The 121896-nt window shown below is 46.8% G+C and overlaps 1 protein-coding gene and 2 long non-coding RNA genes across 5 annotated transcripts; all 3 read right to left on the bottom strand.

Annotated features, from left to right (window-relative positions):
• Positions 1-2959: 2959 nt before the first annotated feature.
• ZNF335 (zinc finger protein 335) lies at positions 2960-69850 on the bottom strand. 3 transcript variants are annotated; one of them, XM_067468335.1, is made up of 28 exons: positions 69772-69850; positions 65261-65477; positions 60714-60978; positions 60112-60189; positions 56473-56787; positions 52314-52466; positions 49735-49920; positions 45941-46208; positions 43635-43812; positions 41901-42013; positions 41651-41669; positions 38630-38746; positions 38443-38519; positions 35535-35695; positions 34653-34891; positions 32500-32596; positions 31707-31801; positions 27193-27458; positions 21849-21984; positions 21263-21634; positions 19432-19574; positions 14075-14217; positions 11257-11360; positions 8583-8663; positions 8042-8125; positions 5001-5066; positions 4780-4867; positions 2960-3133 (listed from the first exon to the last, which is right to left on the bottom strand). In XM_067468335.1, the coding sequence occupies exons 2-28, from the start codon at positions 65468-65470 to the stop codon at positions 3021-3023; spliced, it is 4167 nt and encodes a 1388-aa protein (XP_067324436.1). In that variant the 5' UTR covers positions 65471-65477; positions 69772-69850; the 3' UTR covers positions 2960-3020. The 3 variants fall into 3 exon arrangements, with proteins under 3 accessions (XP_067324436.1, XP_067324434.1, XP_067324435.1); XM_067468333.1 differs by lacking the exon at positions 69772-69850 and adding an exon at positions 65710-65860; XM_067468334.1 differs by lacking the exon at positions 69772-69850 and adding an exon at positions 65710-65860 and having other exon boundaries at positions 2960-3130.
• Positions 69851-81882: 12032 nt separating this feature from the next.
• LOC137096847 (uncharacterized) lies at positions 81883-95641 on the bottom strand. Its single transcript, XR_010909780.1, has 3 exons — positions 95552-95641; positions 83221-83362; positions 81883-81973 (listed from the first exon to the last, which is right to left on the bottom strand). It is a non-coding gene; the product is annotated as an uncharacterized lncRNA (long non-coding RNA).
• Positions 95642-103635: 7994 nt separating this feature from the next.
• On the bottom strand, positions 103636-105744 carry LOC132772542 (uncharacterized). Its single transcript, XR_010909779.1, has 2 exons — positions 105606-105744; positions 103636-103818 (listed from the first exon to the last, which is right to left on the bottom strand). It is a non-coding gene; the product is annotated as an uncharacterized lncRNA (long non-coding RNA).
• Between the last annotated feature and the right edge of the window lie 16152 nt (positions 105745-121896).

Genomic DNA, 121896 nt, shown 5'->3' with positions numbered 1-121896 from the left:
CTCCATGACTGTAAGGATTGCTGTTCAGCAGTGGAACTCTCTGCCTCAGAGTCTAGTGGAAGCCCCTTCCTTGGAGGCTGGATGTCCATCTGTCAGGGGTGCTTCGGCTGCACTTATCCTGCATGATGGCAGGAGGAGGTTGGACTAGATGGCCCTTGGGGTCTCTTCCAATTATATTGTTCTATGATTCTGTCTGTGATGCTACAGCGGTTCTAGGCTGGATCCATAGGAGAGTATAGTGTCCAAGCAGAGGGAAGTCGTAGTGCTCCTCTCTTTTGCATTGGTCAGCCCTTCTCACCTGGAATGATGGTTCTGGAATATGCATCTGCCTCCGAGTCTGGGGCAGCCTCCTCCTCTGGGTGCTTATAAGCAGAGAGTGGGTGGCTGTCTGTTGGGAGGGCTTTGGTGGTGCCTTCCTGCTTGGCAGAAGAGGCTGGACTGGATATCCCTTGGGGGTCCCTTACTTAGAGAGTCCAGTGGAGTCTCCTCCTTTGGTGGTATTCAAATAGAGTCTGGATGGCCACCTGTAGGGAGGGGTTTGGTGGTGCCTTTCTGCTTGGCGGAAGAGGCTGGACTGGATGGCCTTTGGGGATCCCTTACAAAACTAGGGGAATCTAGTGGAATCTCCTCCGTTGGTGGTATTCAAGGAAGTCTAGTGGAGTCTCCTCCTTTGGTGGTATTCAAGCAGAGTCTGGATGGCCACCTGTAGGGAGGGGTTTGGTGGTGCCTTTCTGCTTGGCGGAAGAGGCTGGACTGGATGGCCTTTGGGGGTCCCTTACAACACTAGGGGAGTCTAGTGGAGTCTTCTCCTTTGGTGGTATTCAAATAGAATCTGGATGGCCATCTGTGGGGAGGGCTTTGACTGTGTCTTCCTGCCATCCCTTCTTATTCTCTGAGAGAGTGTGGAATACACGGCTGCCTGGGAGTTTGGGGCAGCCTCCTCCTCTCTGTTTATAAGCAAAGAATGGATGGCCACCTGTAGGGAGGGCTTTGGTGGTGCCTTCCTGCTTGGCAGAAGAGGCTGGACCGGATGGCCTTTGGGGGTCCCTTACTTAGGGAGTCCAGTGGAGTCTCCTCCTTTGGTGGTATTCAAGCAGAATCTGGATGGCCACCTGTAGGGAGGGCTTTGGTGGTGCCTTCCTGCTTGGCAGAAGAGGCTGGACCGGATGGCCTTTGGGGGTCCCTTACTTAGGGAGTCCAGTGGAGTCTCCTCCTTTGGTGGTATTCAAGCAGAATCTGGATGGCCACCTGTAGGGAGGGCTTTGGTGGTGCCTTCCTGCTTGGCTAAAGAGGCTGGACTGGATGGCCTTTAGGGATCCCTTACAAAACTAGGGGAATCTAGTGGAATCTCCTCCGTTGGTGGTATTCAAGGAAGTCTAGTGGAGTCTCCTCCTTTGGTGGTATTCAAGCAGAATCTGGATGGCCATCGGTGGGGAGGGCTTTTATTGTGTCTTCCTACCATCCCTTCCAATTCTCTGAGGGAGTGTGGAATACACGGCTGCCTGGGAGTTTGGGGCAGCCTCCTCCTCTCTGTTTATAAGCAGAATCTGGATGGCCATCTGCGGGGAGGGCTTTGACTGTGCCTCCCTCTTGGCGGAAGAGGCTGGACCAGATGGCCTTTGGGAGTCCCTTACAACACTAGGGGAGTCTAGTGGGATCTCCTCCTTTGGCAGTATTCAAGCAGTGTCCAGAAGGCCATCTGTTGGGAGGGCTTTGGTGGTGCCTTCCTGCTTGGTGGAAGAGGCTGGACCAGATGGCCTTTGGGGGTTCCTTATAGCACTAGGGAAGTCTAGTGGAATCTCCTCCTTTGGCAGTATTCAAGCAGTGTCCAGATGGCCATCTGTTGGGAGGGCTTTGGTGGTGCCTTCCTGCTTGGCAGAAGAGGCTGGACCAGATGGCCTTTGGGAGTCCCTTACAACACTAGGGGAGTCTAGTGGGATCTCCTCCTTTGGCAGTATTCAAGCAGTGTCCAGAGGGCCATCTGTTGGGAGGGCTTTGACTGTGTCTTCCTGCTTGGCTAAAGAGGCTGGACAAGATGGCCTTTGGCAGTCCCTTACAAGACTAGGGGAGTCTAGTGGGATCTCCTCCTTTGGCAGTATTCAAGCAGAGTCTGGATGGCTGTCTGTTGGGAGGCGAACTTGCTAATATTTTCACAAACCCCAATGACATCTAGACATTTGATGACATTTGATTTGTTGTTATTACGACTACTACTACTACTACTGTTCAATCTTAGAGTAGGAAGAGACCCCAAGGGCCACCCAGTCTGACCCCCTTTGCTCTGCCAGGCAGGAAGACATCCTCCAATCCCTCCTGACAGATGGACATCCAGCCTCTGCTCAGAGGGCTTTGACTGTGTCTTCCTGCCATCCCTTCCAACTCTGAGCCTATGACCCACCTGGGAAGCCTTGATATCAGGTGTGGTGTCCAGGGCGGGGGGGGGGGGGGTCTGCATCCGTCCTCCTGGGCATCTGTGGATGTTGTTTCCCTCCAAGAGAAGAATAATCACGGTAATGCGGGGGGGGGGGGGGTGTCCTGCTCCAAAGCCCCAGATTAGCCGTGATAAGCCCGTGTAAGCGCCCGGCCAAGACACCGGCTCAGGAGGCAGCGGTTGTTCTGGCCGAGGGTTACACGGGATTTGCCCTGTTTGGAGATTAATTCCGGACACAGACACGAGGGGAGACCGGGGGGGGGGGGGGGCAGCACAGCTGGAGGGCACAGCCTGAGTCAAGGTCACCTGAGCAGAGAGCGGGTGTGTGTGTGTGTCAAGGGGGGGAGAAGTCAACAGAAGGGGCTTCTTGATTAATGATAATTTGCTATTTAATGGGAAGCCCCCCCCCCAAGCCCCCAGAGGAGGGTCCTTGTCCAGGCACAATGTCCACTGTGTTTCCAAGTCCGGTCCAAAGGCTCAGTTGCAAAGGAAGCTGCCGCGTGCTGGACCAACACCACAAAGAAGGCCGGGCGCGTCCATCCATCGCAAGATCCTCTTCTGGTGCAGCTCCCGCAAAGGGGTGACCTTGCTACTCCCCCAAAGTGATGATGTCGTAGTGGACGCCCGGCTGCAGCTGGTGGATCTGGTCCGCGGTGGGATCCGTGCCGAACGGGGTGTGGGCCATGGCTGCATCCGCCACTGCTGGAAAAAGGGAGGACATGATTATTGATTAGGACCGTCACCCACACAAGGAGAGAGGCGCAGGCATGGGCCAACTTCAGACCTCCCTCCAGGTGTTTTGGACTCCAACTCCCACCATTGCTCACAGCCTCAGGCCCTTTCCTTTTCCCCCTCAGCCGCTTAAGCGTTATATCTATTTGTTGGAATATGAAGGTAGGCGTCTTTTAGGTCTATCACTCTATCATCTAGCTTAAGCGGCTGAGGGGGAAAAGGAAGGGGCCTGAGGCTGTGAGGAATGGTGGGAGTCGGAGTCCAAAACACCTGGAGGGAGGGCCCAAGTTGGCCCATGCATGACCTACAGATTCTGAGGCAGAATGTGTCTCTCTGCATCTATGTTCCTTCAGCAGGATTCTCTGATGGTCAGCCCCTGGTCGAAGGTGACCACAGAGTTGTGCTGGAAGGCATAGAGATCTCAAGACAGGTGAAAAACCATACCATTATCGACTACCTCACAGTTAGGAGGTACCCCGCCAAACCCCTTTCTTGTCTTGCAGGAAGACACAATCCGATCCCTCTTGACAGATGGACATCCACCCTCTGCTTAAAATTATCTAGAGAAGGGGGTGCCATCAGTTTTTTTTTGCTTTTCTGTCCAGATCATCTGGCTCTGCTTGTGTCCACAATCCCAGCAGTGTATCTCATGACAGGGATGGTCCAGGCGTTGATAGCCTTAATTGTATTTCCACCATTTAATTTGCTCTTCAAAACCTTTCTGACTCTTTGGACATATTTCTTGCTGACCACATTTTTCACCTGCCCATGCTTGATATTGTCCAACTGTAATATGCCCAGTTTATTTATAGGCTGCAGGCTGTTTGCACTTTATGGTTTGTCCGTTTGGCATCCCTATGCCCTCGCTGTGAGTAGTTTCCCTGTCTTTAATGCCACGGTGGCACATTTGTCTAGGCCGAACTCCATACGGATGTCAGTGCTGAAGATTCTGACTGCGTTGGTCAGTGACTCGATTTCTGTTTCGGATTTTCCGTAAAGCTTTAGATCCTCCATGTACAGCAAGTGGGAAATTTTTGGTGAATTTCTTGCAGTTTGGTAGCCTAGGTTTGTTTTTTGTAGAATGACTGACAGTGGGATCATTGCAATGATGAACAGCAGTGGTGACAGTGAGTCGCCCTGGAAAATCCCTCTCTTGATGTTAACAGTTCCATAGCTTTCATTGCCCACAAACAACTCGATTTTCCTTTGTTTCATCACATTTTCAGTGAACTTGCTAATATTTTCACAAACCCCAATGACATCTAGACATTTGATGATATTCAATTTGTTGTTACTACTACTACGACTGTTCAATCTTACAGTAGGAAGAGACCCCAAGGGCCACCCAGTCTGACCCTCTTCCCTCTGCCAGGCAGGAAGACATCCTCCAATCCCTCCTGACAGATGGACATCCAGCCTCTGCTCAAAAACATCCAGAGAAGGAAAGGGACCCCACTGAACTCTCAGGGAGAATAGAAGAAAGGTGTTTGTTCATGTCATAACAGGTGGGTTTCTCCCTCACTGTTTTCTCCCTTTTCCAGAGATCCTTCCTGCAAACCTGTCCACCTGGAGGCAGGTGTGCCCTCCCACCTCTCTCCCTCTGCTTGTACACCTACCTGTCACCGCCGAGTGAGCGGCCGCCTCCAGCTGGGCCTGGCTGACCACCTGCTGCTGCTGCCCTGGAGAGACCGGCACATACTGGATCTGCAGGGGTGCAGAGTGAGAGGGGGGGGGCTGTTTAGGGGGCAGCAACATGGGTCCCAGAAGCGGCCAGGCCTGACTCTGGGCTGTGGAGGGAAAGCAAAAGCCCCTCCCCTTGTTGCCCCTCCCCTCCTACCTGGGGCTCCTGCACAAAGGCCCCGCTTTGCTCGTACTGGATGTGGGTGATCTGCCCCTCCTGCACCTGGAAAAGCAAGAAGGGGTGTTAAGCAGGGGGCAAGGAGGGGTGGTGGTGGGGGGTGCAGAATAACAGAACATCCGGTCCAGCCTCCTCCGGTTATTGAAGAAGGAACCATTCAAGCCCTCCCCAGAGATGGCCACCCAGCCTCTGCTAAAACCTCCAGAGAAGGAAGGAGGCTCCATGGGACTCCCAAGTAGCAGCAGATGCCTCTGACACAAAAACACAGTCTGTCACAGCAAATGAGATCTATATGCTGGATTTTGTATCAGTGAATGGTCATTGTCGTTAATTGATTAGTCTGTTATTGTGTTAATTCAGTTCTTGTGGGTTTTTTCGGGCTATATGGCCATGTTCTAGAGGCATTTCTCCTGACGTTTCGCCTGCATCTATGGCAGGCATCCTCAGAGGGTGAGGTCTGGAGCTGGGAAAAAAGGGGGTTTATATATCTGTGGAAAGACCAGGGTGAGACAAAAGGCTACTGTAAGATGGGCTAGGTGTGAATCTTTTCAATTGACCACCTTGATTAGCATACAATGGGCTGACTGTGCCTGGAGCAAACTCTTAATGAAAGGTGATTAGATGTCCCTGCCTGTTTTTCTCTCTGTTGTTTTAATTTTAGAATTTTTTAAAACTGGTAGCCAGATTTTGTTCATTTTCATGGTTTCTTCCTTTCTGTTGAAATTGTCCACATGTTTGTGGATTTCAATGGCTTCTCTGTGTAGTCTGACATGGTGGTTGTGAGAGTGGTCCAGCATTTTTGTGTTCTCAAATAGAATGCTGTGTCCAGGTTGGTTCCTCAGGTGCTCTGCTATGGCTGATTTCTCTGGTTGGAGTAGTCTGCAGTGCCTTTCATGTTCCTTGATCCGTGTCTGGGCGCTGCGTTTGTGTTAATTGTTTTTAATATCTTGTTGTTGTCGCATTGAATTTTTGCTGCTACTGTTGTTAACCGCTGTGAGTAGCCTAACGGCTGAGAACAGCAGTATACAAATAAAGTAAATAAGTAACTAAATAAATAAATAAAATCACAAATTGAACACTTATTTATTATTATTATTATTATTGACACAAAAACACACTATGACACAGCAAACGATATAAATATGCTGGATTTCATAGCATATATATCTCATTTGCTGTGTCATACTGTGTTTTGTGTCAGTAAATAGTAGTAGTAGTACTAATAATAATAATAATAATAATAATCTCACTTTTCTCTCATGGGTGGGACTACATGGATGAAACAGTAAAATAACATAGCATAAAAAATCAACAAAAATATTGGTAGCACAGCATTTTATTTGAGAACACAGAAATGCGGGACCACTCTCACAACCACCAAGTCAGGCTACACAGAGAAGCCATTGACATCCACAAGAAGCATGGGGACAATTTCAATAGAAAGGGCGAAACCATGAAAATGAACACAATCTGGCTACCAGGATTAAAAAAAAAAACTTAAAATTAGAACAGCACAACAACAGAGAGGAAACAAACAAGGACATCTAATCACCTCTCAACCAAAGTTTGCTCCAGGCACTGCCAGGGCATCCAATGCTAATCAAGGTGGTCAGTTGAAACATTCATACCTAGCTCCAGCAGACAAGAGTCCTTTGTCCCACCCTGGTCAATCCACAGATATATAAACCCACTTTCCTACTTCCAACAGACCTCACTACTTCTGAGGATGCTTGCCATACATGCAGGCGAAATGTCAGGAGAGAATGCCTCCAGAACAGGGCCATACAGCCCAGAAATACCTACAACAACCCAGTGATTCCAGCCATGAAAGCATTTGACAATACAAAATAGCATTGCATAAAAAATGCAACAAAAACATCATAAAGCGCAGGAAACAAATAACACACAATGTATATCAAAAATTGAACAGGTTAATAAATCACAATGAGCATCATTCAAAGATTCCCTAAACCTGAGGTCACCTTTCCGCCTGTCCCTACAGTCCTTGAAGGGTTTTGCCCAGAGCTGGACCCAGCGTGATGAGGCCAGGTTGAGAGGGATGGCCAAAGCAGAAGAAGAGATTGGGATTGGGACTTCCCTCACATTGAGATGCAGCCTAGAATGGTCGAAGGCTTTCATGGCTGGAATCGCTGGGTTGTTGTAGGTTTGGTCCAGGCACTGTCAGGTGGTCAGTGGAAACATTCACCCATAGCTCCAGAGGACAAGAGTCCTTTGTCCCACCCTGGTCGTTCCACAGATATATAAACCCATTTTCCTAGTTTCAACAGACCTCACTACCTCTGAGGATGCCTTGCCATAGATGCAGGCGAAACGTCAGGAGAGAATGCCTCTAGGCCATGGCCATATAGCCCGAAAAAACCTACAACAACCCAGTGATTCCGGCCATGAAAGCCTTCAACAAAAGTCCTTTGTCCCACCCTGGTCATTCCACAAATATAAACCCTTTTTCCTATTTCCAACAGACCTCACTACCTCTGAGGATGCTTGCCATAGATGCAGGCGAAACGTCAGGAGGGAATGCCTCCAGAACATGGCCACACAGCCCGAAAAGCCCACAAGAACCTAGTGATTCCAGCCGTGAAAGCCTTTGACAATACATTCATACCTTGCTCCAGCAGACAAGAGTCCTTTGTCATTCCACAGATATATAAACCCTTTTTCCTACTTCCAACAGACCTCACTACCTCTGAGGATGCTTGCCATAGATGCAGGCAAAATGTCAGGAGAAAATGCCTCTAGAACATGGCCATATAGCCTGAAAAAACCTACAACAACCCAGCCTAGAATGGCTTTGACCTTTTTCGCTGCCGCATCACACTTCTGGATCCCGGATCTCTTTTGCGTGGACTGTTTCCAAGCCCAGAGCCACCTCTTCCTTATCTGCACATGGCGTGTCCGATTGCCAAGACCACGTTCCCTGTTAGGGGAAGGTGTGTGTGTGTGTGTGTGTGTGTGTGTGTGTGTGTGTGAGAAGGCCTCTTTGGGGGCCGGGGTCTCACCTGCAGGTGGTGCCCCTCCGGCAGGACGACGTACTCGTGGGGGAGGAGGGGCTGGACACCGTCCTGGGTGATGATATACTGGACCTTTGGAGGGAAGGATAGAATCATAGAATCATAGAACCAAAGAGTTGGAAGAGACCTCATGGGCCATCCAGTCCAACCCCATTCTGCCAAGAAGCAGGAATATTGCATTCAAATCACCCTCCGCAGATGGCCATCCAGCCTCATAGAATCAGAGTTGGGAGAGACCTCCTGGGCCATCCTCCAGTCCAACCCCATTCTGCCAAGAAGCAGGAGTATTGCATTCTAATCACCCCTGACAGATGGCCATCCAGCCATCAGGAGGACGGAAGGAAGGAAGGAAGGAAGGACATTGTTATTATTTACAGCATTTATATCCTGCTTTTCTCACCCCTAGGGAGACTCAGGTGGTCCAGGCCAATGGCTCTTCGTGACCCCCTCTGCCCCCCTCCCAATGCAAGTGCTGTTTTGGCACAAGCCCCAAAGACCCCCCCCCCCGCCCCCCAACACGCATCCATACCTGATTCTCTGCGGTCACCAGGTGCTGCACCATCTGCCCGTCTGCCGTTGTCATGATCTCCTGGATGTAGGTGGCCTCCTCCTGCAAAAGGAAAACAGCCCTTTTAGGGGATCGGTGTGTGTATGTGGGTGGGTGTGCAGTAGTCCCGTGTGTGTGTGCACTTTCCCCTTCCCCTCATGAAGCCCAACCCCCACTGCTTCCCTGTCTCGGGATCCTCCTTTACAAACACACTCTACTTTCTATCTCACTCAGGGTTTTAACATTTTTAACATTTGATCTTGCACATTTGGCCCGCCCTTTGTGATTGATTTCATTATGTTATTTTGCATTGTGTATTTTATTTTGTTGCATTATATATTTTGTTGTGTCGAATTTTCTATTGTTTTATATATTATTTCTATTGTTTTGTATATTACCAGCGAATGGTGATGAATTTGTGATTTTATTCTGATGACCTGGCTTTTGTAATTGTATCATATTGTATGATCTGCATTTTAATGTATTTTGTATTAATGTATTATGATGCTATTATGTTTACTATATTTGTGTTGAATTTTCTGCTGTTAGCCGGCCTGAGTCCCTCTTCGGAGGTCGAGAAGACCGGGTTATAAAAGCTCTAAATAAATAAATTATAAATAATGTTGTATTATTTTTGGGCTTGGCCTCATGTAAGCCGCCCGAGTCCCCTTTGGGGAGATGGTGGCAGGGTATAAATAAAGGTTATTATTATTATTATTATTATTATTATTATTATTATTTTACTGACACCACAGTATGTCACAGCAAATGAGATCTATATGCTGGATTTCGTGTCACAAAATCACAAGCTGAACACTTCCCAAGTGTCGAGGATTGTGTGATGTATTATTATTATTATTATTATTATTATTATTTTACTGACACCACAGTATGTCACAGCAAATGAGATCTATATGCTGGATTTTGTATCACGAAATCACAAGCTGAACACTTCCCAAGCGTCGAGGACTGTGTGATGTATTATTATTATTATTATTATTATTATTAATTATTATTATTATTTTACTGACACCAGAGTATGTCACAGCAAACGAGATCGATATGCTGGATTTCGTGTCACAAAATCACAAGCTGAACACTTCCCAAGTGTCGAGGACTGTGTGATGTATTATTATTATTATTATTATTATTATTAATTATTATTATTATTTTACTGACACCACAGTATGTCACAGCAAACGAGATCGATATGCTGGATTTCGTGTCACAAAATCACAAGCTGAACACTTCCCAAGTGTCGAGGATTGTGTGATGTATTATTATTATTATTATTATTATTATTTTACTGACACCACAGTATGTCACAGCAAATGAGATCTATATGCTGGATTTCATATCACAAAATCACAAGTCGAACACTTCCCACGCGTCTAGGATTGTGTGATGTATTATTATTATTATTATTATTATTATTATTTTACTGACACCAGAGTATGTCACAGGAAACGAGATCGATATGCTGGATTTCGTGTCACAAAATCACAAGCTGAACACTTCCCAAGTGTCGAGGATTGTGTGATGTATTATTATTATTATTATTATTATTATTTTACTGACACCACAGTATGTCACAGCAAATGAGATCTATATGCTGGATTTTGTATCACGAAATCACAAGCTGAACACTTCCCAAGTGTCGAGGACTGTGTGATGTATTATTATTATTATTATTATTATTATTATTATTATTAATTATTATTATTATTATTATTTTACTGACACCACAGTATGTCACAGCAAATGAGATCTATATGCTGGATTTCGTGTCACAAAATCACAAGCTGAACACTTCCCAAGTGTCGAGGATTGTGTGATGTATTATTATTATTATTATTATTATTATTATTATTATTTTACTGACACCACAGTATGTCACAGCAAATGAGATCTATATGCTGGATTTTGTATCACGAAATCACAAGCTGAACACTTCCCAAGTGTCGAGGACTGTGTGATGTATTATTATTATTATTATTATTATTATTATTATTATTAATTATTATTATTATTATTATTTTACTGACACCAGAGTATGTCACAGCAAACGAGATCGATATGCTGGATTTCGTGTCACAAAATCACAAGCTGAACACTTCCCAAGTGTCGAGGATTGTGTGATGTATTATTATTATTATTATTATTATTATTTTACTGACACCACAGTATGTCACAGCAAATGAGATCTATATGCTGGATTTCAAATCACAAAATCACAAGCTGAACACTTCCCAAGCGTCGAGGACTGTGTGATGTATTATTATTATTATTATTATTAATTATTATTATTATTATTATTATTATTTTACTGACACCACAGTATGTCACAGCAAATGAGATCGATATGCTGGATTTTGTATCACGAAATCACAAGTTGAACACTTCCCAAGTGTCGAAGATTGTGTGATGTATTATTATTATTATTATTATTATTATTATTATTATTATTTTACTGACACCACAGTATGTCACAGCCCCCCCCTCCAGGAGTTTTGGACTCCAGCTCCCACAATTCCTAACACCCAGTTTTGGAGTTGAAGTCCCAACACGTGGAGGGCCCAAGCTTGCCCGTGCCTGACCTGAAGATTCCGATGGAGAATCTGTCTCTCCTCTGTGTTGATGTTCCAGCAGCGCTTACCTGTCCGTTGGGGCTGGGCTCCTGCGTCATGATGATGTGCTCCTGGCCCAGGGCTTGCTGGAGCCGATCGGGGGCCAGGACGGCTTGGCCGGACTGCAGGGCACCTGGGGACGGAGGAAAGAGACGGGCGGTCAGTCGGACGGGGATGTCCAGAAGCAGAACATCTCCCCAAGGCAAGGAAAGGGATCGGGGAGCTGCCACGGCTCGGATCAAGCAATGTTTCCAGTCCCCTGCCCCACAGCCTTGGTGTCAGGACCTTGGCGGACGATGAGGATGATGGGTTACAGAGTTCTCTCCCAGTAACTGAGGATTTGGGGGCAGGGGAGGAGGCAGACGTTGCTGGGAGTGAAGGAGCATCAACATTGGCATCTACAGAGTGACACTGAGGATGCAGGGAACCCTGGGTGCAGTGAGGTCCTGCTGCCCTGATTTCACCTGTTTCTTGGACCTATGTCACTCAAGGTGTTCCAAGGAGAGGACACCTCCTCTCCTTCCTCTCAAAACCCTTTAGTGCAGTGTTTCTTAACCTGGGGGTCGGGACCCCTGAGGGGGTGGCGAGGGGGTGTCAGAGGGGTCGCCAAAGACCATCAGAAAGCACAGTATTTTCTGATGGCCATGGGGATTCCATGTGGGAAGTTTGAGCCAAATTCTATCGTTGGTGGAGTTCAGAATGTTATTTGATTGTAATGAACTATAAATCCCAGCAACTACAACTCCCAAAAGTCAAGGTCTATTTTCCCCAAACTCCACCAGTGTTCACATTTGGGCATATTGAGTATTCGTGCCAAGTTTGGCCCAGATCCACCATTGTTTGAGTCCACAGTGCTCTCTGGATGTAGGTGAACTACAACTCCCAAACTCAAGGTCAATGCCCATCAAACCCTTCCAGTGTTTTCCATTGGTCATGGGAGCCAAGTTTGGTTCAAATCCATCGCTGGTGGAGTTCAGAATGCTCTTTGATTATAAGTGAACTACAAATCCCAGCAAGTACAACTCCCTAATTACAAAATCAATCCTCCCCCAACCCCACTGGCATTCACATTTGGGTGCATTGGGTATTTGTGCCCAGTTTGGTCCGGTGAATGAAAATGCATCCTGCAGATCAGATAGTGACATTATGATTTATAACAGTAGGAAAATGACTGTGATGAAGTAGCAACGCAAACAATATTATGGTTGTGGGTCACCACAACATGGGGGACTCTATTAAGGGGTCGCGGCATTAGGAAGGTGGAGAACAACTGCTTTAGTGCTTTGTGATGGGAACATTATACAGTGTTCCCTCACTTATCACAAGTGTTACGTCCCAGGACCACCCGTGATAAGTGAAATTCCGCAAAGGAGGGACGCTATACTGTACAGTATATGTACACTATACAGTATATGTATGTCTCCCGTCAGCCTTCCCTCTGGAAGATGGGCCCTCTCTCTTTCAATCAATCTCTCTCTCTCTTCGGAGCGCGTGCCTGGTGTTCCTCCCAGGCGGGGGCAAAAAAGAGGAAAAGAGAGGAGGGAGAGGGAGAGAGATTTCTCCCCAGCTGGCACTCATCTTGGGCTGGGATTGGCCGCTGTTTGGGTGCTGCTTCCTCGAACCCGCGCCCAGCCTAGGCTCCATGGCACATGGTGTCAAGGAGGAAGAGGAGGAGGAGGAGGAAGGTAAAGAGGGTGAGGCAGAGCCACTGCCACCGCCACCACCACTGCTGGCCCAGCCTTTCTACTCGAGCTGGATCTAGGCTATGCGGGGATCCATCCATCCATCCATCCATCCACCTGCCCCTCCTTCCTCCTCCAGTGTTCCCTCGCTACTTGTATACTGTATTTTAAATTCATTTCAAAAAACGCAAAACAGCGAGTCTGCAAAAAGCGACCCGCGAAGTAGCGTGGTTGTTGTGACTCAGCTTGACTCTGAGCCTGAAGCTGAGCTCTTTGGGCCTTCTGAGACAGACTTCCTACAGGATGATGATGAGGATGATGGGTTACAGATTTTTCTACATGTTTCAGACAGGCCTGATGGTGGGGCTGCTGAAGGAGAAACAGCAGGGGAAAGGAATGTCAGTGAGACTGATAACGAGAGTGAATTCCCACACGGCCAGGTGGAGACGTCTTCTCCTCCCCACAGTGATCCGGTCCAGCTGGACCAAGAGAAAGGGTTACATAGCCTTGAAGATAACGAATTAACGAGCAGGCAAGGTCGTCTGCAAGTAAGGGTCCGGAGAAGCACTTGCTTGGCCAGCAAGCGAGAAGCCAAGGGTGCCAAAGGTCAACGCAATGCGTTCATGTCTGCCAAGGGTATTTAGCCTTGTAGCTGACAAGCAGGGGTTGTCACTCCAACGTAGCTCTTCCCATGCAAACTTCTGTGGATTAACTTTGGCTTTTAGCAGCACGCTTCTGGCTTCCTGAGTCTGGGATTTGGGCCTTGTTTTCAACTGTTTCCCATGGACTCTTGTTTGACCTTTGGTAAAGGATTATGCTTCATGTTTTTGCCTTTGGATCTTGGGAACTGTGTCTTTGCACTTAAGCCTTTGCCTTGCCTATGGAACTTTTGCATTTCTTATACTTTGTTTTGATTTTGCCTTTTTCTCCATAAACTACAAAACCTACAGCTTTGGTGTGGTGGTGCCTGGAGCAAGGTGAAAACTACCCTGTATTGCAACAGAGATATAAGACTCTTCTACGAAAGTGCGGCAACCTCCTTTTGTCTCTCTACTCTGCTCAGGATGTTCCGGCATCAGTAGTCCTCTGCTAGAGGAACCCACAGACCCCCTCCCCCTCCCAGCCCCATTTTTGGCGAAAGAAGGGAGCGCGAGGTCCTGCTCACTCTGTAGGGTGGCCAAGGCCTCCTCCTCGCTGCTCAGGATGATGGTCTGGGGGACGGAGGCGGGGGGCGGATCGGCCGAGGGCTTCCCTTCTGCCCGGTGCAGGCGCTGCATGTGGAACTTCAAGTGCCCGTTGCGGTTGAACCTGCAGGCAAGAAGGAAGGAAGGAAGGAAAGAAAGAAGAGAGAGAGAAAGAGAGAACTTAGGGGGTCTTTCAAGCAGTTCTGTTGGTAAGCATTCAAGGCGTGGTTGGTACATTACATCCATGTAGGATCATGCCCTAAACAAGAGGAGTCCTGAGGCCATGCATGGAACAACTTCTGCCCCCCCCCGGGTGTTTTGGACTCCAACTCCCACAGTTCCTAGCAGCTGGAGGGAAGGCCAAAGTTGGCCCACGCCTGCTTTAGAGTACTGAAAAGATTTCCAAATCCATTAATGGAATTGTAGTCATCCCTCCATTTGCAGGGTGAAGCATTTGCAGATATAATAATAATAATAATAATAATAATAATAATAATAATAATAATAATAGATAAATAAAATATAATAAAAAGTTACAGAGAATGAACATGCCAAACTCCTCTGGGACTTGAGGTCAGGAGCACAACACTCCTGACCTCACAATTGTGTTAAAAAACAAAGTATGGATTGTCGATGTTGCAATCCCAGGTGACAGCAGGATTGCAGAGAAGCAACTGGAAAAGCTGACACGAGGATTTGAAGATCAAACTGCAAAGACTCTGGCACAAGCCAGTCAAGGTGGTCCCAGTGGTGGTCAGCACACTGGGTGCAGTGCCTGCACTTAAACACAATCGGCGCTGACAAAATTACCATCTGCCAGCTGCAAAAAGCCACCCTACTGGGATCTGCACGCATTAGTCTGTCAGGAAGAAGACTTCTCCTGGTATCTCTTGAAACCATGAGATGCTATTCCACTTACCAACAGGACAATTGGGCTTCCCTGCTAGACTTCGCTGAATATAGTTACAACAACAGCGAACATGCATCCACAGGAGCTTCGCCTTTTAAGGTTGTGGGGGGTAGAGACTTCCCCCCCTTTCCTGGCCTGGCGCCCCTGGGGCCAGGGGAATCCCCCGACAAATGGGGAGAATCCATTGCAGCGGCTTGGCCGATGATCAAGCAGACTCTGGATAAAGCTAAAATGGACTATAAAAAGTTCGCTGACAAAAAGAGGTCACCCCAGCCCCAGTTCAAAGTAGGTGACCTGGTCTACTTGTCCACCAAGTATTTGAGATCCACGCAACCTTCGCGCAAGTTGTCAGCTTTGTATATTGGGCCCTTCCCTGTCCAGGCTGTTGTCAACCCAGTCACCGTGCGGCTGGAGCTGCCCCACACTTGGAGGAGGGTCCACCCGGTGTTCCACGTGAGCTTACTCAAGCCCGCGGCCGCCTCTCCTAAATGGTCTGAGGCCGATTCCCGCCCGGTCCCTATCATGGTGGGGGCTCACACTCACTTTGAGATCAAGGACATTTTGGACTCTAAAAGGACACGGGGAAAGCTATATTACTTGGTTCAGTGGTCCTCTAAGGCCATCCATCCCGAGTGGGTGTTAGACGAACATGTAAAGGCCCCGCGCCTTGTGAAAAAGTTCCACTCTGCTTTTCCTCTGAAACCCAAGCCTTGAATTTGTATCTCATTTTGTGTCTCTCTTTCTTTTCCAGATGGGGCCCATCTTCCGAGGGGGGGAGATATGTCAGGATGTGCCTTCATGGTTTCAAGAGATACCAGGAGAAGTCTTCTTCCTGACAGTAGAGGGAGTAGTTAGTGATAGATTAGTTTATGGTAGGGCCATCTGGCCGAGGCCTTGCTTTGAAGATGTGGGAACGGAGCTCTCGCCTAGCCTAAACTGAGATAAGCCAGGAGAGAGAGGGGGGAGCAAGGCCAGGAGGGGGGTTTGGCTGGCGGGAAGCCTCAGTTCTCTCTTTGCTGTTCTACCGTGTGGAAAGAATAAACTACAATTCCAGGACTTGCTCTTGTGAGTGTGTGTTTCATTCTAAGACCCAGCGGTGGGCCTGACATAGTCAATGATACATCAGTGAATAATGGCTTCAAAGTACAAGAGAGGAGATTCCATCTGAACATGAGGAAGAACTTCCTGACTGTGAGAGCCGTTCAGCAGTGGAACTCTCTGCCCCGGAGTGTGGTGGAGGCTCCTTCTTTGGAAGCTTTTAAACAGAGGCTGGATGGCCATCTGTCAGGGGTGCTTTGAATGCAATATTCCTGCTTCTTGGCAGAATGGGGTTGGACTGGATGAGGGCCCAGGAGGTCTCTTCCAACTCTTGGATTCTAGGATTCTATGATCACACGGTCCTAGACACTTGGGAAGGGTCCAAAGTGTGATCCAATTCAACAGCCGATTGTCTGCTGTGATATCATCTTGTTGTGTTTATAATAATAATAATAATAATAATAATAATAATAATAATAATAGGTTGTTGTAGTTTTTTTCGGGCTGTATGGCCATGTTCACTCCTGATGTTCCGCCTTCATCTATGGCAAGCATCCTCAGAGGTTGTGAGGTCACAACCTCTGAGGATTTGTGACCTCACAACCTCTGAGGACCTCACAACGTCTGAGGATGCTTGCCATAGATGAAGGCGGAACATCAGGAGAGAATGCCTCTAGAACATGGCCCTACAGCCCAAGAAAACCTACAACAACCCAGTGATTCCTGCCATGAAAGCCTTTGACAACAACAGCAGCAGCAGCAGCAACAACAACAACAACAACACATTATTTATATTCTAACAACAACAACAACAACAACAACACATTATTTATATTCTGCCCTATCTCCCCAAGGGGACTCAGGGTGCATGACAGAATAGATACAATCACAAACACAGGCAAACATTCAATGCCTTGATAGAATGAGACAGAAATGCACAAAGACAAAGGCAAAGGCTTCTCCTTTCATCTCCGGCTTCTGGAGACAGAGCTCAACTCTGGCTCTTAAGGAGGTTTCCATCTCCGTTTCCAAGCCGAGGAGCCTGAGTTGTCTGTAGGCACCTCCTGACTGTGTGGCCGCATGACTACTTGGAACACCTGTTTGCCTTCCCGCTGAGGGGGTACCTACTGATCTACTCACATTGCATGTTTTCTAACTGCTAGGTTGGCAGGAGCTAGGGCTAACAGCAGGAGCTCGTCCCATCCCATGAATTTGAATTGTCAACCTTCAGGTCAGCAGCACAAGGGTTTAACCCACTGCACCACCACGGTCCCAATAATTATTCATGTATTGATATATTTACTGCGAGTTCTTGTTGCCGACTTTCACTTAACTTAAATAACATACGTTGACCATAGGATCTCATTGGAGGATGCCCAGAGCAGTGACCACTCAGGGTAAATATAAACGTATTTGTGAAATTTTCCGTTTTTATGGATTTTAATTGTGAATTTGTTTAAATACCATTGATATTTAATTCTGTTTGAATGCTTGCATATTTTGAATTGAACTGAAATGCTTTCAATGTAAGCTGCTTTGAGTCTCCCCCTTGTGGAGGAAAAAAGCGGGTGTAAATATAATAAACACAACAACAACAACAACAACAATGTATTGTCGAAGGCTTTCATGGCCGGAATCACTGGGTTGTTGTAGGTTTTTTCGGGCTATATGGCCATGGTCTAGAGGCATTCTCTCCTGACATTTCGCCTGCATCTATGGCAAGCATCCTCAGAGGGAGTGAGGCGAATGCCTCTAGACCAGTGGTTCTCAACCTTGCTAATGCCGTGACCCCTGAATACAGTCCCTCATGTGGTGGTGACCCCCAACCATAACATTGTTTTCGTTGCTACTTCGTAACAGTCATTTTACTACTGTTATAATGTAATGTAAATATATAATGTAAATATCTGATCTGCAGGATGCATTTTCATTCACTGGACCAAACTGGGCACAAATACCCAATACATCCAAATGTGGATGATAGTGGGTTTGGAGGATTGATCTTGTTATTTGGGAGTTGTAGTTGCTGGGATTTATAGTTCACTTATAATCAAAAAGCATTCTGAACTCCACCAGCGATGGATTTGAACCAAACTTGGCTCCCATGACCAGTGGAAAACACTGGAAGAGTTTGATGGTAATTGACCTTGAGTTTGGGAGTTGTAGTTCACCTACATCCAGAGAGCAGTGTAGACTCATGCATTGGTGGATCTGGACCAAACTTGGCACGAATACTCAATATGCCCAAATGTGAACACTGGTGGAGTCTGGGGAAATAGACCTTGACATTTGGGAGTTGTAGTTGCTGGGATTTCTAGTTCATTACAATCAAAGAACATTCTGAACTCCACCAACGATAGAATTGGCTCAAACTTCCCACATGGAATCCCCATGACCAACAGAAAATACTGAGTTTTCTTATGGTCTTTGGTGACCCCTCTGACACCCCCTCGTGACCCCCTCAGGGGTCCCGACCCCCAGGTTGAGAAACACTGCTCTAGACCATGGCCATATAGCCCCCCCCCCAAAAAAAAACCAACCTACAACAACCCAACAACAATAATATTTAAACTTGTGTTTTTTCCACTTTGGCAAAGACCTTGTACCCTAAAACTCCTGCAAATGCAAAGAGACCACTGGACTCCCAAACCAGATGTGTGCAACGGGGTTTCCCTTCGTTCAGGGTCACCCTCAGGGCTCCCTCTTTCTCTCTGTCAGGTTTTACAACGTATTGTAATGTAATATAGCGGAGTCATGCACTGCTAATAGGCTTCTATTGGAAATGCTGAGTCATGCATTAACTGGATATAGAACATCATTTGGGGAATGTGTTCTGGCCTAGTCCAGGTGATCGTGAATGATGCAATCCTGGGTCTGAGTTAAGTCAATGAGTTGGGAACCAATCAGAGATTGCTATGTGTAAAGGTACAGAATTGTATATAAGGAAGTCGTGTACAGTATATATTTCTCTCTCCTTGTGCTGTGATGCTGTTCGTCAAAGGCTCTGTGTAATTTATTAAAGGAACCTGTCTGCTAAGACAAGATATAACCGTGTGCTGTGGTAAGTTTGTAGTGTCATCTAGACTGGAGGGGAAAACAATAGTAAAACTGACAATGGCCAGGCATGTGCTCAAGTGTCTGTAAAAGAGTTCCAGAGTGACTGCAGTTTGTGGGAGCAGTTGACTGAAAATACTGTGCAGGAAGAAGCTACTGGAAAGCGCTGAAGTTGTGCAACTGACCTGCTGCTGAATTGTGAAGTTAATCTCAACATTAATCATTAATGTGCAGATTAACACACTCTCCTCCAACACACACACACACACAAAAACAACAACATGTTGGCCTGTGTTTGCCTTGCAGCATGAAGGCCTTCCTCTGGGGGTGACCCACCTCTGTCTGCATAGGTGGCAGGCGAAGGGCTTCTCGTTGGTGTGGGTCAGCATGTGCCGCCGCAGGTCCTTCTTGTTCTTGGAGGCGAAGGTGCAGTGCGGACACTTGTGGGGCCGGAGGCTGGCATGTTGCACCATGTGGCTCTGGGAATATGGGAAGGAAAGGGCGTTCAGAGCTGGGAAGGGGAGGCACGGGAACCCCCCCTTCCCCCTTCCCCAAATCCAGAACCATTTACACTTTGTACCCCAACAGGCCCAGGACCCCCCTCCTTGCTACCCCCTCCATTTTCCCAACTTGTTGCACACAAAGCAAGGACCTTTTCCAGGCCGGACACAGGAAGAAGAAAAGGGTCTCCACAAATGTTGTCCCAAAATGACCACAGGAATCCCCAGGGATGTGATGCAAGAGGACACACATGGGCATTGTTGCCCCCCTCCCCATCTATTTTAGGCCCAGAGAGGACCACGGCTGTGGTGACATTGTCACAAGAAATATAATGTGCAGATTTGATAAACATGGATATGACCAGGGCGATAGATACGATCACTCCCGAACGCCCCATCTCGTTGCGTCATGATAAGCTGTCTCCCTGGTTTACCGAGGCGTTGGCTGTGATGAAGCATATGAGAAGGGGGCTTGAGAGCATTTGGAGGAGGTCTCGGGACGTGTCTGACCAAGCACGGGCTACTGCTTCTGTTCATTCAAACCATATATTATTATTATTATTATTATTATTAACTTTATGTGTACCCCGCTAGCATCTCCCGAAGGACTCGATGCGGCTTACAAAGGCCAAGGCCTCAACACAACAACATAACAATACAACACCTAAAGCAAATTAAAAACAAATTTAGTATACCTCCCTTTCTGAGATATACTAAAATAATGAATAAATATTAAAATTAATATAGGGTCCCTACTTTGCGGATTTTCACTTATCGCGGGTGGTTCTGGAACGGAACACCCGCGATAAGTGAGGGAACACTGTATTATTATTTTTATTACATTTATTATTTTACTCTATCATTATTGGAAGAACACGTAAGCACATTTACATTGAAGAAGGTTAGAATAACGTTTTATTCAGAGTTGGACAGTCTTATCTCAAATTTAAGTTTTGTGTAAATATTCTAAAATATTGAACCTACTGATTTATTTATTTATTTATTTATTTACTGCATTTATTTACCGTCCGTCCCTCTCAGCCTGTAGGCAATCCTGGATGGTTTAAAGTTGGTACCAAGACCATAAAATACAAATTCAATATAATAAAACAATCGAATAATAAAACTATAACAGAATCAATAAAAACATGTATCATTAGGGTCTCCTCGTTATTGATGCCTCAATTAATGTAATTTTAGTGGTATCTATTTTTATTTTCAAATTGACCCGTAGCTGCTGCATTTCCCACTCTCGGCTTATACTCGAGTCAAGACGTTTTCCCAGTTTTTTGGTGGTAAAATTAGGTGCCTCGGCTTATATTCGGGTCGGCCTGTACTTGAGTATATACGGTAGCTACACAGAATCTGTATGTCTAAGTGTTGTTCTGTCAAAGTTCTGATACCTTTTCCCTTATTGACAAGTTATTGAAAAGTTATTCATAACCAGATGGCCCCTTTCCCTTCATTCTGCACAGAGGGTATTTTGGAGAAAAGTTCTGCCTTGGATCCTGGCCGAGGCAGTGTCCTCTTGAGTGACCCAAATCCGCAAGGAGGAGGGCCACCGCTCCCTTTCCTCTGGGGGTGGAGGCTTGGACATCCGACCTTACGCATCCCCACACCCCCCACCCCAGAAGAGCCTTCCCTCTGAGATGACTAAGCACACCAACCCGGACTTCCTGCCAGGCGGCCGCGGTGAAGCCGCAGTCGGGGCACTTGAAGGTCCCGGGCCCCGCGTGGGCCTTCTTGTGGCTTTCCATCTCGGCCCGGCCGGTGAAGGTCGCCGAACAGGTCTTGCAGGAGAAGATCTTGGCCGAGGAGGAGGAGGACCCGCCGGCGCCTTTCCCCGGGAGCCTCTTGGGGCCGGCGGCGCGGGTTTTGCTCGGGGTCCGCTTGGCTGTTCCGCTCTGCAGCAGGGGCCCCTCCGCTTGGGCGGGGCCCGGGTCCTGATCCCCCGCGGCCAGAGCCACGGTCCGGTGGGCCTCCCAGGCCAGGCGCTGCACCAGCGGCCACCGAACCACGCCCTGGGGCTCTCCCTCGGCCTGCGGTGGGAAAAGGAAAGGACATGTCAGGGCAAGTCTGGTGGAGCCTCCTTCCTTCTCTGGAGGATTTTGAGGCAGAGGCCGGATGGCCCTCTGTCGGGGGTGCTCTGATTGCGTTTTCTCTGCTTGGCCAAAGGGGGTTGTCTGGATGGCCCTTGGGGTCTCTTCCAACTCCATGATGTAGACACCTGTCCGAATCCCAACCCCCCCTTACCTGAGCAGAAGGCGGTGAGGGCTGTGGGGGGCCCTCGTGTGCTTGGGGGGTGTTGCCGGGGTCCGTCACGTCCTTCAGCGAGTCCTGGCTCTCAGCCTGCGCTCCTTCCCTTCCCTTCTCCTCCTCCATTTTCACTCTGCCAAAAGAGGGGAGGGGGGAGGAAAGTGAGCTGGGGTGGGGGTCTTCAGCCCCTTAGAGCAGGCTGACCACTCACCTGGTCCCCCCTCAGGCAAACTCAAGGCCCACCGGCCGCTTCAGGGGCAAAAACCAAGTCACGCACCTACAAGGTGGACGAGGTGAGGAAACAAGGGGGTCCCTTCTGAGCCCAGGATTCTCTCAGCGCAAGCCAACTGGGCCTCGGTGGAGAATGTGCAAGCAGAACCCTAGAATTACACTATGTAACACTATTATGGTTCCGGGGTTCTGCCAGTCAGCTTTCGTATGATATTGTTTCTAGCACCCACTTTTTGCTTGATGTTCAGGCAGTGCTTCTTGTAGGTAAGAGCATGGTCCAGAGTGACTCCCAGGTATTTGGAAAGCTGACTGGCACAACCTGGGGATCACAACCAGACACAGTGAAGACATCTGCCCTTGCGCTGTGCTACTCTGCTGCTGAGTATGCATGCCCAGTGTGGAACACGTCTCACCACGCTAAAACAGTGGATGTGGCTCTGAATGAGACATGCCGCATTATCAGGGGGTGTCTGCACCCCACACCACGGGAGAAATTACACCGCTTAGCCGGTATTGCACCACCGGACATCCGCTGGGAAGTAGCAGCCAATAGTGAAAGGACCAAGGCAGAGACACCTCCAGCTCATCCCCTGTTTGGGTATCAGCCAGCACGCCAACGACTTAAATCTAGACATAGCTTTCTAAGATCTACAGAGACACTCGCTGGAACACCTCAGCAAGCGAGAGTCCAAAAGTGGCAGGCTCAAACCCAGCACCTCAACCAATGGCTGATACCAAATGAGAGACTCCCCCCTGGGCACACAGAGGACTGGGCGACTTGGAAGGCATTGAACAGACTGCGCTCTGGCACCACGAGATGCAGAGCCAACCTTCAGAAATGGGGCTACAAAGTAGAATCCTCAACATGCGAGTGTGGAGAAGAGCAAACCACTGACCACCTGCTGCAACGCACCCTGAGCCCTGCCACATGATGCACAAGGAAGGACCTTCTTGCAGCAACACCTGAGGCACTCCAAGTGGCCAGTTTCTGGTCAAAGGACATTTAACCAGCTACCAAACCCACAAGCTGTGTATTTTTCTGTTTGTTTGCTTTGTTCTGTTAGACTGGTTGCTCTGACACGACAAATAAATAAACAAATAAATAAATTGTGCCGGGGTTATAAATGTTTATCGGTGGATTTTAATATAAATGTTATCATATTATCAATGTTTAATTTTTTTATGATTTATGTCTAAATGTTATTTTATGTTTATGCTTCAATTTGGCTAGGTTAATAGTTCTATGTTATTGCCTTGCTATTATATAATAGTCAATGAAGAGGCCTTGGATTGGAACTCTGGGCTCTGATTTGGATTTGCAGACTCAGGCTTGGTTGTGTTAATATTTTAAGGGCCAATATTTTGAATGTATTTTTATTGCTCTTTTAAATGTATTTTATTTATTTATTTATTTATTTATTTGTATACCGCAGTTTCTCAGCCTAACAGGCGACTCAACGCAGTTTACAAGGATAAAAGACAATCAATGATATACAATTTAAAACCATAAAAGCATAATATGCAATATTGACACAATAACAACCCAATGCATCTCATAACTTATTTATATTATAATATAACTCATAACTTATTTATATTGCTGTTGACCTGTTTATGTTAATTGTTGTGCTTTAGTTCTTGTGGTTTTTTTCGGGCTATATGGCCATGTTCTAGAGGCATTTCTCCTGACGTTTCGCCTGCATCTATGGCAGGCTTCCTCAGAGGCACACAAAGCAAGGGCCTTTTCCTGGCCGGACACAGGAAGAGGAAAAGGGTCTCCACAAATGTGCTTTAATTGTTTCTTTGCTGGTAGGTGAACTATAAATCCCAGCAACTACAACTCCCAAATGTCAAGATTTTATTTTCCCCAAACTCCACCAGTGTTCACATTTGGGCATATTGAGTATTGTGCCAAGTTTGGTCCAGATCCATCACTGTTTGAGTCCACAGTGCTCTCTGGATGCAGGTGGACTACAATTCCCAAACTCAAGGTCAATGCCCACCAAACCCTTCTAGTGTTTTTGTTGGGGTTCAGTCTGATCCTGATCTGTGTGAACAGGATTTTCTGATAGTTTTTCAAACTGAGCAAGCTCTCCCTAACTCTGACAGTGTGGAATGTGTTGTTGATGCAGAGGTCAGTGGGAATGAAAACGAAACCCAGCAGTTAGAAGAGAATGTTTTGGAAGTTAGCCGTGATATCTCCCCACCTGGGCTTGATAATGAGGTCCAAAGAGAACAGATAGTGAGAGATAGATGTGTCTCCCAGTCTGTACGAAGGTCACAGTGTCTTCAGCAGAAAGAGGCCCAAACAGAAAAGTCAAGGGGTGTTTCTAAGAATAGCTTCTTTGGTTTAAGAGCATCCCTGCCGGGTGCTTCTTTAGGTCAAGCAACGTTCGGGACTGTGGCTGGTCTTGGCAGAATTCCTGTGTTCCATGGCCAGTAATTCCAGAGGCTTGTAGTTTCCAAGTTCATGGTTAGTAAAAGGCTAACAGACTCCTGGTTATTGTTTTGTGGCTTTTGAAGTTTTGCTCAAGTTCAGAGATATTATTGACTACTGTGTTTTTCTGTGGCTTTTTGACTCTGCATTTACCTGTCTTTTGTAACCAATTTTTCATCAATAAACAAGGATTGCTTTTCCTACAGTCCAGAGTGGTGGATTTAATCTTATGGTCTTGTTTCTTGAACTGGGATGCAACAGTTTTCTAGGTGTGAATGTTTGAACTGACCACCTTGATTAGCATATAATGGCCTTGATTAGCATATAATTTGCTCTAGGCACTGTCAGGCCATCAAATGCTAATCAAGGTGGTCAGTTGAAACATTCACACTTAGCTCCAGCAGACAAGAGTCCTTTGCCCCACCCTGGTCATTCCACAGATATATAAACCCTTTGTCCTAGTTCCAACAGACCTCACAATCTCTGAGGGTGCTTGCCATAGATGCAGGCGAAATGTCAGGAGAGAATGCCTCTAGACCATGGCCAGATAGCCCAAAAAAACCTTCAACAAGGACATCTAATCACCTCTCAACAAAAGAATCCTCCAGGCACTGTCAGACCATTATATGCTAATCAAGGTGGTCAGTTGAAACATTCACACTTAGCTCCAGCAGACAAGAGTCCTTTGTCCCACCCTGGTCATTCCACAGATATATAAACCCCTTTTCTTAGTTCCAACAGACCTCACAATCTCTGAGGGTGCTTGCCATAGATGCAGGCGAAATGTCAGGAGAGAATGCCTCTAGAACATGGCCAGATAGCCCAAAAAAACCTTCAACAAGGACATCTAATTACCTCTCAACAAAAGAATCCTCCAGGCACTGTCAGACCATTATATGCTAATCAAGGTGGTCAGTTGAAACATTCACACTTAGCTCCAGCAGACAAGAGTCCTTTGCCCCACCCTGGTCATTCCACAGATATATAAATCCCTTTTCCTAGTTCCAACAGACCTCACAATCTCTGAGGGTGCTTGCCATAGATGCAGGCGAAATGTCAGGAGAGAATGCCTCTAGAACATGGCCAGATAGCCCAAAAAAACCTTCAACAAGGACATCTAATTACCTCTCAACAAAAGAATCCTCCAGGCACTGTCAGACCATTATATGCTAATCAAGGTGGTCAGTTGAAACATTCACACTTAGCTCCAGCAGACAAGAGTCCTTTGCCCCACCCTGGTCATTCCACAGATATATAAATCCCTTTTCCTAGTTCCAACAGACCTCACAATCTCTGAGGGTGCTTGCCATAGATGCAGGCGAAATGTCAGGAGAGAATGCCTCTAGAACATGGCCAGATAGCCCAAAAAAACCTTCAACAAGGACATCTAATCACCTCTCAACAAAAGAATCCTCCAGGCACTGTCAGACCATTATATGCTAATCAAGGTGGTCAGTTGAAACATTCACACTTAGCTCCAGCAGACAAGAGTCCTTTGCCCCACCCTGGTCATTCCACAGATATATAAATCCCTTTTCCTAGTTCCAACAGACCTCACAATCTCTGAGGGTGCTTGCCATAGATGCAGGCGAAATGTCAGGAGAGAATGCCTCTAGAACATGGCCAGATAGCCCAAAAAAACCTTCAACAAGGACATCTAATTACCTCTCAACAAAAGAATCCTCCAGGCACTGTCAGACCATTATATGCTAATCAAGGTGGTCAGTTGAAACATTCACACTTAGCTCCAGCAGACAAGAGTCCTTTGCCCCACCCTGGTCATTCCACAGATATATAAATCCCTTTTCCTAGTTCCAACAGACCTCACAATCTCTGAGGGTGCTTGCCATAGATGCAGGCGAAATGTCAGGAGAGAATGCCTCTAGAACATGGCCAGATAGCCCAAAAAAACCTTCAACAAGGACATCTAATCACCTCTCAACAAAAGAATCCTCCAGGCACTGTCAGACCATTATATGCTAATCAAGGTGGTCAGTTGAAACATTCACACTTAGCTCCAGCAGACAAGAGTCCTTTGCCCCACCCTGGTCATTCCACAGATATATAAATCCCTTTTCCTAGTTCCAACAGACCTCACAATCTCTGAGGGTGCTTGCCATAGATGCAGGCGAAATGTCAGGAGAGAATGCCTCTAGAACATGGCCAGATAGCCCAAAAAAACCTTCAACAAGGACATCTAATTACCTCTCAACAAAAGAATCCTCCAGGCACTGTCAGACCATTATATGCTAATCAAGGTGGTCAGTTGAAACATTCACACTTAGCTCCAGCAGACAAGAGTCCTTTGCCCCACCCTGGTCATTCCACAGATATATAAATCCCTTTTCCTAGTTCCAACAGACCTCACAATCTCTGAGGGTGCTTGCCATAGATGCAGGCGAAATGTCAGGAGAGAATGCCTCTAGAACATGTCCAGATAGCCCGAAAAACCTACAACAACCCAATAATACACTTTATTTATAACCCGCCACCATCTCTGCAAAGGGGACTCAGGGTGGCTAACATGAGGCCAAGCCCAAAGTAATACAACATAATAAACACACAATAACAAAATACATCATAACGAAATATGAAATAACAACAAAATCAACAATATAAAACAACAGAGTAAAACCAGACACACCTGTGTTTCCCACCCTCTCCCTTCCTCACCTGTAGAGGATCCGGGCGGCCTCTTCTTTGGCGGTCACGATGCTGTACTCGGTGGTGGAGGCGGCAGAAGCGGTGGTGCTGCTGAAGGGGATGGTGACCTGCTGGATGCCGGTGGGTTCTCCTAGCACGGCCTCCTGGAAGGGCTCCTGCGCCAGAGACTCCCGGTGCTCCGTCGTCGTCACGTGGAGTGTCAGCACTTGGGCCGGGGGCTCCGAGACCCTCTCCTGCGCCACAGAGGCCATGCTCCCCGCCTTCACCACAGACACCTGGGGGAGGGGGGGGGAGGAGTTGATAGACATTAGGAAACCACTTGACACTTGCATGGCCAACTTGGGCCCTCCCTCCGGGTGTTTTGGACAAACTCCCATGATTTGGACTTCAACTCCCTTCAGACAACAATGTGATGTGGTGGCAAAAAAAGCCAATGGGATGTTGGCCTGCATCAATAGGAGCATAGTGTCTAGATCTAAGGAAGTAATGCTATCCCTCTATTCTGCTTTGGTTAGACCACGTCTGGAATATTGTGTCCAATTCTGGGTACCACAATTCAAGAGAGATATTGACAAGCTGGAATGTGTCCAGAGGAGGGCGACTCAAATGATCAAGGGTCTGGAGAACAAGCCCTATGAGGAGCGGCTTAAAGAGCTGGGCATGTTAAGCCTGAAGAAGAGAAGGCTGAGAGGAGATATGATGAGAGCCATGTATAAATATGTGAGAGGAAGCCACAGGGAGGAGGAGGAGGGAGCAAGCTTCCTTTCTGCTTCCCTGGAGACTAGGATGCAAAGGAACAATGGCTTCAAACTACAAGAGAGGAGATTCCGTCTGAACTTCCTGACTGTGAGCGCCGTTCAGCAGTGGAACTCTCTGCCCCGGAGGGAGTGTGGTGGAAGGAGGCTCCTTCTTTGGAGGCTTTTAAGCAGAGGCTGGATGGCCATCTGTCGGGGGTGGTTTGAATGCAATATTCCTGCTTCTTGGCAGAATGGGGTTGGATTGGATGATGGCCCAGGAGGTCTCTTCTAACTCTTGGATTCTAGGATTCCTAACAGCCTCAGGCTCTTTCCTTTCCCCCTTTAGCTACTTAAGCCCAGCGGCTTAAGGACCTCCTCCGCCCAAAGAAGTGCCTCCAGATGCTGACTCCAATCAGCCCTGGGCAGCGGCGTGCCTTGGATGTGCTCCCAGAGGTAGGAGTCAGGGAACTACTGCTCCCAGAATGCCTCTGAGAGCACCTCCAAGGCATGCTACTACCCAGCGCTGCTGGGAGTCGGTGTCCAGAGGCCCAAGGAAGCATCTTCAGATGACTCCCAGCCATGCTGGGCGGTGGCATGCCTTGGATGTGGAGTCAGGGAACTACCGCTCCCAGATATACTTAGGCAATCCCTTGTTGTCTGAGCAGGATTGTCTTCCAAGATTGGTATTCTGTTGGTGTGTCCATAGGTGGCTGTGGACCCCTCTTCTTGACCTGCATCTTCTCCCTTCCGCAGTGAGGGCATTGGTTTCCAGGTGGAAGGCGGTCCCGGTCGGGGTTGGCTTGATGTGCCTTCCTCTTGGCACATTTCTCTCTTTCACCCTCCATTCGTGCCTCCTCAAATTCTGCAGCACTGCTGGTCACAGCTGTCCTCCAGCTGGAGCGCTCAAGGGCCAGGGCTTCCCAGTTCTCAGTGTCTATGCCAGAGTTTTTAAAGTTGGCTTTGAGCCCATCTTTCAATCCCCTTTCCTGTCCTCCAACATTCCGTTTTCCATTCTTGAGTTCGGAGTAGAGCAACGGCTTTGGGAGATGGTGGTCAGGCATCTGGACAACGTGGCCGGTCCAGCGGAGTTGATGGCGGAGGACCATCGCTTCAAGGCTGGTGGTCTTTGCTTCTTCCAATATGCTGTCAGTTATCCACTGTCTTCCCAAGAGATTTGCAGGATTTCCCAGAGGCAGTGCTGATGGAATCGTTCTAGGATTTGAGTGTGACGTCTGTAGATAGTCTAAGTCTCGCAGGCGTATAGCAAGGTGCTTTATAAACAAGCCCCTTGGTCTCTCTACGGATGTCCTGGTCCTCAAACACTCTCTGCTTCATTCGGAAAAATGCTGCACTCGCAGAGCTCAGGCGGTGTTGTATTTCAGTCTCAGTGTTGACGTCTATAGATAGTCCATGTTTTGCAGGCGTATAGCAGGGTTGGGAGGACAATAGCTTTATAAACAAGCACCTTGGTCTCTACGGATGTCCCGGTCCTCAAACACTCTCTGCTTCATTCAGAAAAATGCTGCACTCGCAGAGCTCAGGCGGTGTTGTATTTCAGTCTCAATGTTGACTTTGGTGGAGAGGTGGCTGCCAAGGGAGTGGAAATGGTCCACATTTTCTAATGTTACACCATTAAGCTGTATCTCTGGCATTGGAAAGGGATTGGCTGGTGACTTTTGCTGGAAGAGTACTTTAGTTTTCTCGATGTTTAATGACATCATATGCGAGCTGCTCGAATGCCTCTGGGAGCACATCCAAGGCACACCGCCGCCCAGCGCTGCTGGGATCGGCTTCCGGAGACCCTTCCTTGGGCCGAGGCAAACCCAATGGCCTTTGGAGGAGGTAAGCAGCGAGGGCAGAGGAGGCCCTTGAACAGAGAGCAGCGGGGGCCGCGGGGGCATAGTTTTGGAAGAGGGGTAGTCTTAAACCCCGAGTATATCCCTAACTCTGTAATTTATCTTTAAAAGTTGGGGGGTCGTCTTATACCCCCCGTCGCCTTGCATGCCGGAAAATACGATGTATACATGGGACTAGATGGCCCTTGTGATCTCTTCCAACTCTACTATTCGGTTTATGGAACTGTAAAGATAAAAATAGCCTTCCTGGTTGGGATGGAGATCATCTCTGCGGTTTGTTCATTGCTTGTATTGTTGTATTTTGGGCTCGGCCTCATGTAAGCCGCACCGAGTCCCTTGGGGAGATGGTAGCGGGGTACAAATAAAGTTTTATTGTTGTTGTTGTTGTTGTTCAATGCATTCCAGAGTTACTAAGACCATCAATACTCGCTTCTGCTGCATATCCTGAGGTTCTATAAAGTATATAAGATTGTTAAGGAAGCGGTCTGCAAACACTTAGAAACAAATGCAGTCATCGCTATTAGTCAACATGGACTTATCAAAAACAAGTCATGCCAGACTCATCTGATCTCTTTCTTCGATAGAGCTACAAGTTGGGTAGATGCGGGGAATGATGCCGTGGATGGAGCGTGTCTGGATTTCAGGAAGGCCTTCTTTGACAAGGTCCCCCATGACCTTCTGGCAAGGAAACTAGTCCAATGTGGGCCAGGCAAAACTACGGTGAGGTGGATCTGGAATTGGTTAAGTGGACGAACACAGAGGGTGATTCTCCCCAAGGCTTCCTCCTCTTCATCCTGGAAAGAAGTGACGAGTGGAGTGCCGCAGGGTTCCGTCCTGGGCCCGGTCCTGTTCAACATCTTTATTAATGACTGAGATGAAGGGCTAGAAGGCAGGATCATCAAGTTTGCAGACGACACCAAACTGGGAGGGAGAGCCAATAGTCCAGAGGACAGGAGCAGGATTCAAAGGGATCTTGACAGATTAGAGAGATGATGGGCCAAAACTAACAAAATGAAGTTCAACAGTGACAAATGCAAGATACTCCACTTTGGCAGAAAAAACGAAATGCAAAGATACAGAATGGGGGACAATGCCTGCCTCGAGAGCAGTACGTGTGAAAAAAATCTTGGAGTCCTCGTGGACAACAAGTTAAACATGAGCCAACAATGTGATGTGGCGGCAAAAAAAGCCAATGGGATTTTGGCCTGCATCAATAGTGTCTAGATCTAAGGAAGTCATGCTCCCCATGCTCTATTCTGCTTAGGTTAGACCACACCTGGAATACTGTGTCCAATTCTGGGCACCACAATTCAAGAGAGATATTGACAAGCTGGAATGTGTCCAGAGGAGGGCGACTAAAATGATCAAGGGTCTGGAGAACAAGCCCTATGAGGAGCGGCTTAGGGAACTGGGCATGTTTAGCCTGAAGAAGAGAAGGCTGAGAGGAGATATGATGAGGGCCAGGTATAAATATGTGAGAGGAAGCCACCGGGAGGAGGTAGCAAGCTTGTTTTCTGCTTCCTTGGAGACTAGGACGCAAGGGAACAATGGCTTCAAACTACAAGAGAGGAGATTCCACCTGAACATGAGGAAGAACTTCCTGACTGTGAGAGCCGTTCAGCAGTGGAACTCTCTGCCCCGGAGTGTGGTGGAGGCTCCTTCTTTGGAGGCTTTGAAGCAGAGGCTGGATGGCCATCTGTCAGGGCTGATTTGAATGCAATATTCCTGCTTCCTGGCAGAATGGGGTTGGACTGAATGATGGCCCACGAGGTCTTTTCCAACTCTAGGATTCTATGATTCTATATTTAAAAGACTGAAAATTATCCCACAGGAGAGGGAAGGGAGGCCTCTGTGGGTCCGGGCTGCCATGCATCCCCCTCCCTTGCCCCAGAAGACCCCTGCCCTGTGTGGGTCACTCCGGAGCCCTCACCTCCAAAGTGCTGGCGGGCATCTCCCGTCGACTGCTCATGTTCAGCAGGAGGTCCAGCGCCGTCTGCGTGGCCAGCTCTGCAGAGCCCTCCACATCTGGAAGAAGGGGGAGACACGAAACACATCAACAGGAGGGGTCCGTCCACCCATCTGCTAGACCAGCTGTTCTCAACTTGGGGGTCGCAACCCCCAGGGGGGTCGTGGGGCCATTTTCAGGGGGTCTTGAAGTGTTCAAATTTGGGCACATTGAGTATTTGTGCCAAGTTGGGTCCAAATGTACAGTCGTTTGTGTTCACAGCGCTCTCCATATGTAGGTGAACTACATCTCCTGTAAATCATTGTCAATTCCTCCCAGCCCCCTCCAGTATTTTCTGTTGGGCATTGGGGTTCTTTGTGCTAAGTTTGTTCCAGGTCTATAATTTGTGGGGGTCTCAGTGGTCTGTGGAACTCAGAGACGAATCGGTTGGAGGTACTGCAAATCCCATCATCCATTGTCCATACTGTTTTGTGCTCAGTCACTATGCTTTAATTATGTTCAATTTATAACAATGAAAATACATCCTGGACATCAGATATTTCCATTATGCTTAATAAGAATAGCAAAATTACCGCTATGAAGTAGCAACGAAAATATGGTTGGGGGGGTCACCACAACATGAGGAACTTTACTTAGGGGTCATGGCATTAGAAAGGTGGAGAAACACTGTGCTAGACCTAAAGCTCCCCCACCCCATCAGAGCAGAACATACAATCTGTTGATGTGCAAAAACGTGTGCTCTGTTCCCAGCACGCACCTGGCTCATAGATGATGGTGGTCTCCTCCAAAGGCTCCTGGGAGAGGACGGGGGTCTGCGGTGGGTCAGGGGGGGCCTGCACGGCCTGGTAGGTGACCTGCAGGAAAACAAGTGGTGGGTGGAAGGGATTTCGGGAGGGGGGAAAAGAATAGAATAACCTCATCATTGTCACTGTATGCCATGTAAACAAATTTCCAAAAACGAAATAGCCACCCTTCCCCATCCTAATCACTCTTGCATGACCCCGTAATGCCACATCAGTGTGAAACTGTATTATTTATTATGTATTTACAGTATTTGTATACCGGTTTTCTCACCCCGGGGGGGTACTCATAGGGTTCAATATAGTCACAGATCTGGGATAAAAGCTCCCTCTCTGCCCATTTGCCCTTGTTTCTATCGTTCTGTACCGTGTGCTAGGCATGTGCAATCCGTGGTTCTAAATGGTTCTAAAGTACTATTGATAACCAAAGGCTGGATTTCTGATCTATTCCTTCTGTAAACTACTATCGGCTCCCTGGTCTGATCGATGTTAAGAACCAAATTGGTGCTCTGTGTTGGGACTCAGACTGATTGAACCTGTGAGTGTGTTTCAGTCTCCTGATGTTTCTGTGTCTGGTGTGGGTAATGAGGAGGGAAATCTGTCCCCTGTTGCTTCTGATGTGGGGGATGCTGGGACTGACTCTGAGGTGCAAGATGGAGACACTTTGGTCAGTGCGTTTCATGCAGATGCTGACAGAGAGGCTTCGGTGCAAAGGGCAGATTCTCATGAGAATGTTTCTGTCAGGCCTTGGGAGGAAGGTTTACTCCCTCCGCCTGTGAGCTCTCCAGATTCTAGTTTGGAAAACAGTCTGACACCTGGGAAAGTTAATGAGGAGTCAGATAAGCAGAGTCAGCGGCTAAATGGACAAGAGACCCAATGTTTACGTAGATCTGAAAGGCAGGGATGGGGCAGGAGGCACTTCCAGGATGTTGTTGTTTCCTTTCTCAATAAACAATAACATGCCCTCCTCATCACGCCTGTGCATAATGACCGGAAAACTCTTTGTGAGAATGGCGTTACTCATCCCTCGTGGGGTCCTTGTTTATCGTGCGGCTTTTGCCTCCTCCGGGCAGTTTGGGCTTCCCTTGGGACCTCCCCTGAATGGGGTGAAAGAGGGCATTTGGGGTCCAAGGGAGCAGCCAGGGGGGCTTTGGGGATCCTTGGTGTTTCATCAGCTATGTTGGGACTCAGCCTGTGATTGAACCCATGATTGTGTTTCAGTCTCCTGATGTTTCTGTGTCTGATGGGGGGAATGAGGAGGGAAATCAGTCTCCTGATGCTTCTGATACGGGGGACGCTGGGACTGACTCTGAGGTGCAAGATGGAGACACTTTGGTCAATGAGTTTCATGCAGACACTGACAGAGAGGCTTCAGTGCAAAGGGCAGATTCTCATGAGAATGCTTCTGTCAGGCCTTAGGAAGAAGGTTTACTCCCTCCGCCTGTGAGCTCTCCAGATTCTAATTTGGAAAACAGTCTGACACCTGGTAAAGTTAATGAGGAGTCAGATAAGCAGAGTCAGCGGCTGCAGATTAGCCAGAATCAACAAGAGGCCCAATGTTTACGTAGATCCTAAAGAATTCATCAAAGTCAAAGACTAGGGGAAAACGAAACCAGTTTTGGGGATTTAAAGTTTGCCTTTAGAAAATCTTGTCAGATCAGGCATCGTTTGGAAACCAAGCGCAAGCCTCATGGAATTCCTGTTCAAGTGGTCTCGTCTTCATGGTTCTTTCTAGGCTTTCAAAGTGACTAGCAGCGTCTGGTCTGTTCTTGCTACGTGTTTGATTCCTCTCTGGATAATCACTGCCTTGGATTGTATCTTCACGCTTTTCGAACATTGCTTTTGATTGCTATGTTTGGACACAGTTTTATCTTGCTGCCTTTAAATGCCTTATTGCTTTTTTGGAATCTTATCAATCTTTACAAGCATTTATTTCTACTGGCCTTTTGCTAAGCTTTAATAAAAAGGATTGTTCCTTCACTCAACGTGTGGTGTGTTTATAATCAGAGGGGCTATTTCCTGTTCTGGAGTCCAACACCTTGCGCCACAAGAGCAGCCAGGAAAAGGGTGGCCAAGGGTGGGTGGGGTGCCCGAGAGCGGTGCTACTGACCGTTGTGCCGGGGTCCGTGGGGAGGGCATCTCCGGGCGGGCTGTGCTGTTGCTGCTGCTGCTTGAGCTCCTCGATCTGCTGGAGGGTGAAGAAGGGGCGCCGGCGGCAGGGGGGCTCCTGGGGGTGGCGCTGGGCCCACTCCTCAAAGCGCTCCGCGTGGCGGCCCCCCACATGCAGGCGCAGGTTCTTCTTGTGCCTCGTGGTGAAGTGGCAGAACTCGCAGGCAAAGGGCTTCCCTCCTGAAAAGGCGGGAGGACATGTTGGAGGGGTCCCCCAAAGGCCATCCAGTCCAACCCCGCTCTGCCAGGCAGGAATGCTCTTGAACACCCAATCAAACCCTCCCAACAGATGGACTGAGGGGGAAAAGGAAAGGGCCTGAGGCTGTTGAATTGCAAAATACCTGGAAGACCAACATTGGCCCATACCTGATCTACACTGCGGAATGAATGTAGTTTGACACCACTTCAACTATCAGGGCTTGATGCTATGAGAACATGAGGGTTATAGCGTGGTTCAGATACCAGCACTGTTTGGCAGAGAAGGCTAAAAACATCGTAAAGGAACCTCTTGCCAACAAGAGTGTCGTGCCAATGGGACCAATGGTGGAAATAAGTGTTGGGGTCTCTTTTGCTGGACACTGGTCAGAGGGGTGGGCCTGATGAGCTCCGGGGGACCCTCCCTTCCAATGCTAGGAACCTGTGATTTTTGGAAGGAAGCGTCAATAGAATCCTAGAGTGGGATGAGTCCAACCCTCTGCCAGGCAAGAATACACAATCAAAGCGTCCCCGACAGATGGCCACCCACCTCATGACCTCAGCAGCCCCCCACCTCAATATGGAAAAGTGTTGCCCCCCCCCCCATTGGAAAAAACAACCCCCATACCCGTGTGCTTGACGGCGGTGTGGGAGAGCAGGAAGTCCTCGCGGACAGTGGCGTAAGGGCAGAGGCTGCAGCGGAAGGGCCGGTCGTTGACGTGGCGGAGCTGGTGGTTGAGGAGCAGCTTCCTGTCCTCACAGACGTAGTCACAGAACTCGCACTTGAACCTGGCCAGAGGAGGAGGAGGAAGAGGAAGAGGAGAAGGTCAAGTTGTAAAGGGGGCTGCAAGGGGTACCCCCTGCCTCAACCGGATGAGCCCCTCCCCACCCACTCATATCAGCAACACAAGATCCTCACCAAAGTGAAAAGCCACAGGTGAAGACATGGCTATTGTTTTCCATTCAGAGAACACCTGGATGTAGTTTGACATCATTTCCTTAAATGCTGAGGTTCCCTGTTGCAGAATCATGTGACCTGTAGTTTCACAAGGTCCTTAATGCTCCCTGCTAGGGAATCCTGGTGCCTTCCTGAACTACAAATTCCACGATTTCATAGTATTGAGCCAGACCTGAACAGGGATTTGCATCCCAGTCCCCAGAATCCTATCCCAGCAGGCAAATCTGTTGTAGGTCAGCAAGCAGCAGAAGATTGTTCTGACATGTCAGAGGATGAGGGGTTTGATGGGTTTCAAAGTGATGAGTCTGTCAGTGCTGGGAGAGAATGCAGGAAGTTGAGACCCGATGTTTTGCATTCCTGTCATCAGTCAAATGAAACCAGTTCTCTTGGGAAACGGCCGATGGGGAATTTTCCCAAGAATTCAGATTAGGTTTGAGAACGGAGGGAGTGAAAAATAGACTAAGAGCCTCATCACACTAGAGCAGGGGTCCCCAAACTAAGGCCCGGGGGCCAGATACAGCCCTCCAAGGTCATTTACCCGGCCCTCGCTCAGGGTCAACCTAAGTCTGAAACAACTTGAAAGCACACAACAACAACAATCTTATCTCATTAGCCAATAGCAGGCCCACACTTCTCATTGAAATACTAATAAGTTTATATTTATTAAAATTATTCTTCATAGAATCATAGAATCCTAGAATCAAAGAGTTGGAAGAGACCTCCTGGGCCATCATCCAGTCCAACCCCATTCTGCCAAGAAGCAGGAATATTGCATTCAAAGCACCCCTGACAGATGGCCATCCAGCCTCTGCTTCAAAGCCCCCAAAGAAGGAGCCTCCACCACACTCTCTCCAGGGCAGAGAGTTCCACTGCTGAACGGCTCTCACAGTCAGGAAGTTCTTCCTCATGTTCAGATGGCATTTCCTCTCTTGTAGTTTGAAGCCATTCTTCCCTTGCGTCCTAGTCTCCAGGGCAGCAGAAAGGAAGCTTGCTCCCTCTTCCTCCCTGTGGCTTCCTCTCACATATTTATACATTCATTTTAATTATTGTATTGTTTTTAAGTGATTCTGCACTACAATAAGATATGTGCAGCGTGCATAGGAATTCATGCTTTTTTCAAACTATAATCCGGCCCTCCAACAGTTTGAGGGACTGTGACCTGGCCCTCGGTTTAAGAAGTTTGAGGACACCTGCTCTAGAGGATGAATCCACTTTAAAGCTGGTTGCTGCCTCATGCAGAATTCTGGAGTTTGTAGTTTAGGGAGGAGCATTTAACAGCCTCACTAAACTACCAACCCCAGAATTCTGTAGGAGACTGGATGTAAAGTGGAGTCATTCTCTAGTGTGATGAAGTAGTAATTAGAAGTTCTGAGAGAATCTGTGAGAAGGCCTTGAAGCCCAGGTGCATTCGGCATGATCTCATGGTTACTTCGTTGTGCTTAAATTAAGTGGTGTTGGCTTTGCACCTCTCAGAGGAGGCAACGTTGCCAAGGGATGTCTCTCCTGTCTGTCTCTGCTCTCAAGCTCATGTTTCAAGTATCCTCAAGTTCCCTGTTCTGGTTCATGCCTTTGTTTCCTTGAAGGGTTTGCCTTGGAAAAGTTCCTGTTGTCTTGTTCATGGATTTATGTTTGAAGTCTCGCTGTGAATTTTGGCACCCTTGACTTTGTGTACTTTCCCCTTTTTGGATTATTGCTATTTTGTATTTGCTCTTCTTCTGACCCTTTTGGAAGTGACCCTTTCCCCCATTTTACCTGCTTTCTTCAATAAACATTCTTAGATGGACTCGTGTGTGTTGCTGGGTGAAAAGGTGTTCCAATGCTGGAGTGCAACACAATGTTGGGGTTCAGCCTGAGTTTGAACTTGAACCTGATTCTCTGTTTGTTCCTCCTGATGCTCATGAAAGTATATTTACTGATGCTAGTGGAAATGTACCTTTTGATGCCAATGCTCCTGAAATTAGTGAGGAAGGAACTTCTGTAGATTTGGAAAATGAAAGTCCCAGTGTTCATGAGAATGTTTCAGAGGGAGACCTTGACCTTTCCCTCCCTTCTGCACCTGTTAACTGTAATGACAACAGAAGGGGCCAAATTTGGCAAGACAGAAGTAAAACACTCAGTTTGCGTCGATCCTCCCGAATTCAAGAATTAAAAACATTGGCTTCAAAAAAGAAGGGCGGTTCACGGAACCCATTCTTGAGTTTTAATTGCAATACGCCGGGCTGATTGCCTCAGTTCAGGCATCGTTTCAGAATTGATGAAGACCTTGGCAGTTCTCCCGGTTCCCTGGCCATAGTTTGGGAAGATTTCTAGGATATCAAGCACGGTTAGTGGATTGCTAACAGGTTCCAGTATTTCCCAGTGAGGCTTTTGGTTTTGCTTTGTCCATTTAAATTCATGTTTGCTGATTTTGCTGTGGCTTTTGACTTGCATTTTTCCTTTATTTTGTAACCATTTTTCTTCAATAAAAAAGGATTGTTTTTCACAGCCAAGTGTGGTGGATAGTTATCTTAGGCCTCGTTCCCTGCTCTGGATTGCAACACACAACCCTTTCCTGACTCCATTCCAAAAGACGCCTTACCTGTGGTTTGCCACGGCCTGGAGGTGGGTCAGCAGGTGCATCTTGAAGGTGTAGCGCTTCTTGAAGGACTTCCCGCACTGCGAGGGGAGGAGAGAGGAAGGGAGGGGAGTCACTCAGAGCCTGGTCTGCATCTCCCCAAACCCGCCTGCCCGCCCTCTGTCCATCCATCCGTCCCCTCCGCACTCACCTTGTCGCACATGTGGGGCTTCTCGCTGCTGTGCGTCTTCATGTGCTGCGTGAGCCGCTTCTGCATCGAATAGACGCGGTCGCAGATGGGGCAGGGGAAGGAGCTGCGCTTGGGGGGCTGAGAGAGAGGCACAAGGGGGGACATCTCAGAAAAGGCCCCCATCAGGGCCATGCAGGCAGGAAGACACCATCCAAACCCTCCCGACAGATGGCCAAATGCATCTTCTGCTTAAACACCTCTGGAGAAGGAGACTCCACCAGACTCAAATGTCCAACAGCTCCAACAGTTATTCTGAATGTTTAGCTGAGATCTCTCTTGCTCCCTTGTGTCTCCGGAGAAGCAGAAAACAAGCTTTTCTCTTTCTCCTCAATGTGACCTCCCTTCCAATATTCAAACATGGTCCTCATGCCCCCTTCTCCCATCCTTCTCTTCTCCAAACGAAACTCCTTTAGCTGCCCTGTAAAGGAATTCATGTTTCCTTTGGGTATTTTGGTCATCCTTTTTTGGATACTTTCCATCTTAGGGATTGCCGTATCCATGAATTGCTTTGCCATGAACTGGGCACAGGGCTATTATCCCAGGTGAGGAGGTCTGACCAAAGCGGAAGAAGAGAGGAGGACCAGGGCTTCCCTTGATCTTGTATCTAGTCTCCTCTTGATGCAGCCTAGAATTGCATTGGCCTCTTTAGCTGCCGCGTCACACCTGTCCACGGGGTGAGGGCAGCTTAATGACCCGTCCGCCCTAAAGAGACCTTGGCCTTCAAGCTGAGAAGCAAAGCCCAACGACTTAAAGTCCCTGGGTCTTCTTGGTTCCTCCCCTTGAACCACAGACAAGACATGGAAGAGAAATCCTATGGCACCCTATGGACACTGTGATGAATATATGATGCATGGTTTGAATGAAATCGTATGAAAGGTGTATGGTTGGGGCCTATATGGCCTGGAGATGCTATCCTAAGAAATGAGGCCTGGAAAACTACAAAAGGAGGCTAAGAATTCATGAACTATAATTAAAAGTTGTTGATGAGCACTGCTGACATTGATGACCAGAGACTATGGTTAACTCTTGGTGGAAAACATGTTTACATTGCCAGAGACAATGACTCTTTTAAAGACTTGTGCGCCAGCTGCGACCGTACCTCGCTAAGGCTGATCTGGCCGGGGTGGTCCACGCCTTAGTCACCTCCAGACTGGATTACTGCAATGCACTCTACGTGGGGCTGCCCTTGAAAACGGCTCGGAAACTCCAATTGGTCCATTGGGCAGCAGCCAGGATGCTAACAGGGGTCCATTACAGAGAGAGGTCAACCCTCCTGTTTAAGGAGCTCCACTGGCTGCCGTTTATTTTCCGAGCCCAATTTAAGGTGCAGGTGCTTACCTACAAAGCCCTGAACTGTTTGGGACCACCCTACCTGCATGACCGTATCGTTGTCTACGAACCCACACGTTCACTCTGGTCATCTGGAGAGACCCTGCTCGTGATCCCGCCCGTATCACAAGCGCGCTTGGTGGGGACACGAGACAGGGCCTTCTCTGTGGTGGCCCCCGCCTCTGGAATGCCCTCCCGAAAGACCTCAGACAAGCCCCTACACTGGCAGTCTTCAGAAAGAGTTTGAAGACCTGGCTGTTCCAATGTGCCTTTTCAGACTAGGAACCCCACTACCAAATCCCAGAAGCACTTTAGTTAGAACCAAGATCACCGCACACCGCACTTATACTATAATCCCATATCCCTCCGACACATCAGCACTTTTAACCCTGTACCCCTACTCTGGCCGGCTCAGTTTTTAATAATGTCTTGTTGTACCACTTTTGTTATTGTTTTTGCTCAACTGTTTTTATTTGCTAGGTACTGTATTGTTGTATTGTTGTATTGTGTGGGCTTCGGCCCGTTGTAAGCCGCATCGAATCCCTTGGGAGATGCTAGCAGGGTACAAATAAAGTTATAATAATAATAATAATAATTAAGTCAACACAATGGTTCCTTATGTTAAGAAGGAAAGTCAACTGATCTGCCCAGAACTGATCGAATCGGTAAGCTTTAGCTTTAGGTGGAAAACAATTTGTCAGTCATTTACAACTTTTTGGAGCAACATCAGCAAAATGTTGCTACGTAAGAGACCTTTTTACAATCCAAAAGTGTAGCGGACTGCAGGAGCACAGGTTCTGTACACTCGCCACCTTTTCCAAGGGATGGAAAGAGATGGTGTATTTGCAAAATGGCAGATTTGCAGGGAACGCAATCTGGCCTAGGTTTGGTTCTCTTTTCCAGGAGAAGGAAGAAGAGATGGTAACGTATGCATGAGTGAATGATGAGTGAAATGATGGTATATCCCATTTGTTTGTGTTCCTAATGTAATTACAGAATCTGTGTGTCTACTTTCTTTCTCTGTATTGCTCTGTGGTATAATCTGTCTCACTGAGGCTAGATGGCTGGATGGCCATCTGTCAGGGGTGATTTGAATGCAATATTCCTGCTTCTTGGCAGAATGGGGGTGGACTGGATAGCCCAGGAGGTCTTTTCCAACTCTAGGATTGTATGAATCTATGATTGTGAGCAAAATAAAAGAAGCTTTTTGATGCTTAAAGGGTGTTTGCAGGCCGGCTTGCTCTTTCAGTGGTTGCAACACTGGAGGTGGAAACTGGTTAAATTATTATTATTTATTATTATTAACTTTATTTGTACCCAGCTAGCATCTCCCGAAGGACTCGATGCGGCTTACGAAGGCCTCAATAAAACAACAGCATAACGTAAAGCAAATCAAAACATTAAAGCAATAACAAAACAACAAAAAACAATACACCATAACACAATAAAATTAGGGCCGGGCCAAATGTGATGGGTACATATTAAAAAGTGCTGGGTGTGCAGGTGGTATGTCGGAATTTAGGGTAAGTGCCGTGTGCAGGCCATTTTAAAACTCTAATAAAGTGCTTCTGGGACATATTGCTGGAGTTTTCCTATTCTGGAAAATCAATCCATAAAAGAGAATGGCATTCGGGCGAGGAAGTGGCTACTCACCGGGTCGGCTCTCTTCTTCCTAAACAAAAGGGAGAAAGCGAAAGAAGCCGGTGAGGATGTGGAAGAAAGAAGGAGGAGAAAGAAGTGCAGGGAAGGAAAGGGGCATTGCTGCATCCTGTGCAGTCACTTGGGAGTCATATTTGAGAGGGAAAAGTGGAAGATAAATAAACGTACTAGCGCTAGTACTATTAGTAGTAATACAACCTCCCCTCCCACATTAGAAGGGAAAGAGGGCGATAAGGAGGCTCACTTGTCCCGGTTGTGGACGGCGGAGTGGCGGACGACATCCTTCCTGTAGACGCTGCTGTAGTCGCACTCCTCGCACTTGTAGGGCTTGCTCCCTACATGGTTGAACATGTGCTCCTGAGAGTGGGGGGCGGGAGGAGTAGAAGAGGGGAGGGGGTTAAAGCACAAAGATTAACAAAACAAAATATAAGCATAAAAATTGTCACCATAACACACATATATTAAAAATAATCCTGCCTGTTCAAGGCAATTAAAAGATTTTAAAAGGCCGGGCCAAGATTTGTGCTAACCCAAAAATTCTATGGGGCCCGGGAATTACCGTATATACTTGAGTATAAGCCGACCCGAATATAAGCCGAGGCACCTAATTTTACCACAAAAAACTGGGGAAATGTATTGACTCGAGTCTAAGCCGAGGGTGGGAAATGCAGCAGCTACGGGTAAGTTTCAAAATAAAAATAGATACCAATAAAATTATATTAATTTAGGCATGGGTAGGTTAAATGTTTTTGAACATTTACATAAAAACCGTAATTCAAGATAAGACTGTCCAACTCTGATTGAACTATTATTCTAACTTTCTTCAATGTAAATATGCTTACACGTCCTCCAATAAGAATAAATAGAGAAAAATAACAATAATAGAGTAAAATAATAAACGTAATAATAACAATACGTTAAAATAATAAATGTAACAATAATAATAGAGTAAAATAATAAACGTAATAACAACAATACGGTAAAATAATAAATGTAATAACAACAACAACAACAAAATAATAAATGTAATAATAATAATAACAACAACAACAAAGTAAAATAATAAATAATATTGACTCGAGTATAAGCCGGGGGAGACTTTTTCAGCCTAAAAAAAGACTGAAAAACTAGGCTTATACTCGAGTATAGCAAACAATGCACAAGTATCTATAATGACATAGAACAAAAATGTATGTATGTATATCTTATAAGGCTCTCAAGAAAGTAATCTAAATCAAGATTTTATGCTCTCTATTGGAATAACTTGTCTGCGACTTTATAGCATTTAACAAGAATGTTGTCAGCACATTATAAATAAATGTAGATTATCATGTCAACATAGAAAAATAAACAACAGACTAAAGATAATAAAGTCCATCCTTTCCTGAAGTCGGATTTCAGTGAAAGAATTCAAAAGTCTCTATCTTTATCTTCAAAAGAATTCTTCTTTTGGCAAGACAGTCTCAAGGAATTCTTCTTAGGCAATAAAGTCTTTCTTAGGCAACAAAATCTCTACAAGGTCTCCCGGTATGTTATCCTTGTTTCGAATAATTATCTTCTTCAGGGTGTAGTCTGTTATCATATTATGCTTAGTGCACTAAATAAGGAGTAGAAATAACATACACAATACATACACAATACACAATAGTAGGCTTATACTCGAGTATATACAGTAAGTGCAATGCTATGGCAGGCAACAATAATATTAGGTAGGGGTCTGTGGCTGTTGATTCTCATTTCGTTCTCTGATTAATACCCATCCTTTCCCCCCTATTACTGGGGAAATTTGCATTCCACTATTGTAAAAGAATTACACCATGTCACACAATTTTAATTCCCAGCTCCTCCCATTTGTTTCCCCCTCTCCTTATTTTGTGTTGCAAGAAACGAATGCGGCAACGTCTATGGCCCAAACCACGAGTGAGACCCCCAATCCAACCCCGAAGGCCTTGGGGAGAGAAGGACGGAAGGGTCACACCTTCAGGGAGGACCAGCGGCGGGAGCGGTAGCTGCACTGGAGGCACCGGAAGAGCTGGGGGTCCCCGGCCTCGTGGGAGCCCACGTGGAAGCGCAGGTCCTCCTGCGTCAGGAAGCGGGAGCCGCAGATCCGGCAGAGGAAGGGCCGCAGGAGGGGCTTCGACGACTTGTAGCCGTACCTGGAAGGAGGAGGAGGAGGGGCCCAAGGGCGCTCAGCAAAAGGTCATCCCCAGGGGCCACCCAGTCCAGCCCCCTTATCATGCCCAGCAGGAAGGCAACATCAAATCCCTCTTGACAGATACCCGACCAGCCTCTCTTCAAAGACCTCCAGGGAAGGAGATCCCATCAGAGGCTAAATTGGAAGGTTTAGGTACTGCTTATGCGGGGAGGCTAATTTAACACATTTACAAGGCCATAAAAATCTCAAGCAAGCATGCAAAAGAATGAGGAAGTACTTCATCAGTGTCACAAATGGAGGGTGAAGCGACGGCTCCCCTGGTGGCCAGAATACCCTCATGAAAAGCTGGAATGTTAAATACCCTCTGACTGTCTATTTATTTATGTATTTATTTACAGCTTTTCTATTCCGCCTTTCTCCTCACCCCGCAGGGGACTCAGGGCGGATTACAGTGTACACATATATGGCAAACATTCAATGCCAATATTGACATACAACATATATAGGCATAGACAGAGGGAAGATGATACTGAAAGTACAGAAAGCCTTGACAGTGACCTGACCCGGAAAGCTTGCCTTGATTTGTGTGTCAGGTGGAATTCTCGCCTGGCTGGTAGACGAGAAACCAGCTCAGGGAAAGGTCATCGCAATGCTTTCATGTTGGTGAGAGCATAATGCTTTCATGTTTGTTTATTTATTTATGTATTTATTTTCAGCTTTTCTATTCCGCCCTTCTCCTCACCCCGCAGGGGACTCAGGGCGGATTACAGTGTACACATATATGGCAAACATTCAATGCCAATTTTTGACATACAAACATATACAGACATACACAGAGGCTATTTAACTTTTTCTGGCCACCAGGGGAGCTGTCGCTTTCATCATCCATCTGCGACGCTAATGAAGTACTTCCGCATTCCCCGCATGCTTCCCCGCTGGAATGCTTTTGCTGGAGTCTTCTTTATGGCCTCATAAATCGGTTAATTTAGCCTCCCCACACTTTAAGGTGGTACCTAATTTTCCTCCTTGACAGATGCAACTGTCTTTCGGGTTGCAAAGGTCGACAACAGGCTACACACAATTGATAGGAAACCCACTCCAACCCGGGCTGAGGAAGCACTTCCGCATTCCCCGCATGCTTCCCCGCTGGAGTGCTTTGCTGGAGTCTTCTTTATGGCCTCATAAATCAGTTAATTTAGCCTCCCCACACTTTTTAAGGTGGTACCTAATTTTCCTCCTTGAGAGATGCAACTGTCTTTTGGGTTGCAAAGGTCAACAACAGGCTACACATTTGGTTGGAAACCCACTGCGACGCTGATGAAGCACTTCCGCATTCCCCGCATGCTTTTGCTGGAGTGCTTTGCTGGAGTCTTCTTTATGGCCTCATAAATCAGTTAATTTAGCCTCCCCACACTTTAAGGTGGTACCTAATTTTCCTACTTGACAGATGCAACTGTCTTTCGGGTTGCAAAGGTCGACAACAGGCTACACACAATTGGTTGGAAACCCACTCCAACCCGGGCTGGCTTCGAACTCATGACCTTTTGGTCAGAGTGATCTTAATGCAGCTGACACTCAGCCAGCTGTGCCACAATCCCAATATATGTTGTGTGTCTATGGCATTGAATGTTTGCCATGAATATGCACATTGTAATCCACCATGAGTCCCCTGCGGGGTGAGAAGGGAAGAATAGAAATACTGTAAACAAACAAATAAATAAATAAAAATAAAGTGTATTATCATCATCACTACTCCTTTTGCAATGGGAGGAAGATACAATCGAAGCACCCTCGACGAATGGCCTTCCAGCATCTGTTTAAAAACCTCCAAGGAAGGAGACTCCACTGGACACCCAGGCAGCAGTAATTTTTCTGAAATGTTCAGGTGGGAATGCTCTTTCTGCCATTTGAATCCATGGCTGCATTGTGTCCAAGTCTCTGGCGTACAATGCAACCACGGACACCCCTTCCCAATACCTGAGCAAGGCTCTCCTGCCCCAACCCAACATTCCTGGTGACTTAAACTGCCTCTCAAAGGCATCCGTAGTCTCCAGGCCTTTGTCCCCATTGGTCCCCGTTCTCTTGTCCACACTTGGGCCACCCGCTTCTTCGCACACCCATCCGCTCACCTTTTCCCCAGGTACTTGCGGTACTTCTTGCCCAGGAAGCGGTGGGAGGGCCGCCCGCGCCTCCGGGGCAGCAGTGCTTCGGGCTCCTCTTCCTCCTCTGGGGAGGCCGGATCTCTGTTCTCCGAGTCCGACTGGCTCACAATGGGCTCCGCGAGGCCCGCGTCCCCCAGAGGCACTGGGTCCGAGGAGGAGGAGGAGGAGGAGGCGGCCACCTCGGGGACTCCCTGGGGGCCACACTGGGAGGAGACCACCGGCTCCACTTTGCCACCTGCACAATGTAAACAAACATCAGTGCTTATCTAGGAGAACCACAAAAACATAGAGTTGGAAGAGACCACCTAGGCTACCTAGTCCAACCTTCGTGCAGGAAAAGCACCATCAAAGCACCCCCAACAGATGGCCATCCAGCCTCTGCTTAAAAGCCTCCAAAGAAGGAGCCTCCACCACACTCCCTCTGGGGCAGAGAGTTCCACTGCTGAACGGCTCTCACAGTCAGGAAGTTCTTCCTCGTGTTCAGATGGAATCTCCTCTCTTGTAGTTTGAAGCCATTGTTCCATTGCGTCCTAGTCTCCAGGGAAGCAGAAAGGAAGCTTGCTCCCTCCTCCTCCCTGTGGCTTCCTCTCACATATTTATTATACATGGCTATCATGTCTCCTCTCAGCCTTCTCTTCTTCAGACTAAACATGCCCAGCTCCTTAAGCCGCTTCTCATAGGGCTTGTTCTCCAGACCCTTGATCATTTTAGTCACCCTCTTTCTCTGGACAAATTCCAGCTTGTCAATATCTCTCTTGAATTGTGGGGCCCAGAATTGGACACAATATTCCAGGTGTGGTCTGACCAAGGTGGAATAGAGCATGGGGAGCAGGACTTCCCTAGATCTAGACACTAGGCTCCTCTTGACGCAGGCCAAAATCTAATTGGCTTTTAAAAAATCATCCTGGCTGAAGAGGCAATGTTGCCTCTTCCTTTGGGGGCTTTTCTTTGTTGTGAAATAACGTGGTTGCACTATTTAGAAAAACAAGGTTTGCATAATACGAATCAAGAAGTACATCATAGCTTGGCATGCAGCAGCCTTCACACTGAAGCTTTCTCACACGAGGCTTCTCTCACACAGAGGTTTACCTCACACTCCTCAGGACGACACTAGCTTTGGCCCACTGACTCTCACAGGCTTCGGCCTACTCACTCTTTCAGTGCTTGACTCACACTTTTGTACTCAAAAATACCTCGTTAATCTTTAACATTTTTGAAAATCTACGCTGTCATAGTGTGATCTTTGGAACTGCTTTATAGGGTCAGACCTATAGACCTAATTCTGGGCACCACAATTCAAGAGATATTGACAAGCTGGAATGTGTCCAGAAGAGGGTGACTCAAAGGATCAAGGGTCTGGAGAACAAGCCCTATGAGGAGCGGCTTAAGGAGCTGGGCCTGTTTAGCCTGAAGAAGAGAAGGCTGAGAGGAGATATGATAGCCATGTATAAATAGGTGAGAGGAATCCACAGGGAGGAGGAGGGAGCAAGCTTGTTTTCTGCTTCCCTGGAGACTAGGACGCAAGGGAACAATGGCTTCAAACTACAAGAGAACATGAGGAAGAACTTCCTGACTGTGAGAGCCGTTCAGCAGTGGAACTCTCTGCCCCGGAGTGTGGTGGAGGCTCCTTCTTTGGGGGCTTTTAAACAGAGGCTGGATGGCCATCTGTCGGGGTGATTTGAATGCAATGTTCCTGCTTCTTGGCAGAATGGGGTTGGACTGGATGATGGCCCAGGAGGTCTCTTCCAACTCTAGGATTCTAGGATTCTAGGAGGCTTCTCTCACACAGAGGTTTACCTCACACTCCTCAGGACGACACTAGCTTTGGCCCACTAGCTCTCCGGCCAGATCCTGGTCTCCCAGGGCCCCGTGTGTATGTGCCCAGCACTATTTACAAGAACTAGGTTTCCATAATACGAATCAAGAAGTACATCATAGCTCGGCATGGAGCAGCCTTCACACTGGAGCTTTCTCACACGAGGCTTCTCTCACACAGAGGTTTACCTCACACTCCTCAGGACGACACTAGCTTTGGCCCACTGACTCTCACAGGCTTCGGCCTACTCACTCTTTCAGTGCTTGACTCACACTTTTGTAATCAAAAATATCTAGTTAATCTTTAACATTTTTGACAATCTACGCTGCCATAGGGTCAGTGTGGACCTATAGGATGCGCTTTGAGCTGCTTTATGGCCACCCTGGGGCTTTGCTGGTCAGATGAGTTCAGTGGTGGGTCACCCCATTGTCCTTCCCTGAGGCTGAGAGAGAGTGAAGTCAAACATGACCCCCCCCCCCCCAATAAGAGATAGTAACTTATAGTTTTGCTAAGGGCAAGGACGCCAGGCTGGATAATCAGGGTTAAGCCTTGGTCACTTTGGTGTGTATCATTTGATCAAGACTTTATGCCCTATTTTCATATGTTTACAGCAGAAGGTAACCAATTTATTACTGAAAATCATGCCACAGAAGTATTTGAATTTTCCCACTTGAGTCACACCTGGGTTCCTGAGTGTCCCCCATCTCACAAACAAGGGACTCTCTTTCCCCCTCATGGATATATTTCTTTTTATGGACCTTCCTATGAATAATATGGACTATGGACACTGGAGGAAGGTAGTTGGGTTTACTCTCTGTATTATGATTTCTGTATTTTCATATTTTCTCCTGTATTTCTATATTTCCCTTCATGAATCTGACCTTGCCCTGACCCTTTTGCCCCATTCCCCTCTCCTTGGGGGAAGTCTACAAGGAAGCTGCCCTGCCTCTGGAAAAGCAATCAGCGATCATGAAAAGACCCTTCTCTTTGGACATTTTTTGCATGGGCAATAGTCAAGGAAATCCTTTTGACTTCGGAGTTGGGCCACCATTAGGATTCCCGTTTGGCAGACTTTTTAATCATATAACAATGAGGGGAATATGACCTTAGGAAAGTCCTTTTTTCCTCCAAGCCGTTTTTCTTTCAAATCTTTCTACTAAGGACATTCACAAAAGTTTCCCCTTTGTGCCTTATCTGATTGTAAGAGGAAAACCTGGATTAAGCCATCAATGCTTATCACAGACCCATCTCAGGACAATAAAGTGGCTTCTCTGGAAGGCCGATCCCCAGACTCGATAAGCCTAAGGACATTAAAACTCCATAATCCACTCAAGAATGCATTGTCTCCCTTCATCCCGCCTCCCTCCCTTCTGATTCGCTAGAGCGTCGAGATAGCAGGAGCCTCCTGATAGGCTCTGGCGCCCCGTGAAAGCCCTGCGATTGGCCCTGACGAATGGGGGATGGCCAAGCCTCCTCCTAGCTGTTTGCGAGTCAGCCAATCCCCTACAAGCTGGGCGGGAGGCGGGAGTGGGAATTTTGAAACTCACAACTCTGTATTTTCTATAAAAATGGCCTTTACTTCTGTAACCACATGCTCTGCTTGGTGAATGATTGCCGCTCTGCATCCTTTTCAGCTGAGTCACTAATAAACATCTTAGTGGCACTTCCTTCCACTTGGTGAGACCTTTTATTGGGAAAAATCAGGGATTGGGTGCTTCTCTCTGTCTCGCCAGGGAAAAAGACCTCTTTAAAGAGTCTGATTGGTCTCTGGCTCCTGGCAAAGACCCCCTAAATTCCTGCTCTATAACAAGAGTGGGACTTGCCAGCTTCACCTGGGGGGCTCTCCGGTCAGATCCCGGTCTCCCAGGGCCCCGTGTGCGTGTGCCCAGCACTGGCCGCCCCCTTGGGCTCGGGGTGAGGGAGGGGTACACTGCTTCCCACTTACCCTCCTGTTGCTGTGGCTGCGGTTGCTGGTGCGGAGGGGGGCCCTCCAGGCGCGGGTGTTTGCGGGGCCTCCCTGGTCGGCGGCGCAGGCGCTGCTCCTGGCTGGAGGAGGGCAGGGTCCGGCAGCTGGGCCGGGGCAGGCGGGACCCCTTGGGCTCGTCCTCCGACGGGTTGTAGTCGCTGTCGCCTGCAGCCCCAAAAGACGGAAGGGAAGCAGAGCTGAAAGGCGGGGGGGGGGGGGGGGAGGGATGCAGGGAGGAAAGGGGGACCAAGAGTGGGGGGCCGGGTTTGCTGGAAATAGCTACCTTCTACAAGCCTCCTATATTAATTATTTGTTATGTCTATAATTCATATCGTTTACTATATTGTAAGTCTATAATGGTATGCAGTTTTCCTTAACTCTATGTTGTCGGAGGGACTACAGACCATGTGGTCAGATCTGGGATTATTCCAATCTCAGACTCCGTTTTTAGACTTCAGAACACCATTAGACTCTCAGACTCTACAGACTTGTGTGTGTTGCTATGCAGTTTTCCTTAACTCTATGTTGTCGGAGGGACTACAGACCATGTGGTCAGATCTGGGATTATTCCAATCTCAGACTCCGTTTTTAGACTTCAGAACACCATTAGACTCTCAGACTCTACAGACTTGTGTGTGTTGCTATGCAGTTTTCCTTAACTCTATGTTGTCGGAGGGACTACAGACCATGTGGTCAGATCTGGGATTATTCAGATCTCAGACTGTTTTTAGACTTCGGAACATCGTTAGACTCTCAGACTGTACAAACTTCGGTGTGTTGCTATGCAACTTTCCTTATCTCTATGTCATGGGAGGGACTACAAACCATGTGATCAGATCTGGGATTATTCAGATCTCAGACTCCATTTTTAGACTTCAGAACACCGTTAGACTCTCAGACTGTACAGACTTGCGTGTGTTGCTATGTAGCTTTCCTTAAGTCTATGTTGTGGGAGGAGCTACAGACCGTGTGATCAGATCTGGGATTATTCAGATCTCAGACTCCATTTTTAGAGTTCGGAACACAATTAGATTTTCAGACTGTACAGACTTGCGTGTGTTGCTATGCAGCTTTCCTTAACTCTATGTTGTGGGAGGGGCTACAGACCGTGTGGTCAGATCTGGGATTATTCAGATCTCAGACTCCGTTTTTAGACTTCAGAACACCATTAGACTCTCAGACTCTACAGACTTGCGTGTGTTGCTATGCAGCTTTCCTTAACTCTATGTTGTGGGAGGGGCTACAGACCGTGTGGTCAGATCTGGGATTATTCAGATCTCAGACTCCGTTTTTAGACTTCAGAACACCATTAGACTCTCAGACTCTACAGACTTGCGTGTGTTGCTATGCAGCTTTCCTTAACTCTATGTTGTGGGAGGGGCTACAGACCGTGTGGTCAGATCTGGGATTATTCAGATCTCAGACTCCGTTTTTAGACTTCAGAACACCATTAGACTCTCAGACTCTACAGACTTGTGTGTGTTGCTATGCAGCTTTCCTTAACTCTATGTTGTGGGAGGGGCTACAGACCGTGTGGTCAGATCTGGGATTATTCAGATCTCAGACTCCATTTTTAGACTTCAGAACACCATTAGACTCTCAGACTCTACAGACTTGCGTGTGTTGCTATGCAGCTTTCCTTAACTCTATGTTGTGGGAGGGGCTACAGACCATGTGATCAGATCTGGGATTATTCAGAGCTCAGACTCCGTTTTTAGACTTTAGAACACCGTTAGACTCTCAGACTATACAGACTTGGGTGTGTTGCTATGCAGCTTTCCTTAACTCTATGCTGTGGGAGGAGCTACAGACCGTGTGATCAGATCTGGGATTATTCAGAGCTCAGATTCCATTTTTAGACTTCAGAACACCATTAGACTCTCAGACTGTACAGACTCCATTAGAGATGTTTTAGATTTTGGACTATTAAGATTATGAGAAAGATGCCCTGTGTTATCTGCATAGAGAAACTACAGGGTTAGTCAAAATGCATAGGCCAATAAGCCATTCAATTGAATGGCTTATTGGCCTATGCATTTTGACTAACCCTGTACTTCAATTCTATCTTCAATGCAAAGTATCTATAAGCTGAATACATCAAGTCTGTGAGTAAAACAACAATCGTATATACTCGAATATAAACTGTTGCCTGGCCTTGACCCTAATATAAGCCAAGGGAGGCTTTTTCAGCTCAAAAAAAGGCTGAAAACTTGGCTTATCTTTGAGTATATACAGTATGTTATTTTTATTGAAGACCACTTTTGTTGTCTCATGAGAGCATGATTTAAACCAAGATGTATTAAGGGAGAGTAGATGTTTTGGGGCAACTGAAAAGAACACTTCTGAAACTCTGCTGTTTCTTGTGCATTGGCATGCCTTTGTCCCTAACAGTTCAAAGAGACATCCAGGTATATCAGTCTCACCACTGAGAAACCTAACTGCCTTGCATAAGGACATGTGGATATTTACCACCAAAGAGAAGATTCACTCAAATGAGTTTTTACCTCTTCTCAGGAAGATCATATTTTACAATTTTTTTTTGGGGGGGGGGTCCATACCTTTGGGGTCGTCGATGGCGCCTGCGTCCACAATGTCATCCTCCTCCTCCTCCTCTTCTTCCTCTTCCTCCTCCTCCTCTTCTTCTCCATCCGGCTCCTTTGGCACAAGGACCCCTTTACGCGGGCGACCCCTTTTCTGGCCAGGGGCTGGAGCTGGGGGGAATGGGCAACAACATGAGCACCGTTACAAAGGCTGGTCCAGCAAAGGCTCGACTCAGCGGCTGTGTCACCTTGGCTGACCACACAACCCCTGGACGCCAGGCAAGTCATTGCCATTTGTGGCAGATCTGCAGTTAGAGCAAAACCTAGTCAGTGCTCACGGGGTGCAAGTGTGGCACTCCAGAGCTGGAAACAGGGCCCTCTTGTCATACACCACACCTTGGTTTAGGAAAAATAGAATCCTTTTTATTGAATGATGAATATAAAATAGATTGAAGTCCAAAGGGAAAAAAGCCAAAATGAAACAGTAATGTCCAGTAAGCTTGCAGGAAATCCAAAGCAGTAATGTCCAGACAACTCTCAATAGAAATCCATGAACAGATTGTTGTTGTTCATTCATTCAGTCGTCTCCAACTCTTCGTGACGTCATGGACCAGCCCACGCCAGAGCTCCCTGTCGGCCGTCACCACCCCCAGCTCCTTCAAAGTCAGTCCAGTCACTTCAAGGATGCCATCCATCCATCTTGCCCTTGGTCGGACCCTCTTCCTTTTTCCGACTCTTCGTGACCTCATGGACCAGCCCACGCCAGAGCTCCCTGTCGGCCGTCACCACCCCCAGCTCCTTCAAGGTCAGTCCAGTCACTTCAAGGATGCCATCCATCCATCTTGCCCTTGGTCGGACCCTCTTCCTTTTTCCGACTCTTCGTGACCTCATGGACCAGCCCATGCCAGAGCTCCCTGTCGGCCGTCACCACTCCCAGCTCCTTCAAGGTCAGTCCAGTGACTTCAAGGATGCCATCCATCCATCCATCTTGCCCTTGGTCGGCCCCTCTTCCTTTTGCCTTCCACTTTCCCCAGCATAACTGTCTTCTCTAGGCTTTGCTGTCTCCTCATGATGTGGCATTCAAAGTACTTTTGGGAAAGGTGCTGGAGAGGGTGGTCGCCTCTCAGCTTCAGGGTTTCCTAGACGATACCAACTACCTAGATCAGTCACAGTCTGGTTTCAGGCCTGGCCATGGCACCGAGACAGCCTTGGTCGCCTTGGTGGATGACCTCCGCAGAGAACTGGACAGGGGGAGTGTGACTCTGCTGGTTCTCTTGGACATCTCAGCGGCTTTCGATACCATCGATCATGGTATCCTTCTGGGTCGTCTCTCCGGGATGGGCCTTGGGGGCACGGTTCTGTCGTGGCTCCAGTCCTTCCTGGAGGGACGAACTCAGATGGTGAAGCTGGGAGATGCCTGCTCTGACCCCTGGCCTTTGACCTGTGGGGTCCCGCAAGGCTCTATTTTGTCTCCCATGCTTTTTAACATCTACATGAAACCGCTGGGAGAGGTCATCCGGGGTTTTGGAGTTGGGTGCCATCTCTACGCAGATGACACACAACTCTACTACTCCTTTCCACCTAATTCCAAGGAGGCTTCTCAGGTGCTAGGTGAGTGCCTGGCCGCTGTGTCGATCTGGATGAGGAGGAACAAGCTGAAGATCAATCCCGACAAGACAGAGGTCCTCCTGGTCGATCGTAAACCGAATCGGGGTATAGGGTGGTTACCTGTGTTGGACGGGGTTACACTCCCCCTGAAGCCACAGGTCCGCAGTTTGGGCGTCCTCTTGGATTCCTCGCTTACACTTGAAGCTCAGGTGTCGGCGGTATCCGGGAGGGCTTTTGCGCAACTGAGACTTGTGCGCCAACTGCGACCATACCTCGTGAAGGCTGATCTGGCCGGGGTGGTCCACGCCTTGGTCACCTCTAGAATGGATTACTGCAATGCGCTCTATGTGGGGCTACCCTTGAAGACGGCCCGGAAACTGCAATTGGTCCAACGTGCAGCAGCCAGGATGCTAACCGGAGCTCATTATCAAGAGAGGTCTACCCCTCTGTTTAAGGAGCTCCACTGGCTGCCATTCATCTTCCGAGCCCAATTCAAGGTGCAGGTGCTCACCTACAAAGCCCTGAACGGTTTGGGACCACCCTACCTGCGTGACCGCATCACCATCTACGAACCCACACGCTCGTTACGGTCATCCGGAGAGGCCCTGCTCGTGATCCCACCCACGTCGCAAGCGCGCTTGGTGGGGACGCGTGACAGGGCCTTTTCCGTGGCGGCCCCCAGACTTTGGAACGCCCTCCCAAAAGATCTCAGACAGGCCCCCACTCTAGCCGTTTTCAAAAGGAACTTAAAAACTTGGCTGTTCCGTTGTGCCTTCCCAAACTAGGAATCCCCATCCCAAGTCCTGGAAGCACTTTAGCACAACAAATGTTGCTGCACACCACACTTTAATCCTACGTTCCTCCTGCCATTTCAGCACTTTTAACCCTGTACCCCACTGCGCCGGCCGAACCAGTTTTAATAGTGTCTTGATGTATTGTCATTGTTGTTTATTTTGCTTAATTGTTTTGATTTGCTTTGTTTATTGTTGTGATATGTTTTCTTTTGTATTGTGTTTGAGGCTTCGGCCTGTGTAAGCCGCATCGAGTCCTTCGGGAGATGCTAGCGGGGTACAAATAAAGTTAATAATAATAATAATAATAATAACTTCAACTTTGTCTCTAGTCTCCTTCCCTCCAGTGAGCAGTCGGGCTTTATTTCCTGGAGGATGGACTGGTTGGATCTTCTCGCAGTCCAAGGCTCATGACATCATTGAGGTGCTCAAGCTCCAGAGCCACAACAAGGCGGTGATCCTTTGCTGGAGATGAACAGATTAGCCCCAGCTAATTCTCACTTGAAGCCAGAAATTCCCTTAGAGACCAGACCACTGGAAAATGGAAAACCCAGGAGGTTTGCACTTGATACTAAACGATGCTTGGTCTGAGGAAATCCCCCTCACGGCCACTCTTAAATCCCAGAAACTGATTCTGGCTAACTCTCATCTTTGGTTTCAGTTGTCGGATTCTCTCAGACCTACGTAAACACTGAGCCTCCCTGTGGTTCTGGCTTATCTCCAAACTGCAGCTATTATCGTTGACCCAACCACGTGTCAAGTTATCTTGCAAGCTCGGGCCAGGAGGAGAAGGGAGTGAATTTCTTTCTCTCGGTCTGACAGTGCCATGATTAAAAGCCTCCTGTGAGTTTGGATGGAAACTGAACCAGAGAGTTTTTCTAAACAGTGAGCAGCACAAGGCCAGAGCAGTTACACTCTGCTGACAACTGATAAGGATTCTGCTGTGTATGAGTTTAGTTTCCTGGCTTGCCTCTGAGACAATCAGTCCGGTGTGCAGTGTATCTAGGGAGGGTGTGATTGGGAGGAAAACTATAAATCACTGTCAGGAGTCAATTTCTGACGGCATGAAGACATCACAAATTCCCTCCGTGACATCCTGACTGAATCATCCTGGCTGAATCAATTCTCTCTCTGTGACATTTTGAAGTGAGCAGAGGACGCTGGAAACCTTGTATTGGAACTTGTGAAGCAACAAATTCTAATAAGGAAACTGAGAAGAGGGGGAGATGGGCAGGAAAGGTGTATAAAAGGAAGTGGAGGTGGGAAAAAGTCAGTAGTGTCTTTTCTTTGCTGCAGAGATACAAGCAATATATCCATTTCAAAGCAAAAACGACTTGTGAGTGGTTATTTAATATTGCTATATAGATCCTACAGTCTTACAGTGTGTATGTGTATGTATGTGTGTATGTATGTATGTATGTGTATACATACACACACACACACACAATTCTCTTTCTGTGACATTTTGAAGCCAGCAGAAGGCGCTGGAAGCCTTGTATTGGAACTTGTAAAGCAACAAGTTCTAATAAGGAAACTGAGAAGAGGGAGGAGATGGGCAGGAAAGGTGTATAAAAGGAAGTGGTGGTGGGAAAAAGTCAGTAGTGTCTTTCTTTGCTGCAGAGATACAAGCAATATATCCATTTCAAAGCACAACCGGCTTGTGAGTGGTTATTTAATATTGCTATATAGATCCTACAGTCTTACAATCACGCACTTATGCCGCCTCGACACTCCACAAAATCCCCCAAGGGTCCCCTGAGGGAGCCCTGCCCACTCACCTGGCTGGAAGTGCCTCTCCCGCATGTGGTGGATGAGGGTCTGCTTGGAGGCGCTTTTGTAGCGGCACATCTTGCACCGGAAGCGCTGCACCACCACCACCTCCATCAGCTCCTCCAGGCTCTCCAGGTCCGGCTCCCCAGGCAAAGAAGGCTCCGGCGGAGGCAACGGAAGCTCCTTCTCCCCCTGCTCCTCCTCCTCCTCTTCCGGGGCCACAGGGGGCTCCGTGCAGGTCGAGGTGGGGCCCTCTGCCAGGGTCTCCGATGCCAAGCTATGCGCCAGGACTGAGCTGGCCACCTGCGACATCCCAGGGGCACCTGAAGTGCAGGAAAGGAAGGAAGAAAGGAAACACACAGGTGTCACTCTTCAGCACTCATCACCATCATAGAATCACAGAGTTGGAAGAGACCACATGAGCCAAGAGTGGTGCTCATCTCTATTACTAAGCCAAACAGCCGGTGTTGTCTGAAAATGCCCCCAAGGTCATGTGGCCACTGGCATGACTGCATGGAGCACTGTTACCTTCCCGTCGTAGTGGTACCTATTGATTACTCACATTTGCATGTTTTTGAAGGGGTAGGTTGGCAGGAGCTGGGGCTAACAACAGGTGCTCACTCTGTCCTGCGGATTCAAAGGCAACCAGGCTGACACTAACTAGCAGCCTGAGCTTGACGAAACGGGAATCTTAGATCGGGCTGACTGTTTGGCATTCAGAGTTCGAAGGAGTGTGAGAATAGCCAACAAGAAGGAGGTCAGAGGCCAGAAAAATGCTTTGTGTATTGCGAAGGGTATTAAGCAGTGTGTTTGGAAACAAACCTTGGTCAGAGCATCTTCTCGCTCTAGCAAGCAGCTTGGACTCATTTTCCTGGGCCCGGTCCTGTTCAACATCTTTATTAATGACTTAGATGAAGGACTCGAAGGCAGGATCATCAAGTGTGCAGACGACACCAAATTGGGAGGGAGAGCCAAGACTCCAGAGGACAGGAGCAGGACTCAAAAGGATCTCCACAGATTAGAGAGTTGATGGACCAAAACTAACACAATGAAGTTCAACAGGGACAAATGCAAGAGACTCCACTTTGGCAGGAAAAACGAAATGCAAAGATACAGAATGGGTGACGCCTGGCTCGAGAGCAGGACGTGTGAAAAAGATCTTGGAGTCCTCGTGGACAACAAGTTAAACATGAGCCAGGAATGTGATGTGGCGGCGAAAAAAGCCAATGGGATTTTGGCCTCAGGCATCAAGAGGAGCCTAGTGTCTAGATCTAAGGAAGTAATGCTCCCCATGCTGTATTCCGCTTTGGTTAGACCACACCTGGAATATTGTGTCCCATTCTGGGCGCCACAATTCAAGAGAGATATTGACAAGCTGGAATGTGTCCAGAGGAGGGCGACTCAAATGATCAAGGGTCTGGAGAACAAGCCCTACGAGGAGCGGCTTAGGGAACTGGGCATGTTTAGCCTGAAGAAGAGAAGGCTGAGAGGAGATATGATGATAGCCATGTATAAATATGTGAGAGGAAGCCACAGGGAGGAGGAGGGAGCAAGCTTCCTTTCTGCTTCCCTGGAGACTAGGACGCAATGGAATAATGCCTTCAAACTACAAGAGAGGAGGTTCCATCTGAACATGAGGAAGAACTTCCTGACTGTGAGAGCCGTTCAGCAGTGGAACTCTCTGCCCCGGAGGGAGTGTGGTGGAGGCTCCTTCTTTGGAAGCTTTGAAACAGAGGCTGGATGGCCATCTGTCAGGGGTGATTTGAATGCAATATTCCTGCTTCTTGGCAGAATGGGGTGGGACTGGATGGCCCATGAGGTCTCTTCCAACTCTAGGATTCTATGATTCCTGTGTCCATGGTCTTGGGATTTTGTCACGTTCTCATGGGACTTTGTTTCGTTGGTGCCATTTGGGAATTCTGCTTTATAGTGCTATGTTTTATTGATCTTTGGAACACTATTTGCTTTTTGAACTTTTCATCTTTTACATTTTAATACACTACAAAGACTTCAGTCTGTGTGCAGTTCTGGTGATTTCAGCAAGGTGAATCTATTCTGAGGCGCAACATAATAATAATAATAATAATAATAACTTTATTTGTACCCCGCTACCATCTCCCCATGGGACTCGGTGCGGCTTGCATGAGGCCAACCCCAAAATACATCGAACAACATCAATAACACAACATTAATAAAACAATCAATAAAATACAAATCATATAAATCACATAACAAAACAACTATCAATAGTGACATATGAACAGTTTTAAAATGGCTGGACCAAATGTAATAGATTGTTGCATCCCAGATCAGGAAACGAGTCCACAAGATTAATCCACCACACTTGACTGTGGGAAAAAACAATCCTTTTTTATTGATGAAAAATGGTTACAAAATAGAGAAAAATATAAAGTCAGAAAGCCACAGTAAAACTCAGCAGTCAGTCTGAACTAGATCAAAATTCCAAAAGCATTACTATAAAAACCTGGAACCTGTTAGCATTTCACTAACCGTACTTGGAAACTAGAAGCCTCTGGGAATGCCGGCCATGGGAAACGGGAATATTGTGTCCAATTCTGGGCACCACAATTCAAGAGAGATATTGACAAGCTGGAATGTGTCCAGAGGAGGGCGACTAAAATGATCAGGGGTCTGGAGAACAAGCCCTATGAGGAGCGGCTTGGGGAACTGGGCATGTTTAGCCTGAAGAAGAGAAGGCTGAGAGGAGACATGATGAGAGCCATGTATAAATATGTGAGAGGAAGCCACAGGGAGGAGGAGGGAGCAAGCTTGTTTTCTGCTTCCTTGGAGACTAGGACGCAGAACAATGGCTTCAAACTACAAGAGAGGAGATTCCATCTGAACATGAGGAAGAACTTCCTGACTGTGAGAGCCGTTCAGCAGTGGAACTCTCTGCCCCGGAGGGAGTGTGGTGGAGGCTCCTTCTTTGGAAGCTTTGAAACAGAGGCTGGATGGCCATCTGTCAGGGGTGATTTGAATGCAATATTCCTGCTTCTTGGCAGGGGGTTGGACTGGATGGCCCATGAGGTCTCTTTCAACTCTTTGATTATATGATTCTATGATTCTATGAAATCTGCCAAGGTATTGCCTCAGTCTAAACGATGCTTGATCTAACGGGACGGCCCGGGGAGAGACACTTTAAACTAAAGAAACTGTTTCGGGACACGCCTCCAGACTTTGAAGCCTGTGCCTCCCTTTCCTTTAATCTGCTTGACCTTCGCAGACTCTGCGATTCACTCCTGTTTTCCCAAATCTGCCCTTTTCTATCCTCATTCAAAAAGGCAGGTGCTAGCTCCTCTGGAGAGCTATCACCGCCGGAATCTGAAACATTCCCATCAGGCTGTGCAGTTTCACTTCCCAAGCCACTGACCTCAGAATCAACAGTTTCCAAACCATCAGGGAAAAATACATGTTCGGTTGCATCAGGAAATACAATCAGAGAATCAGGTTCACACGCAAGCTGAACCCCAACATAGATTAAAATTGAAAATATGCTGACGTGAACAGGTAAAGATATAACTGGATAGGATTTTTCAGAGAGAAACGAGGGAACAACAATCCATCCTACACACTGAACATCCAACACACTGAACAAAGAAAAAACAAGACCAAGGTTGTTGTCTCACCATCATCTGGCCCACGCAGGATCAGGTACTGGGTGGTCTGTGCCCCGCCGTCATCCTCGCTCGTCACAGCAATGCACCCTGGGTTGGGAAAATCAAGAGGAGAGTGAGCTTTTCCTCCTTGGCCGGTGGAGCGTCCACCAAGGTCAAAAGAGACCCACGGACCCTGAAAGAACCCAACGCTACAGGAGATGAGATGATGCCAAATCCAGTCCATTTGCTAGGAATCACTCCAAGAAGGAGATCCAACATGCCCAAAAGAGGGTGGTCAAGATGGCCGAAGGAGGTCTGGGAACAAAACCTTATGAGAAAGGCCAGAGAAGTTACTTTCACCAGTCTGAAGGACCAGGTGTTGGCTTCCCTTCTTGGGAGCTTGCCGTGGAAGCCAGAAAACCTGCATACATAGGAGCAAACTTTGGCCCTCTCTCCAGGTATTTTGGACTTCAACTCCCACAATTCCTAACAGCCTACCGGCTGTTAGGAATTGTGGGAGTTGAAGTCCAAAATACCTGGAGGAGGGCCAAAGTTGGCCCATGCCTGTCCTAAGGGCTCGTTTTCCCCCAACTCCCTCCACCTCCCCACCTCGCCCTCCTTCCTCTGCTCACGCTGAATGATGTCCGGGCCGATGGTGGACTCGATGATCTTGTCGATGGCGGAGCCCAGGTCGGAGGAGGTGGAGGCCGCCGAGTTGGAGACGATGGGAGTCCCTTCGGGGAGGGCGCTGGAGTGGACCAGGCCCTGCGGGGAGCGAGAGGCCAGGACAGACTGGCTCACAACTGAGGCCCCTGGGGGCCGGGCGATGGACGAGGAGTCCGGCAAGTAAGCCCTGGGAAAGGCGTCCGCGCTGGAGCTGCTCTCGGGCATTTCGGCCTGAAGGAGGAGGAGGGAGAGAAACGGACATCAGGACACTCAGGGAAGGCAATTGTTGCACTCCAGGACAGGAAAAGCCCTCTGACTGTAAACACCACACCGTTGATTGGAAAACAATCCTTTTATTGATTGGAAAACAATCCTTTTAAACAATCAGGCACATCAAATCACCTCTCAACAAAAGATTCCCCCAGGCACTTCCAAGCCATTAAATGCTAATCAAGGTGGTCAGTAGAAACATTCACACCTAGCTCCAGCAGAAAAGAGTCCTTTGTCCCACCCTGGTCATTATTCCACAGATATATAAACCCATTTTCCTACTTCCAACAGACCTCACTACCTCTGAGGATGCTTGCCATAGATGGAGGCAAAACGTCAGGAGAAAATGCCTCTAGAACATGGCCACCTTGTTTCAACTGACCACCTTGATAAGCATTTCATGGCCTGGCAGTGCCTGGAGCAAACCTTTGTTGAGAGGTGATTAGATGTCCTTGTTTGTTTCCTCTCTGTTGTGCTGCTGTAATTTTAGAGTTTTTTAATACTGGTAGCCAGATTTTGTTCATTTTCATGGTTTCCTCCTTTCTGTTGTAAACCCTTTTCCCTACTTCCAACAGACCTTATTACCTCTGAGGATTCTTGTCATAGATGCAGGCAAAACGTCAGGAGAGAATGCCTCTAGAACATGGCCATATAGCCCGGAAAAACCTACAACAACCCAGTGATTCCGGCCATGAAAACCTTCGACAATACAAATCCTTTTATTGAATATAATTAAAAAACAGCAAAGTAAAAAAGCACTGTAAAGGAATAGGTAAATCCAATTAGGTAAGAAGATAAGCAGGAACAAAAATAGTCCAAGGTTAAATTTCAGCAAAGTCCATAAAAACAAAGTCCACAGTTCTCTAATTCAAGAAACCAGGAAACATTTATCCAAACATTAATTCATACAATCCAAGAATCCAAACCATGAAACAAGAAATACTTAGACAATAATAATAATAATAATAATAATAATAAAAACTTTATTTGTACCCCGCTACCATCTCCCCAAGGGACTTGGTGCGGCTTACATGAGGCCAAGCCCGCAGTACATCAATAAACAAAGGCAATAACAAATAATCAATACAAAACAGTTAAAATAAAAACTCAAAAACAAAAATACACAACAAGCAATAAATAATAACAATAACGTACAGTATTTAAAAACCTATGGCTGGGCCAAATATAATAATTAAAATTAAAATTAAAAATGCTGGGCATAAACAAGGTAAGGTAAACTAGGATAGGGTTTTCAAAGAAAGATAAGGGTGCGCAGACAATCCTAAGTCAATATTAAAGTGCATTTGAGGACATATTGCTAAGAGTTTTCCTTATTCTGGGAAGGCACACTGGAACAAAAAATCTTCCCCGCAAGGACATAACTACTAGGCCTGGGTAACAACGGAAAAATTTGTTTCTAAAATCGATTCGTTTTTTGGGGGTTTTTGCGTTTTGTTATTTAAAATAATTACAAAATTTTCCTTTTAAAAAGTTCGATATTTATGAAATTTCGTAAATGTGAAAAAAATTCAAAACATTAACGAATCGATTTCCGAAACGATAACGAATCGATTCGTTAATGGCGGACGCGACCGTGAAATACACTAAAAAACCTCCAAAAACTTCTGAAGCTTCCCTCTCCCTCTGTTGTTGACTGTTGGTGTGCCCCAGACATGCAGAAATAATAACGAAACGACCTCAAAACAATAATGAAACGAATACAATAACGAAATACGAAGCATTTACAAAACGTATTTAAAAATTTGTTTTTTAAAAAAATTGCTCCAGAATGGTTCGTTATCGTTTTGTAATTAAAAAAATTAACGAATTATTAACGAATTACGAATTAACGAAACGAAACCGCCCAGCCCTAATAACTACACTTGATTCTAAACGATGCTTCATCTGACTATATTTCCCATACTTGGAACTTTTATCCCCTCGTTAAGCTATCCCAGAAATTGGTTTCTCTTTGATTGAGATTCCCTTATCTTTTTCTGTCGGATCCTGGCAGACCCCCGAAGGCACTGTTCGGTCTGCCTGTTTTGACTAATCTCCTGCTTCCTATCTATTTGCTCTTTAAGTTTTGCAGCTGGGCCAGGTGCCCAGTTGTTTTCAAGCTTCAAATCATGGGAATTCTCTGGTAGCAATTCAGGTAGCACACCATCATCCCCACACCCTTCAGGGACATTCTCATGGGAAACTACACTTTGCAGAGGGGTCTCCTGGTCCTTCTCTGCATCAGCGTCATTGACCAAACCATTGCCATCTTGAAAGTCATTGGCATCACTTCCCACATCCAAAGCACCCTGATCCTGAAACACAATCACAGGCTGAACTCCAACAGCAATGGCCAAATCCTATGTGGGCAGTGCTTGGGCCAGGGGGCGCGCTGGCCACCCCAGGGCATGATGAAAGGCTGCAATGGCAAAATAGATCTATCTTCCTTCTTTCCATCCCTCACTTTCCTTCCTCAATCTCTAGAATCATAGAATCCTAGAGTAGGAAGAGACCTCATGGGCCATCCAGTCCAACCCCCTTCTGCCAGGCAAGAAAAGCACAATCAAAGCACCCCCGAGAGATGGCCACCCAGCCTCTATTGAAAATCCTCCAAGGAAGGCATTTCACTGGACCCTGAGGCAGAGAGTTCCACTGTTGAACAGCTCTTCCAGTCAGGAAGTTCTTCCCCAATGCTCAGGTGCGATCTCCTCTCTGGTCATTTGAACCTAGGGCTCCAAGTAGAGGCTGAGAACAATGCAAGATTGACCTACAGACAGAGAACCCTGAGCTCAAGGGCGAGAGAGAGGGACCCAGTGGATTCGGGCCTTGGCTGATCCAAGTCTGTGAGTCTATGCCCTTGGAACAAGGACCAGGAGCCATGGGTTCAAATGACAGGAGAGGAGATTCCAGGTAAACATTAGAAAGAACGTCCTGACTGTATGAGCTGTTCAGCAGTGGAACTCTCTGCCTTGGAGTCTGGTAGAAGCTCCTTCCTTGGAGGCTTTTGAACAGAGGCTGGATGCCCATCTTAGAATCCTAGAGTTGGAAGAGACCTCGTGGGCCATCCAGTCCTACCCCATTCTGCCAAGAAGCAGGACAGTCGCATTCAAAGCACCCCCAACAGATGGCCATCCAGCCTCTGTTTCAAAGCCTCCAAAGAAGGAGGCTTCACCACACTCCAGGGCAGAGAGTTCCACTGCTGAATGGCTCTCACAGTCAGGAAGTTCTTCCTCATGTTCAGGGGCCTGAGGCTGTTAGGATTGGTGGGAGTTGGAGTCCAAAACCCCTGGAAGACCCAAGTTTGTCCATGCTTGGTATATATGTGCTGGAGATCCTACAGGAATTGTCAGTGTATGTTGATGTATGTTATGTGTTTAAATGTAATTTCATGCAGTAGAAATATGGTTGCCACAAGATTGTATTGCTAGGATGTATGTTTATATTAGAGGCTGTGAGAAAGTAACTCTGAGACACTCTCTTTCTGGAGTTGTGAGAAAATTAGGGAGTGTCTGGTATCTGCCAAACAGCTGCAGTATTGTCGAAGGCTTTCATGGCTGGAATCACTGGGTTCTTGTGGGTTTTTTTGGGCTATAGAGCCATGTTCTAGAGGCATTTCTCCTGACGTTTCGCCTGCATCTATGGCAAGCATCCAACAGTTTCTCCCCTGCCTCTAGAACATGGCTCTATAGCCCGAAAAAACCCACAAGAACCTAGTGATTCCAGCCATGAAAGCCTTCGACAATACATTGAACATCTCTACGGGGAGAAACTGTTGGATGCTTGCCATAGATGCAGGCGAAACGTCAGGAGAAATGCCTCTAGAACATGGCTCTATAGCCCAAAAAAACCCACAAGAACCTAGCTGCAGTATTGTTTACACTTCAACTTCCTTTGTCCTGCGTACTGTGTACTTCATGTCTGCTCGCTTACTGTAATGGATGTGTTTTGGAACTGCTCTAAGTAAAATCGAACCTGCGTTGTAACCAGATGACTCCAGAGTCCATGTTTCCTTCCAAGCTTGTATAAAACTTCTGCTGACACTAACAGTTATCACTTGCTTTACCAGCATCAGATCCTCTGAGGATGCTAGCCCAGATGCAGGCGACAAGGAGAAAATGCTGCCAAAACACAGCCACATATCCCGGAAACCACACAACATCCCAGTATTTCTGTCCAGGAAAGCCTTGGACAACACACCGCCCAGCCTCCTTCCAAAGGTTGCCCAGAAGGGGCCTGGCCTTACCAGAGGGGCCCCCCTGTGGTCCCAGCTCTGCCCCATGCCGGACTGGTCGGCTTCCGAGGCGGTGCCGGGTGCCAAGGCTGCGTCACTGCTGTCGGCGGACACGGCCTCCGAGCCCTCCATGCCCAGGCCGCTCTCCGAGGGCTCCTCCCGGGGCCCCAAATGGGGGGTCGCATCGCTGCTGCTCTCCACGGCACTCTCCTCGGCTTCCATGGCTGGACTGGAGGGGAAAAGGGTGAGAAACACTCGTTAGTAGCAGCCAAGAGACTGGACACGGCACACATCATGACCCACCGGCACCCCCAAGAGATGGCCACCCAGCCTTTGCAACAACAACAACAACAACAACAGCCACCAACCAAGAACTATTTCATACTCAGACTTCTTTACTCTATGTTAGCTCAGCTACCATCATTGACCATACAACCACTCTGGCCACAAAACCAACTTACATGTTGGAGTCCAGCCTGTGACTGTGTCTAATGATGAGGGTACTCTGGATGTTGGGACTGACAATGAGGTTCATGTGTCTAATGACAAGGTTGCTTTAGATGCAGAGAATGACAATGGGATTCCTGTTCCAAGTGGACAACAAGTTAAACATGAGCCAGGAATGTGATGTGGCGGCAAAAAAAGCCAATGGGATTTTGGCCTGCATCAAGAGGAGCCTAGTGTCCAGATCTAAGGAAGTCCTGCTCCCCATGCTCTATTCTGCTTTGGTTAGACCACTTTACCTGGAATATTGTGTCCAATTCTGGGCACCACAATTCAAGAGAGATATTGACAAGCTGGAATGTGTCCAGAGGAGAGCGACTAAAATGATCAAGGGTCTGGAGAACAAGCCCTATGAGGAGCGGCTTAAGGAGCTGGGCATGTTTAGCCTGAAGAAGAGAAGGCTGAGAGGAGATATGATAGCCATGTCTAAATATGTGAGAGGAAGCCACAGGGAGGAGGACGGAGCAAGCTTCCTTTCTGCTTCCCTGGAGAGTAGGACGCATTGGAGCAATGGCTTCAAACTACAAGAGAGGAGATTCCGTCTGAACATGAGGAAGAACTTCCTGACTGTGAGAACCATTCAGCAGTGGAACTCTCTGCCCCGGAGTGTGGTGGAGGCTCCTTCTTTGGAAGCTTTGAAACAGAGGCTGGATGGCCATCTGTGGGGGGTGATTTGAATGCAATATTCCTGCTTCTTGGCAGAATGGGGTTGGACTGGATGGCCCATGAGGTCTCTTCCAACTCTTTGATTCTATGATTCTATGACTTTTCTGAGGGGAATGTTCCTGAAGGGTTTGGAGATGATGGTCTATTCCTTGGGTCTGAATTACTACCAGAAAATTCCCAAGGCTTTGGGAATTCCCAAGGTTTCGGCACCTGGGCCAGCCGTGGAAATTCATGACCCAGTAGATAGGAGAAGTGCTTTCAGTCAGCAAAGAAAAACAAACCAGGCTCTCAGGCGCTCTGCCAGATTGCAGGACAGACTAATAGCAGACTCAAGGCTGAGAAGAAATCCGTTCCTGGCCGATTGGGATATAGAGGAGATTAAGGTATAAAAGTGGCAAGTACAGAAGCTGTAGCCAGACGAAGCAACTGAGTGTGAGAAAAGGGTGAGAAACACTCGTCAGTAACAGCCAAGAGACTGGGACACGGCACACACCACGAAACACCAGCACCCCCAAGAGATGGCCACACAGCCTTGCTAACAACCACAAAAATAATTGCATAGAATTCCTAAAATTGGACAGAAATCCTGAACTATATGACAGCCGCAATACAGGCCACGATAGCCCGACGATGTAGTAATGTCACGAAAATAACATTGTAGATTTGATAAATGTGGGTGCAATGTAATTATGTGTGGGAATGAATGGAAGAATAGAAGGATATATGGCTGGAGCGAATAATTTTGGAGACACCAATTCTAAAAGGCCAAGGCCTGCAATGACTAACGACCTGCTTGCTGAACTGTAATTAAAAGTTGCTAATAAGAACCGAAAAGTAAACTGTGATAAGAACTGGATAGTGATAGTGACCGGGATTGGGAGTTGTAGTTGCTGGGATTTATAGTTCACCTATAATCAAAGAATATTCTGAACTCCACCAACGATGGAATTGAACCATACTTGGCACACAGGCCTCCCATGACCAATAAAAAACTCTACAAGGGTTTGGTGGGCATTGACTTTGAGTTTTGGAGTTGTAGTTCATCTACATCTACAGAGAACTGTGGACTCAAACGATGGATCTGGACGAAACTTGGCATGAATACTCAATAAGGCCAAATATAAACACAGATGGAGTTTGGGGAAAATAGACCTTGACATTTGGGGGTTGTAGTCACTGGAATTTATAGTTCACCTATACTATGAAGGAGCATTCTGAACCCCAACAACGATAGAATTGGGTCAAACCTCCCACACAGAACCTTCATGTGGGGCACAGAAACGCGTGGCAGGGGATGGTTTTGTAATTTGCTTAGGTTGTGTATTGTTATGTTGTGTTTTGAGGCCTTGGCCTTTGTAAGCCGCATCGAGTCCTTCAGGAGATGCTAGCGGGGCACAAATAAAGTTAATAATAATAATAATAAAATAATAATGGCTAGTAATTATTATATGTATATACAATATATATTGTATTATTAGATTAACCTCCAAAGGCTTGGTCCCAGAGCCACGTTTCCAATGAGAGGAGATTCCACCTGAACCTGAGGAAGGACTTCCTGACTGAGAGAGAAAGAGAGCTGTTCAGCAGTGGAACTCTCTGCCTCAGAGTCTGGTGGAGGCTCCTTCCTTGGAAGCTGTTCAACAGAGGCTGGATGGCCATCTGCCAGGGGTGCTTTGAATGTGCCAGGAAGAAAGGGTTTGGGGAGGATGCCTGGTGTGCTCTCTTCCCACTTTGTCAATCTGTGACATGTGTCCACATGGCCAGATAACCCAGTTCAAAGCAGATAGTGCGGATTTTAGGTGGCAGTGCAGAAGGGGCCTCAGGCTGGGTCTACACAGCCATGTAATCATAGAATCATAGAATTGGAAGAGACCTCCTGGGCCCTCATCCAGTCCAACCCCATTCTGCCAAGAAGCAGGAATATTGCATTCAAATCACCCCTGACAGATGGCCATCCAGCCTTTGTTTAAAAGCTTCCAAAGAAGGAGCCTCCACCACACTCCCTCTGGGGCAGAGAGTTCCACTGCTGAACAGCTCTCTCTCACAGTCAGGAAGTTCTTCCTCATGTTCAGGTGGAATCTCCTTCCTTATAATTTGAAGACAAGAAGCAGGAAAATTGCATTCAAAGCACCCCTGACAGATGGCCATCCAGCCTTTGTTTAAAAGCTTCCAAAGAAGGAGCCTCCACCACGCTCTGGGGCAGAGAGTTCCACTGCTGAACAGCTCTCACAGTCAGGAAGTTCTTCCTCATGTTCAGGTGGAATCTCCTTCCTTATAATTTGAAGACAAGAAGCAGGAAAATTGCATTCAAAGCACCCCTGACAGATGGCCATCCAGCCTCTGCTTAAAAGCTTCCAAAGAAGGAGCCTCCACTGCACTCCGGGGCAGAGAGTTCCACTGCTGAACGGCTCTCACAGTCAGGAAGTTCTTCCTAATGTTCAGATGGAATCTCCTCTCTTGTAGTTTGAAGCCATTGTTCCATTGCGTCCTAGTCTCCAAGGAAGCAGAAAGGAAGCTTGCTCCCTCCTCCTCCTCCCTATGGCTTCCTCTCACATATTTATACATGGCTATCATATCCCCTCTCAGCCTTCTCTTCTTCAGGCTAAACATGCCAGTTCCTTAAGCCGCTCCTCATAGGGCTTGTTCTCCAGACCCTTGATCTGCTCCCTCCTCCTCCCTGTGGCTTCCTCTCACATATTTATACATGGCCCTCATCATATCTCCTGTCAGCCTTCTCTTCTTCAGGCTAAACATGCCCAGCTCCTTGAGCCGCTCCTCATAGGGCTTGTTCTCCAGACCCTTGGTCATTTGAGTCGCCCTCCTCTGCACACATTCCAGCTTAGAGTCAATCTCTCTCTTGAGTTGTGGTGCCCAGAATTGGACACAATATTCCAGGTAAAGTGGTCTAACCAAAGCAATCTAATCTTGATTGCCACATCAGATAATCTAGTTCAAAGGACATAATGTGGATTATACGAGTCCACACGGCCGGATAATCCAGTTTGAAGAGTTTGAGTGGCATTTCCAGAGAGAGAGAGAGAGCTTCCTCTCAAAGGAACTCCCAGGCTGGATGTCTGCACGGCGCATGCGCAAAGATTCCCTCCTTGCCACCCCTATTGGGCCAGCGAGAGAAAAGAGCGGATCTGCGCACGCGCACAGCGGCCTCTCTCTGTGTGTGAGTCTTTCTCTCTCTCTGCCTGCCTCCCCCTCCCCCTCCCGCGGGGCCTTCCTGGTCCGAGGCGGGCTGCCCTTGGCGCTGCCTGAGCCCCCGCTCCGACGGCGCCGCCATCTTGCCCGAGGACCCCTTCGCCACAGGACACGCGGGACCCTGCTCTCTCCGCCTTGCCGCTCACCCGGGCCGGGGCCCGCCTCCCCCGCGGGATCCCTCTTCCTCCGCCGCCGCCGCCTCCTCGTTCTCTTTCCGGACCGGCACTCGACAAGACGCCCTTCACTCCACCGCGGAGGGATCCCTCGCGCGGACCCTTCCGCCGTCGCCGCCCTTCTGCCGGGACTCTTTCTTTCGGAAACCGGCCCCGGGGCGCCCTCCGGTCAGCGCCTTCTCCTCCTTGCCCTTCCTCCAAGCCTCGGTTGCCAGCGCGACTTCGGCAGCGCTTTGGCGCGTCGCGAGGGAGGCTTCTCCCTCCGGACTACTTTTTTCTCCTTCCTGCGGAGGGCGACTTCGCGGACTCTTTGCGATGGGACACGATCACGTGACGAAGGCGGAAGTAAGGCGAGAGAGTCAGAGGAGAGCAGAGGCCACGTGCCTGGCAGCCCAGCATTCCAGGCAGACGGTAGTAATAATAATAATAATAATAATAATAATAATAATAATAATAATAATAATGTTATAATAATTTATTAACATAATAAGAGATAATAATATAGTAAAATAAAGCAATATATAATGTATTGCATTATATATATATATATATATATATATACACACACGCACAATATATTAAATTATTAGCATAGTACAATATCAGTATTATATGTTACTATATTGTATTACACCATATATAATAATAATATATTACACCATAATTATTATTATTATTATTATTATAATAGTTAGAAATAGAAATATAATACTGGAATAGTATTAGTATATTAAAATATAATACGAATGAATTTGAAATAATATTAATAATATAAGAACAAAAACACAGGACTCCAACGCCCACCATTCCCAACAGCCGGTAATAATAATAATAATAATAATGTTATAATAATTTATTAACATAATAAGAGATAATAATATAGTAAAATAATGCAATATATAATGTATTGCTTTATATATATATATACACATACAATATATTAAATTATTATCATAGTACAATATCAGTATTATATATTACTATATTGTATTACACCATTATATTGTAATATTATTAGTAATATTAAATGGAATATAAAATCTATAATTATAATACTGTATTATTAGTAGTATTATAATGTATTGCATTATACAATATATTAAATTATTAGCATAGTACAATATCAGTATTATATGTTACTATATTGTATTACACCATATATAATAATAATATACTACACCATATATAATAATAATTATAATTATAGTTAGAAATAGAAATATAATAATGGAATAGTATTAGTATATTAAAATATAATAAGAATGAATTTGAAATAATAATAATAATAATAATATAAGAACAAAAACACAGGACTCCAACGCCCACCATTCCCAACAGCCGGTAATAATAATAATAATAATAATAATGTTATAATAATTTATTAACATAATAAGAGATAATAATATAGTAAAATAATGCAATATATAATGTATTGCTTTATATATATATATATATATATATACACACATACAATATATTAAATTATTAGCATAGTACAATATCAGTATTATATATTACTATATTGTACTACACCATTATAGTGTAATATTATTAGTAATATTAAATGTAATATAAAATCTATAATTATAATACTGTATTATTAGTAGTATTATAATGTATTGCATCATATATATATATATATATACACACACACAATATATATTAAATTATTATCATAGTACAATATCAGTATTATATATTACTATATTGTATTACACCATTATATTGCAATATTATTAATAATATTAAATGTAATATAAAATCTATAATTATAATACTGTATTATTAGTAGTATTATAATGTATTGCATTATATATATATATATATATATATATACATACATGCACAATATATTAAATTATTAGCATAGTACAATATCAGTATTATATGTTACTATATTGTATTACACCATATATAATAATAATATATTACACCATATATAATAATAATTATAATAATAGTTAGAAATAGAAATATAATAATGGAATATTATTAGTATATTAAAATATAATAAGAATGAATTTGAAATAATATTAATAATAATATAAGAACAAAAACACAGGACTCCAACGCCCACCATTCCCAACAGCCAGTAATAATAATAATAATAATAATGTTATAATAATTTATTAACATAATAAGAGATGATAATATAGTAAAATAATAGAATAACCATTAAAATAATACAATAACATATATAATAATAATTATAATAATACCAATTAGAAATAGAAATATAATAATGGAATATTATTAGTATATTAAAATATAATAAGAATGAATTTGAAATAATAATAATAATATAAGGACAAAAACACAGGACTCCAACGCCCACCATTCCCAACAGCCGGTAATAATAATAAACATAATAATAATAATGTTATAATAATTTATTAACATAAGAGATAATAATATAGTAAAATAATACAATAACATATATAATAATTATTATAATAATAGTTAGAAATAGAAATATAATAATGGAATAGGATTAGTATATTAAAATATAATAAGAATGAATTTGAAATAAGAATAATAATATAAGAACAAAAACACGGGATGTCTCCAGAGCAGGCCTTGGCCCACTTCAGTGTTTGGACTCTCAACACCCACCATTCCTATCAGCCGGTAGTAATAACAATATTATAATAATTTATTAAAATGATAAGAGATGATAAAATAATATAATAACCATTAAAATAATACAATAACATAATAATAATTTATTTTTATTTATTTATTTGATTTATTAGACTTGTATCCCGCCACTCCCAATTTGGCTCGGAGCGGTTTACAGCAGTAGATTAAAACAATACAACCAACTTTAAAATACAATAAAAACAAGAACCGACATAGTCCCGAGTTATTCACCCATTGAAAGAGAAAGGTCTTACAGGCTTTCCGAAAAGCAAGTAGGTCTCGGATGGTTCAAGTTTCAACTGGCAAGGCATTCCATAAATAAGGGGCCACGATCGAGAAGGCAAGATGTCTCTAGAGCAGGCCTGGACCAACTTTGACCTCCCTCCAGATGTTTGGACTCCAACGCCCACCATTCCTAAGAGCCGATGATAATAATAATAATAATAATAATAATAATAATAATAATAATAATATAATTTATTAAGAGATGATAATATAGTAAAATAATATAATAACCATTACAATAATACAATAACATATAATAATAATAATGGCAAGATGTCCCTAGAGCAGGCCTGGACCAACTTTGACCTCCCTCCAGATGTTTGGACTCCAGTGCCCACCATTCCTAACAGCCGGTAATAATAATAATAATAATAATAATATAATTTATTAAAATGATAAGAGATAATAATATAGTAAAATAATTTAATAACCATTAAAATAATACAATAACATATATAATAATAATTATAATAATAGTAATAGTAATAATAATAAAGGCAAGATGTCTCCAGAGCAGGCCTAGACCAACTTTGACCTCCAGCTGTTTGGACTCCAGTGCCCACCATTCCTAACAGCCGGTAATAATAATAATAATAATAATAATAATAATATAATTTATTAAAATGATAAGAGATAATAATATAGTAAATAATATAATTACCATTAAAATAATACAATAACATAATAATAATAATAATAATAATAATAATAATAATAATAATGGCAAAATGTCTCCAGAGCAGGCCTGGGCCAACTTTGACCTCCCTCTAGACAGTCTAGATGTTTCGACTCCAGTGCCCACCATTCCTATCAGCCAATAATAATAATAATAATAATAATAATAATAATAATAATTTATTAACATGATAAGAGATGATAATAGAGACTTGGTTCTAAAAGCCCCTGATTAAATTACCTCTCAGCACCAATTCTGAGGTTCTTACTCCTGAGACTTACGCTTCATGTTCAGATCAACCTGAACGACGGGAAGTCTCAGGTGCCTTCAAACCAGTTCCTTTGGCACCAGAGGAAAACTTTGTGTCTTCAAGCATAGGCCATCTGAATTGGGGTTATTCCGATATTCACAGCCATTGAGGAAAGAGGAAACTTGGAAAAGCTTCTCAGCTGCAAACCCCTTGGACCCAGGACGAACTGAGACTGTAATGTATATTGGTCCTTCACCTCTTTGAAACTTCCACCTTATTGCCTTAAAGGGCAATTTGTGAACAATAAAACCTATTTTGAGTTATCTACAGTGTTTTGGTCCTTGGGAGTTCCAGTTTTCCTAAAGGAGGGCAAGAAGCAATCCCCTAGGGGAAAGATGTCACATCCATGCCTCTTCCACTAAGAGTTATAGCCCCAGGCGCAACGGCACACTAGAGCTATGGCTGCGTTGAACTCCATGGCTTCTCAGGCACAGGGGTCATGCGGTGGTGGCGGGAGCGTGGAGGGATGGAGAGTTGTTTTGTGGTGTGTGCGGGGGAAGACGAGTAATTTTGTTGTACAATAACACAATGACAAATAAAGGTAATTATTTTTTTCTAATTATAACTGCAGATCCCAGCAGTTCTGAGAGAGTGACAGCTGGCTGAAAAACTGATTGGCAGTAATCTCAATCATGGAGTGTCACCCGGGGAAGAATGTTGATGGCAGTGTGAGACAACCAGAGGATCAATCAATGTGTGATCAATCAAACTAGCTAGCTTTGAAGTGGCTAGTGAGATCACGGCTTGGAATGGATTAATGGCCGTGAAGGAACGCATCCGGCGGTGCGAGTGAGACAACGTGTGTGCTTCTGGGACCAGTAGAGAAGCCGCCATGGCTGAGGGATCTTGTATTTCCCGGTACACCTGGGCGAAGAGACTATATAATGCTAAACTCCAGAGAGGGGGAAATGTCAAGGCACATTTGGATTTGATGAAATACCTCTTTTTGCAAGCAGAAGCGTCTGGGATGGAAATGGATGAGTTCCAAAAATGCTGCATATTGCTGAGCAGCCTGAATCAAGACTGGGACTTCCTGCATTGCAGTTTCCATAGAGAACAGGATTTAAAATTGGATTCAGTTTGTGATATCATTTTGGAAGAAGCAGAGAGGCGCAGCTTCGAGAATGGAGCACATGGAGGACATCGGCCAGGGCGCAATGGCGGAGCCGACCGGTGGATGGCAGGCGATAACCACGTGGCACTGGATTGCCAGGAACAATTAGATTTTGGTGCATCGGGCCGCAGGTGTTATGGCTGTGGACAAGTAGGACATTTAAAGCGACAATGTAAACATGCAGAAAGACAAACAGATGGCAATCGTGGCCGTGGGAGAGAGAATGGCTTTTTTAAAGGGGCCAGTAGCTACCATGGTACCGATAGAAATGATTCCTCCTGGGGATCTAGAACCTTCACTGTGACTGCAAGGGGTCGTGGATGGGATGTGAAAAGGAACAATTTGTCAAAAATGTTGAATAACAATAGTTATGAGAATGATATTGCTGTGGCAGATAATTTGAATGTGCCATTGCATAACTCCTGTGCGTATGACTTACACAGAGTGATGGGACGTGTTCCCAAAAACCAAAATTTCACACAGCCAAGCCAGGAATTTGAAAGAACACAAAGTACAAGAAGTGGAGGGGGAAACACAACCAGTGATTCAGAGGAGGAAGAATCACTTTCCGACAGTGACAACGCACAAGAAGTTCCCTCACCCTCATCCAGGTTGAGAAGCAGGCAGACGTTGAGGGGGATGAGGCCCAGTTCAAGTCAAGAGGATAACAGTAGGTCAGATACAGTAATTCCCGGGAGAAGTAAGGGAATTAGAAAGCCTCTTGATAGGTGTGGGAAGTTGGTGGCACATCAGACGGGTGCGTGCCTTGTTGACGGGGAAGAACCCGAGTGTTACGAACAGTTGGCCGAATGTCCAGAAAAAGAAAGCTGGTATGAAGCAATGGACAATGAATTTGGCTCCTTGTTGCAAAAAGAGGTGTTTCATCTTATCAACAGACCTAGGCACCAGAAGGTGATAGGTTGCAAATGGGTATTTAAAAAGAATTCTCTACCGGATGGTCAAACGCAATACAAGGCAAGGTTGGTCGCAAAAGGGTTTACACAGTCACAATTTGAGAACTGCGATAAAGCTTTTGCACCAGCAGCAAAACCAGAAAGTTTAAGGTTGATCTTAACGTTGGCAGTGAACAAACAAATGGAAATAAGACATTTTGATTTTGAAACCGCCTATCCCAATGGAAAGCTAGAGGAAGCGGTCTTCATGGAGCAAGCTCCAGGGTATCTTTGTGGAGAAGACAAGGTCTGTAGGTTGTATAAAGCTCTTTATGGATTGAAGCAGTCAGCCAGATGCTGGAACCTGTATGTGCATGAAGAATTGTGTGGGTTGGGGTTCAGGAGAAGTGAAGCTGATGCTTGTGTCTATACAAGAGGTACCGGGGATGAGTGGCTTGCGCTTCTTATCTATGGTGATGATCTGTGTCTGATTGCCAAGGGGTCAGAGCAAATGGTAAGGGTGCAAAGGGAATTGGAAAGCAAGTTCAAGTTGAAGGACTTGGGATGCCTGAAAGACTTTGCAGGCCTGGAAGTGGAAAGATCAGGAGACGGAGTGGTGTACTTGAGCCAGAAAAGGAAGATAGAACAGATGGTGGAGAAATGTGGTTTGAAAGACGCCAAGACAGTGCCAACGCCCATGACAGCGGATTTCTTGAAACTAGAGTCTGAAGAAATGTTTGTTAGGCCAGATGTGTACCATTCCGTGATTGGCAGCTTGATGTACATAGCAAATCACACCAGGCCTGACATTAGTTTTGCTGTTGGCTTACTAAGTAGAAGAGTAACAAAACCCAGGACCATCGATTGGATTGCACTGAAAAGAGTGGTCAGATATTTAAAAGGAACCAGTGATGTGTGTTTTGCATTAGGTGGAAGCGAGGAAGAAATAGAATGCTTTGCGGACAGTTCATTTGCCACTGAAACAGACCACAAATCAGTCACAGGGCTAGTCATCAAGTTCGCCGGGAGCGTGATTGCCTGGAGGGCCAGTAAACAAAGCTGTGTAGCATTAAATTCAACAGAAGCAGCGTTTGCAGCATTGTCAGAGGCGGTAAATGAGCTACAGTGGATAACACAACTGTTATCAGATTTGGGAGAGGAATGTGAACTTCCCATTTGTGTCAAGCAAGGTTCGCAGTCTTGCATTGACATGGCAGAAGCAGTAAATTGGAAAAGCAGAAGCAAATACATTGGGGTGAGATACCAAAATGTGAGACAGTCGACGCAAGAAGGCTTCATTAGGCTGGAGCACTGCACATTGGAAACAAACTTGGCAGGCATACTCACCAAAGCACTCCCACCCTCCAAACACAAAGAGTGTATTGAGACATTAGGACTTGTCTGTTGTGAACAAGTTGTTACACGGTGCGTGTTTTAGCCAGACATCCCAGTGCCCCAAACCCAAATGCAATAGACTCACAGACTGGTGGTAAAAATGAACAGAAAATCAGGAAAGCCTCAGAAAATAGAAGATGGGTTTGAGATTCCTGAGCATGTTCCTGTTGTTGAAACAGGCCATGTTGATACTGAAGACGAGGAGTTTCCATTTCCCATGGCAAGGGATGTGGTTTTGGAAGATGTTTCTGATCTGAGTGAAACTTCCCAGGTGCAGGTGGGGGAGGCGAGCTCTCTGCCGGCCGATTCTCAGGATAATGAGCTATCCAACCTTGAAGGCTCTGCAGATTTAGAGAGGGAGGATCGCTTGAAATTCAGGGTTTGCCGCAGTGCGAGGCTTGCTAACAAGAGGGAGGTGAGAGGTCAACGGAATGTGTTCATGCTGGGAAAGTATATTAAAAGGGCTGTTTGAAGTCAATTCTTTGTCAGTGCAACTTCTGCGAAAACCCTGGTAACTTCTCTGGATCGCCTTGGCTTTTGGGCAATGCTTTTGTCTTCTTGGGACTTTGTCTTGTTCTTGGCTCCGTGGGGCTCTGTCCTGCTGCCATGGATTCTTGTTTGATGAATGCCTTTGGAAATTCGTCAGACCGAGGTGAATCAGCACTATTGGTACTCTTGGACCTCACAGCTGCCTTTGACACCGTGGACCATGACTTGCTGATTCATCGATTGGTTATGCCTGGTGTATGAGGAGGTTTAGCCCTGAAATGGTTCAATTTGTTCCTCCGGGACTGGAGACAAAGGGTGGAGTGGTGAGGCCAAAGCTCTGAGAGCTCCTGCCTTGGCTATGGAGTGAGTTCCCCAGGGTGCCATCCTCTCGCCCCTGTTATTTCACATCTACGTCCGACCACTTGCTGGACTGGTGCGGAGCTTTGGCCTAGAGTGCTACCACTATGCAGATGAAACCCAGCTACTCTTGCGTCTCGAACCTGGGACAACCACTGCGATTCCTTTAGGCTGTGTTTGGAAGCAGTGATGAGTTGGCTGCGAGCGAGCAGACTCAAAGTGAATCCTGCAAAAACGGAGATCCTCTGAGAATTAACCCAGTCTCTGCCTGATTTCGATGGAAAAGCTCTGGTTCCGCCTGCTACTGTTCAAAGACTTGGGGTTGTGTTGGACTCATCGCTGATGATGGAGGCCCAGATCACGGCCATAAGGAAGCAGGCCTTTTCCCATCTTCGCCGGGCAACGAAATTGGCATCCTACCTTTCGGTAGAAGCATTGGCAACGGTCATCCACGCCACAGTCACCACTCGGTTGGACTATTGCAACGCCTTCTATGCCGGCCTTCCAAAGTCAACGACCCAGAAGATTCTGATGGTCCAAAATGCAGCGGCCAGGCTGCTAGCAGGATCATCTCTAAGATCCCATATTACACCGATTCTGTAAACACTGCCTTGGCTACCAAGAGAACATCGGATCTCTGACAAGATACTGATCCTGACATTGAGAGCTCAAAATGGCCAAGGACCTTGATATCTCAGGGACCGCCTCATTCCTTTTCTCCATCAGTGGTCACCTCGATCCACCCAGGAAAATCTCCTCTACATACCAGGCCCGAGGGAGGGAGGAACACCTGGAAGCTACAAGGCATAGTAGAGCTTTTTCGACCTCTGCTCCAATTCTGTGGAACTCATGGCCTCCATATATTAGAGCAATGTTGGAGTGGCGACCTTTTGTAAAAACACTCAAGACTTGGCTGTGTGGTTGTGCATTTAAGTCATCAGATCTAATTTGGCAAGTGGTCACTTGAATGTTTTTATGTGGAATGTTTTTATATTGTGTAAATGCTATTTTAGATTGTAAGTCGCTCGGAGCACCTGGGTGGAGAGCGACTAACTAAGAAATAAAGTGAAGTGAAGTGAAGGATTATGCTTCATGTGGTTTGCCATTGAACTTTGGAAACTTTACTTTTATGTTAAAGAGTTTGCTTTTTCTTCAATAAACTACAAAACCTTCAGCTTTGGTGTGGTGTGGTGTGGTGTTCTGAGCAAGGTGAATCTATCCTGAGCTGTGACAGCTGTTACACCACAGCCTCCTCAGAGTAGCTCCTCCAAACTGCTCCCCAGAGCAAAGCCTTTGCCCATAGGTCTCCTCCGAGAAAAGGCTCTCCTTCAGCATCTCCTGCTGGAACTCTTCGCTGGTGAACCAGAACTCCAGAATGTATTCAAAGAAACAGTTATAGCCCTTTGGGTGTGGTACAAGATTTCTGGTTGACCTACTTAGCCAGCTGAACAAGATAATTACTGTATTGTCGAAGGCTTTCGTAGCCGGAATCACTGGGTTGTAGGTTTTTCCGGGCTATATGGCCATGGTCTAGAGGCATTCTCTCCTGACGTTTTGCCTGCATCTATGACAAGCATCCTCAGAGGTAGTGAGGTCTGTTGGAATTAGGAAAAAGGGTTTATATATCTGGAATGACCAGGGTGGGAGAAAGGGCTTTTGTCTTCTGGAGCTAGGTGTGAATGTTCCAACTGACCACCTTGATTAGCATACAATGGCTTGACAGTGCTTGGAGCAAACTTTTGTTGAGAGGTGATTAGATGTCCTTGTTTGTTTCCTCTCTGTTGTTGTGCTGTTGTGATTACAAGGAAACAAACAGAAGTGTATTCTGTGTCGAGTATACTCCTTGCAGTGTATATTGCTCAACAAAGAGTAGCTCCACTATCTATGTCCCCTTAGGATCCACCCCTCCAGAAGACTGTTGGTGAATTTCTCACCTCAAAAGTTGAGGGTTTTTTTGATAATTTGAACCCAACCGCCTGACGAAGGCTCTTGTGAGTTGAAACCGGTTGCAGGTTGGAGTCAATTCATGTGACTACTGGAGTTTACTCATATGTAATAAAGAACAGGACATTTTCTCAAACAAAGACTTTGTTTTATACTTCAAGAGAAGAACCAGTTGTTTCTACTTAATGTGAATGTGGCAGTTTTTTTAATATGTGTAATTGTAATATATACATTGAGTTGATTTAGTTATTTTCATATTACCACAATCAGTGGATTTTGGTCTCCACAGTTTCAGGGGAACCCATTTTTCTTTTTGGCGTAATGTGTGTAGAAGCACATTTCTTTGTTTGCCTGCATTTGAAGTGTATAAAAGGGAACATCAACGCCTTTATCATGGCTCTGGTTGCTTTTGGACACAGCTCCACTCCAGGGTCCCAGCTGGAAATAAAGCCGTACTCTTCTTTCTCCAGAAAGGATCTCTTTTGGTATCCTCTCTCCTATCATGCTGCTACACCATGACCTTCTTGCAAGCCAACTCATCAAATGTGGTCTAGGCAATGTTGCACCCAGGCTTCCCCAGAAGTGTCTTCTGCCAAATCCAAGGGATAGACCTGCCTGGAATCAGAGCAATGGACAGAGAAGGAGGACCAGGCCAAGGACTGATGGGACTCCAGAACCAGAACTCAAACCCCCAACAGCCTCTGGACCAGTGTTTCTCAACCTGGGGGTCGGGACCCCTGAGGGGGTCGTGTGGGGGTGTCAGAGGGGTCGCCATAGACCATCAGAAAACAGTATTTTCTGATGGTCATGGGGATTCCATGTGGGAAGTTTGGCATAATTCTATCGTTGGTGGAGTTCAGAATGTTTTTTGATTGTACTGAACTATAAATCCCAGCAACTACAACTCCCAAATGTCAAGATCTATTTTCCCCAGACTCCACCAGTGTTCACATTTGGGCATATTGAGTATTCGTGCCAAGTTTGGTCCAGATCCAGCATTAAATGATTCCACAGTGCTCTCTGGATATAGGTGAACTACAACTCCCAAACTCAAGGTCAATGCCCATCAAACCCTTCCAGTGTTTTCCATTGGTCATGGGAGCCAGATTTGGTTCAAATCCATTGCTGGTGGAGTTCAGAATGCTCTTTGATTATAAGTGAACTATAAATCCCAGCAACTGCAACTCCCAAATTACAAAAACAATCCTCCCTCAACCCCACTAGCATTCACATGTGGGTGCATTGGGTATTTGTGCCCAGTTTGGTCCAGTGAATGAACATGCAGCCTGCAGATCAGATATTTACATTATCATAGAATCCTAGAATCAAAGAGTTGGAAGAGACCTCCTGGGCCATCCAGTCCAACCCCATTCTGCCAAGAAGCAGGAATATTGCATTCAAATCACCCCTGACAAATGGCCATCCAGCCTCTGCTTAAAAGCTTCCAAAGAAGGAGCCTCCACCACACTCCCTCCGGAGCAGAGAGTTCCACTGCTGAACGGCTCTCACAGTCAGGAAGTTCTTCCTAATGTTCAGATGGAATCTCCTCTCCTGTAGTTTGAAGCCATTGTTATGATTTATAAAAGTAGTAAAATGGCTGTTATGAAGTAGCAACGAAAACAATATTATGGCTGGGGGTCACCACCACATGAGGGACTCTATTAAGGGGTCGCGGCATTGGGAAGGTGGAGAAACACTGCTCTGGACCCATAAGAAGGTCAAGGGAAGCCCCTCCAGGAATGGGATATGGGCATTTGGGGAGCATGGGGAGAAGGAGAGGGAAACCCAAGGAGGAAGCAGGGATTTCAGGGCAAAAACGAGAGCAGGTTTCTTCAACCGAACCTCCTTCCAAAGGAGACCTCCTCTTCCCATCAGCCAAAAATGAGTCCAGACTCTTGAGGTGCAGAATGCTGGGGCATTTATTGTTAATGCAAGGGGGTTAGCAAAGCGGAATTGGGACCAACATCAATGGGGCAAGTGGGGATGGTGCAGGACTTGGATGACGGGGCAGAGATGGGCACAGGAGCTCCGGTGGTGGCTGTCCGTGGATCCAGGCCTCCTCCGAGGTCAACCTGTGAAAAGGAGAGGAAATCAGAGGCAGGAGGAAGGAGGGAGGGAGGGGCAGAGATACTCCAGGCTGGCTATTGCTCTCTTCCCAGAAGCGAGGGAGGCCTCTTCCCTTCTCGTTGCTGTAGACGTCTTCCCTAAGGAAAGCCAGATGTTACCTCCACCCTCCCCTTCCTCATTAGTCTTATCTTGGACACCAGGCTAAAACCTGTGAGGAGCTAGATCAGTGTTTTGCAGCTAGGGGGTTGGTACCCCTGTGGGGGTCACGAGGGGGTGTCAGAGGGGTCACTAAAGACCATCAGAAAACAGTATTTTCTGTTGGTCATGGGGGTTCTGTGTGGAAAGTTTGGTCCAATTCTATAGTTGATGGGGTTCAGAATGCTATTTCATTGTGGGTGAACTATAAATCCCAACAACTACAACTCCCAAATTGCAAGGTCTATTTTCTCCAAACTCTACCAGTGTTCACATTTGGGCATATTGAATATTTGTGCCTTGTTTGATCCAGATCCATCATTGCTCGAGTCCACAGTGTTCTCTGGATGTAGGTGAACTATAACTCCAAAAACCCAAGATCAATGTCCACCAGACCTTCCCAATATTTTCTCTTGGTCATGGGAATTCTGTGTGCCAAGTTTGATTCAATTCCATCATTGGTGGAGTTCAGAAGCCTCTTTGATTTTAGGTGACTTATACATCCCAGCAACTCCAGCATTACCAAATGACAAAATCAGTCACCCCCAACCCCACCAATATTCACATTTGGGGTGTATCGGGTATTTGTGCCAAATTTGGTCCAGTGACTGAAAATACATCCTGCATCTCAGATATTTACATTACAGTTCATAATAGGAGCAAAATTACAGTGATGAAGTAGCAACAAAAATAACGTTATGGTTGGGGGTCACCACGACATGAGGACCTGTACTAAGGGGTCGCGGCATTAGGAAGGCTGAGAATCACTGAGCTAGATAGTGATGACCAAAGTGCCTCTGTCTACTCAAGCAGATCCCTCTGTGATGGAGACAGATCTCCTGAGGAACGTTTCTCTGCCTCCTTTCCTTCCCATCTGCCTTCTCACTGCTCTTCTGGAGAAGGGAGCTGGACAGGACCAGCGTTCCGGCAGGAAAGGGAGGGGTGGGGGTCCCTGGAAGGAGGCTGTGTGGGGTGCCTTGGCTCCTGAATCAGGATGGCCACCCGCTCAGCCCTCTCCACCCAAGGGTCAATGAGCATGCCTAGGAATGGCACTCACCCTTAAGCAGGAGGCAGGCATGTTCGGCCGCATGTCCTAGTGCAACACTTCAGCTTCCCACGGCACTGGTGATCCGACTTGCAAATTGTGTCACACCGGTCAGGCTTGCTAAAGTTTATAGCTGGGCATTTCCCGGGCTTCTCTGGAAGAGACACAAACACAAGAGCTGTGAGACACAATCCACGGATCCAGGCTTCCTTCAGGGTCAGACTGTGAAGAGAAGAAGGAATGAGAGTCAGGAGAAGGAAGGAAGGAGGAAGGAAGGAGACAGGCACTGTGTTTGCTATTTCCATCTTCCCAGAAGTGATGGGGACCTATCGGTTTTCATTGTTGCAGATGTCTTCCCTAAGGCTGGAACGTGTCCAGAGGAGGGCGACTAAAATGATCAAGGGTCTGGAGAACAGGTCTGCCAGGTCACAGTCCCTCAAACTGTTGGAGGGCCGGGTTATAATTTGGAAAAAAACAAAACCATGAATTAATGCCTGGAGAACAAGCCCTATGAGGAGCGGCTTAAGGAGCTGGGCATGTTTAGCCTGAAGAAGAGAAGGCTGAGAGGAGACATGATAGCCATGTATAAATATGTGAGAGGAAGCCACAGGGAGAAGGGAGCAGATCAAGGGTCTGGAGAACAAGCCCTATGAGGAGCGGCTTAAGGAGCTGCTGGGCATGTTTAGCCTGAAGAAGAGAAGGCTGAGAGGAGATATGATGAGGGCCATGTATAATAAATATGTGAGAGGAAGCCACAGGGAGGAGGAGGAGGAGGGAGCAAGCTTGTTTTCTGCTTCCTTGGAGACTAGGACGCAATGGGACAATGGCTTCAAACTTCAAGAGAGGAGGTTCCATCTGAACATGAGGAAGGACTTCCTGACTGTGAGAGCCGTTCAGCAGTGGAACTCTCTGCCCCGGAGGGAGTGTGGTGGAGGCTCCTTCTTTGGAGGCTTTGAAGCAGAGGCTGGGTGGCCATCTGTCAGGGGTGATTTGAATGCAACATTCCTGCTTCTTGGCAGAATGGGGCTGGACTGGAGGATGGCCCAGGAGGTCTCTCCCAACTGTAGGATTCTATGCACACTGCACATATCTTATTTGTAGTGCAGAATACACTTAAAACAATACAATAGTTAAAATGAATAGCCGTTTTAATGAATATAAACTTATTAGTATTTCAATGGGAAGTGTGGTCCTGCTTTTGGCTGATGAGATAGGATTGTTCTCATTGTTGTTGTTGTTGTTGTTGTTGCGTGCTTTCAAGTAATTTCAGACTTAGATTGACCTTGAGTAAGGGCCGGGTAAATGACCCTGGAGGGCTGTACCCGGCCCTTGGGCCTTAGTTTAAGGACCCCTGCCATAGACCATGGTCTCCTTCTGGGGCGCCTCACAGGGATGGGTCTTGGGGGTCCTCTTCTGCAGTGGCTCCAGTCCTTCCTGGAGGGTCACACTCACAAGGTGTTGCTGGGGAACTCCTAATCGGCTCCACAGCCATTGTTCTGTGGGGTCCCACAGGGCTCAGTGTAGTCCCCCATGTTGTTCAACATCTACATGAAGCTGCTGGGTGAGATCATCCAGAGTTTTGGAGTCTGTACGCAGATGATGTCCAACTCTATCACCCATTTCCACCAGATGCTAAGGAAGCCATCCAATTTCTGAATCGATGCCTGGTCGCTGTGACAGGCTGGGTGAGGGTGAGCAAACTGAAGTTGAATCCAGACAAGACAGAGGTCCCCCTGGTCAGTCGCAAGGCCGTACAGGGTATAGGGTCACAGCCTGTGTTGGATGGAAGGGGTCACACTCCCCTTGAAGGCACAGGTTCGCAGCATGGGGGTCCTCCTGGACTTATTGCTGAGCCTGGAATCCCAGGTTGCAGCGGTGGCCAGGGGAGCTTTTGCACAATTAAAACTTGTGCGCCAGCTGCACCCGTACCTTGGGAAGTCAGACGGCCACAGTGGTCAACACTCTTGGTACATCTAGGATAGACTACTGCAATGCACTCTACGTGGGGCTGCCTTTGAAGACTGCGCGGAAGCTTCAAATAGTCCAACGAGAGGCAGCCAGGTTAATAATTGGAGTGGCGTACAGGGAGCACACAACTCCCATGTTACGCCAGCTCCACTGGTTGCCAGCTTGCTACTGGGCACAATTCAAAGTGCTGGCTTTGGCCTATCAACCCCTAAACGGCCCCAGCCCAATTTACCTGTCTGAATGCATCTCCCCCTATGAACCATCGAGGAGATTAAGATCCTCCGGGGAGGCCCTGCTCTCCCTCCCGCCATTGTCACAGGTGTGATTGGTGGGGACGAGAGGCAGGACCTTTTCGGTGATTGCCCCCCGGCTATGGAACCCCCTTCCTGGTGAGATCAGGTCGGCCCCCTCCCTCCTGTCCTTTAGACAGATGGTCAAAACTTGGCTGTAGGACCAAGCTTTCAGGACAGGGCAATAAAGCAGCAATAGGAAACCTTCCCAGGCCAATTAGATTAGACGCAGATGATCACAACAGTTTCAAACAGTATATTTTAATATTTATTTATTTATTTGACTTGTATACCGCCACTCCCAATTTGGCTCGGAGCGGTTTACAGCAGTAGAACAAAACAATACAACCAACTTTAAAATACAATAAAAACAAGAACCAACATAGTCCCGAGTTATTCACCCATCGAAAGCTTGTTGGAAAAGAAAGGTCTTACAGGCTTCCCGAAAAGCAAGTAGCTCTCGGATGGTTCGGGTTTCAACTGGCAAGGCATTCCATAAATAAGGGGCCACAATCGAGAAGGCTCTCTGCCTAGGAGAGGACAGGTGATAAGTCCGGATATTGAGATAGATTTATGTATGTATGTTGTTGTTGTTCATTCGTTCAGTCGTCTCGGACTCTTCGTGACCTCATGGACCAGCCCACGCCAGAGCTCCCTATCGGCCGTCCCCACCCCCAGCTTCTTCAAGGTCAGTCCAGTCACTTCAAGGATGCCATCCATCCATCTTGTCCTTGTTCGGCCCCTCTTCCTTTTACCTTCCACTTTCCCATATGTATGCATATGGTGAATTCGTGTTCCGGCATTGAATGTTTGCCATTTGTATGTTGTGCTCCGCCCTGAGTCCCCTTTGGGGTGACAAGGGCGGAATAGAAATGTTTTAAATAAATAAATAAATAAATACAAGGGTGAGTTTGCACCACAGAGCCGCCGGCTTAACTGGACTCAGGGGAGGAGGACACTGGGCCTCACTCCAGCTCTCTGGCCCCGATCTTTCCTATCTTCAAATGGATCCAATCTAGCTCCATTCTAGAGATGATCTGAAAGAGAATGGACAGGACAGAGAGGAGAAATATCCCTCAGGGGATGGGTTTCCTCACAGAGGAGCCAACCTGGGTAGACGTAGAGGGAAGACGATTTGGGTGATTAACTTGGTTAGGAATTAATTGGGTTGCAAATTATAAACAAATTAAGACCTAGGAGGAAGGGGAGAGTAGCGCTAATAGCTCAACGGCATTCATAGACTCATAGAATCCTAGAATCCAAGAGTGGGAAGAGTCCTCCTGGGCCATCATCCAGTCCAACCCCATTCTGCCAAGAAGCAGGAATATTGCATTCAAAGCACCCCTGACAGATGGCCATCCAGCCTCTGTTTCAAAGCTTCCAAAGAAGGAGCCTCCACCACACTCCCTCCGGGGCAGAGAGGTCCACTGCTGAACGGCTCTCACAGTCAGGAAGGTCTTCCTCATGTTCAGGCGGAATCTCCTCTCTTGTCGTTTGAAGCCATTGTTCCCTTGCGTCCTAGTCTCCAGGGAAGCAGAAAGGAAGCTTGCTCCCTCCTCCTCCCTGTGGCTTCCTCTCACATATTTATACATGGCTCCCATCATGTCTCCTTTCATCCTTCTCTTCTTCAGGCTAAACATGCCCAGCTCCTTAAGCCGCTCCTCATAGGGCTTGTTCTCCAGGCATTCATTCATGGTTTTTTTTTTCAAATTATAACCCGGCCCTCCAACAGTTGAGGGACTGTGACCTGGCCCTCTGTTTAAAAAGTTTGAGGACCCCTGGTCTATGGTATCGAAGGCCGCTGAGAGGTCCAGGAGAACCAACAGGGACGCACTCCTCCCCCTGTCGAGCTCTCTGCAGAGATCATCCACTAAGGCAACCATAGCTGTCTCAGTTCCATGTCGCGGTCTGAAACCCAACTGTGATGGATCCAAATAGTTAGTTTCATTCAAGAACCCTTGGAGTTGCGAGTTAACCACATGTTCCAAGACTTTGCCCGAAAAGGGGATATTGGAGACTGGGCAAAAGTTGTTAACATCAGTGGGATGCAGGGATTGCTTTTTCAGCAGCGGTTTTATCACAGCCTCTTTTAGACTCGCTGGAATGCCCAAAGGGAGGCATTCACCACCACCTTGACCCGCTCTGCCAAAGCCCCTCTGGCTTCCTTTATCAGCCAGGATGGGCAGGAGTCCAGGATGCATGTGGTCACCCGCGCCTCTCCAAGGATCTTGTCAACGTCTTTGGGTTGTACGAATTGAAATGAATCCATTAAGACTGCTCTCGCTACATCTTCAGAGACGGCAGTAACTGTGGAGTCCAGGGCGGGGTGAATCAGAGTGACTCTATCCGTGAAGAATCGTGCAAATGCCTCACAGCGAGCTGTCAAAGGATCAGGGACCGTCATGGGTGGCGGGATTCAACAAACCTCTGACTGTTTGAAACAGCTCAGCTGGACGATTCCTCACAGACGCAATGTTGGACGCAATGTAAGATTTATTTGCAGCCTTCACTGCCGCAGAGTATGTCCTAGCATAGGTGCACACGTGTGTCCGGTCTGACTTGTTGTGAGATGTCCGCCACATGCACTCTAGACTCCTCTTTGTTCGCTTCATTGCTGTAGTGTTGGGACTCGCTGCCATGACCCTCTTTTCCCAAGTAGCCCCAAAACCTCTAGGACCCTTTCATTAAATCAGACACCAGAAGCAAGGAGATCATTCAACAGGTTTATTTGGCCAAATCTTCCTGCGGGGTGAGCAAAAGCAATAAGTGCTACACAAGTGCCACACAAACTAAGACCCGGCTCTGTTCTTATAGTCAATACCTTGAGCATTCTTTGAGCATGTGCACAGGCCTCATCTCTATCTGTTCCTTTTTTCCCTCTTGTCAGTATTCCCATGCCTGTTTTTGTCTAGGTAAACACCTTTCGATCTTTCCCTTTGCCTGAGCTGGTAAATGTCCACTTCAAGACCCTTCTCTTTCTCTCTCCAGCCCTCCCTTGTCTTGGCTGGTGCTTTTTCCCATCACTCCCGTAGCCCTAGTTCTCTTCAATAGGGATGTTGTCATTCCCAGAAATCCTGGCTCTGCTCTTCCCTTGAATGGAGCTGGATTGGGTCAGCCACGCTAAGCAAGTTCCCTATCTTTTCTAGGCGCACAAACCCTTAACGATTCCTCTTAAAATGCCATTGTGACTTGAGGACGAGGCCATTCTTAGGTGGACCAAGAAATTATTGACTATACCCATAACGGAGGAAAGACCATGAAAAGGGTGACGGGTTTATTTTATGTATTTATTTCCTATATTTATACCCAGCCCTTCTCCCCCCGAAGGCGGACTCAGGGCGGCCTAACAAAAGCATCATACGATGCTAGCATCATACAAACAACCACAGTACAATCAAGATATCAAAAATTAAAACAATCAATTAAGACACATCCATTAAAATCGACATCCAAAAATCAGTCCTGGTCAAATCATTGCCATAAGTTGTGTGATCTTCTTCCACTTGCTGCTCACTGATCCAACACTTAGTCCAACACTTCCTTCTCAACACTTAGTCCCATCACCAGGTCTTGATCTTCCTTCTAAAAGACAAGAGGGAGGTGGCCAATCCGATATCTCTAGGAAGGGCATTCCATAGACGGGGGGCCACTGCTGAGAAGGCCTTGTCTCTCGTCCCCATCAACCGCGTTTGCGATAGTAGTGGGATCAAGAGCAGGGCCTCTCCTGAAGATCTTCAACTTCATGATGGTTCATGGCAGGAGATACGTTCGGACTGATCCAGTGTGTTATTGAGCAATTTCAAACGGCAGTGGATAGTGAGATCCAAGCAACTGTGGTTTAAGACACGTGAGAAAGAGAAGCCAATATCCCAGAATAAATCTCACAAAGTTGAAGGAGAAGCCACCAAGGTATTTATTTAATTTCAGCTGAAAGTGATGCCGGCTTGCTGTAATCCGCCCCCAAAATAAGCTGAGATACATAATACAGTAAAACATGCTCTTATATACACTTTTCAGGGTCCAAATTCTTCCCAGGACAGGAAAAGCAGGCGAAAGGTCATCACAAGACTTCAGTTGGTGACTTCTCCAATAATTTCAGGGCGACTCAGGGTGGTTTACAATGGCAACGATTCAATGCCCCAAAACACCACAAAACATTTAACAACATAATATAAAACCATAACAAGAGTACTAAAAGCGTACATCATTTGCGTCTCCTAATAAAAACATTTTTATTAGGAGTTATGGGTTAGGGTTAGGTAGTTATAGGAAGAGAGAGAGAGTGGAAAGGAATGGCAAATTTGTGTATTTTGGTAGGATATGTTTTAGTCCAGTTTCAGTAGAGGTGAGTCAAAGATTATACAGAAAAGCAAGCAATGGGTGTTGTCGAGCATTTTAGAATGGCTGTGGATTAGGTCCAAGCCATTGTGGGTAGTCTGGTGAGAAAAGAGAAGCTAATATTCCAGAATAAATCTCACCAAGTTGAAGAGAAAACCACCGAGATGTTTATTTCATTCCAGCTGGAAAGGATGGCGATTGTGGTAATTCTGCCAAACAAATCAACATGCCTGCTAGGCAGGTGAATACAGAATATATAGATTTCAGATTCAAAAGTTTCCATGCCCACACCCTGAGCCAGCTTCATTATGATTGGCTGTGACGTCGACAAGCCAGCAGGATAGCCAAGGGTGGCCTGAGCTCTGCTTTGGCCTCTCAACCAATGGGGTGGAAGGTAGGTGGGCAACAGGAAAACAATGAAGACATGTCCAGTTGACTGGTTTAAATGACTAATATTTGCAAAATGGCCCAGTGATTGCTTAAGCCCTCAAGCTGGCCAGGGTTTATTGTCTAAGTTCCTTGGAATCATCATCTGTAGTCTGGCCCAAATGGCCAGGTCCTTTGTTTTCTCATCCAGGGATATGGGGTGCGTTGATGAACTTTGGAACTGGTTTCAGCCAGCAGGGCTGACATAATGGAAGAAGCTGTAGTGAAGCTGTAGTGAAGTCCTAATTCTTTGGTGTTGGTGGATCAAGATGCCCAGAGGCCTTATCTCCAGATGGACTAGCCTTGTGCCCTCCGAGATCTGATTGATAAGAACCATTTGTTTTATTGTCCATGCAAATGGGTGTGGTGGAACCTTTTGTTAGGGGATTAGTAGCTTAGGAAGCACGAGGGGACTTCCTGAGCCAGGTGAGTTGCTGGATTTTGAAAACAGTGGCTTTTCCTTCATATTTCACAAAGATAGACATACACACATATAATGGGGAAAGGGAACATACAAGGAAATCATAAGGGGTAAACCAGGCAAGGTCAAGGGAGCCCTGTCAACCCTCCCTCCAGAGTCCATGAAAGGTTCATATAGATCAGTGAAATATCATAAAAGTTCATAAGGGTTTGCTATAGGGTCCACAAGAGTTCCAAAGTCCATGAAAAGTTGATTAAAGGTTTCTAAAAGTTCATAGAAAGTCCATAAAGTGTGGGTTACAGGGGCCTTGCCATGTGGGGCCATGGAAAGAGCCTTAGGTTCCCACATGGGGGAAAGATATGTAAGACTGTAGGTTTTATATAGCAATATTAAATAACTACTCACAAGCTGGTTTTGCTTTGAAATTGATATATTGCTTGTATCTCTGCAGCAAAGAAAGACACTGCTGATTTTTCCCCACCACCACTTCCTTTTATACACCTTTCCTGCCCATCTCCTCCTCTTCTCAGTTTCCTTATTAGAACTTGTTGCTTCACAAGTTCCAATACAAGGCTTTCAGCGTCCTCTGCTGGCTTCAAAATGTCACAGAGAGAAAATTGAGTCAGCCAGGACGATTCAGTCAGGATGTCACGGAGGGAATTTGTGATGTCTTCATGCTGTCAGAAATTGACTCCTGACAAGATAGGGGATTATGGGATCATTCCAACCTGGTGTCCTTGGTAAAACTATGAATTCCTTGGTTTTGAATAATCTTTTTCAGGGTCCTGAGGGGGCGGGCAGGGTGTCACCTCCGATATCATGAGTAGAAAAGATACATCTTGAGATTTGAGAAATAAGGGTAAGATTATAAAATATATTATTGACTTGGCATTTCCTCTTTTGCTAGTTTTAGACAAAAGGCCCTGGAATCCTTTTGTTTGTAGGTCATTCACTGATATTGATATTGTAGGTGACCCCCCCCCCCCCCCGGATTCTGTAAAAGATGGTTCAAAACCAAGGAATTTGTAGTTTTACCAAGGACACCAGGTTGGAATGATCCCATAATCCCCTATCTCTCCCCCAAGTGGGAACCTAATGCTCTTTCCATGGCCCCATGGCCCCACATGGCAATGCTCCTGTAACCCACACTTTATGGACTTTTCTATGAAGTTTTAGAAACTTTTTTCTCCCCAAGTCTCATGAACTTCCACTATGATTTTTAGGCTTTCAATTGACTTTTTGGTGGGTGGGATGGGTTGATATGATTTCTTTTTCCTCTTTTATGAATGTATACTTTATGAACCCCATATATGTCTGTATAAAAAAATATGAAATGTCACCTTTTCGTGAACCCAGCCACACATGGGCTCCAGGAGACTTCCTCTCCCCTCCTGGGCCAGATAAGCCCCCAAACAAAAAGGACTCAACAGAAACTCTTGCATGAACAATAGGACAATGGGCACGAGTTTTTTCGATGTTGGAGTTTGCCCATCTGGAGGATGTGCCCCATGGCAAATTCAATCATTCCTCACCACAGGGGACGTCCTGCCTAAGGAGGGTATTGATGTCCCCACAGCCTCCTTCTTTGTTGACATTCCTCAGAAGTCAGATACTATCAATGGACCCATTTCTCCTACCCAAGGATTTCAAAGAGTCTGACTTTTGGGTCAGACAAAGATGTATATTCCAAACACTCAACACAATAAAAAAGCCTGCTCGAGGACTTAAAAAGTTATTGCTGGTGATTGTACAAACATTAAGTCACCTAATCCACTCATCTTTTCTTCCTGGTTCATCGTTTCCCGCTCAGACCGCCTCCTCATTTCTCATTGGGTGAGAGGCCGAAGCGGCGCTGGCTTTCTCATTGGCTGAGGAGTGCCTAAGCCGGCCGCACCTCCCCTCCAGCTGATGACTCCAACCAATCAGCGTGAAGCTGGCTTAAGGGGGGGCGGGGACGGGAAGTTTGAATTTGACAGCTCTCTATCACTTTTAAAAATGTACTGTTCCGCCTTGCAAAACATGTCAGTTTTGGGCAAGGGATTGCAGCTTGGCGTCCGTACCAGCTGGGATGAAATAAAAGGCAACTCGGTGGCATTTTCTTCAACTTGGTGAGACTTTTTATTGGAAAATCAGGGAAAACTCTCTTGGGTGCTCCTTTTCTCACCAGGGCTGAAAGGACTCTCTTTGATGTGTGGGGACGGTCTCTGCCTCCTGGCAAAGACCCCTAAATTCTTGCTCGATATCATTATGGGGAACAATTAGCAGAGTCGTTAGTTCTGGCTGAGCAAAGCTCAGATACCTTTTGTGAAAGGGTTTCCAGTAAATTCCAGTAAACTCCAGTAAAGATAGCCGTTACCTTCTGCTTTAAATATATGAAATATAGGACATAAAGTTTTGATTAGTTGTACACACTATTCAACATAGGAAGGGTTGTTGTTGTTGTTGTTGCTGCTGCTGCTGCTGCTGCTGTTGTTCGTACCTTTGCAAATTGTCCAAGACCCAACCCTTATTAGAGTAGACTTTCGCTTATCCAACCTTCGTTCATCCAACTTTCCATATTATCCAACGCAGTCTGCCTCCTTCCCGGATCAACAACGGTTTCAATACATTGTGATGTTTTGGTGCTAAATTCGTAAATACAGTAATTACTACATAACGTTACTGTGTATTGAACTGCTTTTTCTGTCAATTTGTTGTAAAACATGGTGTTTTGGTGCTTCATTTGCAAAATCATAACATCATTTTGTTGCATGAAGCCCCCCTGGGCAAAATTATTTGTTCCCTTCGTGCTTGCAGCAGAGAGTTCCAAAGGCTGCAAAAACTAAAGTGTACCTGTTTGGCTTTGCACATGCTCAGACAATCAGGAAACTAGCTACAGACTGCCTATGATCCCTTAATAAATTGATTACCCTGAACTCTGTGCTTCTCTTGCCTTTCCTTGCTGTAATGTATCTTTCCCAGCCATCATGTCCCTCTTCTTGCTGCAATTCAGCCTTTCCCCTTTTCTTCTCTTTCCGGAGAGCTGGTTCCCCCATTAGGAAGCCTTTGGTAGTTTAAGCTCTCTCTGCTCATTGCTCATTATATTTCTCTCCTCTACATCATTCCAGCCTGGTGTCCTTGGCAAAACTATGAATTCTAGGCCTGGGTAACAACGGAAAAATTTGTTTCTAAAATCGATTCGTTTTTTGGGGTTTTTTGCGTTTCGATATTTAAAAGAATTCCGAAATTTTCCTTTAAAAAAGTTCGATATTTACAAAATTTCGTAAATGGTAAAAAAAATACAAAACAATAACGAAACAATAACGAATCGATTCGTTAATGGCGGCCGCGATCGCGCAATACGCTAAAAAAACTTCTGAAGCTTCCCTCTCCCTCTGTTGTTGACTGTTGGTGTGATATTATAATTTTTTTTCACTAATTAAACAAAAAACAACTATAAAACTTGCCCCAGACATGCGGAAATAATAACGAAACGACCTCAAACCAATAACAAAACGAATACATAACGAAATACGAAGCATTTATGAAACGAATTGAAAAATTTGTTTCGTTTTTAAGTTGCTCCAGAATGGTTCGTTATCGCTTCGTTAACAAAAAAATAATGAATTTTTAACGAATTACTAATTAACGAAACGAAACCGCCCAGCCCTAATGAATTCCCTGATTATAAACTGTATTTTAAAGCGGGGGGGGGGGGGTGTCACTCTTTATGAATGGAGTCCCTGTAAAAGCTTTAACGCAAAGCACATGCGTGTTGTGTTCTTCTATGGGCACCTGGTTTTGACAAGGCAAGACCATCGTGCCCTGTATGGTACTTTTTAAATGAGGCCCTTCTGTCTTCATGTTGGATGTATTTCCTGAGACAACCAAGGGCTGCAGTGTAAGACTGTAGGACCTGTACAGCAATATTAAATGACCACTCACAAGCCGGTTTTGCTTTGAAATGGATATATTGCTTGTATCTCTGCAGCAAAGGAAGACGCTATGGACTTTTCCCCACCACCACTTCCTTTTATACACCTTTCCTGCCCATCTCCCCCTCTTCCCACTTTCCTTATTAGAACTTGTTGCTTCACAAATTCCAATGCAAGGTTTCCAGTGCCCTCTGCTGACTTCAAAATGTCACAGAGAGAGAATTGATCCAGCCAGGATGATTCAGTCAGGATGTCACGGAGGGAATTTGTGATGTCTTCATACCGTCAGAAATTGACTCCTGACACACTGTCAGACTGTATGATCTATACAGCAATATTAAATAACCACTCACAAGCCGTCTTGCTTTGAAATGGATATATTGCCTGTATCTCTGCTGCAAAGAAAGACACTGCTGACTTTTCCCCACCACCACTTCCTTTTATACACCTTTCCTGCCCATCTCCCCCCTCTTCTCAGTGTCCTTATTAGAACTTGTTGCTTCCCAAGTTCCAATGCAAGGTTTCCAGTGCCCTCTGCTGGCTTCAAAATGTCACAGAGAGAGAATTGATTCAGCCAGGATGATTCAGTCAGGATGTCACGGAGGGAATTTGGGATGTCTTCATACCGTCAGAAATGGACTCCTGACATGCAGCTGGCAGGCGTCAGTGGGTGGGGTGGCCTTGGCAGAAACCAGAGGGGCAGACACTCCTGATGCCCATTTGGAGCCCACAGCAGGCACGATGGCCAGTGGGGCCTCTTGACTTCCATGACCTGGCCCATTCTGCCATGCTCTGATCTGGTCAAGTCCTGCTTCTTGGCAGGGGGTTGGACTGGATGGCCCAACTCTATGGTTCTATGGTTTTATGGTGTGGTCTTTACACCCGGAAGGACCTGAAGGGTCGGAGGAAGGATGCCAGCTCAGAGCGTGCATGAATGAGAAGCAAGGCCAGAGGTGCCTTCAAGGGGATTCCCAGGGACCACTCACCTTTCCCAGAAGTAGCGTGTGCCATGGCAGAGAGGGCCAGGAGAGCAAAGAGGACGAGGATGAAGCTGGTTGAGGACTTCATGGTGAGGCAGGACTCAGTGAAGCTCCAGCTCTGCCCACCTCCTCCCTTTATATCCCCTCCCAACAGAAACTGGGCAACCGAACCCCTGGCGTCAGCAGGGAACAAAGGACAAAGCCTGCCTTGTGAGATGTCCTTTGTGGCTGGAAACACAGGTGACACAAACAACAGATGCCAAAAGGAATCATGATGAATGGCACAAGGAAGACGGCTTCCCATCCAAGATTTACTTCCTGGAGAAGGGAAAGCCCCCCAGGTGATGCCAGGGCAGATCCGGAGTGTTTGGGGAAAGGGGCCAAGGCCAGATGGAGTGTGGTGCCCGTGCCTTCAGATCCTCTGCCTGAAGACCCATCTGCTTGGGGAAGGGGCTTCTCCTTGGACTGCCCCTCCCAGAACCCCCCACCAACCACATAGAGAACACACAACAGCCCAAGAAGGCTCCTCCTCCTTCCATGCCCTGGAGGCTTTAGCCTGTAGTATTTGGGGACAAGGGACCAAGGCCAGATCTTATGTTTGTATCCTGGAACTCCCTGTTGACCTCTCCATGAATTTTCCTTAGGCCAGGAATCCTCAGAGGTCCTCTTGCCAGTTCCTTCCTCTCAAACAGAGCCTGCAGCAGCTGGGACTCCTTGCCAGTCCTTCTGGGCATGGGAACGTTCCTTCTGATTTGGACCTACTGCCCCTCCCAGAACCCCCCACCAGCAAAGGGAGCAGCGGTCCAAGCAGGCACCCCCCTCCTGGATCTGGAAGGTCTAGCCTGCAGCATTTGGGGAGAAGAGACTACACTCAGGTTGAAAGGGTCTTTGAGTGAAATTTGCAAATGCTAAGCAAGGGGCTTTGAATGAAATTAACAGCAAAAGAGAAATATACCCTTTCTCTGTAGAAAAGGAGCAACAGGGAAGAAAATGTATTTAAGAAACAAGATGTGACATGTAGAGGTCATACAACGTTCAAGCCTACATAGGAAGTAGTTGTGTTGTGGTTAAGCCAAAGGTTGTGGTTAAGCACAGAGTCTGCAGATACAAGAAGGTACTTTCCATCAAAAGGTCAAGGGAGAGGGGCTGGAAAGAGAGTACTTTCCATGACCAAATTTTTTTCTTGTTTATTTGAGGGTATATAATGGTGTACAAAAGCCAAGGGGGCACGGCAGTCACTTGAAGGGTAGCATCTGCGTATGCTGCCAGGCTGGCCGTCTTCTTTATGAAGAAACTAAAATAAACCTTGTTTTTTGATCTTTTTTTGGGACTGTCTCCTTCCTTACGTGCTCCCATGATGTGGACCTAAGAAGACCCAGTTTAGGGTCTCTAACAAGGTCTTTAGGGTTTAGGTGCCTTCCTCCCCTGGTGACTTATGGCCAACTCTTACATTGTATAGGTTTTCCTCAGGGTTTGTCAGTGTCTTCCCCTGAAATGGAGCCCAAACCAGCCAGAGCTCATTGGTAGTCTCCTATTCAAATACTTTCCAGAGCTGAGCCTGCTTTGGATCAACCTGTGCCTTCAAGGTGCCTGCCAACTTATACTTCACTTAGGCGATCCCTCGCTTTCCGAGGATGATTGTCTTCCGATATTCTTGTGGGTCCGTATGTGGCTGTGGAGCCCTATTTTTGCTCTGCATCTTCTCCCGCAGTGAGGGCATTGGTTTCCAGGTGGAAGGCGGTCACGGCCGGGGTTGGCTTGATGCGCCTTCCTCTTGGCACGTTTCTCTTTTTCACCCTCCACTCGTGCCTCCTCAAATTCTGCAGCACTGCTGGTCACAGCTGCCCTCCAGCTGGAGCGCTCAAGGGCCAGGGCTTCCCAGTTCTCTGTGTCTATGCCAGGCCAACTCATAGGGACCCTGTGAATTTTGTAGAGTTTTCTTAAGGCGAGGGTCCCTCAGTTTTCCCAGTTCCTTCCTTTGAATCAGAGTCATAACAGCACCTGAGATTCCTTGAGTGTTTCCCACCCAAGCACTAACCTGGGTGGTCCCTGCTTAGCTTCCAAGACCAGGTGGGCTGATGCCTTTAGGGGATTTCCACCCTCAAAGGGCAGCTAAACTGTACTAGTCTAAACCAAGGGTCTCTCATACAAAGACGAAGCAGGGCTGACTCCACTGGGAACTTTTCCTCAAGAGTCTTGTGCATTCAATGTACTTCTCTATCTCTGCCCAGTCCAGAAAATCTCCTCAGGTGATGGACACATCAAAACCAATTTAAACCACACAGGGCCAAAAAAGGAACAATGGGTTGTTGCAGGTTTTTTCGGGCTGTATGGCCATGGTCTAGAGGCATTCTCTCCTGACGTTTCGCCTGCATCTATGACAAGCATCCTCAGAGGTAGTGAGGTCTGTTGGAAGTAGGAAAAAGGGTTTATATATCTGTGGAATAATGACCAGGGCGGGGCAATGGACTCTTGTCTGCTGGAGCTAGGTGTGAATGTTTAAACTGACCATCTTGATTAGCATATAATGGCCTGACAGTGCCTCTAGCATTCTCTCCTGACGTTTCGCCTGCATCTGTGGCAAGCATCCTCAGAGGGAGTGAGGTCTGTTGGAAGTAGGAAAAAGGGTTTATATATCTGTGGAATAATGACCAGGGTGGGGCAGTGGACTCTTGTCTGCTGGAGCTAGGTGTGAATGTTTAAACTGACCACCTTGATTAGCATATAATGGCCTGACAGTGCCTAGAGCAAACTTTTGTTGAGAGGTGATTAGATGCTAAGCAAGGTGGTCAGTTGAAACCACACCTAGCTCCAGCAGACAAGAGTCCTTTTTTCCCACCCTGGTCATTCCACAGATATATAAACCCCCTTTCCTAGTTCCAACATCAAGCAAAAAGTGGGTGCTAGAAACACTATCATACGAAAGCTGACTGGCACAACCTGGGGATCACAACCAGACACAGTGAAGGCATCTGCCCTTGCACTGTGCTACTCTGCTGCTGAGTATGCATGCCCAGTGTGGAACACATCTCACCACGCTAAAACAGTGGATGTGGCTCTTAATGAGACATGCCGCATTATCACGGGGTGCCTGTGCCCTCCACCACTGGAGAAATTACACTGCTTAGCCGGTATTGCACCACCTGACATCTGCCGGGAAGTTGCAGCCAATAGTGAAAGGACCGAGGCAGAGACATCTCCAGCTCATCCCCTGTTTGGGTATCAGCCAGCACACCAACGACTTAAATCTAGACATAGTTTTCTAAGATCTACAGAGACACTCGCTGGAACACCTCAGCAAGCGAGAGTCCAAAAGTGGCAGGCTCAAACCCAGCACCTCAACCAATGGCTGATACCAAATGAGAGACTCCCTCCTGGGCACACAGAAGACTGGGCGACTTGGAAGGCGCTGAACAGACTGCGCTCTGGCACCACGAGATGCAGAGCCAACCTTCAGAAATGGGGCCAAAAAGTAGAATCCTCGACATGCGAGTGTGGAGAAGAGCAAACCACTGACCACCTGCTGCAATGCAACCTGAGCCCTGCCACATGCACAAGGGAGGACCTTCTTGCAGCAACACCAGAGGCACTCCAAGGGGACAGATACTGGTCAAAGGACATTTAACCAACTACCAAACTCACAAGTTGTGTATTTTTCTGTCTGTTTGCTTGTTCTGTTAGAAATGTAATATATAATGGACTGGTTGCTCTGACACGACAAATAAATAAGTTCCAACAGACCTCACTACCTCTGAGGATGCCTGCCATAGATGCAGGCGAAACGTCAGGAGAGAATGCCTCTAGACCATGGCCATATAGCCCAAAAAAACCTACAATAACCCAGTGATTCCGGCCATGAAGGCCTTCGACAATACAAAAGGAACAATGTATCCCAGTTGTACCATTGTAAAAGGAGGCACTTCCTGCCAGATTCCTCCTTCCAGAGCCTGTGGTGGACCAACTTCTCCAAGACGCAGTGTTCTTCCTTCATCCGCTGGTAGGACATCCCAAACTGGGTGCCAAGGTCCCTCCAAACCCAAACAAGGATCCTGGCTGCAAGCCTTCCGCAAGAGCATGGCACACTTTTGGCACACCCACACTGACCAGTTGGTGCAAAGGGCTGGCCATTCAGCTCTGTGGTGGCTAGTTGATGGCTGGAGCTGATCCGGGTTAACACAGGCCAAGGACACCGCAATGTATCCTTGGAGCCCATTAACCAAATTTGCGGCTGGCTTTGAATCCTCCCCAGATTCCAGGGCAAGGTGTAATTTTGAGCCCATGGAAACAGTTGAGCTCATTCCGAGACAGAAGAGGCCACTAAAGGAGGGCGACTAAAATGATCAAGCCCTATGAGGAGCGGCTTAAGGAGCTGGGCATGTTTAGCCTGAAGAAGAGAAGGCTGAGAGGAGATATGATGAGAGCCATGTATAAATATGTGAGAGGAAGCCACAGGGAGGAGGAGGGAGCAAGCTTGTTTTCTGCTTCTTTGGAGACTAGGACGCAAGGAAACAATGGCTTCAAACTACAAGAGAGGAGATTCCATCTGAACATGAGGAAGAACTTCCTGACTGTGGAACTCTCTGCCTTCCCTGGAGTGTGGTGGAGGATCCTTCTTTGGAAGCTTTGAAACAGAGGCTGGATGGCCATCTGTCAGGGGTGATTTGAATGCACTATTCCTGCTTCTTGGCAGAATGGGGCTGGACTGGATGATGGCCCAGGAGGTCTCTTCCCACTCTTTGATTCTAGGATTCTATGATTCTAAGAGACCCACAAAGGCCATCAGGCCCAACCTCCATCTGCCAGAAAGGAAAGCACAAGCAAAACCCTCCCAACAGATGACCATCCAGTTTCAGACTGGAGATATTGACAAGCTGGAGAGATATTGACCAGCTGGAAAGTGTCCCGAGGAGGGCGACTAAAATGATCAAGGGTCTGGAGAACAAGCCCTATGAGGAGCGGCTTAAAGAGCTGGGCATGTTTAGCCTGCAGAAGAGAAGGCTGAGAGGAGACATGATAGCCATGTATAAATATGTGAGAGGAAGTCACAGGGAGGAGGAGGGAGCAGGCTTGTTTTCTGCTGCCCTGGAGACTAGGACGCAAGGGAGCAATGGCTTCAAACTACAAGAAAAGAGATTCCATCTGAACACGAGGAAGAACTTTCTGACTGTGAGCACCGTTCAGCAGTGGAACTCTCTGCCCCGGAGTGTGGTGGAGGCTCCTTCTTTGGAGGCTTTTAAACAGAGGCTGGGTGGTCATCTGTCAGGGGTGATTTGAATGCAATATTCCTGATTCTTGGCAGACTGGATGATGGCCCAGGAGGTCTCTTCCAACTCTTTGATTCTAGGATTCTAGGATTCTATGAAACTGTTTACACCAATGGTTCTCAACCTGGGGTCCCCAGATGTTTTTGGCCTAAAACTCCTAGAAATCCCAGCCAGTTTACCAGCTGTTAGGATTTCAGAAAGTTGAAGGCCAAAAACATCTGGAGACCCCAGGTTGAGAACCAGTGGTTTACACTGAGATCCCAAGCAGAATGGGAATAGTAATGCCTCCTTGTGATATGCCACGTGGCAGCTCCTTTTTGGAGGAGGAGGTGTTCCTCTGGAATCTCCTGAGAGGCAGGACCGGTTCTCAGGTGTCCACATGTTATTCAAACCCCGGGACCCCCAAGGGGAGCCCCAAACCCACAGCCATGGAAGGCCTCAAGAGCCAAGTCCAGGGCCAACTCACTCCAGAGGCTTTACTTGCAGCTCTCAAAACAAATGTTTATGAGACATGCCTCCATCAGTCACTGCTGCACCTGGAACATTCTCTCTCTCTTCTATTGTTTGAGTAAACACTCTGGAACAGATCATTCATTCGAGAGGCTTTCAATCATAGAATCCTAGAGTTGGAAGAGACCTCCTGGGCCATCCTCCAGTCCACCCCCATTCTGCCAAAAAGCAGGAATATTGCATTCAAATCACCCCTGACAGATGGCCATCCAGCCTCTGTCTAAGAGCCTCCATAGAAGGACTCCGGGGCAGAGAGTTCCACTGTTGAACGGCTCTCCCAGTCAGGAAGTTCTTCCTCGTGTTCAGACGGAATCTCCTCTCTTGTAGTTTGAAGCCATTGTTCCCTTGCGTCCTAGTCTCCAGGGAAGTGGAAAACAAGCTTGCTCCCTCCTCCCCCTCCCTGTGGCTTCCTCTCACATATTTATACATGGCTATCATCTCTCAGCCTTCTCTTCTTCAGGCTAAGCATGCCCAGCTCCTTCAGCCGCTCCTCATAGGGCTTGTTCTCCAGACCCTTGATCTGCTCCCTCCTCCTCCCTGTGGCTTCCTCTCACATATTTATACATGGCTATCATCTCTCAGCCTTCTCTTCTTCAGGCTAAGCATGCCCAGCTCCTTCAGCCGCTCCTCATAGGGCTTGTTCTCCAGACCCTTGATCTGCTCCCTCCTCCTCCCTGTGGCTTCCTCTCACATATTTATACATGGCTATCATCTCTCAGCCTTCTCTTCTTCAGGCTAAGCATGCCCAGCTCCTTCAGCCGCTCCTCATAGGGCTTGTTCTCCAGACCCTTGATCTGCTCCCTCCTCCTCCCTGTGGCTTCCTCTCTCATATTCATACATGGCTATCATATCTCCTCTCATCCTTCTCTTCCCTTTGTGAGATTGTGGTGGGGCATAACCAAAGTTTGTTTGGTTATCCTCACCTCTGAGGAAGCTTGCCATAGATGCAGGCGAAACGTCAGGAGAAATGCCTCTAGAACATGGCCCTATAGCCCGAAACAACCCACAAGAACTGAGTGATTCCAGCCATGAAAGCCTTCGACAATACAAAGTTTGTTATTATTTATTATTCTTGAAGGCTGCTTCTATTCTTATGAGACATGCCTACATCAGCCAGCCAGCCCACTTCATTGCTGCACCTGGGACATTATCTCTCTCTTCTGTTGTTTGAGTAAACACTCTGGAACAGATCATCCATTTGAGAGACCTTGAATGGTGATAGGGAGCACACCATGCCCCTATTAAAGCAGCCCCACTGGCTGCCAAGGAGTTTTGGACCCAAGTCAAGGGGCAGGTGGTTACCTATAAAGCCCTATACGCTTCAGGTCCAACCTATCTTTGAGACCGCACCTCTTTCTCCGAACCGGCACAGACTCTAAGATCTACTGGGGAGGCCCTCCTCTCAGTCCCACCTACATGCCAAGTACGGTTGGCCATCCTGAGTCCCCCTTGGGGGGTAGAGAAGAGACCGCACCTCTTTCTCTGAACCAGCACGGACACTACGATCTACCGGGGAGGCCCTTCCCTCGGTCCCACCTCTGTGTCAAGTGTGGTTGGTGGGGACGAGAGAGGGGGGGGCTTCCTTCTTGCTGGCGGCCCCCCAGCTTTGGGATGCCCAACCGAGGGAGAGCATGTTAGCCCCCACCCTCCAAGCTTCCATACACAACTGAAGGCATGGTTGTTTCAACAAGCCTTTGACCATGTTTAGATTCCTTTAATGAATAGAATTGAGGACCCCTTGATTCTGTCACCAGGCACTGAGATTGATGACTGTTGTTTTATACCTGCAGCTATTGATGTGTGTTTTGGAGGATTGTAGAGACAGAGGGTTTGTACATATTGTGTATATTGTGTTTATACTGTGGCTGCAACTAAAGAGACAAGCCTTCCTTTGGAAAGAACAGCTTTGCTTGTGTGTTCTTGTTCCTGAAGAAGGAGAAGACCTCTGCCACTCCCTGAAGGTCCCTGGAAAGTTAACAGGAGCTCATGGAGTCCCTTCCGCTCCATCAGGGCATTTGATGGCTTCACAGAATCCTTGACAAGAATTGCCTTGAATCGGAGTGATTGAAAGAGGAGAAGAACCAGGGACTCCAGAATGAGAACTGAGACCCCAAACGGACTCTGGACCCATAAGAAGGTCAAGGGAAGCCCCTCCAGGACTGAGACGTGGGCACCTGAAGGGACACGAAGAGAGAGAAACCCAAGGAGGAAGCAGGGATTTCAGGGCAAAAACGAGATCAGGTTTGCTCAACTGAACCTCCTTCCAAAGGAGACCTCCTCTTCCCATCACCCCAAAACGAGTCCAGACTCTTGAGGTGCAGGATGCTGGTCCATTTATTGGTAATGGAAGGAGAGTTGGGACCCTCATGAGTGGATCACGTGGGGATGACGCAGGGCAGGAAGTGGACTTGGATGGAACAGCAGAGGTGGGCAGAGGAGCTCCGGCCAGACTTCTCCAGTGGTCACTGTCCATGGATCCAGACCTCCTCCGAGGTCAGCCTGTGAAAAGGAGAAGGAATCAGAGGCAGGAGGAGGAAGGTGCAGAGATACTCCAGGCTGACTATTTCTGTCTTCCCAGAAGTGAGGGAGGTCTCTCCCTTCTTGATATCGAGCTCTTTTGGAGGGTCTCCCAGCAGGAGAGATCCCTGAAGACCGCTAAAGGGGTCTTTAAACCTCGGTGAGCAGCCAGCGAAAGCCAATCCAAAGAACGAAAAATATTAAGAATTAATCCCACCGGAGGCTGAAGAGGTTCAGTGATCGAGGCGTTTATTGTGATTCAGCTGAGATCAGATGCATTGCAGGAATCATTCCACTGCAAGCATGGTTTTACAGAATTTTCCAAGCATTTTTATAGTACACAGACAAAGGAAAACAGTTTCAAAAACTCCCGCCCGCCCTCTGTTAGCCGGCTTCGTGCTGATTGGCTGGCCGCGGAACAGCTGGGAGGAGGCTTGGCAGCATGCCTCGCCTCTGGACCAATCAGCGGGCTCTGCTGCCTCTGGGAGGCCAATCAGTGCCTTCCTAGCGCCTCGGAAGATGGACCAATCGGCAGCCAGGAGGCGGGACGAAGCCTGACAAAGACTGAGGAAAAGTCTTTGGGGCATCTGCCAGGCTGGAATGTGTGTGTCTTTGTTCTTACGCGGCGGGGAGTTAGATAGGAGAACAATGAGCTTCCTGGTCTGTGATGGGATTTGGGAGGAAGTATGAAAAGAAGCTTTCGGTGGCATTTGGACCTCAAAAGGGGATCAACAAAATACCTAAAAATGAGTCAATCAATCTTTCCTTCCTAAGTTTCTGTTGACCCTTCCCTGGCTTACTGTCTGCTCTGAAAGTATGCAAGGAGAAGGGATCAATCACGGGCCCATGCAAATGTAAATATGGACCGTTTCGGGAGGACAAAGGATTTCCTCCCTGTTACAGTAATCCTCAGGTCACATTCCTTTTGGGGCAAGGGTCAAAGAGGGGGAGCGGGGAGGGGAACCAGAGTACACTTCATATGATATTTCATTACATACATACATTTCATAAGGCAATCCCATCCCCATCCCAAGCAAAGTTTATTACAATATTGGATCTTTATTATAACGCAAACTGGAGATCTCATAGCCCTTTGGTAAAGGTGTGTGGAAACGGAGGCTGCTTGCATTTCAAGGCAAGCACCAGAAGGAAGTTCCTAAGCCAGGGATGTGGCAAACAGTTCAGTTCATGAAGCAGAGAGTCAATAAGAGAAGGCAGAAGTCCAGTGATGGGCGCTGGGTTGGGTAGTAGCAGAGTCCATAGTCCAGTGCATAAGTCAGAGAGTTCACAAAGAGGAAACAGGAACCCAGTTATATGCGCTGGGTCAGGCAGCAACAGAATCCATTGTCCGGTCCTTGGCGAACTATAAGTACTTGGGAGGGAAGAAGGAGATGCTCGGCATCATTCTCATTGCTGTAGACATCTTCCCTAACAAACTCCATGTCTTCCCTCCACCCTCCCCTTCCTCATCGGTCTTATCTTGGATACAAGGCCAAAACCTGTGAAGAGTTAGATGGTGATGACCAAAGTGCCTCTGTTTACGCAAGCAGATCCCTCTGTGATGGGGACTGACCCCCTGAGAGATGTTTCTTTGCCTTGTTTCCCCATCCGTCCTCTCACTGCTCTTCCAGAGAAGGGAGCTGGACGGGATCAGCGTTCAGGCAGGAAAGGGAGGGGTGGGGTCCCTGGAATGAGGCTGTCACCATCCACTCAGCCCTCTCCCTCCAAGGGTCGATGAGGATGACCGGGCCCAAGGGAATGGCACTCACCCTTAAACAGGATCAAGGCATTTCTTGGTCCATTCCCAGCTGCAGCACTTCTTGTTCCCGGGGCATTCGCTATCAGAGAAGCAAAGTATGGGTTGTGCAGAAAGTGGGCCAAATTTTGGAGCTGGGCATTTCCCGGGCTTCTCTGGAAGAGAGACAAACACAACAGCTGTGAGACACAATTCATAGATCAAGGCCTCCTTCAGGGTCAGACTGCGAAAGGAAGATAGAAAGATAATCAAGAGGCAGAAGGAAGGAAAGAAGGAAGGAAGGAAGAAGGAAGGAAGGAAGGAGAGAAGGAAGGAGGGAGAGAGGGAGGGAGGGAAGAACGAAGGAAGGAAGGAAGGAAGGAAGGAAGGAAGGAAGGAAGAAAGGAAAGAAGGGATGAAGGAAGGAAGGATGGATGGAGGGGGGGAGGGAGGGAAGGAAGGAAGGAAAGAGGGAGGGAGGGAAAGAAGGAAGGAAGGAAGGAAAGAAAGAAAGAAGGAAGGAAGGAGAGAGGGAAGGAAGGAGGAAAGGAAGGAGGGAGGGAGGGAGGGAGGGAGGGAAGGAAGGAAGGAAGGAAGGAAGGAAGGAAGGAAGGAAGGAAGGAAGGAAGGGGGAGGAAGGGAGACATTGTGTTTGCCATTTCTCTCTTCCCAGAAGTGATGGAGACCCACCCGTTTTCGTTGCCATAGACTTCTTCCTTCACCAAGCCCAGCTATTGGTGCCACTCTTCCCTTCCTCCTCGGTCTTAATTTGGTTATAATTTGCAACTCAATTAATTCATAACCAAAGTTGGCACTTTTATAGCATAGCTTTATATGGGGGAGGGGGGGTATATATGGAATGCCTTGCCGGCAGACATCAGACAGGCACCTTCGTTGCTGACGTTTCGGAGAATGGTCAAGACCTGGCTTTACGAACAAGCATTTGGCTAAGCAATGCAACTAATTAAGGAAGACGGTAAATGGAACATAGGAACGGCACAACGACTATGAGAACGGATCTGATTTCAATTGAGGCGTTATATATGTTGTTTGTTGATTTGTCCTGTCTGATTGTTAATTGTTGTGGATCGACGTTGTTGATCCTGTTGTTGTATTGTTGTGTTTTAATTGCACTGTAAACCGCATTGAGTCGCCTGTTAAGGGCTGAAAAATGCGGTATAAAAATGAAGCAAATAAATAAATAAATAAATAAATAATAAATATAAACTATTTCTTACCATGTAGTAATATTGTGATGAGAAACTAACTGTGACAGTTCTGAGCTACACTTTTATAGTCAACACTCACAAAAGTCACAGAAAAAGTACTATTTGGGTCAGTTAATGATGATCTATGTGGTCTCTTCCAACTCTATTATCCTATGATTCCAATATCACCCTCCTCGTCACTTTTGCCATCAACTCCTGGTCCATAAACATCCCATTTTATCATACAGTCTTTCACTTGCTCATCTTCCAACTTAAATGTAAATTACCAATATTACCAATTATCTGTTCACAATATGTGTGTCAGGTTAAACTCTTCTATGCCAATTAGGTAACTTCAAATAAATAAACATTGTAGGCGCCATGTACAGTACAATACGTAGGTTTATATAATGTAGTTTGAGGCAGTTCAACTGTCCTAATTGGTATTGCAGATGGGGCCTGGTTGCAAGGGTTGCCTAAACTGTTGTTGACATGGAGGAAGCCTGAGCTGATCACAAACACTCTGATGCCATGGGTGATGATGATGATGATGAGGTCACTATGGGGATGACCTTCAGGTCTGAGCAGAGGTGGCCGCTGGGAGGGAGAGAGGCTGGCCACTGGCAAGGCATCCAACTCCTGTCCAGTTGTTTCTCTGGATCCGTTACAGGTGCGGTTATATGCGGCTTGACTACGCTACATAGAAGACCCAGATTTACCTTGAATTCAACATAGAGTTTATCTGCTATGCACATGTATTTCGGGTGAGTATTCAAGGTTTTCCTGGTTTAATGCTATTTTGCCCAACTTAGGCAAAGTCTTGGGATCCTCTTTTTTGCTTATCATATGGGCATCTCATTCTGACATTAGCAGACTTAATTGGTGACAGCCAGGCACTTGCACAGAGCTCCATGGACACCAAGAAGTGGTGGTGACACAAAGGATGATGATGTCCCATTGGGGCCATATTGGAAATGTGAACTTTGTGATATCTCAGAAGGCTGAGAGGAGACATGATGAGAGCCATGTATAAATATGTGAGAGGAAGCCACAGGGAGGAGGAGGGAGCAAGCTTCCTTTCTGCTTCCCTGGAGAGAGACTAGGACGCAATGGAACAATGGCTTCAAACTACAAGAGAGGAGATTCCATCTGAACATGAGGAAGAACTTCCTGACTGTGAGAGCCGTTCAGCAGTGGAACTCTCTGCCCCGGAGTGTGGTGGAGGCTCCTTAGAATCATAGAATCATAGAATCAAAGAGTTAGAAGAGACCTCATGGGCCATCCAGTCCAACCCCATTCTGCCAAGAAGCAGGAATATTGCATTCAAATCACCCCTGACAGATGGCCATCCAGCCTCTGCTTAAAAGCTTCCAAAGAAGGAGCCTCCACCACACTCCGGGGCAGAGAGTTCCACTGCTGAACGGCTCTCACAGTCAGGAAGTTCTTCCTCATGTTCAGATGGAATCTCCTCTCTTGTAGTTTGAAGCCATTGTTCCGCGTCCTAGTCTCCAAGGAAGCAGAAAACAAGCTTGCTCCCCACTCCTCCTCCCTGTGGCTTCCTCTCACATATTTATACATGGCTCTCATCATATCTCCTCTCAGCCTTCTCTTCTTCAGGCTAAACATGCCCAGTTCCCTAAGCCGCTCCTCATAGGGCTTGTTCTCCAGACCCTTGGTCATTTGAGTCACCCTCCTCTGGACACATTCCAGCTTGTCCTTCTTTGGAAGCTTTGAAACAGAGGCTGGATGGCCATCTGTCAGGGGTGATTTGAATGCAATATTCCTGCTTCTTGGCATTATGGGGTTGGACTGGATGGCCCATGAGGTCTCTTCCAACTCTTTGATTCTATGATTCTATGATTCTATATTGCTGATCGGTTCCTGGAAAATTGACCCCCATGCATTGCTATTCTAATAGCATATTATGATATGCAAACAATATGTGGCGACACTCGGATAAAAAGCAACTTGACACAGTTCTGATTTTCATTCTTATAAACAGTGCTCACAGCAATGGCGTGGAAGATGCTTCGAGGAAAAGTAGTACTTTGTTCAATTCAACAAACAATGACAGGGAGCAAATGGAGGAGAGAGTTTGAGAAACAGGGATGCTTCCTATCAGAGAGTGAGGATGGAGCGAGGGAGTGAGGGATTCGTAGCGCAGGAAGGGCAGCCGGGCGGAAGAACAGGGGAATGCCCTTTGGGGCGAGGAGGTGGAACCCATGGAGCAGGAGCTAGAAAGACACGAACAGTCAAGTCCATGAAAGCAGAACGTGTGAATGGGCAAGGAGGACACCCAGGGACTCAGAACCAGGCCAAAGCAGCTTCAGCAGGACGCGTGCCCTTCTGTGATGACCACACTTCCATGCTGCTCAGCAAAGGCCCCTGTTTTCCCCTCTGAAATGTTGGAACTAGGGCATGAAACGGTCATTCAATGATATCACAACCCTTGTGACTTTTGTTGCCAAAGTTTGGACTGTGAGCCTTTGAAGCTCTTGCTCCTTTGGCGGAAAACCCTCATGTCTCATCTGTCTTGTGTTTCATAGAATCATAGAATCCTAGAATCAAAGAGTTGGAAGAGACCTCCTGGGTCATGATCCAGTCCAACCCCATTCTGCCAAGAAGCAGGAATATTGCATTCAAATCACCCCTGACAGATGGCCATCCAGCCTCTGCTTAAAAGCCTCCAAAGAAGGAGCCTCCACCACACTCCCTCTGGGGCAGAGAGTTCCACTGCTGAACGGCTCTCACAGTCAGGAAGTTCTTCCTCATGTTCAGATGGAATCTCCTCTCTTGTAGTTTGAAGCCATTGCTCCATTGTGTCCTAGTCTCCAAGGAAGCAGAGAACAAGCTTGCTCCCTCCTCCTCCCTGTGTCTTCCTCTCACATATTTATACATGGCCCTCATCATGTCTCCTCTCAGCCTTCTCTTCTTCAGACTAAACATGCCCAGTTCCCTAAGCCGCTCTTCATAGGGCTTGTTCTCCAGACCCTTGATCATTTTAGTTGCCCTCCTCTGGACACATTCCAGCTTGTCAATCTCTCTCTTGAATTGTGGTGCCCAGAATTGGACACAATATTCCAGGTGTGGTCTAACCAAAGCAGAACAGAGGGGTAGCATTACTTCCTTAGACCTAGACACTTGGCTCCTATTGATGCAGGCCAACATCCCATTGGCTTTTTTTGCCGCCACATCACATTATTAGAAAATATTGCTCAACGTACTGATTTCTATTCCACCGTATGTGGTCGGAGGGGGAGAATGGAATATTGGGGTGAGTGCTGATTGGTGGACGCTTGGGGAGATTTGCATGAGATTTGCATGTGTTGGAGAATGAGTGTTGGGAGTTCAGTTAGAGGAGGATTTCCGAGTGAGACAAGGGTCGGAGGGAGAGTCAAGAGATGGGTCGTGATCGGTCCGAGTTTCCTTGAAGGGAGAGAGAGTGGGATTTAAACGTAAGGGAAAATGGGCCAATTATGTAACTTCAAATATGTGCCTCCATGTCAACAACAGCCTGAGCTGATCACAAACACTCTGATGCCATGGGTGATGATGATGATGATGATGATGATGATGATGAGGTCACTATGGGGATGACCTTCAGGTCTGAGCAGAGGTGGCAGCTGGGAGGGAGAGAGGCTGGCCACTTGCAAGGCAGCCAACTCCTCTCCAGTTGTGTCTTTGGATCCGTTACAGATGCGGTGATATGCGGCTTGACTACACTACATAGAAAACCCAGATTTACCTGGAATTCAACATAGAGTTTATCTGCTATGCACATGTATTTTTGGTGAGTATTCTAGGTTTTCCCGGTTGAATGCTATTTTGCCCCATTTAGGCAAAGTCTGGGGATGCTCCTTCTTCCCTATGGCATGGGAGTCTCATTCTGACATTAGCAGACTCGGTTGGTGACAGACAGGCAGTCGCGCAGAGCTCCATGGCCCCCAAGAAATCGTGGTGGTGGTGGTGGTGGTGACTCAAAGGATGATGATGTCCCAGTGTGGCCAAATTGGAAGTACGAAATTTCCTTTGTGATGTTTCTGATCCGTTCCTGGTTAATTGACTCGCGATTGGGGAAAGAAGGAACCTTTCCCAAAGTTTGTAGTGCTGTATATTTTAGTAAAGTGGAAACATTTGGCATCTTTTACATTCATTGTTATTTGATAGAACAGAAATGCAAACATGCAAGCAAGCAGAATCAAGACTCTGCAAAGGAAGAGGAAGAGACAAACATGTTTTTCTATCTGCAAAACTAAATGACAGCCAGGAACAGAACTCTAAGGCGATCATGCTAATCGATGCAACCCACACTGCTCAGAAGAAGTCCCATAGAATGACTCTGTGAGACGGAGCCCCCAGCCAGTGGCGCAAAGGGTGAAACCCTCGTGTCAGCAGCAGGACTGCTCTTTGGGAACCAGACGCCTTGTGCCGTGGACTCAAGCCCTTCCTTCCTTCCTTCCTTCCTTCCTTCCTTCCTTCCTTCCTTCCTTCCTTCCTTCCTTTCTTTCTGCAGGAGCACAGCTTGGACTACAAGCCCCACAAGCCTCACCAAGGGTGAGGCCAAGCTTTCAGGCAAAGCTCCAGGCACATCAACACCCACCCCGCCTCCCATGGGACAAGTATGTCTGGATGAGTGGTACCATGAAGATCTGTATCATGAAGGAATGCTCACACGTCTGGCTGAGAAAGACCCAGGCCTGTTTGGTTGCCAACGATGCAAGGAGAAGGATGCTGCAAGTGGCTTCCAACTGACACCAGAGCTCTTGGGTTGCCCCGTTCCTCCTCCTCAGGTGAGTCCAAGGCAGCACAGGACAAAGTTTGTTCTAGAAGTCTTGGGTAGTCTTTGCATTTCCTTCTCTGGTTCATGAAAGCACTTTGAACTGGTCTGGCTGGCTTCCCGGCATGGGGTCTCCACTCCTCTTCCCTGCTGGACTTCTGATCTGGGAAGGGAGCCAGGTGGGGGGCAACAGGCATCCTCATATTTTAGATCTGGGCCCAAAATTGGGTCCTTCACCAAGCTGGTGAAGCTGCCGTGTGTCATGAGATGTCCTTCTTCTCATTCTCCTCAGGTGAAAAGCCTCACAAGTGTTGGGATATGGCAGAGATTTCAGCCAGGGTTTCAGCCGGATCAAGCCCGGTCGGAAACATACTCTGTGCCAAAGACTTGGAGAGAAAGGTGAATGTGCGGAGACAACAGGAGACAACAGCACCAGGAGTGAGAGAGAGCCAGGTGGGATCCGAGGAAAGCAAGAGAACCACGACTACGCCAAGGCAGCGTTTGGCCTTCTTCTTCTTCTTCTTCCTGATGGGTTGCCCAATGCCCAATGTTCCTCTCCTCAACTGCCTGGATGTTGGATCCACTTCTGGCTAGATTGGAACTCAACAGGACATCACAGCATTGACCAGTCATGAACAGAACTGAACCCAAAACATCTTGAGATGAGAGTAGAAGGCCATGGTTGAAGGAAGACGTGCTGAACCGTCCTCTTTTTTCCTGTTTTTTGATACTTCCCACCAGTTTGAAATCCCAAAGACTTGAAATGTGTGTTCAGTTGTGGCAAAAGTCTGACTGTTCAATCCCTCCCCCCTCCCACCCTTTCCCCTCCCCCCTCCTCCTCCCCTCCCCCTCCCCCTCTCTCCCTCCCTCCCTCCCCCTCCCTCCCCCTCCCTCCCCTCCCCTTCCTTCTCCCCTCCCCACACCTGACACACCACACACATCACACAGAACACTTCATCACACAGAACACACACATCAGGTCATACATAATACACACGCCTCATACACCAGACAAACCACACACATCACACATCATACACCACACCCATGTCACACAACATGCTATATTCCTGCTTCTTGGCGGAATGGGGTTGGACTGGATGGCCCATGAGGTCTCTTCCAACTCTTTGATTCTAGGATTCTATGAACATGCCCATTTCATATCACCCATTTCATATCATATGCATCACACAGAATACGAACATCACACGGAACACATACCACACACATAGTACACACAGTTCATACACCACACAAATTGTGCACATTATACTGCACACACATCACATACACCATGCACATCTCACACACGTTGCCCATCTCGTATCACCCATCTCAGATCACTCTTTTCTCCCTTTTTCTTTTTATATTTTTCTTTTTTTCTGGTTTTTCCCCTCTCTTTTCCCTTTTTCTTCTCACACACTCTACACATCTCACATCCCTCACATTCTCGCTCACCTGCCCCCTTTCCCTCCTTTCTGTCTCTTCTCCCTCCTTTCGTCTCTCTCCTCTCCCTCTTCCCTTTGCCCTTCTCTCTTCACTTTTCCTTTTCTCCTTCTCCTTTGGCCTTCTCCTTTCTTTTCTCAGGCCCCTCTCACGCCTCCGTCTACCTCTTCTTCACCTCAGTTTCATACTTTGATCCGATTCTCGCCTAGGTCGTAAGAGTTGGTAGATTTCACTTTCTTGCTCCAAATTCTTTTCCCAATCAGTCATTCATATCGTGTGTCCAATATTTGCTGCTCACTTTGTGAAGCAATCTTTAATTCCTTCCTTTTCAGTTGACCATGTTATAAGGGCTTCATATATTTTAGTCATCACTTTTTTCTGTCATACCATTATCTTGTCCCATAGTTTTCCTCCTTCTTCAAATCCTAATTTCTTGTCCTTGTTGAAGGCCTCCTTCAGCTGTCTGTATTGGAACCAGGAGAGATTATTTCCATCTAGTTTTCTGATTTCTTCCTGGGTCTTTAGCATAACTCTGGTTTGGGTTCACTGTCTCTCTTTGTCTCTGAGCCACCTTTCCCACCCTCGATCTCTCCTCTGTACCGCTTCCACGGTGGGTATTCAGAGGTTTTTTGAAAAATGAAATCTGCTTTTCTACTTTCCCCAAATTCTTATCAAGGAGGATCTTACAACGCTCCTTGCTTATTCTATGCCGATTTTATGTAATTTAAGAAGTAGTGCCCCATATCGAATTCTTGCAGGAATTAAATGAAGGACTTCCAATTTATGTTGTTGAAGGCCTTCTCCGCATCTAGTGCTTATCGTTGTTCTTTTCAGAATGACGTTTGTCATGGTTCTGATGGTATCATTCATTCTTCGTTACGGGAGGAAGCCCCATTGCTCTTCCTTTATCCATTAGAAAGTGCTTTAGTCTTTCTACCAAGATATTAACCAATAATTTATCATCAATATTCAATACTGAAATTGAGCGGTAGGTTTCTTTACATCCATCTTCTCCTTTGTTTTCTCTTTCTGTTTCTCTTTTCTCTTTCTCTTTTTCCGTATCCTTTGCTTTCTATTTTTCTTTTTCTTTCTTTCTTTCTTTCTTTCTTTCTTTCCTTCTGTTTCTCCTGTCTCTCCTTTCCCCACCCTTCCCCTCCCTTTCCCCTCCCCTCCCTTCCCCCTCCCTTCCCCTTCCCCGTCCCCTCCCCCTCCCCTTCCCCTTCCCCCTCCCTTCCCCTTCCCTTCCCCTTCCCCTTCCCCTTCCCCTTCCCCTTCCCCTTCCCCTCCCCCTCCCCTTCCCCTTCCCCTTCCCCTTCCCCTTCCCTTTTCCTGCCACTCTTCAGCTGCCTACTTGCAGAATTCAAGTTATAGATTCTTCTTCGAAGAAATGTAAGAGCAGCTGAAAAGGAAGAGACTAAAAACAAAGAAATAAACTGAGTATTGTGCTATTAAGAACTGATGTTGTGTGATGTTGTGTCAAAATGGGAGCAACCCGTGCCCAGAAACAGACCTTCCTTCTGAAATGGTGGTTGGTTAGGCTTGAAGTGTGGAGGGATGGGTATGTTGTTTTTGTGATGTCTGCTGACAAAAGCATTTCCTTTTATTGTACAATGTACAGTGACAATAAAGTGATTCTATCATTCAAAAGACTTTAAGGTTTCTGTGGTTATTGGACCATTCAGTGAGAGGTAGCCAATGTGCTTCTGATACTCTGGTGTCTGTATGTGGGGGATTTGCTCTGAAATGTCCCTGTTTCTGGAATGACTGAGGACTTTGTGTCTATGGAAAGAACAGTAGGACACCCGTGTGATAAATCACGAAGGCCCTTTCGGCTAGGAAGGAAGACCAGGGAAAGCCCTCCCAGAAGACGGCCATCCGGCCTGTTGAAATAGCTCCAGGGAATGAGATGCCAGAGACCCCCAAAGGGCATTGGGTCCAGCCCCCTCCAGCCAGCAGAGAAACTTACTCCCTACAGAAGTGGAAAGCTGGTCTTGTTCCAGTGGAGATGATACTATTATCACGTTTATAACTTGCACAAAGTGTAGATTGATTTGAGTTAAAGAACACTAAAATGGATCCTATTTTTCAAATTAATTGGCCTAATTCGGCACAAATAACCGATATGCCCAAATCTGAATACTGCTGGAGTTGCAGTGGGATAGGTTGTGTCATTTGGGAGTTGTAGTTGCCGGTATTTCACCTACAAACAAAGAGCACTCTGAACTCCGCCAAGGATGCAATTGAACCAAACTGGGTACACAGAACTCCCATAAGCAACAATAAATAATGGAAGGGTTTGGTAGGCATTGACCTTGAGGTTTTGGAGTTGTAGTTCACCTACATGCAGGGAGCAGTGTGGAAGCAAACAATGATGGATCCAGCCTGTTGAAATAGCTCCAGGGAATGAGATGCCAGAGACCCCCAAAGGGAATTTGCTCCATCCCCCTCCAGCCAGCAGAGAAACTTACTCCCTACGGAAGTGGAAAGCTGGTCTTGTTCAAGTGCAGATGATACTATTATAATGTTTATAACTTGCACAGTGCCAGTGAGGTCTGTTGGAAGTAGGAAAAATGGTTTATATATCTGTGGAAAGACCAGGGTGGGACAAAGGATTCTTGTCTGCTGGAGCTAGGTGTGAATGTTTCAACTGACCACCTTGATTAGCATATAATGGCCTGACAGTGCCTAGAGCAAACTTTTGTTGAGAGGTGATTAGATGCTAATCAAGGAGGTCAGTTGAAACATTCACACCTAGCTCCAGCAGAAAAGAGTCCTTTCTCCCTCTCTGGTCATTCCACAGATATATAAACCCCCTTTCCTAGTTCCAACAGACCTCACTACTTCTGAGGATGCTTGCCATAGATGCAGGCGAAACGTCAGGAGAGAATGCCTCTAGACCATGGCCATATAGCCCAAAAAAACCTACAACAACCCAGTGATTCCGGCCATGAAGGCCTTCGACAATACAAAAGGAACAATGTATCCCAGTTGTACCGTTGTAAAAGGAGGCACTTCCTGCCAGATTCCTCCTTCCAGAGCCTGTGGTGGACCAACTTCTCCAAGACGCAGTGTTCTTCCTTCATCCGCTGGCAGGACATCCCAAACTGGGTGCCAAGGTCCCTCCAAACCCAAACAAGGATCCTGGCTGCAAGCCTTCTGCAAGAGCATGGCACACTTTTGGCACACCCACACTGACCAGGGCTGGGCATTCAGGTCTGTGGTGGCTAGTTGACGGCTGGAGCTGGTCTGGGTTAACAGAGGCCAAGGACACTGATGTCAGGCACCCCCCCCTCAGAATTAAGGGATAAGGACTTATAGTTCTGCAAAGGGCAAGGTCACCAGACTACACAACAAGGGTTAAGTCTTGGCCACATTGCCAAGGCACTGACAACAACAAGGACCCCACGAGGCTTTTTGGGAAATGGCTGGATCTTGGGACTTCTGCCCTTTTGTGAGAGTTGTAGTTCCCCAAGGGCTGAGCGATGGACTCTGTTATTGATCAACTCAGCGCCCATCTGCTGATTCCAGCCTGAATCCATGACTCTTTGCTGAGTGGACTGGACTGTTTGCCACAACCCTGGCCATGAACTTTCTATCAATGCTTGATTTGAACTGCTAGCAACCTCTGCTTCCACACGCCCTTCCTAAGAGCATGGGATTTCCAGTTTGGACCTTAATAAAGATCAAATATTGAAATAAACTTTATGGGGTGGGATGGGGGTTCCTCTTATGAACTAACTCTGTATCAGTGATGCCTGTATTCTTTGTACTGGTATGCTTGCAGTGGAATGATTCCTGCAATGCATCTGATCTCAGCTGAATCACAAATAAACCTCGGTTGCTGGAAACTTCTTCCACCTTGATGGGGCATTATTATTTTAATATTTTTACCACAATTTGGCTTCACTGGCCTCACCCAGGTATCCAGAGCCCTTTTGGCGCGGTCCTCGGGTTCTCTTCTCTTGAGGAGACCCTACTAAAAGTAGCTCGATATCAACACCATGATGCATCCTTGGCCCCCTTAACCAAAGTTGCAGGTGGCTTTGAATCCTTCCCAGAATCCAGGACAAGGTGTAACTTTGGCCCATGGAAACAGTTGAGCTCAATCTGTGACAGAAGAGGCCGCAACCATTTACATGGCCATCCCGTATTCCCCACGTGTTGGGAATAGAATGGCTCCTTGTGATATGCCACATGGCAGCTCCTTTTTGGAGGAGAAGGTGTTCCCCTGGAATCTCCTGAGAGGCAGGACCGGTGCCTCTGGTCCTCAGGTGTCGCCATGTTAGTCAAACCCTGGGACCTCCAAGAGGACCCCAAAACCCACAGCCATGGAAAGGCCTCGAGAGCCAAGTCCAGGGCAACTCACTCAGAGACCCTTCTTTGCAGCTCTCAAAATGAGTAGGTTGTTGTAGGTTTTTTTGGGCTGTACGGCCATGGTCTAGAGGCATTCTCTCCTGACGTTTCGCCTGCATCTATGGCAAGCATCCTCAGAGGTAGTGAGGCCTGTTGGAGCTAGGCAAAGGGGTTTATATATCTGTGGAATGACCAGGGTGAGACAAAGGGTGAGACCAGGGTGAGAAGAACTCAACGGGTTCCTGGACCATCTTAACAGCATCCACCCAAACATCCAGTTCGCCATGGAAAAAGAAAAGGAAGGAAGATGGCCTTTTCTAGATGTCCTCGTCATCCGCAAACCATATCAACAATTGGGTCACACCGTTGACAGAAAACCCACACACACAGAGAGATATCTACACAAAAACTCCAACCATCATCCAAGTCAAAAAAGAAGCACCATTACAGCCTTGGCAGACCGTGCAAAAAGAATCTGCGAAGCCCACCTCCTCCAAGATGGACTGAACCCCCTCAACTGGGCTCTCCAGGCCAAGGGAGACTCCACCTCAGGCATCAGAAGAGCTGCAAGACCAAGAACAAGCCACGAGAGTCAAGATGAAGATCCACCCAGAGGAAAAGTGTTCCTGCCAGACATCAAGGGAACCACTGACCGCAGAGGGAAGCTGATGAGGAAACACAACATACAAACAATCTACAAACCCACCAAGAAAATCCAACCAATGCTCCATTCAGCAAAGGACAAGAGGGATCCTCTCACCTCTGCAGGAGTCTACCGTGTACCATGCAGCTGTGGACAAGTCTACATAGGGACTACCAAACGCAGCATTGCCCAGACACGCATCAAGGAACATGAAAGGCACTGCAGACTACTTCAACCAGAGAAGTCAGCCATAGCAGAGCACCTGATGAACCAGCCTGGACACAGCATATTATTTGAGAACACAGAAATGCTGGACCACTCCCACAACCACCATGTCAGGCTACACAGGGAAGCCATTGACATCCACAAGAAGCATGTGGACAATGTCAACAGAAAAGAGGAAACCATGAAAATGAACAAAATCTGGTTACCAGTATTAAAAAACTCTAAAATTGCAACAGCACAACAACAGAGAGGAAACAACCAGGCACAGATTAACACCTCCCAGCAAGAGATTTTCCCAGGCTCAGGCAGGCCTTCTAATGCTAATGAAGGTGATCAGTTGAAACATTCCCATCTAGTTCCAGCAGACAAGAGTCCTTTGTCCCACCCTGGTCTTTCCACAGATATATATAAACCCATTGTCCTACTTCCAACAGACCTCACTACCTCTGAGGATGCTTGCCATAGATGCAGGCGAAACGTCAGGAGAGAATGCCTCTAGAACATGGCTCTATAGCCCGAAAAAACCCACAAGAACCTAACAAAATCTGGCTACCAGTATTAAAAAACTCTAAAATTGCAACAGCACAACAGAGAGGAAACAGGCAGGGACATCTAATTACCTCTCAACAAAAGATTGCCCCAAGCGCGGTCAGGCCATTGTATGCTAATCAAGGTGGTCAGTTGGAACATTCACACCTAGCTCCAACAGAGAAGAGTCCTTTGCCCCACCCCAGTCATTCCACAGATATATAAACCCATTGTCCTAGTTCCAACAGACCTCACGACCTCTGAGGATGCTTGCCATAGATGCAGGTGAAACATCAGGAGAGAATGCCTCTAGACCATGGCCATACAGCCCAGAAAAACCTACAACAACCCAGTGATTCCGGCCATGAAAGCCTTCGACAATACATTGAACATCTCAAAATGAGTGTTTATGAGGCATGCCTACATCAATGAGCCAGCCCACGCCACTGCTGCGCCTGGAATGTTATCTTCCTCTTCTGCTGTTTGAGTAAACACTCTGGAACAGATCATTCATCTGAGAGACCTTGAATGGTTACAGGGAGCACACCATGCCCCTATTAAAGCTGCTCCACTGGCTGCCAAGGAGTTTCTGGACCCAAGTCAAGGTGCAGGTGGTTACCTACAAAGCCCTATACGCTTCGGGCCCAACCTATCTTTGAGACCGCACCTCTTTCTCTGAACCAGCACGGGCACTACGATCTGCTAGGGAGGCCCTTCTCTCAGTCTCACCTACATGTCAAGTATGGTTGATGGGAATGAGAGAGAGAGGGGGGGGGCTTCCTTCTTGCTGGTGGCCCCCCAGCTTTGGAACGACCACCTGAGGTTGATCAGGCTAGCCCCCACCATACCAGCCTTCCATGCACAACTGAAGGCATGGTTTTTTCAACAAGCCTTTGACCATGTTTAGATTCCTTTGACCCTTGAGGTGCAGGAGACTGGTCCATTTATTGTTAATGGGAGGGGGTAAGCAAGGGAGAGTTGGGACCCTCATGAGTGTGATATCGAGCTCTTTTATGGGGGTCTCCCAGCGAGAGATCCCTAAGGACCGCCCAAAAGGGTCCTCGAACCTCGGTGAGCCCAGCGAAGCCAATCCAAAGAAGACGAAAATATTTAAAAATTAATCTCACCGGAGGCGGAAGAGGTTCAGTGACCGAGGCGTTTATTCTGCGATTCAGCTGAAAAGGATGCGATTGTAGTGATGATTCACATACAAGCATGGTTTTGCAGAATTTTCCAAGCATTTTATAGGGTTCAGAAAAAGGAAAACAATTTCAAAAATCCCGCCCGCCCTCTGTCGGCCGGCTTTGTCCTGATTGGCTGGCCGCGGAACAGCTGGGAGGAGGCTTGGCGGCACGCCTCGCCTCTTGTCCAATCAGCGGGCTCCGCCGCCTCTAGGGGGCCAATCAGCGCCTTCCTAGCGCCTTGGAAGATGGACCAATCGGCAGCCAGGAGGCGGGACGAAACCTGACAAAGACTGAGGAAATGACAGCCTTAAGGGCATCCGCCAGCTGGAATGTGAGGCTTTGTCCTCACATGGCGGGGTGTCAGATAGGGGAACAATGAGCTTCCTGGTCTGTTGATGGGATTTGGGAGGAAGTATGAAAAGAAGCTTTCGGTGACATTGGACCTCAAAAGGGGGGATCAACAATATCTAAAATGATTTAATCAGTCTTTTCTTCCTGAGTTTCTGTTGACTCCCCTCCCCTGACTGTCTGCTCTGAAAGTTAGGATCGGGAAGAATCAACAGCACGGCCCATGCAAATGTAAACAAGAACAATTTCGAGAGGACAAAGGAGTTCCTCTCTACGGCAGTAATCCCCAGGTCACATTCTTTTTGGGGCAAGGGTCAAAGAGGGAAAGGCAGTAAGGGGAATCAGAGTACATCCCATATGATATTTCATTATATACATTCCATACATTTCATATATTTCATGAACAAAATCCCATCCCCATCCCCAGCAAAGTTTATTAAAAAAGTAATTGATTTATTTTATTATGTGAAGAAATTCATAATCTTCTTGATGAAAGCGCGCGCGGAGACTGAGGCTGCTGGTCCTTCAAGGCAAGCCTGGTCTGAAGTTCGTATTCAAAGATGTAGCAGGGAAACAGTCCGGGACATGGGACAGAAAGTCAATAAGAGAGGGCGAAAAAAGAGTCCGAAGAGGATTTTCCGGGTTGCAATTAGTGGGGCAATGTCATTTGGGAAACTACATCTCCCTGGTCAGAGGCCGGGACCCATGCCTGGCCGCCTCCCCGGGACTCCTACGGGCGGCCACAGTGGGTCCCTGGTTGCTGGATTCAAATGGGAGCAAGCACTGCCGAGGAGAAGCGAAGAGCCCGGCCAAATTGACAATCAGCTGTTTCTCTGCAAGATAAAATACTCAAACAAAACCAATTTATTCCCGGGTGTAGGAGCCCAAAACGAGAAAAAGGAGATAGCAGTTAGTCTTAAGATTAGTTGTAGAAAATTATAAAATTGGAACGGCGGCAATCCGCCATTTTATGTATTTTCGCGGATAAGGGGGTCTGAAATGGCGGTTTCCGTATCCGCAGTTAGAACGGACGCAGATTCGGGGTCCCGGGAGCGCCCGGAGGCGCCTCCCGCGGGCTCACGGCTCTCCGGAGCCCGGAAAAAGGTTTATTTTAATGTTGTTATAAGTTGAGCCAGGAAAGATACAAAAGTATCAAGCGGAGAGATAAAAGTTGCAAGTTTCAAGTACCTTTATTAGGGAAATGATACAAAGTAATGGGAAGGGGAAAGCAAAGAGAAGCTGCAGGCATTCCTGGTTTTGAGCTGGCTGCTGGGGCACATTCCATCTGTTGGTCCCAAAAACTTGATCCAGGAACTGCGGAACCCTCCGCTGCGGTTCACACCAATGTGAAGGCGGGGCCCCCCGCCGCGCTCGGGCTCAAGTGGGGCAAGTGGGGATGGCACAGGGCAGGATGTGGACTTGGTTGGAGCAGCAGAGGTGGGCAGAGGAGCTCCGGTCAGACTTCTCCGGTGGTCGCTGTCCATGGATCCAGACCTCCTCCAAGGCCAGCCTGTGAAAAGGAGAAAAAAATTGAGCAATATTCCTGCTTCTTGGCAGAATGGGGTTGGACTGGATGGCCCATGAGGTCTCTTCCAACTCTTTGATTCTAGGAT

Source organism: Anolis sagrei, chromosome 4, assembly GCF_037176765.1.
Source record: "Anolis sagrei isolate rAnoSag1 chromosome 4, rAnoSag1.mat, whole genome shotgun sequence".
Taxonomy (NCBI): Eukaryota; Metazoa; Chordata; class Lepidosauria; order Squamata; family Dactyloidae; genus Anolis; species Anolis sagrei.
This window is presented reverse-complemented; position numbering and strand designations above follow the sequence as displayed.

Excerpts from the sequence above, each read along its gene's own strand:
- ZNF335 (XM_067468333.1), bottom strand. The coding sequence starts at position 65,783 with ATGAACCTCATTGTCAGTCCCAACATCCAGAGTACCCTCATCATTAGA. Across the intron at positions 52,467-56,472 it reads GGAGAGGCACTTCCAGCCAG|CTCCAGCCCCTGGCCAGAAA; the intron begins GTGAGTGGGCAG and ends CATTCCCCCCAG. Across the intron at positions 21,635-21,848 it reads CCTCACCGCCTTCTGCTCAG|GCCGAGGGAGAGCCCCAGGG; the intron begins GTAAGGGGGGGT and ends TTCCCACCGCAG.